Raw genomic sequence first — 144179 nt, forward strand, 5'->3', positions numbered from 1 at the left:
CCAAACTCTGTCTTGTGCATCCTTTATTCTTACACACCCACAGACGAGCTGCCCTCTTCCATTCCTAGACTACTGAGTGCAGCTCCCAGCTGAAATCAATACAGACATACACATCCATCTATCTATCTATCTATCTATCTATCTATCTATCTATCTATCTATCTATCTATCTATCTATCTATCTATCTCTCTCTCTCTCTCTCTCTCTCTCTATCTTTTTTGCAGCTACCAAAATGTAGCTCCAAGGCAAAGGAATTCAAATCTCTCTCTGTAAAGAATATGAAGACTCTCAGCTTTTAAAAATACTTCTGACCTTTTTCACATAAATCAACTCTAATGCAAATGTACACTCATGGGAAGAAAGACAACTAAGATGTCTTTACATCAGTTGTGAAGACTATTAGGATAAATATGTAAAAAGTTCATTTATTTCCACATAAAACTGAATTTTTCTTTATGTAACATAAGCCTTTTACAGGGCTTTGTTGGGGGGGTTGGATCTTGGCACAAAACATCAGTATCTGTTTTTCTAAGGTGGTTTTGAAAAAGCAGATAGTTGGGAGGTTACCCTGCCCAGCTTGTGAATTTTGCTTCACATACTGGAAACAGACATCACAAAACACAAGAGTATCTTCATAAAAGAGTATTTCCACTACAGAGAAAACAACTTAACCTTGAAACTAGACTAACAGAAATTTAATTAAGTTTTATACAGCAGGAATGGTTTGGGTCCAGGTCTATTTAATCAGAACCCCAAAGGTTTAAATCCCTTTAAGTCACTATATTACAAGAGTATTACTCACTCAGACTCAATTACAGATTCCAGTATGACCCTGTCTGCCTCAAAAGCTGCAGCTCAGATCTAAGAGGACAGCTTTACAACATCATTATTTTGGCACCTGAATCCTGAACTTGGCATATCTTATTAAGATCAAAAAAACATTGACATGATGACTCTGTTACAGAAACACAATGCCTTCCCAATACTGACACCAGCATTCCACAAGGGATACTCTGGAACACTTACTTTGTGAGTGGTGTCTCCAGGAAGCAGCTCCACCTTCAGAGGTTGCCACTCAGAGAAATGCTTGTTTCCAGAGTCCTCAGATTATGGGTCATCTGTCAAGACACTGAGTCACTCAAGGAACTCAGTTTCAAGAGAAGGCTTCAGAAGGAAAATGAGTTACTTTTAACCTGTGCCAGAAGTTTTGTGCTTGAGCAATTGGAGAACATGGAAAACCATTTTTAGGAGCAGACCTCGAGATGACTAAGGTGGCTGTACCCAAGCATTTGCAATTCAATGTACCTACACAGTTCAGCTCTGTTTCTTGAATGTCTGAGGACCATGTTTCCACACACCATATCCTGCAAAGCTCTGTATCAGAGGTGAAGCTCTCCCCTCTTGACAGTAACTATAAATTCAATAGAAGGCTACATGCCACAACTATGAATATTTCAAATGGAGATGGCACAGCTTTGTTTCAGCCATGTGGGGAAGCTGTTGAAAATTTCAGAAAGCAGTTCATATACCTCTGGGAAAAGGGCAGTGCTGAACCTGCAACCTGTTTACACAGCCTGGAAGGAAAAAAAATCAACCCCCCCTCAACTCCCTATTCTGATTGTTAAACTCACTGTTGTGATCAGAGTGCAAAAGTCTACAGTGTACCTTGTAAAGAACTGTAATGCTCCTGCATCCCAAATAAACTGCAGATAACATACAGATTTTAGGTGTGGTATTTCATATGAAAGCAGAAATAATTTTTTATTTTCTCCTAAAATCAAATTACCCATACATAATAAGGGCCTGGAGAGGATGACTTTTCCTGGACTCCAGAAGGAATCGAAACAAGTCCAGATCATGAGGGAAACACAGAATGACTCCTGATACAACTTTTTTTCCTGCTTTTTAGAGCATCCTCCTTGCTTTTAAATACCACTCCTTCCTCTTTCTGCACCAAGACATTGTTTGTTTAGAGACAAAACTCCTGAGCCCAGAGTTAAAATACAGTCCTTAAGGTCTAAGTATGAATGTAATGACAAGCACACTTCTGGAAGATTGTATTAGTTCATCCAAAAATGAGAAACATTGATATTTTCTGGAAGGGCAACAAGACTAATAATAATTGATAGAATACTTTTTTTCTCTGCAAAACCAAACTCTAATTGCTGCAGTGCATCAGAGATTAAACAGCAGGCAAATACTCACATCTACGTTATAGCTCTACAGCCTAGATGGGAAACATGTGAGTTCATATAATGTGCCTGTGTCAAGTCATAGGGGAGTCTGACTATGAACTCTTGCTGTTTTGCAGCCAAAACTAAGTTATATATGCATGTTCAGATTTTGCCTTGTTAGAGAACATCCTGTGAGAAGCATCAGAAAAAAAACAAACCTGAATAATCTGGACAAAGCTGTAGTTTTGTCTTGGGGTGGGGGTTTTTTTGTTTTATTTTAGTTTCTATTTTGTTCATTTATTTAAATCAGTGCCTGGTTTACTCTTTAGAAACAGTAAAAGAAATAACTTCAAATGGATTGTTGGAGAATATCTGTGTAGCTTGACTGAGATTACAGTGAGAATCTAAGTTTTCTTCAAGTTTTTCAGCTTCCATCTTTCTCTTACTGTATGGAAATAAAAGGCAGAAGAGAAAACTGGTGACATTTTGAAGTCTCTTTGGAAAGAAAGAACAATTTAGCAACATCATTATTATAGATTGTAACACGTTTATGAACAGAATGTAGTATAAGTTTTTTAATAATGTTTGACATAACTGGATTACTGTCTCTTCAGTTTTTCATGGTTAGCACTCAACACCTTCAATTTACATTCTTAAATAAATTACTGTGTAAATAAAATATGCTCAGAGTTCTTGTATGTGAACAGTACTTACATTTAATTACAAATGATCTGGATATGTTTATAGGTGAAATACATTAAAATTGTTTACAGGAAATAAGCTCAACTAGCACTAATTTTAAAATCTAAATTTTCACAACAGTACTGAGAGTAGGTCAGGTATTTTTTTGAACATGCTTTTCAAAATGGAATTTGGAATGCAGTATAAAAAAAATCAAAGAAACGCCAAAAAGAGGGAAGCACAGAAGATCAAAACTCCATAGCAGGTCGGATCAATAAAATATTAAACTGCAGTTCTTAAATGTAAGTACTACACCAAGTAGTAGTGTGGCTGTTCTTAGATGTTAAAGCCCTTGTTTTCTAAAGGAGACAGTAATAAGCATTTTGCCTATTCAATCCATTCAAGATTTAGACATCGTGCTATAAAAGCAAACATATCTGACACTTCTTCTATAACTTTAGCAGTTGGCTTTCCTGCTCCATGGCCAGCCTTGGTGTCAACATGGATGAGCAGTGGATTGGTTTGTTTGCTGCTTCGGCCCACGATGTACTGCAGGGTAGCGATGAACTTCAGTGAGTGCAGGGGCACCACACGGTCATCGTGGTCTGCTGTGAGCAGCAGCGTGGAGGGATACTGGATGCCATCTTCTTCTGGGAGCTTCACATTGTGAAGTGGAGAGTACCTGAGGAAAACACACAAATGTTTCTGTATCTTCTTCCTCAAGACCCAACAAGAAGGTCCTTTCCTACTGAACCATCACAGTGGAATTTGTCAGCACTCAGAATAGAACAGTTCTCAGTTACATTAATCAGAATTGCACTAATGGCAACTGACATGCAGTAGTGGCCACAGATCTCTGGCTCTGAAATGTGAAGCAAGCATATTTCCTTATTTTCAAGAGAGATGTATGTGCACATCTCACAGGAATGTCCAAAATAACAGGAGTAGCCAGCAGGGAAACTGCAGCTAAACCTGCCAAATCCATAGCAGGATCCATCCTGCTGGAAACAGGGAAATTGAGACTCTCAACAGAAGCTAAGAAATTAATTAAGATTCTATTATGGTCTAGTGCCATTCAAGTCCTACAAATAAATCCCATCCACTCTGTATAACACAATTCACAATGGAGACTATCTCTCCCTCATGGTAAAAAATACAATTTATGTAGTGGTCCACTTGAGAGTATTCTGTTGTAATAGCCTAAAAGAGTAATTATTCAGAAAGAAAACCTTATGAACTCTTAAAAGCTGCTAGGGGAACAAGTTCTTTGAAAATAAGACCACTTGATTCAACAGGGCTTTGAAGACAGTCTTTGATTTAAAACTGACTTGTAAGGAAATGCTGAACCCGCCAAATTCAATGTGGAAAATGATGAAGTAATCATTAGAATAGATATTGATCATGACAACCAGAAACTGCTGAGCAGATTAGGCATTTTAACAACCACAGAAATATTTAAAGGCACTTACTTGCACAGCCATTCAAACTGCTCTTTACAGTCAGAGCACCCATAGTCAGTGGTCCAAGCATGGCCAATGGTGTACTTGTGGAATTTGAGCATGTCCATCACTCCCACTTGGGCAATAGCACAACCAAACAGGTCAGGGCGCTGATTAGCACAGGCAGCTTCAGCAGGAAAACAATTCTGTTAGTATTCAGATCTTAAAGAATTAAGTTCAACAGTAAAATGTTCACTACCAAGTTGTACTGGGAACAGGCTGACAGTGAATATGAAGTTAAATAGACTTTCAAGCAAAACTGTAAGCAAATACACAAAAGGATAAAAAGTATAACTTTTACAGATGCTATGTTCAAAAGGACTTAAGAGCCATTTCTGTGCTCATCAGACACCAAACATGTCATTCTATGAAAACTGCCTTTCAAAATACCAAATTGGGACTGAAGGAGAAATGAAGCATGTGAGATTTTGAACTACTGAACTGAAGGTACCTAAACCATTTGCAGTTTAAACTTTTAATATTAGTCTCAAGAAAGAAAGCGTCATCAAGGATGAAAAGACCTCCATTTACTGATGAAAGCTGTCTTCTATAATTACAATGTAAACCCATAAGAAAAGTGTTTTGATAAAAGCAGACTGTTACCAAATCAGTGGAATAACCTCAAATTAACAAAGTGAATTGCTGCTGTGTCTTCTTGTTTTACGATTTTTATCTTCCTACACCTAGAAGGGACAATTTCTTTAGAATAATGCTTGCCTCATGTATTTTAAAAACAACTGCAGTAGGACCATCAAGCTCAGTGTTCAATGTATAAGGGTGGCAACTAGGAGACCTCTCCTGTAAATTATTATCTCATGAACTGTTATTTCAGTTTTCTCTGAGTTAGTTATCTCCAGCCATCTTATAAAAAGCCATCAAAACACACATCCCCTGTAAACACAAGTGTTCCCTCTATAAATGTTTATCATATCCTGGAACAGTAAGTTCTTCAATTCCAATTCCTGTTTCTTGATTTAAACCTTTTCCCTCATGATTTTACAATTTCCCCTGCCTTTTCTTTGAATTTTAAGGAATAAGAGCACTGGAATTTTCACATAACTACTACAAGGATCCCAGAATCCCTCAATTAACTCAGAACTATTCACTGTGCTTCCACATGTAGATATAATCTCTCCCAAACACTTATCTCCTCATTTTTGTTTATTGTGAAAATGGATTGATTATTGCCACTTTTTGCCTCCTGCTAACCATGATACTGCTATGACATGACTTTGCTTCCAGTTCAGCAAGGACTTTCTTACACAGCCTTATGTGAGGAAGCTTTTGAAAATCCAAGAATAGCTCCTCACCTAGATCACACTTACAAGCCCCATATGCAGCCCAGCTCCTTCAGACAGCTCTAATAAATTTGAAACCTGCCACTTCAGCCTGCAGAATTCTTTATGTTAGTTATTATTTATTAGTTCCAACTAGCTTGCCCATTAGAAAAGTCAGATTTATTCATCTGCAGCTTGTGGATCACCATGAACCATTTAAAACTTGGCATTATATTTGCCCCCTTCTGTTCCTTAGATATTCAGGCTTAGTAGCCTGTAATTTCATATCAGAGTTCATTTAGGATCCTGCATGTGCACCATCTGGTCCTGGCAACACACTACTTTTTATTGGATTGATTCATTCCAAAACCTCTCCTGCTGATGCTTCAGCTGGAGTCAGCTCCTCAGAATACTTCCCATGAAGACAGACTGGTGCAGGGAACCCCAGCTCCCCACCCATTCCTCAGGAGGGAACATCAATACAAACAGACCATTTAGTTGTTCTGCTTTGCCATTATTTTTCTTTAATGCTCCTTTTACATTTCTCACTAACCTGCAAGTCCTAGAGATTGTCTGGCCAGCTTCCTGCCTCTGATGTGCATAGAAAAATGTCATTGCTAATCTTAATATTAGAAGCAAATTGCTCATCAGTCTCCTGTGTTCTGTCTGTCTCTGCCAAGAGTTTACACTATACCCTATTTTCTTCATTTAAACATTATTTTTACTTCTTGAAAAGTGAAATTTTACTTCTGGTCATCTCTGATATTTAACTATGCTAACTCTTCCTTATTTGGGAGTAATTTCCATAAGGTATATATAGACCCTTAAAGAGATGCTACGTAAAAGATCTTTAGGTTTTAACAGAAGCTTTTGATCAGATCCCTCCCCTTCAAACTATTTTCTTTTACGAACATAAATTGCATTATGGTAGGAACAAAAGCCAAAACAACTACCATAACATTTTGTTTTACTGCCCTTTATTTCAGAATGTCTCTTGAAGCACTGTCTGTTGCTCAGGATTTTGGATGAAATTGCTCCTTGCTAGTTCCTGAAGTAGTTACTTCAGTAAGAAATCACCTATGGTGACACTCATCGATGCACACTGCATCTTTTTAATTAGCCATAATACTTGATTATATGCATTAATAAAATGCCTGTAACAACAATTTATTTGTGAATTTTATCCCTCTATATATAACTTTGATATTTAAAATTAACCATGAAAATAAGCCTTCAGAATTTCAGAGCTGGTTTGTCAAGGCAAACATGAGAGGTCACACACTGCATTTGCAGGAAGGTTTTCAGCTCACAGCTGTGCTGCTCTGCTCAGCTTGGGGATCACACTGCAGGACAAGGATGTCTTGTTTTGCAATTGAATGAGGCAAGATGAACTCAGGGCTCTGCAGCCCTTAGAGTCACCTCCTGTTAGTCTGACTGAAAGGAAACAGTATTTTGGAAGAATGACAATACTCTTCCTTGTCAGCTTTTTCTTCAATAAATAAGAACAAAGAAAATTTGGCAATAGGTCCTTGAACCTACAGGATAAGTTATGATCTCTAATGTTGCATCAACAACTATTGCAAGATTTATTCTTACTTTGATAAAAAAGACCTTAAAGGAATTTTCTGAATTCACCTAATTCTACTCAGTCAAGGAAAATCCATATCTGGTTCATTAAGAGCATGGAAATCCTGCTTGACTGTAATCTACCAGTAAATTTAAGGGAAGGATTCTAACAAGATTTTTTAGAGCAGGGAAGTCCAGATTCCTAACACCTGTCTCCTACCAGAATGATGCATTTCCTTCAGTTGTCACTTGCTTCCCCTTATTGACACAAGGAGTTCAGCTGAATGGTTCAGCCAGTAAACCAGGGGGGTTTATTACTGGAGCTAGGTAGGATGAACCTCATCCTGACTGAACCTGAAGTCCACATAACAATAAAACAATATTTTCAGAAGCTATGTCATATATTCAACTGCATTTCCAACTATATATATATTTCCAAATATATAGGCTCACATAAAATTCACTTGTGCAATGCCTGCATTCCCAAATGGAGTACAAACCCTTTAATTCCTTATCATATTCACCCATTTCTATTTTCAATGCACAAACACCTTCTGCCACTTGTTACTGAGAAGCATATAAGCAAAAACCAAAATACAACTTTACAAGTACTCATTACTTGATCTTTAAAACAATTGCTTTTTAAAAATAATAATGCAGGTCTAGCCAATGTGGCTTAAACCAAAGATCTGTACAATTCCAAATCCTGTTTCTTACACTGAATGCAAATTCACTGAAAAATAGAATAAAATCAATAGATTCAGTATACAGCAGCAGATAAATACAAAAAGAAGAGCAAGCAGAGCAGGCCTAGTAAAAGTGCTCATTTTTCATAACTCAGTGGTTTATGAACTTGAGGTGACTTTTTTACCCCTTTCTCATATAAATAGCCCAAATCTGTCATACTGTCACTTTTCATGCTACTTAAAAAAAGGCAAACAGAACCTGATACAATTACTTTGTGTCTCCTTTTCTTTTCAAAATTGCACAAAAAAATCACCTTTTTTCTTCTGTTACTTTTAGACACTTTCAGGCAGGGATATTATCAGAAATCTATTTTTTAGCTCTTAGGCTGCTCAGAATACCAGATCTTTCTGTGATAAGACTTCTGTTTAAGAGAAGGCTATTAATTTCCTTGAATTTAAGAACACAGCAGTGAATTTTAAGTGAACAAGATGCATTTTAACAGACCACACATAGTTTCCCAATGCTATATAAATTAATAGTTCAGTAGTTATTTTGTAACGGTTAACCTGAAAAAAGAAAAAGAACCAACATGTTTTTAAAGCCATTTTTACTTTTTGTGATGCTACCACAAGGCTGGCTCTTGCCACACAAGACTGTGTGGCTTTCAACAGTCAGTCTTTGCCAGAGACTGCAGAACTCCAATGTCCTATGCAAACAGCAAATAAAGTACTGCCATACATATTTAATATTAACCTGGTACACATTAATGCATTGACATTCTGGCAACTTTTGACAGGCAAATCTCATCAATTTTTGTCTGGTTACTTTAATAAGCCCAGCTCCAAATCAGGGAAATAGACAAGCAGTTCTTACCAACTAAGAGGCCCCCATTTGAGCCTCCATTAATAGTCAGCTTCTTGGGGGATGTGTAGCCTTCCTTGATGAGGTATTTGGCAGCATACTGAAAGTCATCAAAGCAATTTTGTTTGTTGGCCAAGATACCACCTAGCATGGAAACAAAACAAATCAGTTGATACCATAAAATCCTTTTGATACCATCTCTTCAGAAAAACATGTGTGCAAAAATACCTGGGAACAATTCCAGTTTCATGAACATTTTAATAATTGATGCAGCTCAGAAAAACAGCAAAAATTAAAGATTCTGTCAACACAGAAAGGCTATAAGATGGTTCAGTCAACAACTCTGATGCTTTCAGAAACTCTGAATAATACATACCTCTTCTGTGGAGTGAGTGCCAGGTAATGCTCCTAACAGTGAAAGGAAAGCTAAAAGCTTTGCACAGCAAAATATATGTACAAAATGACCACATACAATCCACTTGAGGTTTGAGCTAATGGGACTTTAACATCATTAAACTCAGTGACAGTTTCTTAAGGTAATAAATACTCAGCTTTTAAAATAAGCTATATAAAATAAGTACTTCTAATTTCCTGGATACATAATATGTGGCTAGTACTTTACTTTTTTTTCCCTTTTAGTTGTTTTCAAACCACATGATATAAAGCTATGGTAAAAAAGGGACTTCGGAGTTGCATCTTGCTTTGACATTTTATTAACTAACTTTCAATATGGAAATGCTTAAGATACTGCCATCATGTTGAATGAAATTCCAAATGTCATCAGATGTATATGGGAATAAAAAATGGCAGAAAATGTTGGGTTCAGATGACATCATTAATAAGACTTCCAGGTCTGAAAAAAAACATTTTTGAAGGGTGATACATGGAAGGAAAAATATGGTTTTCCCTACAATCTTTCAATTATTTTAGTAGAAGAGCATAAGCTTAGAGAACTCAAATCCTGCTTGTTTGGCAAGAGACTAAAACTTCTTCCTCAAAGGTCATCCTACCTAAAGACCATGGCAATCTCAGGCAATTCAATAAATGGGAACTAAGAAGAAAATCCTTGCATTCCTGTAGCAAAGGCAGTGGCCCAGCCAAGCAAATGGGGCTTAAAGAATGCAGAAATGGAAGTCCAGTTTCTTCTCTTTCTTTAAGAGCTGGGTGTTTATTCCAAGCTGATTGCCTAAGGTTCCACCTATTGTCCAGGAACCCCCAGGAAAATTAATTTGACCCTAAATTAAGTGAGATGATCTACAGTCTGGAAATGTCTCTTTGTCTCCAATCTCCATCAAGTGACCCTAGACAACCAGTTTACAATGGTTGCTTTGTTTCTATGTCACAGAAGTTTAGCAAGATAAGTCTGACATTTAGTCATAAAGATCTTGTCGAATTGAAACCAGCACATTTGTAATTTTTTGTCTTTTTTTAAACAAATATGCACCACTCTCACATTAACAGGACCTTGAAGAGAGGTATACTGGGACAACAAAAAAGTCAAGTACAGGGCAACAAAGGAGAAATAAATCTTACTTCTTGCTCAAAACACCAGGCTGGTGTAGGGTCAGAATCCTATTTATAAAATTAAACATAAGCAAAAAAACCTTCTGTAATTGCTTCTGGAATTAAAAAAGAACTGATACATATTTTATTTCAAACTGCAATAAAAAGCTTGGGTCAAAATCAGGCAGGAAGTAGGTGGATCAAGGAAGGATTACCATGTTAAGATAAATTTTATTAAAATCTACTACAAATCAATCTGCAAATTAAAATTAATGAAGGATACTTCATCTTCAGCAATAATATCCTGTATCTGCAAGCACATACAGCTTCTATTTATGAAACTATTACATAATTAACTCAATTGTGAGGAAATGACCCAGACAAATAGTTACCCCAGATGAAACAGTAAAATCAAGATGCAATGATCTGGAAATATCATTTTGTCTGATAAAAAGATATTATGGATTACTGCCATGGCAAATTGCTGGATCATAAGCACCACTGTTCTGGTACATTTGCCTTTCTGACAACATTCCCATCAACTTATGCACCAGATTCTTGGAACATGAGTAAAGCATCACCATTAAATAAGGATAAGTATGCTCCTGAGATAAGAAGGGCTTTTTCAAGCTTTTTCCCCTGGTGGAGGAATGTGGACAGTTGTCAACAATAAGGCAAGTATACAAAGACAATTAAATGATTAAGACAAGGACTTAATGGGAAAAACATGGACAGTAATACCTTAGAAGTGTTTTAAAAAGCGGAAAAGAGATTGTCAGAGTTTTTTAGTGTTTGAGTTTCCCTGTGGCATGACAGCTTAAAAAAAACCTGAAAGGTCAAATGGTTTCCTATAAGATGGATCCCCCAAGAGTGTGGAGGGGATGATGAGAATGCACTCTGGAGCTGATGGTTTCCATATGAACTTCAATCACAGAATCACAGAACCATTTAGGTGGGAAAAGACCTTTAAGATCATCAAGTACAACTGTTAACTCAGCACTGCCATGTTCCTAAGACACACCTATGTGTCTTTTAAATATCTCCAGGGATGGTGACTCAACCACTTCCCTGGGCAGCCTATTCCAATGCTTGACAACCCTTCTGGTTAAGACATTTTTCCAGTCACATTCATCAAATATTAATAAAAAGGTCTATTCATAAATTATGCAAAAATAATATAGATGTGTTATACTCTGAACTTAGGAGTTCACACATTCTGCAAAGTTCTGCAAATTATTATTTTTTTGTGTGTGTGATACCAAGAGAGCCTAAATAGTCAGTGTTGTTGTCCTGGGGATTTAGAATTGGGCACCTGCAATAATGAAAGAGGTATGTGAAAGCAAGTCATGTCTTTTGCAATAGACAAACATTTTTTATAAGATCAGTTCAAGATAAATAGCTGCACTTTCTTGTGTTTAAGTCCAGCGAATTTGATATTGCTTAAAAAACCACAATGATTTTCTTGGAAAACATTGTCTTTGTACTGAACTGTTTTTAAGTAGGCTGCAAAATGCAAATAATCTAACGAAAACAATCAGATTAACACTGGACAACATACAGATCTAACATGTAAATAAGGAAAAAGATCTACTTTTATTGCAGAATAAGTAAAATGCGAAAGGAAATGTGAGCATGGAAGAGGCAGTGAAAAGAACATGTTGCAATGTTCATTGTTAAGCAGTTTTGTTCCTGTGCTCAGACTGCCTTACCTTTGTGCCAGGTCTCTCCATATTCGCCCCCACCCCTGATGTTCGCCACTGCTAGAACACCTCCCAGGTGTTGCACAAAAATGAGTCTTGACACACTGAAAAAGCACACAGATCAGAGGATTACTTTTATTTTCCAGTTCTTATATATATCTACCACTTCTGCAAAAATACCTTGAGGGAAAGATCTCTCCTAAAATCAGTGATGAAATTGTGAATTAAATCTCTCTTGACGGCAAACCTGAGGATTTTTTCAATGGTTATCCATGAAATGAAACTCCCAGCAGCTTTAGGAGAGGAAGGGACCTGTGCTGGTCCATTCTTCCTCCCTTAGTTCTGCTCTTTGGAGGAGAGTGCCCAGTGGTTTCACCTAACAGATGACCACTCAGAATGTGTCACCATCTACAGAAATTATCTTCAAAGCCATTAGTCTGCAGACTAGAGTTATGCAGTACCACTGGACCTCCACAGCTTCCTGAATTATTCCTCTTTCATCTGCTTCCTCCTCCACTTCTTCAGAGAGAAAGGAAGGTTTAGCCCAAAGGAAGGAATCAAAGGATTAGCACTTAAGATCAGCACTTGATCTTTTCTTATAAGCAGGTTTTTTCAACCTAACTTCTGCTTAATATACCTGTTTTGGACCTTTGCTGTACTGTGTTTGCAAAGAAAAATTCTGTATCTATCATTTGTTTGTGTCACAGTCAGCAGTCAAGTCATCAGCTGCCCAATCCCATTCTTATTCATTTTCCTCTGGCAATGCTAAATACAAAACAAACAGTAGAACACAAAATTGCAAGTTCTGCCTCCCGTACTATCTCCTGAACCTGTCTGAAAGCTAAAATAGCATATTTTTTTAAAATGACAAATTGGAAAAGTGTCAGAGATACTACAATATTTTTTTTCAAATGGACTGAAGCAATCAAAATTATATTTAACAATTAAAAATGCTAATTCTTGATCTCTTGAGGCAGTAGCTTAATTTAGCAGAAGTTGCAGAAGGCCAACCATACATATGCTAAGGAAACAAGTAAAATATTAAAATTTAACCTCAACAAGTATTTTTTCCCCCTCTAGTAGGCTTAAATTTCTTGTTTACTTGAATTCTTTGCTCATCCAGAAACCAATGTCTGCAGAAAAGAAATTTGTTCAACCACAAGGGCAGATATTGGGTCTTTTTACCTTTAAGTCCCTCTACTGCTTATCAGAAATGGCCTGAAAAATGGTAGTCCTATCTTGTGTCTCATGCAGATGTAGTATCACAACAGGTGAAGTTTTCACACCTCCCAAAGCAATTACCTATGTACTGGAACATGTTCTTAAGAGTATATATCAATGAGTAAGGGAACTAAAAGAAAAGCACAAGGATTGCGGATAAGAGATTTCTGTATTTTCATAACCAAACAAAAGCCTTCCACCTAGGCTGGTTATCCAGCCCATCAGATGGCTCAGGAGGCATGATTATCTCAGCTTCTTAAAATCAGTACTTAAGACCATCACTGTGAAATGCATTTTCCTTAGATTGCTGTGACATGCTAATCAAATGCAAGATTGATATTCTATAAGCACATTGTGCAAAGGTCAGAGAACATTACTTTGTCAAGCTCCAGGACTTGCAATTTCAACAGGCTGCTACACAGCTGATGTGGAGTAATCTGACTGTGGCTTCTTAAATTTTGGTATGTAGAATCACAAAACCTCCCAAAATATTCTGCACTTCTTTTCCCTGTCTGCCTCAAACTTTGGACCTCTTGGTTCAAAGTCACTTGATCCCCTAATAATCAGAAGTAGCAAGTAAGAATTACAGGTAAGGTAAGAGCCTGCTTCCCAAACATACTGCTTAAGAATACTTAAAAAAATAAAATATTCCACAACAGAGTCCATCCTCTTCCATCTGCTGAAAGAAACTGTGCCATCTGAAGAATCATGTTGACTCAGGACCCTAACTTGACCAATACTGTGAGGTTCAAGCTTGTAACAAATTTTCTCTAATCTTTGAACTTTACTTTTAAGTTCAAGGAACCAGATTTTTAAAGTACTTACAAACTTACTACTTTTTTCAAAAGTGAAAATTTCAAGTAATCAGACAGCACAAAGTTTCAAGTTTCACACACAACCCTATTACTGCCTCCTGTGTTTTTCCAGGTGGATTATTGCTTTCAGATTTCATTTCAAGTCAGCTTGGTGTCTGAGTCACATCAAACTGCCCATTCAACCTGCATGGCTATGAAATGTCTCATTCTGCAAAGCAAAATCTGGCTCCTTGCTCTCCCCAACAGTCTCTGTAGCCTTTTGCCCATTATCCCTGTTCTTCCTTCTTTCCTGCAGTGTAAATGAAAGGGCAGCAGGGTCAGGGTGGAGTCAGTGGAGGGATCAGACAATAGTTCCCACCCTGGAGAGCTCCTTCCAGACCCTTTCATCACCCTTAAAGGAACCTAAAACAAAAAACAATAAATCAGATATTGTTTTTTACAGTAGAGAACAATGTGAGGAGCTGTGCTTCACAGAGCAACAACATTTCCCCAGAATGACTGACCTGCTGTCAGGTATTAGAGAGTTGACAGAAAAATACTGGCTAATGCACAGGTGATGGGGAAGAAGTCCTGAGCTGCTGGACTTGGTTTCTTTTTCAGCTTTTGTGGAGCTGAAGAGAGTGGTAACAGAAAAAGCAAAAGGAGTAATCCTCCACTCTGCACTGAGGGCTGCTCTGTTGCCTGACCTTTCTGCAGGCTCACAGCCTCTCTTCCCTGCACCACCTTTTTGCTTAAACTCCGGGAATAACCTGTCAGTGAAATGCAATTTCACAGTCTGCTGCACAACCAGCTGTATTCCAGGATGAGACAGAAATTGCTTTTCCTGTACCCACGCAGTCACACACAGAACAGTGAAAGGAAACATGTTGGTTCCTACAGTGTAGTTAGACAAATCTGAGGCATTAGTGGTAGGTTTGTGATGGCATTTCCCCATCAGCTCTGCCAAGCCACTGGTATCAGTTCCATCAGCCTTCACTTGCACTTGCTATGTGGGCTGTATAATTAATGACAGTGCTCTAGCAAGCACCATTTCAAAATGCCATCAAATGCAGCTCTTGGGTTCAGAGAAGCATATGAAAGATGCATGCTTGCATTCAAAAATAAACCACTACTGTAACTGACTTAATGACTTTGGCCTATCATTCTTGCAGTTATTTCTGTATACTGTAACCTGTTGGTTCATTTCTACTCTTTCAGTGAAAAAGATTTTTCGCATTTTTGATGTGAAAAGGAACACTGGTCTGTGACTTAAGCAGAAATAAGCTCCCCAAACCAAAGAGCTGGCTCAAGCTAATGGGTGTGAAATAACAGTAAGCAAATACTGTACTGGCTGTACAGAATTGAACCACAGAAGATGGAGTGCTTTGTGGAAAGTTTAGAGCCTTAAGTTTAAATAAAAAAAAAGCCCAGGAGTATTTAGCCACATTTTTTTTGCTTGTTTCTTTAAAGGTAAGCTGGCTACTACTTGGTTACATTTCCATGGCTACATCTCAGCTCAGGATCAGATGAGTGATGTGTCAAGCCTCAGCTTTGGCCAACCTGTGGCTGCTTTCTAGCACTCACGCCTGTGGTAAAAAAAACAAACCAAAACACCCAAAAAATTAAAACAAATAAACAACAAAAAACCCCAAAAGAAACAAAAACAAAGCAAAGCAAAGAAAAAAAAATTACCAAATCCTGGTGCTGGGCTGTGGATGGAACAGCACTTGGACTTGGGAACTCCTTGTGGAGTACTGCAGTACGTAGTACCAGGGATGGAGTAAAACAGAGGAATCTGTCAGGTAAAGGGTGAGCTGTACATCCTGCCTTTCTTTCCCTCTTACAATTTCCTTTCCATGATTTTGCCTGCCTACTTTTGGGACACATTCCCTCACCAAGTACTGAATTCACAAGGTATTAGTCATAACTATGTATTTGTGGGCTTTGGCTTTTCTTTTTTTTCTTTTTTTTTCTTTTAGAGGGAGAAAGCTGAGAAATCATAGCTTGATATTACAGGGAGACAGTAAGGAGGGAGGTGTGGCCAATCATATTTTATTTACATTGCCAGTGGGATAATATATTTTGATCTGGAGGCCACTGATAGTTCTCTGTGCATTTATTTTTAAGGGACTGTTACAGATCCATATTCTTAATTTATGAACTGTATGATGAAGGTTTCATAGGGTTCAGGTTATATAGGTCACTGCTCCTACCTCCCATCTTCCTCTCTTCTAAATGTCAACTGCACCCTCTTGCTGCTGTTTGCTGGACTCCTACGAGAATCAATTTTTAGCTTGCCAAAATGGCAGAAAACCACCCACTCCGTTTTGCTGGGACAGTTTTCTGTCATTCTTGTGAGGTAAATCAGTTTAGCAAAGGCTTCAGCAAGCACCAGGGCCAATGGATGGGAGGTAGAAGTAGGCACTGTGAAATACCTTCTTCTTTTGCCAGCAACCAGCTTGTGTCAGCTTTGCAGTATCTGAAATTTTAGCTTAAATCAACAGATATGTAATATTTATTTTATATTCTTTCAAAACAAAAACATGGTAACTTTTATCACAGCTTTCAGCTCCTGCAATAAACTGTAATTAATCAGTAGTTGAACATAAGTAAAAAGGAATTTTAAAACTATGCTAGTTATTGTGTCTCTCAAGAACCACAGGAAATTGACAGTGTAGCTTTATGAGGCAGATTAAAAGCTTACAAATAATCACAGAGCACAAGATGGGAGGTTCATTGTTAGACAAGGTATTTGCTAAAAAGGACAAGAAACTGCAAATGCTACTCAGAAATACAATCACAGCAAACAAGAAAGGCAAGCACTACAAAGGATTTCTTGAAATGTGCTAACTCTAAAGCAAGACTGGTAGCACCTAAACTTAATAGGATTGTTTCATAATAGATTATTTTTCTGTGGTGAGCTGCTCTTCTCATTCCTGAAAAACTGTTCTCTATTCAGCCCTTTCCATTCCTGTTTTCCTCTGCCTCACCTAGGAGTGCGTCTTAGGTATTCAAGCACTGCCTCTTGGCAAGTCTATTCAAATTGCCTTGCTTAAGAACTAAGCCTTTTCTTTAAAAAGATCACCTATGCAATAAAGCTTATGGCTTTTGACAGCTAAAAAGCCTGTTCTGAACACAGCATTTTTAGTTTTCAATGTGTGGCTTTGCATTTGTGAAGACAGTATCACTTGCATCTCAAGACACAATCCTCTTTCCTGATCATATGAGACACAAAAGGATTTTGTTTCCGGTGTAATCTCAAAAGCATAATATGAAAATGCAGCCAAATTTCAATTATTTATATTAATTTAGCCAAACATGATTTTCTATAATATTTAGACACAGGTAATTGTTTAACTTGGAAAAAAAAGAAAGCTTCCTATGTTATTAGTTCAGCAAAGGGCTCAAATATTTCCTTAATATATATGTCCATATTTTTCTGTTGAACTCAGTGACAGACCAAGAGGTTGAGGTGTAATCCTAAGGGCAAGGTGACTGTTGTAAACCTCAGGAGAGCAGAGGACATCTCATCTCTGATATAATTTCCTCTGTGAGCCTGGGTAAAACCCTCTAATTCAGAACTAACAAAGCAGAAAACTGATGCCTGGGCAGCCCTTTTCGCTTCTTAGGAACCTGAAATACATCCTGTCAGACTCATGGTCCACCTTGCTCCCAGTGTGTGACAGCTGTTAATACCAGATACTTCAGAAGGAGGTGTGAATCACTCTGCTTACCTGTAGCTTGGTGTAATGGATATGTTGAAGCCTCCATATCCATACAAGAAGGCAGGATGAGAACCATCTAATTTAATTCCTTTCTTGTGAATAATAAACATTGGGATTTTAGTGCCATCTTTGCTAGGGTAGAAAACCTAAGACAAGAGAAAAAGAAATGCAAAACGATCTTAGTGCTGTAACTCTTCACAAATGCTGTTAACAAGAATCATAGGTGACCATTTCTATGGTGTATGATGGGCAAAACCTTCGAAAAACTTGGACCAATTACCCAGGTCAGGTTCAGTAAGGAGCACCACCCCCTTGGCTGCTTAGCAGGCTCTGGAAAATGTATCAAAATGAGACAATTCAAAGCGTATAATGGTATCACCTTTAGGAATCTAATCCATCAATTCTATACACAAGAGGGTTTAAGAAAATGTTACAAAAAGAATACAGTTTTCTGCAAGGGAATACTGTGAAAACACAAGGACTGCATAGTCCAACAAATGTGAAAGGAGCAAAGACTGAGCAAGTGCAGAGAGCAAACAGAACTAAAACCAGATTTCCTGCACAGATGAATTCACCAAGGAAAGTTTGTATCCAGCAAAAGTGGACTAAGCATTGCCCAGTCTTTCAGACTGTCTTGGGAACACTTAAACCTACTCAGGGTCCTAACACAAGCCATGACAGAAACTTTTGTAGAGCTTGGTGCATTTTCAGACATTACGAGGCAAGTGGGAGGAGACCCAACCTTGCAGAATCCCCAGTCCATTAAGTAAGACAACTGAACTGCCCATTGGCTTTCTTCCTGAAAGGCAACCAGCTCCCAAAACACCAAGTATCCACAAAGCACATGGTTTCATATGTCCTCCTATTGCTGCCACAGCAATGAAGTTGAAAGCTGAATTCTATGTACACAAACATAGACTATAATTGCTTAACACAGTTCCCACATCTTCTTGTTTTGATGCATGTCTCTGCCTGCACACTCTAATTTGGGATCCACTGTGTCATATTTTGCCAGTCAAGCAAAGCACGTGGTTGGGAATGCAGTTTATTGCTTGTCCTAAAATTCTGGCTGATTCCTTTTCACTGCCTTGCTTTAACATTGTTGCAGCTTCTACTCTAATTAGAACAAAAAAATATAGTAAATGAAGAATGGCACATTCTTATAATTCAGTCACATGTTTACAATCTCTGCTTTCAAAGGAAAGAGTCCTACAGTAATTTGTAAAGCACACGATCAACAGGTTCTATTTTTACAACACATGAGTCTCATCAGTAATATGAACCTATGCAACACACTTATTCTGAGCACTGCCTGTAATGTGAAACATGTAAATCCACATGGCATGCTGAAAACAAAGTAATCACTTTTAATTTTAGTTTAATCATTGCTAACAAAATATGAGAAATTTCAAATGAAATCACATATACCTCCAAAGGCTTTACCAAAACCTCTAGACATACTACAGATAAAAATTATTTTTTTCAGTGCCCAGTAGATGGAAAAAACAAAAAACAGAAGCCTAAGGGTGTTTTTACACAGATGAAATCACTGTTTCCAACTGCTGTATCTTGCAGGATTTTTACTTTAAATAGTTACTTGAAAGTATAAACGAATAAAATAACTGATGAACAGGAGAACTGCTGAGGCTGACGAACAGAACTTCCAGAGACTCTTCCCTAAAACACCATCCATTAACTCCAGCTGCTGCTGGCAATTCTCAGCAAGCAAGCACCTGGCCTTTCTACACATTTCCAGAAACTTACTGCTGTGCCAGTCCCTTCCTGATGATTAAAGCATGCCACTAATTTTACTGCTAGTTTCTGAATGAGGACTTTTATCTTTTATATAACAACTCCCTGAAAAATGACTTCTGTAGGGTTTTTATTGTCATCAGTTAAGATAAAATAACATACCATTAAATGAAATCTCAACAGAAAAAAAAGATGCATGTCAAGCTGACATTTGCAATTTAAGGGTTTTCAGTCCTATCTTTGCTAAAATAATTATTACCTCTCCCTTCAAGATGAACATATGAGAGGGAGGGTTGGAAATCAATTCAGTGAGACACTAAGATATGTGAAGCTATTTAAGCTTTTCCAAATAGACTATTTTCAACAACTGATTCAATCTCACCTTTAAATTAGCTGTTATCTCTGAAGCAAGTCCAATGGTTTATTCAAGTAACCAATAAAGGGACATGCTTCTATCTCAAACATTAAGGTAAACTGCAAAGGGCAAGCCCTAAAAAGGATTTCCCATGATGGTGCTTCATGCCTAACTTTAGATGCTGTCAGCTTTTACAGTGGTAAATGCTCATAAAAGGGTACTACCTTTTCTTGCTTTATCACAGATACGAGAGATCCACTTGTGCCAGTCACATTATATTACTCATTGTTCATATATTTTCCAATATGGTCTTAAATCACTAAAGTCTGCATATATAAGAGGACAACTTAGGAAAATGAATTGGAAGGGAAAAGGATGGAGCAAAACACTTCAGAAATATTATTATAAATGCTGAAACTCACCATTGAAAGAAAGACATGCTAAAAATAAGTATCTTCAGCCTTTAGGAATGCAACAGCAATGTTGTGTGGTTGACAGGGCACTCCTGCTGTGTGCAACCCTTGGTGCTATTCTAAGACCATAGTGCTGGAGCAGTAGAGCAGCCCTGGAATAGTTGCACCTATTAGTCTCACACTAATGTCCCTGTGTCACACAGCAGTGGGGTCTCAGTGCCAGAATCACTTTCAGTTCAGATGGCAGAGCCTGAAGCATGTATTTATAGCATCCAGTCTACTTATCCTGATGGAAGGAGAAAGCAACACTGTTTGCACAGTTACTCATTGCTACAAATTATGTGAAAATTAATCTACATAAGCAAAACAGTGCCCAATCTTAATCATTCTTCTTTAGTGCATACATATATATTTATAGAGTGGTGTGTTACTTTCTTTTGATTTTTTAAATGTAACATTTTAATTTACACTCCCTTTTCACCAGAAAAAGTCAATGGATGCTTATGTCAAAGACAGTTTACAAAGTAAGTTTTACAAGCAAATACAGTTAATAGTTCTGTGATCCGGCTTGTAAATTTATTTAGGGTTTAAGCAAGATAAAAAAGTTCAATACGTTCATTCCTGGGGAGGTTTTTGTCCTCCTAATTATCATCTGCTTTAAATGTGCACTATTTATGTTAGATGAATCTTCACTTAGGGAAGAGGGGAACTATCAGCTGGCATTGTAGACACAGACCTAAATTCAGAAAGGCTCTATATTTATCCACCTCTCCCTCTGCAATGACAAGAAGCATGCTCTCCATCTCAAGTCACGAGGCAAAACTAAGTATTTTAGAAAACCAAAAGTTTTCAAAAACAAGAGGTTGCAGATGAGGTTTTTCTTCCATTTATCTGCAGAGATAACATAACCAAACATTGGTACTTACACAAAGAACTAAAAATAATTTGGGCAATCATTCAATATGCACTTTTCTTGTGAATAAATATGAAATAAGTATCTTTGAATATTAAATAAAGTGACACAATCATCTAAATAAAAAACTAAAACTAATCTATCTGCATATTCACATGGTGCGACATACCTAAAAATACCTAAAATTACTGATATTGAATAGAGACTTCAATTTTTAAAAATTAAAAACCTCAGCAACTTCTGAGTAGTCAGTTTCACTTTTTCTCCCTTTCAGAACTATTTTCTCTGACTATATAATGGAGAGATTAAAACATGTATGTAATTATAATTGTTTTGGTAAGAAATGTGCACCTGAAGTCATCTTACTTTTACAAGACCTAAAATCCTTTTACACAAAAACCAACCACAAACCTTTACACATTTAAAATTAAGTTTCCAAGGTAACATTCAACACAATTTTGAAATACTGCTGTAAAACACAAATCCAAAATAACCTTGTCAATATGGGTCCAATGCATATATTTTTTGAACTGTGCACACGATCTGAATGTTCAGGAATCTTTTTGCCTGAATTGCTCGTTAATGGCAAAGCATTAAAATCCAGTTAAATAGTGATTAGTTTGTCATGATAGAAAGAGTTATTTCCTGTAGCTAAAGCATGAATTTTATACACAAGAATAAAACTTTGATTTCTGAGACTTGAAAACATCCCCTAAGTCACAGCAGGCTAATTATTTTTAGGAAGCCAGTAGTTATTCTAATAATGTGTCTCCCAGTCTCTCTTTCAAGATTAGGTATTACATACCAGAAATAGCAATTGTTTCCATGTCTATGTGTGCTTGATCAAAACCAGGTAAGAACCACACTTGTCATTAGACTGACACCCATTGTGTGAAATGCCAAAAGTTTTTGCAAAGAGTGACTAAAACGGCATCTAGATCAAGCTGGAATGCTCCTTATTAAAAATTTCTGTTCAATAATTTAGGTCTATTAACACCACAACAATGCCTTTAAAATAATTTTTTCCCAATGTCTCCTCTACAGTTTTTCTGAGACAATTCCTTTTCATCTGGAACAAACACAGGATTTAGCAGTTTTGTATAAATTAGCAATTTTTTTCTGCTTCCAGGTTAAGAGCATCTGCCGTCACACATTGCTGCAGCCACCACAAAATTACACACAGCAGTGTTCAGTCCCAGCAACCCCTGGCTCAGGGGCTACAGGGAGTGATTACTTCAGGTTTTACTTCTTGGAACTGAGTTTTAAACATCCAGTTTCACATAAAGTATTTCCCTTGTTACGCGAAGATTTCCCATCACACTTACACCAACATTTGCATTTTGAGATTTGGGGAAAAAAAGTATAAGGAATTCATAGACAATCACATAACATTTTGCCCACATTTTGCCAAATGTCCCAAATGCTTTGTTAAATGTTCACAGTTTTAAAAATCCCACACCAGTATCTTTGAAAGGTGACTGGAACAGTAAACTTAAAGGAATAGTCCCTAGAGAAAGTCTTCCTTCACTGGTGGCATCCAGGTTTTCAAACCTATGTTTAGTATAGAAATAGCAGTGCCTGGGGCTGAACAATGCCACATTGCAACACCTCCCACTGACAAGTCCTAACACTCCGTGCTTCAGGAAGGCAAGCCACAAATATCACACCAGCAAGTCTCAAACACTGCAGCACTGGCAGGCAGGGAGAAATCCTCTCTTAAGATGCCAAGGCAGAAAACTCACTGATTCTAACAGTGAATCATGTGCTGCTTTCCACACCACCTGTCCATAGTCCATTTCATCCCATCTCTCATCACTTCTGACCTTATAAAACAGACACTGGTCTGGGGCTAAAGACTATAGCACATCACAGGCAAAACTCCCTATTTATTGCAGCAGTGGCATGGACCCAAGAATAAGATCTGCAGTGGCCCCATAGGCAGCTCTGGTAGCCAGCCAATGGCCACATGTAAGAACAGTTCTTACAGAACATCATTTTTTGTATTCTTATATAGAGCATGAATCAGAAGTCAGGGAAAAAAAAAAACAACCAAAAACAGAGAGCGGTTACCACTACAGAGCAAATCCACAGGATCTGAGGTTTCCTTTCTCCAGAGGGGAATCCTCATCAATCTTCTTTAAGTCTCTTAAATTAGCCTCAAAGCAAGTCTGTGTGGGTTGCAAAGCTTGCTGAACACAGAGCTGGAGAGGGGCCAAAGTAACTCAGTACTGTAAAAATTCATGCAGGTAAAACCCAGAAAGAAGGACACCCACCACAGACATTTGCAAAAGCACTATGAAAATAATCAAGAAAGAGCTCAGAAGAAATTGTTTCACCACCCACCCACGTACGGGCACAAAAAGCAGACTCATGCTGACAGAGGCAAAGTGCCAGGAGATGGTCTTTTAGAAGAAATGTCTCCTTGCTACTAGGTTCAGATGCCTAACTGCAACTGACTGCAGGGAGGTACCTCACAGGATGGTGGGAGGATAGGGGAAGACAAGAGAAAAGTACAGGTGAGAAGATGAGAAATCCTACAACACTTGCATGGCAGAAATGGCTTTTTAAATCACTCTTTTCTAGATAAGTTAAAAGGTATCATCTCATTTGCATAAAGTCTTAGTGGTAAATGGGATCCAGTGAGACCCACACACCCTCTACTTCTGCAACCAGAGAGGCAAGAAGCCTCTGTTATCCTTTCCTCCTTTCAGTGAGATCTCTGAGCAGCCTGCAGCAGAATAATTAGAATCTGCCAAGTACAGTTATTCCTTTTCTTTCATCGATTTCCCTTGAAGATGACTTAGTGTACAGTGTAGAGACAGATATGAGACAGATAAATTTACCTTTTCATTTAAATATACACTGCAGTCATGTTAAAAAGAAAAATGTCCCAGGGGCCTTTGTAAGTTACAGTCTCTTTTCTGAATTACCTCTGTGTTTATGCATTCAGAAAATGTATTACTGTGAAGTAGCATAGCATGAGACAAGCAAAAGGATGTCTTGTTGGAAGTAGCACACCATTATGAATAAAATCATAACAGCTGCTGGCTAGTCCATTTTCTCTCATTAAATCAAGATTTTCTTCATTGAGTAAACTGCTCTGACAAGAGACAACTCACTGCAGTAGTGTGTAGGCACTAGAAAGTAAACACTACTCATTTTTATCATGCAGGAAGTCAGTTCAAATTGTAATGAGAAACACTCTTAAGAACAAAAATGTAGAGGCAACTTACCATGGGTAAATCAAGAGGACAACTTACTTCTTTCAAGCTACTTCACAATAACTATTTTTGTTTATGGTTTTACGATGTGGTATATGTACACACCTAATCCAATGTGCTGAGAGAGATACATTTGCTCACACCATCTAGTAACTAGCTAACTAACTAGCATTCACTAGCAACTAGCTAATTAATCTTTCCTGGTTTTGACTCCATCTTGCTTCAAATTTGCTTGGTCATCTCAACATGGCCTCACTGCTGAGTGTTTACAAGCTTCAAGAAAATGACACAACTACTGTTGGATTTTCTTCCTAATGTAGGGGCACAGTTCAGGGTGATCAAATGTCACCTGTAAACTCATACCCAAAAATTCTTGCACAGAGAAAATTCAATCTTGACAATGGGGATGTCAAGTGTCAGCTTGTGACAAAGCCTCAAGATGATCCATGCATTTGCTCACATGGCCAAAAAGTTTTGTTCATAACTTTCAAAGGCCAGACAATTTCAGAGGACTCTGATCTCTCTTCCTTTAAGAATCATACCATATTTATAGGTGTCAAGTTGGCTACCCAAAATCACAAGCACTATAAATCACCAAACACCTACAAAAATCTGCCTGTGGCTAGTAGAATATTAAAAATTAATTCATGCTTTTTTGGTTTGATAGAAAAGACAGATCTACACCAGACAGAACAATTTTCAAAATCAGTTCCAAATCACTTTCCTGTGAATATATATTCTGAAGTACTTACTGAAATAAATAGGTCATTAAAAGTATTGTGAAGCAGTTCCATATGCATTTTCTCACTCAAATTATAGCTATATATAATTTACTTTCTGGGATAAACTTGAATTTCCTCATTTGTGCCTCAACATGATTAAAAAACCACCAAAATGGTAGCAGAAGGAGAAAAAAAAAATCCCTTGAGAATGGTCAAGGAAAAACTAAAGTCCTGTAAAATATCTTGGGTGCTATCTTAGAAAAAGATAACTCTAAGGTTCAGATGTTATTGATTTCAACAGTTTTCTGTGGAGACAGTACTATTGTTTTCAGATTTGTAGTAGTCATTCGTACAATGGAGAAAAATCACTCAGAGAGTAGCAAGAAACAGAAGTATGAGTTTTCATTCATTGCTGTAACAATGCTTTGGGAAAAAAATATTCCAAATCTAATACAAAGCAACCCAGCAAAAATTTCAACGGATGGTGTAGTTTCCAGACAGATGTGAAAAACAAGATTTTGAAGGAACTTCATACCAGGAACACCAAGGAGTGTTGAAACACCTTTGTAATACTCTTGGAACAGGGCAGAGAAAAAAAGAGTAACAAAACAGAAACTTTGTGTTTTAAAGCCCTAAGAGTAAGGACAGTTTGCAGCAATCTTTCCTTTCTTACGCAAAACATGAACAAGACAGCAAAAGCCAATAAACTTGTATAGGACATTATGTAATCCACAACTAATAAACAACTCTCAATAAAACAACAGATCAAATTTCTAATGATGCCAGATCAACTAGAGTAAGTGCTATCACTTCAAAAACCACCAGTAAGAAGAAAGAAAAAGTCAGCAGTGTCCTTATGGTAAAGTACAACTCCCTGATTTCAGGGATTGTGCTTTGGAGCTTTTCTGCATCCAGACTATTTTCATAGCAGGGATATCTGTACACTGGTACTTTCAAAAGTAATTGACAAATTGGATGAAAAGCAAGCAGTTCAGGGAGTTGTCAGGGAGAATTTATGTAGCAATTTTTCCCTGTCTATGAGAATAGAAGCTGGAACTAAGGAAATCATCTCTTTATATCATTCATCTACACAGCTGAAATACTAGTTACTGTGAATAATAATAGTTCTCAGAGGCTTATCTTGTCCCATAAGTCTCCTGGGAGATGACGCAAGGACAGAGCAGAAATAATTAATCTAAGGGAAGATAATATTCCATCTTCCCTTATATCTCTGAGCAGTGTTGATAAAATCAAATCAACTGCTAAATGAAGATAGAACCTAGATTAGCATTAATGAAATTGCAAACTGATGAATTTGTGCAGCATCATAACCAGACAAAAGCCCAGAGAAAATCAGCGACTGAAATGTTTCTGGGCAGAAAGTAAACTGAAAAAGAACGATCTTCCCTTCCTTCAAAAAAATTGTTTTTTTAGAACACCCCAAGATTTTGCGATTTTTAAGTTTTTACTTTCAATTCTTATACTGAGGACACATAAAAGAGGTCTGCAGAACAATTCCATTAATGTGGCCCACTTACACTGTAAGTTCACAACTCTGTATCTCTGGTTACTTACCTTAGCTCATTTTTTATCAGTGAATCCAAATTAAGAAGAAAACAACCCACCAAGTCTGTTGACAAAGCTATTGACTAAGCTTTTAAAGATCTTCCCTACTGTTAATAATATAATTTCTTTTCTGTGTTTGGTATAAATGGAGATTATGCCTTTCAACGTGGCCAGCAACACCAGCATATTACTAAGAGGTGTGATTGTGCAATTGAACACTGATAACAGAGGTCCTCCCAAATCTCCTCATTACTACTTAGCAAAAATTATTTTCTCAGCATAAACTAAACTGGTCATAACTACTATATGATCATCTGGGTTAATATGCATCTTTTTCTAAGGTAATCACATTCACAGTGAATACTAGAGTTGTAATTTTAGGTTACGAGACTTGCTATAACTTGCTTCCTTCTTCCCCTTTCAATAGCAGAGTCTGCTCCAAGTAGTGACAACACAGACTCAAACATTTTGCAAAGGTTTTCATCTTACATATGTCTATGTAAGATCTTGCCAACATCTGAAATTGTTTTCCACTCTCAACTCTATCAATCTGCTTTCCACCATGATGATGAATGGTAATTAACAACAACAAAAACCCTAAGCCACCAACCAGTTTTGACCCTCAATGAAGACAGCAAGTATAATTTTATTGGGCTGCAGTGATTATGTGTATATATATGTATATATATATAAATGAAGTTCATCTGCATTTTTTAGCAGTTCTAATTTGGTTTTGTCGCCTTCAGCTAATGCACAGCCACAATTATTAATCTCCAAATGTAATTTATTTCTCTGTTCTGCTTCAAACTGGGGTTGGTAAGGGCCCTGTGATGGTCTGCATTTCCATGCTGTCCATCACACTGGTGAATCTGGCCCATGATTAAGACTCTCAAGTCCTGCAAAAACCAAGTAAATAAAGGAGCAACAACCTTCTAATTTGTTCTCTGCCATTGTCCTACATCCTTAAACCTCTTTGTAACAGCAGCATGCCAAGCCTAATAAATAACTGCTTAAACTAGTTATGAACTTGCATGTGCCTGGAGGCCTCAACTCTGAAACACAAACCTCCCAGCTCTGTCAGAGCCATGGCAATTCTGAAAAAACTCCAGTTCCCCAGTTGCCTACAGGGACACTATTCAGAATAAGAGATGCATCCACTGTAAAGTATTTAAATGGCAGTATGGAGTTGTGAGGAAGCTTAATTGCTAACAGGGAACACTGAGACACTGCAGAAAAGAGGGGACAAGGGAGTGCTTTTGGAAGGAGTAACAAAGAGAAAGAAAAACTACCTGAAATAGTAAAATGCAATCCAACTATGCCATAAATACAGCACACTATATAACCTGACAGATGCAACCACATAAAGAATAGTGAACAACTCACTAGAATGTTATTTGGAAAAGTATCTTGGAGTTGTAGACATGCCAAACTGAACTTGAACAATGAATTGTTAGGGAAAAGGCAAACCCTACATGAGGACATACAAACACAACACAAGGTGTCATGAAGTAACTCCTCCTGTTGCATTCACATTGGCAAAGCCTCAGCCTGGAGTGCTGTGTTCAGCTGAAACCATGGCACAGCATAAGCTGAGCATCCAAACAGAGTCCAGGAAGGGGATGCAGAGTGACAGGAGGCCAGGAAATACAATCCACTCCAGAAACTGAACAGAGCGCAGATTTTTCTTTTTTGTTTAAAGGAAAATTAAATTGAGGGCCACACAGTGACAGTCTTTAAATATGCAGAAGTTGGCTGTAACTAGTATGTAAGTATTAAACTTTTACATGTTAAAACCGAAGAAAACACTTTTAAAACTTGCCCATATGTATATATAGATGTGCAAACACCTATTAACAGAGTGGCCAATATTTTATTTTCAAGTAATATGAGCTTCACTAACAAATAAATGATTATAATTGCTACTGTTCTGGAAATCTGTTTGAATTTAAACACTGTCCTATGGCACAGACAGATACATACCTGGATATATTACTCTTACTAAGAGTGAACCCCTTCCTTGGAAACCTACTGACTAAATGCACTCATGTGACACTGCTAGCACAGAACTGAAAAATGCAGAGAAGTCTGGTGTTCTTGGTGGCCTAGTTAAGTGGCAGTCATCAGTGTGTCCCCCTGCTAAGTCAGTGGCCTGAATGCTGACCCATGCCAGTGATGACAACTGTAATCATCTAACGATCTTCTGCCAGCTGTGTGAACAAAACTCATGATTGTGTCCCAGAGCAATCTGTCCTCAGTGCAGCATTACCATCACAATTAAACTCCACCCCCCCGGCCAGGCTCCACGAGGAAAAATGACAAGTGGGCAGAGGGATAGAACCAGTCCCATTCTGCAGAGGAGCATTCTCATTCTGAACAACGCTGGGATGCCAAAGTTTGACATTTATCCTCTTAGTGAGAGAATAGGCAGCTATCACTTTTTCCTTTCAGCAGAAGACTATGCTGAAATTTCCCATTTTTATGACTACTTGGTTTAAGCAAGAATTAAACAGCTGTAAAGAAGCTTTAGAGCCTTTTTTTTTTTTTCCCCCCTGTGGAACCATTCTGTGTTTGACTCCCACCATGGATGGTATTGGCCATTCAATCTGCACTATACAAGATACACAAACATCATAATGATCAAAAGACTGTGTGCTGTCAGCCTTTATTACTATTAGACCTATCAAGAGGGGGGCTTTTTATTGAAGTTCTCTGAACTACTTGTGCAAGATTTTAATAACCATCTTGATTAGGTTTTCTATCCACATCCTCAACTCTGAGGATCAGCAAACCACTGCCATTAGAACAGCAAACCATATCCCCAGAGCAACACCTCATCAATGTGAAGCCACGGACAAATTTCATTCTGAATGTTTCTGTTCCTGTAGAATGAAGTTAATAATATTCATTACCTTTGAGAAATAACACTGATAAGCCTGTACAAATGGGAGAAGGAAAGTTGGAAGTAGTTTCCCACTGAGGAACATTAAACAGGATTCTTACTTACTCTGTAAGAGAGTTAATTAAAATAACAATGTGTTCATGCTTAATTACTGGAGGTGAGTTCAATCAGAGGAGTGAGTATGAGAGCTGGAGGAAGAACAGAAGGGAAGAAATTCTTCAGTGACTTGTTTAGAAAGAAGACAAATCCCAAGTATTTTTACTACAACATTATCATTTTAATATCTCTACATCAGTGAAGAATCTACCTGCTGAGGTTCCAAAACACTTCAACACATGTATTCATTTAAGGTGTCTGAGTAAATGACTTTTAAAATCTTTTTGTTGGTAAAAGGTATTTTCCCATTTACTCTCTTTATTTTCTCATTAAAAATCAAAATTATTTTTTATTTACAATCAACAATGCAATCATTTAGGACATTTGAGACAATTCTTTAAGCTCCACTACAATTTGTTAAGCTCTTGTTTAAAACTGTGCAAAAAGAAATTCACTATGTTTAATGGCTACAGGTCTGCCTCAGTCCATGCTATTTTGCCTTGTGTTTTAATGAATTCTAAGAAAGAAATGGAGCATGGAATGCAACTTGGGATTAGGTAAGGCAACTAACATCTCCCTTCACTAGAAAAGTGGAAAACAAACCATTGCAAACTCAAACAAAAATTCTACTGAGTAAGGTGTAAGAATAGTATTTCATAATAAGGTTAGTTAAACTACTAAGCTTGTAGGCTTGAAACAAATGAACATTTTTATAAAGTCTAGAGCATGAAGGTTCTACAGATGCTTCCATTTTAAGATACTCTCCAACTCTCTGCATACTCTGCAGAAAAATAAACAATTTATTATTAAAAGCTTGGAACTAGGAATCACAAAGCCTATATAACAATACAAATGAACACAGAGGGTATTTTTTTAATATTTTAGTATTATTCTCCACATTGTGTGGTCAGTAGTGTGCTAATTCTTCCTAAGAGGTCTTGCACTCCCCTCTATCCCAAACCACATTTCCATTGTTCTGCATTCTGCTGAACAAAAGCTCCCAACTTCCTAAACTATGCATCAATCCCCAGTAGTATATTAGAAAGGAAGAGAGCAAATCCAGACACTTAGACCTTAAAACAGAATTTGAACTGCATTGGTGAAGAAAGCAATGTAAAGTCTATTGCTTTATCCTCTTATTTGGATTAGAGATGTGGCTCCAGATACCTAAGGAATATCTGAACTGCATTGGATGGGGATACTTAAATTATAACAGATATAGAACCAACTGCAATTCTGCTACTCTGGCATACGGATTTCAAAGTTCAAGAGCATTTAAGGTCATCATAGGAAATCCATCTCTTGATACTCTATCTAGACATAAAGTCCTTGATTCTGACAATTTCCTCCCTTAGAAAGAGGTGTAATGTGGCTTCAAATATTTAACATATTTAATATACACTCTTAACTTTCAAGAACTACAAGGGCCTTAAAACTAGAGCACTACATTTGGAGTTAGTGTTTCTTCACTGACCTCCAATTGGAAGACGTAATGGCAGACTAATGTGGTGTTTGTAAGAACCACATGTCAATGGTGAAAGATACTACATGCACACAGGCAAGCTGCCAGTGCTGTCACAGTTGTCACTGTGATTTTGTTGATGCCCTTCAGAGTGAGACTGCTGCCTTGGTGCCAAAACTCTAGGTGAGATCAGAGCCAAAGCCTTCAACTCCTTCCTGGGAGCTCTGAAAAAAGTGGCTCAAAGTTTATTTCCCCCCTGCAAGACAGCAGGTATCTGCCATACTGCAGCAAGCACTAAAACTGTGATGTTTGTCACATTCCTTCTTCCCCCAGTATCTCATAGAATGTGCTTAGTTGGAAGGGACCCACAAGAATCATTGAGTCCAAGTCCTAGACCTCACAGGACCATCCCCAAAAGTCACACCATGAGCCTGAAAGTATTGTCCAAATGCTTCTTGAACTAATTTTCTTCCTTACTGAAATACAAAGCCTCAAGGAAATAAAAAGAATAAAATAGAAACAAACAACAGTAAGCAACTTTTTTTCCCCAAGCATTAATTCTATCCTCCCATCCCATGAGACCAAGACAGGATTCAAACCCTAAATACTGTGACAAGAAACAAAGTCCAACTCCTCAAAAATCACAACTCTTTCTGGTTGTGATGGATTTTTAGGAGAGGGATGAAAATGATGCCAAAATTACCTATTCCTCTGTAGAAAAGGGGAAAATTATTTGTCTCTGCTCAGAATCAGTTGAAAGTACATGCCTTTAGTTCTCTGGTATGAGTGCAGCAGATTAGATTCAAAGTTACTGAACTTTTCTCCAACTTACAATGATCTATTCATACAGAAAATCACACTCAGTGCTCTGGTCAATGGGGTTGGCATTTGGGCTGCCACTGCATAACACCTTTGTCACCAAAATGGACAGTGGGATTGAGAGTATCCTCAGCAAGTTTGCTGACACCAGGCAGTGCAGTGCAGTGGACACGCTGGAGGGAAGGAACATCAACTAGATGGACCTTGGTAGGCTTGAGAGGGGGAACTGTGTGAACCTCATGAAATTCAACAAGGCCAAGCACAAACTCCTGCACTTGGATTGAGACAATCCCAAGCACAAATACAGGCTGGGTGGAAATGGACTGAGAGCAGCCCTGAGGAGAAATACTTGGGGGTGCTGCTTGACCAGATACTCAATGTGTCCCAGGAACGTGCATTCACAGCTCAGAAAGCCAACTGTGTCCAGGGCTGCATCTAAAGAATCATGGCCAGCAGCTCACCAGTTCATTCTGGTGAGGCCCCATCTGGAGCACTGAATCCAGCTCTGGGTGCCCAACACACTGACCTGACAGAGCAGGCCCAGAGGGGACACACAAAGATGATCAGAGGGCTGAAACACCCCTCCTTTGAAGACAGGCTGAGAAAGTTGGGGTTGTTCAGCCTGGAGAAGGCTCTGGGGTAGCCTAATTGTGGCCTTTCAGTACCTAAGAGGGGCCTATAAAAGAACAGGAGAGGAAGTTTTCATAAGAGCATATTGCAATAGAACAAAAAGAAATGCATTTAAACTGCAGGGGGGAAGGTGTATATGAGAGATTATGAATAAATTCTTTACTGTGAGGGTGGTGAGGCACTGCACAGGTTACCCAGACAAGATGTGGATGCCCCATCCCTGGAAGAGTTCAAGACCACGATGGATGGGACTTCGAGCAACCTGGTCTAGTGGCAATGTCTGCCCATGGCAGCGGGGCTGGAACTAGATGATCTTTGAAATCCCTTCAAACTCAAACCACTCTTTGATTCTATGATATATATGTGGGCAAGGGGAAAAAATGGTGTTAAGACCATCTCTATAACCACACTGAAAAAAAACCCGAGATAATTATAGAACCAGCATTTGCATTGCTTAGCAGGTTGAGCTTACTACAGTTTTCAGAGAACACTGCTTTCCTCTGTTATTTTTCTATTAATGAGGGAATCTAATGCTCATGGAATGATACCACTGGCAACAGCAAGACCCAGGAATAGCATGGGCAGGTGCTGTGCACAAGTTTCTCTGCCAATCAATCTCAAGACTGACTCATCTTCTCTCAGTGTTGTATTTTCCTGAAGCAGAGATTAATCACTGTGCCAAACTGTATGGTGTAAAGTTCCACTTGGAAGGAGAATGACTGTAGACAAATTTTCCCTATCAATGCCTCATAACTTGAGATCAGTACTGCAAGGGCTTGGTGATGGGAGTGAAAGACTGAGCAAGAAAATAATAAAATTTTCATGAACATTACTTCACCTGCAAAAGTAATTTCTGCAAAAGAAAGGTAGAAATTCATTTCAACCCAAAGAAAAATACCTTTTTTAAGATCTGTGCTTCTTGCATCCGTGCCTTAATGTCTAAACAATAGGTGCTTTTTAAATCAGACTAAGTTGTAAAACCAAGCTGTGTTATGAATTTCACCTTCTGCAAGAGCTAATCCAAAGTGCATCTGTCAATAGCAACATCTATTTTTGGTTCATCTCAAAGTATTTTAAGTACTGGATGTTATTCAAAGAATGGTAAAAGGAGCCAATCAACATTTTTATTGCTGCAATTTTAACACTTAAAAGCCTACACATCAGCCTAAAAGTAGGTGAGCTGTGAGCCACACCAGAAGACCGTTTATCCATGATTAAGTGTCACTGTGAGGTGCTAACATGGAGAGGCATATAAGAACATAGTTGGCAACCTTACAGAGATAAAATAAAGGCTTTTTATTTAAAGCAACAGTTGATTATTAACACAATAAACATCTTAGGGCAAGTGCTGTTTTTAAGTTCCTGCAAAAGTGTTTTTTCCTTTTGTAAAGCCCACCTGAAGGCTGTTCCTGAAAAAGTCTGTCATTGTGATAGATGGAAGTAAGCAAGGAAGTGAAACCAAATTTCAAGAAGTGCTTGGCAGAGGAAGAGTAATTAATGCAACTTAATGTATCATTTAACAAAAGCAGCCAGGATAAATTTTTGGTATGTGGCAAGCACTTTAAACAGTTTGACTTTTTCTTGAAGGTCACAGAATCTTTCAAGGTAAGGGCATAAGCATAAGCTACAGCACAATGAACTAGACTGTGTACTTGCAGGGTGCCACATACTCTCACTCTGGTGCCAGTCAGGTATGCTGAAACAGTTCTCCCTTCAGTGCAAGTTGGCTAATTTGTTCATAGTTTGGGCTGTCAAAGTTGAAGATCTTAACCCTAGATACAAAAAAAGCAGCAGCTCTACCACAAATTGTCTTAGTGTAGTAAACTTTATCGCTAGTCCACCCTTGCACTTTGCAACATATCCCAAATATTGTAGATTGGATTTGAAAGACAAAAAAACAGGCACTGTGGTAATTTTCCAATTGACATTTATTCATATACAGGTTGAAACCATATACAGGTTTCATATACATGACACCTTGTATTTCAGTTCAAATCTTGACTTGGTTATATTCAAAGACTGTTAAAGTACAACTCATCACAGTTTCATATATGTTACACAGCAAAGCTGGGAAGATTGCAAGTATTAGTAGGTATTTCTTCAAGTATATGAGAATAAAGAAAGAACTTTGGCAAAAGACCTGCCTTTCATTAAGGACATGGATTAAGACAGTCAGAAACATTATCCTTTAGTAATAATTCTAATTTATCCTTTAGTAGTAATTCTAATGGAAATTAAAATTATTAAAGAGATTCTGCAGCATTGTTCATTCTCCTATAATAATCAAGATTTGCCTACTTTCAGTGTATTTCTTACATTCCTATTTTTTATTTTTTTCATAATTCCCTGCAATGTTGCCTGTGTTTTGAAATGGTTATATATTCATCTAGGTTGACAGCCTTTTATACCTTGCTTTGAGATCCTTCTATCCGCTTTCCCTCCTCCAAGCAGAAGCATCATCCAGGCTCTTAGTGGGACCACACAAATGGGAACAAAGACTGAAGTCCATATGACCTGTGCAGCACTGACAGGCTCAGTTACTACAAACTTGAGCAGGCAGTCCCTGCCCTGGCCTTGACAAACAGCCTTTTTCAAAGCTCAGCTGAGACTTCTCCATGGATCTGAATGAAATATATCAAAAACTGATTTCCAAGAGGTTGCCATACTGAGATGATTTGTTAGCATAAGGCAAAACTGGATGGCTGGTGAGTCCAGAGTGCTCTTTATAAGCACTGATCCCTGTGTAACTACACAGGTCACATTTCCCTAGAGCTGGAACTGAGCAGGAGCGAAGTAAGAAGAAAACCAGAAACAATGATACTGACTTCCACCACATTATAGCCTAGCAGTGAATCTCTGCCACTGCTTTACAAAGTGAAGGCTTCCAAGAGCATAGCAACAGCATGCTTCCTCCTTGAAATTACTTGTATTACTGTTCTACTTTACCTTAATTTAGCATGCAATTGATTTAAGTGTAAAACGAGATTTTATTTTTCCAGACATTTATTTTATATAATTTGATTTACTAGAAAAATACATTATTCCTAATTTACAGCAATCTCTTCTATGCCCTTTTTAATTACATGGGTATTTGTGCTTCATTATTATCCTTCTGGTGTTGATGGCAGCATTACAATTGTACCAAGTTCTTTCATAAAGAGAATAGTTTTCTTTTTCTTATCCAGCTCACTCTGCCCTGAAGTTATCCTGAGGAAGTCCCTTAATGAATTTGAGTGAAGCAGCAAAAATGCATTCTCTGTGAGAACATTTCCAGCAAATTTTTCTCCACCACACTCCTATTTTTGTCTGGAGATGCAGACAAACAGATGGGGCTGTTTACAATACCTCATGTATATATACTACTATCTTTATGCTTTTAGAGAATGTGCCTTGTGCGTGTGTCAGAGGCAAAATTAAAAATAAGATATTAAGAGAAGTATCTAATCCTTTTTTGAAGACTCCAAGCCATGTTGTCACATGGCTTCATGTTGCTTACCTTCTACATAATTTCACAAATTTGTAGGCTAAGCTTATTTAAGTTCCACTTTTGGCACTAGATGTTGTTATGCCTTTGTCTTAGAAAGAAAAAGCCTTTCTTTCATTCTTCCTCTTAGTTGGAAGATTAAAAAATCCTACATATAAAAAAATGAATCCACCCTCCAATATTTATTCTAGAAACTGTATGTTAAATATGCTAAGTATCCCAATATAATGACTGTTTTTCTAGACCCCTAATTATTTTGGTTGAGTCACAATCCCTGGATGTTTTTAAAAGACTTAGTGAACCATTTAGTGATAGACTTGGGAATATCAGGTTTATGGCTGGATTTGCCCTTAAAAGGTCTTTTTCAACCTAGATCATATTAATTAATCAAGTAGTTTCTCTTAACTTTATAAACCTTAAATTTAGTAAATTCTTATAGACCTTCAATGTGTGTAATAGGCACCTTCAAAGGAGTCTCCACGCTACTACACTGAGATACTTGTCTGAACCTTTAGAGCACCTACAACAGTATTCCATATCAAAACCAAAGCATGGTTCTAAAGCAAGTCTCCTCACCAATAGCCAAGTCCAATTATCTTGAGCTGTTGCATAGGTGATTAGAAGAAGACAGCAGGGTTCATGTTTATTACCTGAATTGTTTGGTAAACCGAAGGATCAAATCCTTTAACAGTCACTTCTCGGAAAACTCTTGGCTCCAGTTCCTCTTTGGTCAGATCACAGTGATATATAATACCTAAAACACAGAATGCAATGCAAGCTTGTCAGATTAGTATATATCCATCATTAAAAAGATGCCAGTTAAAGCCCTGTGATGAAGTCATGAATGGCAAAATTCAGCAGGGTGAAAAACAGTAGTTCTGGACACATTTTAAAATTTATAATACAGTTTAACACTTACATATATGCATTTCATCTAGTGAGGGTGCAAAGGCTTTCTGTGCAGAAAGAGCAATTCTCACCACTCACATAAAAGTGGGAGGCTGAAGCAAAATAGGAAAAAAATGTTTATATAAAGTTAGAAAGGACTTATTGACAACAATAATTTTGAAAAACAGAAATGTAAAGACAAATTTAAAACACTCCCTTTTAGATCCACCAGACTGAGAATAAATATATCAAGAATTTCATTCAGATGAACAATTTTCTCCTTGTGATAAAATGTTTGAAATTAAAATTCAAAGGGCCCAGACAACAGAAAGAGTTAAACACCCACTTGAAATTGTGGCAGACTAGCACAGGTTACCTATGAAACTGAACAAAATCTGGTTTTCAGTAATTTCTTTTACATCCTGATTCTGCAGCTTTGAAGACAACTTCACTTGAGTTGTATGTATGATTTCCAAAGGATTGTGCGCCTGAGAAAACTTATGTCTATAAATAGTATAAAACTTCTAGGCTGCAGCAGAGGCCAAATCACAGGGAATCTACAGCTATGTAGACACTACACAGATTTGCATTTAAACTATAAAATGTATTTCCTGTCATTGAACCCTAATAACATTTGAATACGTGTCATACAACTATCATACATGACTATCAGGTTTGCACACAGGTTAACATACCAAAAAATCCCAATATTCATGCCTGCACTACATGGGGTACATAAACTAATTTGAGTGTTAATTATTCTTTGTTGTTCTCCTTTACAACAAGCTGGTCTCTGCAAAATTTGGAACATATATTACAGAAAAGAACACTAAAAAGTATGGCAGTAAGCCCTTTACTGGGATCCTCAATGTAAAAAAGTTAACCAAAGTGGATAGGAACTGATTGAAATCCTGCTGCATTGTGTGTATCAGATACACTCAGGAAATAGAAGTAATTACTACAGAGGTTATTACTATAAAAATTTATACTGACTAAAACATGAAATAATGAGGAAACTTATCTGATACCAGGAATGGCCTCTTTAAAGTAGTTTTACGGACTGGAGAATCAGGAAGATAGAGACTGGTAAACAAATGCAGATGTAAACTAACATTTCTAGCAACTGATAAAGCCTTTTCCCTAAATTCATTACATTTGTCCTATTCCATCACAGTGAATTAACAGGGGACTAAAAGTAGGACTACTCTAGTCTGCTGAGATTTTTTTTTTTTCATTTATCACAAAATGACTAGCAAGTTTAATCAGGTTGATAGGTGCAAACCAGCATTAAGGCAGCATTTCCCATAAAGATCAGGATCTAGAAAAAGATGTGGAAGTGCAGCGTAAAACCCTCTAGGCAGCAACAGCAGAGCAGCTGTTTGACACACAGGCAGCTGCCCAAGCCAGGTCATGTATGGGCAAACACTGCACACAGAGCAGGCAGAATTGCCACATCTTAGCAAACCACAGGATGAAGAATAAGCACAGTCACAGACTGCATTTCCAGAGCAAATCAATGTAATGTTACAATAACATGCAATTCAATCCTTGCTACTGCATCTCTTGTTCTGTTGCATTTTTAGTGTCACAGTAGTTAATATAAAAAAAACCCATTGTAATATTTGTAAATGTTTTGCTGGGTGCTAAACAAATGCAAAATGCCAGAGTGGTCACCTAAGCATCTGACTAGAGTGGACAGCAAGGATAATCATATTTTTCAGGGAATAACAAAAATTATTTTATGGTGTCAATATATATGGGTTTAGAATGGCTTTATTAATTATTTCATATATATATTTACTATTTTGTTGTAAGTATTAAACATGAGTATGTTAATTTGTTTCGTATTAGAAAAAAAAATAGCCCAACTCAATACAGGTGCAAATTCTATTCATTTTCAGTAGTAAGTAGGAATATCTAGGCTAACCAAGGATCAGCCCCATACCTTTTATATGATTATTCCACTGATAAGATGAATGGATGCTGCACACAGACTAAAATGGATCCATAAACCTACCTAAAAATTACTCCTCCAGTCTACTTTCCTCATTCTTTCCTTATCCTCATACAGTCTACTTACATTTCTTACCTTACCTTTTTCTTCCAGATTCCAGGTCACTCTGCCCCAATTAACAGAGCTGTGCTATAGTGAATTCTTTGTAGATGCTAAGCAAATGAATGAAAAGGAGAAAACTAATCTGCCTAAGCAACCAGCAGGCAGTGAGAGCAGCTATTGCTGGCCAGCTGGAAAGCCACAGGTTAAAACAGATCTGGGCTCTTCCCCCTACACATTTTTAGCAGCTGCAGAGGCTACTGGCTCAGCTGAGACAAATGGTGCAGGCAACTTCTGACCCACAGTGTGGGCAAGTGAACCATGAACCATCAAGCTGGATGATGTTAGAGATAAATGCAAGAGTGTCCTCAAGCTACTCACCAGCTTGCAGTGGCTGCAACAATCTGAATGTTGTTGAAAAGAGGAACTGAAAATATGTCATATTTCTGTTTATGTAAACAGGAAGATAATATGCAATTCCTCACACTTCTTATCTGCTAAGATTGAAACTTAATTTTGATAATTGGACATAATCCTTTCTAGCAAAACCAGCAAATTTATCTAAAGGATTTTGCAGCTCTTTTGTAATGTAACATTGCTGTGTTCTAACTGAAACAAGCAAAATCATAGGTCAAATACTATAAGAACATTTTTTATTGCCTTATGATACAAAATCTTGGTAAAAGATAAAGATCCTAAAGCCTATCTGCCCCTTTATATTTGAATCCTGTCTTGTGTAAGTATTGATTGATTGGGTTGTAAAGAAGTAGTAAGTAAAAGAGTAAATATATTTTCTTGTCATATAGTAGATTGATAGTTGTGTAGGACTCCCTATACAAAATCCTAGAATATTTACTGTTTTGCCACACCTGTATTATATAATGCTTTGGACAGCTCCAGCTTTGCAGGACTGTACAAGGAAAATTCCTACAGTGATCCAACAACACCAAGTACTGTAAGGACAGACAGTAAGGTTGCTCAAATAAGGCTATGAATAAATTAATCATAAAATTGTCAGAGAACAATTTCTGTGACTTTTATTAATGTTATTTAAAGCTGTGATTAAAAAAATCACATAAAACACATTAACAATTATCTTTCACTGAGCTTTTCACCTTCTATCTTGCTGTATGAAGCAAGAACTGTGAGAATGCTATAATTTTATCTCCAATACAAGCCAGTCTTGAGTCTTAATGCAGATGTCTTAAATATTAGTAGGCACTTTATTTAGGCTTGATGGATCAAACACTTATACATTTTTATGTGCACAATCACTGCTAACAGGGTGGAAACAGTTATATACCAATATACCAAATAACTACTAAACTACAGAAAATGAGAAAGACACTGTTCTCAGGAAAAGGAACAATAACATGAGACAAAAAAATCTTACCTGGAGATAAAAAGGAAGTAAACTGGTAGAATATTTCAGTGTCCTTCTTTTGGCCACTATATCCCACAATACTACCAACTTCTAGGGGAAAAGTCTTGAGATGTGCACCAGTGGCTAGGTTATGAAGCTGCAGGATATTCTTCACATCATGCAGGTAGCACAAAACCAGGAAATTTGACCTCACACAAGCAACCCATTCTACACAGCATGGAAAAGAAAAACAAAGCCATGGAAAATACAATTAAAAAACATAAGAAAGGAAACAATCGGACATATTCTGATCCTAAAATGCTTTAGCATACCTAAATGCATGCAGCAAAATTTCTGATACATACTGCCTTTAACTCCTAAATCTTTGTAAATGAACCCAAAATAAAATCTGGCATTCTCTGGAAATGCTTTAACCATGCTGCTTAAAGTTAATTTATGCAGACACAGGAATAAAGAATTGCTTAGTCAATATGTTTATGCATTTGGGATATTTATAGATCAATACTGCTCTTAAATATCACATATTTCAATGCATAACCCAAGCAAAATATTTATCTTTTGCCAGCACTAGTTATGGAAAGTCATGAAAATCAAAACAATCATTATGATTTATATTCGAACTAAACTCATAAGGAAAAAAAAGATGTGATCCTGTATTGCACATTGAGGTATAGAACCTAGATGTTACTAGGTTCTTGGTTCTTACTAGGTACTTGGTTCTATTGCTGAAGTAATCAAGAAACTATTCTTGTAAGCAAGCAAGGGTGTAAGAAAAGGGCTATTCTGGGGTCATGTTCTCATCATGCCATTAAAAAAAGCCCCATGTGCTTATTCAAGATGCTAATGTTGCTAAACAGCATTCTTGGGACTGCAAGGTAACAGGAACAGGATGCAGCACAGTAACTCAATCCAGCAAAGGATCCAGGAACAAATCCCTCTGCAGAGGCTCATTGCCTTTTTCTTTCTCCTGGCAGTCCTAGTTCTAGTCCCACCCTGTCTGTGTAGCTGTGCAGGAATGAGAGCTTGTGCTCCAAAGAACTTTTCCCATCCTGAGTTTGTTCCTTGGAAAATTACTAGACATATGTGAACCTTTACTTCATGGCATGCTAATTTTTCAACTGGACTTCAGAAAATTAAAACTAATTAAAATAAAATGTCTAGGCTGGCAATTTCTAAAAATCTCTATGGTTCTACTATCACAATCTGCATCTTTATAGCCTGTAAAGTGCAGAAACTCTTTGGAGCTCCAGTTCACCCATGATGTATCATGCAACATATTTTGTCCTGTGCCATTGGCTTTAGATCTCTAGTGACAAGTATATTTATTTACTCATACAGAAAGGTAAGAGATTAAAACATCTTAATCTTTCTCAGTATTTCTGTCATTTAAGAAATTACTTTGCAACAAAAGTATTTTAACATCTCATTAATTCACAAATTGAATACAAGCAAGACAAAATACAAGCAAAGTTAAAAATTAAAGAAAATATCCTGAAGGAGGTAATATGGGACATTTTAATTTGTTTGTAAGACTAGGTGAGGAGATGATTCTTATTCTCTTTCAACTACATATACACAACTTCTTCTCTGACAACTCAGACTGGAAATCTAAATCATGGGAAAAACAGCAGTGCTGGACAATGGTTTTCTTTATCTGCTGGAAGCAAAGAATGAGAAGATGGAACCAAATGAGCAAGAAATATGACAGGACTGACAGGGGTATGCTGTAATGTCAAAGTAGCACTGTGAGATGGAGTTTAATGTGACAACATTGAAGGAAAAAATATTAGAACACAAGCATATAAAAATTGATGGAATTTCAGTTTTACACCATTTTATGTTATTCACATCTTAATAGCTCTTTCCAGTTTCCTCAAAGTCTTATAAAACAAAATAATTTGAATTCCAAGCTGTAAAGAAGACAGTCTTATAAATGCATCTTTGCATATTCAGGTTCCAGAATAGAAGTTCTGAGTTGTATGATGTGCCCCTTTCATTAAGGGTAACAAGTTTTTTGAATTGAAGGTCAAAACTCTTTATTCTGGAAGCATCCTATATGCTTTCATATAGAGTTCAGGTCTGTCATGACCCCCTAGAGCTCAAAGATGTTCAGATTCTTTTAGATTGTTTCTGAATGACCAGTGAAATGTAATACTTGTCTTTCTAGACATATGAAGTCATATTTCATAAACACCTAAATAAAGCTTTACTACTCCCTTCTTCCCAAACATCTTTTTTTTTACCCTTAAACTTTCCAACTCCCTCATGAGCTTCTAGTCTAAATGTGGGAATTTTCTAACCAAAGTCCCAGAGAACATTTCAGTCATTACCTGAAATAATAAGGCACAGCATAACATGACACTGTTTATAAATTAGTAATTGATGTGTAATTTTAGCTCTAGGGTGGCAAAAATTTCTTAAGTGAGGTTGGAGAACATAATAAACGCTGCAAGTTGATAATTCTATTCAATTATGTATTTTGAAATACAGAATCATTCTTGGCTGTATACACAAGAAAAATGTGTAATAATTTAAAATATTTTTAATATTGTCACTCCACAAATTTTTCATTTTTAAGTGGTTTATTAACATAAAATATCAATTTAGAAGTTAGCATCCCAACAATAACACACCTTTTTTGCATGCAGAATTATTGCCTCTGCAATGAGTAGGAGATCCCATGAACTCCACTGGTATTCTCAGCAACATCTATAATTAAAATGTCCAGTTTTACTCTCAAAATTTCTTTAAAAATGTTTCATATAGTGTATCAACTTAAAAGATCAACTTAAAATGCATATTATATATAGCTTTGCCTCAGCAAAAAAATTAAGGGGTTTTTATTTTAAAATTATATTGTGGTGATACTTTAATTCCTCATTAATTATTTAATTAAACAGTTCAGCTTAATAAATTTTTTCATTAAGAGCTGATGTACATTATTACTTTGACTTATATATTTATGAAGAGGTATTACATTTTTTATTAAAAAGATTCAATTGCTCAGGAGTAAGGCTGCTGGCTTATGTGGGGATTTCTGCTACTAAGGAACTTGCCTAGGAAGCAGCAATATCAACTCTCCATCACCTCTTTGGTTTACAAATTAGATGCTTTCAGGTGAAGACAACAGATGAGAAGCCAATGCAAAATGTTTTTAAAACATTCCACGAGATTTAAGAACACAGCTTCTGTGTACAGTACCTGTATAATTGTTTTTGGTGCATGGCAGCTATGAAGAAATGCAAAAATCAAAAAAGAGCAAAACATTGAAGCAGACTTGAAAGACCAGAAGACATCAAGAACCAACACTTACATATATACACAGCAAGCAAAAACAATGCTGAATTATTAACAAGAGCTATTTTTTGACTGCAAGCTTCAAGTTGAGTCTCTGTTATTCCCATGCTCAGCACTGAGAACCACAGATGCTGTTGGGTGTGTTGCATTAGCAGCCAACCTTTTGGCTTTGCTCGTGCATTGCAGGATGCATCCTGCATGCCTCTTATTTCCTAGAAATTTTTAAGATGGCATGATTTCAAGTCTCCTGTCTGAGCCTGACACCATGGCTGTAGACACCCTTTATAGACAAAAGGGGAGAAGAAATAAGCATCTTTAGAGTGCAGCTGAACCATTTCTTTTGGATACACAGTTCTGGGATACTGTGAATTGCTTGCTGAGCAGTTTCACTCACACAAGTGATGTTTTTTAAAAAGCTAACTATCCAAAACCTCTCCCCAATATAGGTCAATTTATTTTCAGTTAATACCAATGCACAGAGCAGTTACTCTCCTGGTTACAGCTAAATTTACCAACCTACCTATTTCCAACATTCATCAGGCACTGGATTTATATTACTATACAATAAATACTAAGAGGTTGCCTTCAATCTGAGCATCTTGCTTCAGGCATCAGAGAGAGATGAACACACTTGGAGTTGAAAGCAGGTGTGAAGAATTATGCTTGGTAATGGCCAGTTCTCTCTGAAGAGTACAGTGACCACTTTGGTGAGGACAATAGGTTACACACAATTCTTCAATAGCTTAATTTGGGCTAGAGGAGATACACTTCTTAACAAGGCACAGAAAACTGAGCTCAACTGTGTCTAGAACTTCTAGTTCAATCTTCCAGAAATTCATACACTGCTTCTTTCCAAAAGCTAATTTTTTTATTTTGACAGCTGTCATTAGTCACAAAGCCACTAAGTTGGCACCTTCAGTGTTGCCATCAGAAACTTTTTGAAATGGTTTCAAGGAAAAAAAGGGTTGAATCCTCACATTAACCATCTGTGCCACTAACCTTAATGATGTTAAACAGCTTTGACCTTTCCTTTCTGCAGCAGTAACTACAGCATGTGGAGTGTCTGAATGTACAAACATGCTTTGACAGATGCAGGCTGAAATGCTGATGGAGAACACACCACGCTAGAAGAGCCAAGCAGACATACAGCTTCAGCAGGAATTGCTGAGTTACTTGATGTGCACTGTGCTTGTGTGTCCTCTCAATGCATGTATTGTTGAGTGAGAATAATTAATGTATTTCAATGGACAGCCAAAGCTGCAGCTGCAAGACAGACCTGGAAGGCCATGGTGGTTTTTTTGGTCATCACAGACAGTGACCATAAACTTCAGTGTCTGCAGATTATCAGGTAACAATGCTGATCTCAATTAGAATGACCTGTAATCACCACTCAAGGCTACTTACAAGTAGACCTGCAGGCAAAGCATGAGCAATTTACAGAATAAAACATGAATAATTCTGAAATGTTTCACTTAATGTTGACAATCCCTCACAATATACAGTACATATCCTCTCACTGAGACCCCAACCTCAGTGGCAGCCTGCCATGCTAAAGTTAATGGGAAAGCTTCATCTAATTTCAACAAGTCAAGGATTTGGTGCTCCTTCCAGACTTACCCTTCTGGCTTCACTCCAGTGCCAAAATACAAATTTCAGCTGCAGTAACTCCAGTCCCCATCTCCTAAGCATTTATGAATTAATTAGCAGGTTAAAGGTATAAAGAAAAATACCATTTCCCACTTGGGAATTGTAGCTGAGGTAAGGGAAGCATTTTACATGCACTGAGTTTAGGTGTGCAGACGTGTACAAGGTACAGGGAGCATTGCTAGCTTTGCCTCTGCTTGTTAAATTGTCAACTGAGATTCAACTGAGCATCTCCTCCTCTACAACACATTGAGGAATATGTCTCATTTCTCAGCCCTCCTTACTCAGGAGATCTATTCTGCTTTTCACTGCCACAAGGGAAGGGCTGGATACTAACTGCTGCTCTCCAGTTGCTCTGCTCTACCAGTACTGAGCACTCTGGGTGCAGTGGGGGATGTCACAGTTCTCAAAATTAATCATTTCATCTTCTAAACTCAGCAGTTTATCCTGTGCCTTAGAATTAGGGTTGCAGGTCTGTTATGGTCAGTCTGCATTTACAGTTTCATAGATGCCTTTCAATACAGCAGGCTTCTTGCAGCCATGTGGACATTTAAAGTACAAGTTCTATGTCAGATGTGAATCTCTCTTGTGGTTTTATTTCAGACTCCCTGAAAATTAAAACTAACACTTTATAAACAACACCATAGGGAAGGAAATGAGATCATGCTACAATATGCTCTGAGGCAACCTCTTCAATTTAATTTTAAAATAGCTGTCATTTATTCCTTCCCCTCAGCACACAGAGCAGAGATCTAAATTTACCTCATCTCTGTGTAAAATCCCTGCTGACAGTTGTACCATGAAGTGTACAACCTCACTGAGGGAAATACTTGATTTTCCCTTTATTTCCCAAATTATCTCATTTATAAACAGTTCTTGAAAAAAGGAAAGGGTCAAAGTCAATAGAAAAGTCTATCTTAAAGAATATGTTGAGGAAACCAAATGACATTAATGCCACCACGTAGGCATGTGTGGTTATTTCTTGGTTAGATTGTATTAGCTTTAGCACCTTTATAAAAATACAATGATACTTTGTAGAACATCTCTTTATGCCAGAGATGGACACTGAAAGAGATTCTTAATTCTTAATCCTGAATTCATTATTTGTAAATAAATCTATTTCTGTAACTGCAGCTTTTATGAAATCAAATTGAATTTAAGACACAGAAATGAGCAGGCTATGCTTCCAGGCAGATCACACCAGCATAGGATCCATATATCCCAATAAAACACATTTGTGACTTAGGGTATCACTAACTATAATGCTCATAAAGAAATACTAATGCAGCTAAATTACATTTTTTTTAAAGTCACTCCCACACATTAGTAAAACTGGACAAGTAGCAATACCCATTTACCCTCTGAATCACTGCTATCTTAGCTTTTGCAGAAGAAGCCTCATTACACTGTCATCTCTTTATCACACAAATCAAATTCACTTGACTAAAAGGTTTTTAAGAATGAATTATTAACTGTCATTGCAGTAATTACATCTTCCTTAACAAACTTGGAATTACTAAAAAAGTCTGACATGGAGACTGGCTTGTTTGATGTTTACAGGAAGCAAAGGAGTGAGATTTTTTTATTTATTCAGGGCTACAACTTCCTGAACATGATAAAACTCCCATATCTTGGTGCTAAGGCTACAACACTAATCTGCAAGTTTTTGTAACAAAGAAGCAACTGAACAATTGAAATTTACTTTACTGTAAGATCTACTATGGATTTATTAAGATCTACTTAAAACTCATCTTCTTATGGAGACTCATTTATTAGCTTAATCCAATTTCTTTACATACTGCTCCAAAAAGCTTAAGAGAGAAGTAGACTTATGATTGCCTGTTCTGGCTTCACATTCAACTACAGTGAAATATTAATGACACACAACATATTCCTGAAAGTCACCCTGATGGTTTTATATGACAGATTATGTTTGCTTTCAGATGTTTATGAGCTGAATGCCTGTTGGGTTTACAGTCTAGAGGCCAGTGTCCTCAGAAAACCCATTCATCTGAGCTTTCATTTTTTTTTAGTGCAGTTCTTGTTAAGTCTGTACTGTCAGGGTTGTCGTGTATAAGCCATTAAATGAATGTTGCATGCATTAATTTTTTTTTGCTTGTCCATGAACATGAACTCATTATGACTTTGCCTTTAGAATGACACCAAAATGGCATTGACCTAAATACCACAGTGTAGTGTAAGGGAAGAGCAGATCTGACATTTATCTTACTGGAAAGGAATAGATAATCAGTGCTTACAGAACCACTGGTCAAAGCTCCTTTGGCTGCCTACACCACTTTCCAGGTAAATTCACACATGGCAACCACATTTCATATCAGTTACATATTTCTGTCCCATTCTGTTTATACATTCACCACGTCCAAGCCAATTCTTCAGTTTGGTTCCACTTTATAAACAGCTGCTCCTTGTGACTTAAGCATAGCTTAACACATTGTCAGTGAATTTGCACATGACCAAAATTAAGACTTGAAAGCAATTTTTCACTAATATCTATTATTAATTCTCTGCTTAGGACTTGAAATATACTTAATTTAAAATGCAGGTTGCTCCTGATTCAAACAGTTCCCAATCTTAAGAAACTATTTGTGTTTCATCAAGCTCTAATTTGCTAGATTTCCATGCACCAAAATTCTCTCAATATTCTAGACCACAGTCATTTGCAACATCACTGTGATTCTGAGTATGTTCAGAACTAACATTTATGTCACACTGGGGACATCTAGGCTGTGGCAGAAATCACACAGGACACATTGTGAACTGTTGAGAGAAATAAAGACTTTCTTTTAAGTGACAAAAAAGCCTTAAGATGACTTGGAAATGGTAGTAAAATAGGTTTGTCTCAGTGAGGAAAGATAGAAGTTACTGTATATGCACATATCAAATCACATATACAAAGAGAATTCTACTCATTCTACAAAGCAGCTCTTCACTGGAAAAGTAATAAGCATGAGGGAATTTGTATTAAAATTGGTTAATAAAAAATTCAGAGTATTTTTGAAAAACTAATCACATTAGTCAGGTAAATCATAATTGTATCTTTTAGTGTATGGAGAGGAAACTACAGAAATGTACACTAGGCATCTGTCAAAAAACGGCCCAGAGGAGGTTCTTCTGTATTATCTGAAACTAATTCTAAGCTTCCATAGAACTTTCTGCAAAATAATTGGATTAAAAAATACACCTTCATTTTACTTATATCAAAATCAAAGATTTATGTTTTGAACTTGGTTCTATACTTTAAGAATTCCATGCCCTTATATTTTTCCGAGGCTTTTTTTTTTACATATTGTTTATTCCTCTTATTCCAGGAACAAAAGAAATCCTGTCTCAAATTCTGACCAATTCTGTTCAAAACATGCTTCAGTACTGCCAGATTTGCTATTTCCCTTCCTTCTGCTTATGAAGTCCCTCTTGTTGTAATCTCTGACTGTCAAGTAAACATTTATTTCACTGACATAAAGAAGGAAAATACTTTCCCATTATTTCCTACAAACACAGAATTAAAACAAGGACAGATGAAGCAACTTCACTAGGGCCACACAGGACGTTGGAGAGAGAGAAGAAGATATTCTGAATTGTGTGTATCTCAGCAAGTCTTTCAATTGCCAATCCTAAACAAAGTTTAAACACAGGACAAAAGCAAGAAAGTCTGTAAAAGATCATTCAACGGACTAATTACTGAATTGATTTGGAAAAAGCAGAACCTAATGTCTTTAACTTGACATGAACTCTTACCTAGAACATCTTTTTCATGTTCAGGGACGAGAACTTTCCATTTGGATTCATCTGGATCACTGAAGTCAATGTTGATTAACCGATAATTTGGAGAATGGCGGTTTGTCTTGAAAGTGAACACTGTTCCTTCATTGGTGACATACTCGTACTCAGCCTCAAAGTTATCTATCAGCTTCACCCACTGAAGAATTCCTGCAAGATCAAACATAGAGTGTCAATTCCTCAGACAAAACCTTTCAACACCTGACAATTGCTGTAGGCTCTTTCTTGAACAATGGTGGTGACCAGAAGGAGTACAGCTATGGAAAGGGCAGAATGTGCACCAGGTATTAAGAATTTTCGAAGAATGCTCCAGATCAATAGGCTGCAGTGGAAAAATGCCAGTTCACAGACATTTTACTGGTTTGGAGGAATTTCTAGCAAAATATTGACAGAATTATGGCTGGTGTTTCACCAGCTTTCCTAAGGGGCTTCTGGAGAGCTCAGATGTTTGCCACAGCTGTGAAGCCAGTGCGGCCAAGCACATCAGGTTCTTGTCAAGGGAGTTCACAAGTGCCCCCTTCTACAGACTTAGAATGAAGGGCTGCAGCTGAGTAGAAAGACTGCACTAAGCTTTCCAGTGCAATTCTATTTTTAACAGCTTTTCCAAAATTACTATTTAATTATAAAGAAATGTTGGAGGATTTAGTTCCTGAAAAAATATTTTACTTGGAATGGAAAGTTTTCCATTTTCCTTAAAAGCCCAGAACATCCCACAGAATAGAAATGATGCTATTCGAATGACTACAATAAATTTCAACATAAGGAATTTCCCTTTCACCTCAGAAGCAACAGTCCTGAACTGCTGTTTAGTAGAAATTTGTCACCACCAAAGGACAACTACAGTTAGCAAAAACATCAGGGTTTCTGAAGAATGAAATTGCATTTTGCCTATCAAACTCCCAGAACACCACACTCAGTATAAGTTGACTTCTCTCAAAAATGAATTACCCTAGTTTTAGACTGTGGTAGAGAGTGCTTAGTACTGACTCAACCTGAAGATGGGATTTTAAGAGTCCACTGCTTTTTATTCACATGTTCCTGTTTTGCAATAGGTTGAGAGGCTAGTAGAAAGAAAAAGCAGCAAGACTAGATAAGATATGTGATGTACTAGTTATATCTACAAGCCAACCTATCATCCAAACTTACTATTGCAAGCATTATACATTAGCTATGCTGAAAAATCAGAATCTTTTTCATTCAGGAAACCAAAGCTCTTATATCTTAAAGCAACATTTAGTATACTGTCTGCCCTATCCTAAAGCTACAGGTTGGGTCTTTGCTTTTAAGTATAAACAAATAAACTGTTCATAAATCTGTTTGTGAAACTCCATAATGCTATGCTTGTATCAATAAAAAAACCATTTCAGCTTATTTTATAATATTAAAAGCTGAGCAGAATAATACAAGTAGATCATAGCTAAGCTGTAATTACTGAAAATTTAAAAAAAGAATAATTGAGGAAGCAGTGAGATGACTAAGGTAATTTTAAACCCATTAGATGTAATAACAGAGCATAGTCAGGCCTAGTACATTCATAAAGTTTGTATCTCTTAATTGCCATTTTGGTTGAAAGAAAGCTTTCCTGTCTCTTCATGCAAAGTGATTAAATTCTACTTTGTGTACTGCTGTAACACAAACTTTCCAGACAATCTAGTCGACTTAGCAGTGAATACATTGCTCCTTAAATTTTGGCTTTTCCTGAGATCCAAAGTTTTGCCCTTTTCAAGAGATTGCATATTGAAGAAAAATCCTGCTAAATCACTCCAGCTGCTGTGAGTTCCACAGAGAAAACCTGCTTTAATGTCTAGCAAAAGCAAAGCAAATCCAGCCTACAGCAAACGCTGATAAACACCACTGAAACCATTTCAAGATCCCAAGTCACACGCACAGGCACTTTAATAAATAAAAACTTTAACTGCAGAGTAACACCATAACAATACTGGAATCTGACAGAATAAAACCATCATACTGAAGTGCAAGACTTCATAAAAAGAAATTGCCAGACTGTTGTAAAACCCCACTTTTTAAATGGTAAATGTGCATAATACTTGCAGTCTCCATGAGTGCAACAGAACCTGGATTCCATGAAGAAAGGACAATAATGTAACACAAGGGATTTATTTCTTTGCAACTCATTCATCCACTCCTAAATGAGCAGATAGTAAAAAGGTGAGAGGGTTGATGCTCTGCAGGGGCACACTTATTTGTTTACAAAAACAAGAGCATCCATCTTATTGAAGTGGCTTTTATGTAGTCCTTAGAAGACAAATATTGCAGATTAATTGCCTCTAAACCACTGTCTTACTGAAGTGGTTAAATACATCAACATCCAATCCAGGATCAGAGGCTGTAATGAGGCAACTACAAACACATTATTGCTGCACAGGGTATGTGCTGCAGTTCTCCAGTGAGAGGAAGGAGTCCTTTGCAATGACACAGACGTCAGCCATAAGAGGATGCTTCTTTAGGGCTGGTGGCAGGTGACCTAGTTGTGGCTGTGACTGAAAGGTATATTCTAGCATTACTTCAGATCCTCCTGCTTAGTCTTCTCCTTTGGGCTAGAAATAACAACCTGATGACAAACACAGGCAGTTCACTGGGCACTAATATGAAGGTGATGGGGACAGACACCATTTCTGCCCAGGTCATGCCAGTGAGGAAGGGGCAGGCCCATATAGCTCACTAGCATGGCGCTGACCCTATGTCAAGCACTCTGGCCTTCCTCTCAGTAAGAAAAAAAAGTACATCTCTAAGTTATGACTTCAAAAAGTACATGAAAAACAAGGTGAAGGATGAGATAAGAACTGGAGAACAGGATCTTGATAAGACATTTACAGGTTTAACCAGCAGCCCTCTGAGAACACATGTCTTTGAAAAGAATTACTGAGAAGTGCCATTTGTAGTCTAAGGCTACTCTTAACACCTGAAAAGCTGGAGACTTCTGTTTAGTCCACATAAGCATATAATGAGACAGATTTATTATATACAGGAAAAGCATGACAGTCTCCTGTATACTGCTGCTACGCCCTAATCTTTTCCTCTGACAGTATTTGTATTAAAACACATTGCTGAAAAGATACAGATCATTATTATTCCAATTATTATTATACCAATCACTATTATTCATCATCCCATAACTGCATTATAATAGAAACTGCAAGGTAGAATTCAGTGGACAATAAAGCCATGCCACACACCAGAAAATCATAATCCTACATAGCTAGGCTTCTGCAAAAGACAAAAGCATCATTCAGTTACAGACAAAAATTTTAGACAAAGTTTTTGGATCCAGAGAAGATCAAAAGAGAAATAGTTTCAGTAAGCATCACAAAATAAGCTTTCAATCTTGTACTAGCACCTGAGCATAGTAAAATATTCCATGGTCTGCCGAGAGCTCTGGGTGATAAAACAGGCTGTAACTGAATGATGACAACTACAAGAGAAGGAAAAGCTAATTTGAACAAATTGATAAGAGCGTGAATTATTACAAGGTCTGGTTACCAACCCTCTTTAGACAGAAAGGATAGAGTGGCTGAGAGTCACTGTTAATCACTTCATAAAATCTTCTTTATACTTCAATATTTCATGTTTCACAGAGAGGCCAAACAATCAATTAATGGCAAACAGCCTCTTGTCTGTGCCTACTGGAGAGACAAGGTTTAATGGCAGGTTATCTGACATTGGGGAAAAAAGTTTTCAAAGGGCAAACACTTGAATTTGGCTTTTTTCATGTGCTCTAACAGGCAAAATTATCAGGTGAAGATATAAATGTTCATCTCTATAAATTCCACTCTGTTCTGTCATTTTTTGTAAGACAGTTTTTCTAGAAATGGGGCAGTGCTGAGAAAGCTCAGGAGGCTTGGCTCATTACAATAGGACGGGTTTTCTAACCCAAAGAATGACGCCACATTTGATTACACATTAAGTAAATAAACTTCTACCCAAGGAAAGATGATTATTTTTTACCCCCTAGATTTTCAAAGAATCACAGAATGATTTGATTTGGGTTGGAAGGGATCTTAAAAGCCATCTAATTCCATGGATAGGGTCACATTCCACTAGACCAGGTGCTTAAAGCCCTATCCAACTCAGATTTGAATACCTCCAGGGATGGGGCATCCACAACCTCTCTAGGCAACCTCTCATGGTGTTTCACAGTACTAATCCACACTGGGTTTTACATCCAATAGAAGACAGATAATCTCATGATACACACCATATATCAGATTGGAAGAGACAGTTTCAGGGCTCCTGTGGCAGTTTTATAACATATTCTGGGGACCGAATGGCAGAGTTCTTCACTCAGACATCTACCTCCCCATCACAATCTAATTTATTTTTGAATCATGCAATATTCAGCTTGCTCTCATGCCCCTGTTCTGAGCAAGGCAACTAGGGAAAATAACTCAGGGGTTTTCCCTTCCTTTTTCTTCAAAGACACAAATATTTAATTGCCTGACTCTGGTCTCCAAAGGCAAGAGATATTTTTAAACAATTTGGACTCTCTTTAAAAGCAAGATCTCTCTATGTCTTGGGACTTGACTTAACTTATAAACATCTGAGTGAGGAAATACTGTAAAGGAGATGTTAAGATGCTCCTGAAAGGAATACAACTTTTGTATTTGTATTGAGAGGGCACCACTCATTTTGCAGATGAGGGATGACAGCTACTCAGTGATCATGGAAAGCTAATGAATTTGCCATCTAAAATATAAATAAATGGAAGGAAGCAATATTCATTCCTTTGAGTTAAAAAGTTCAGACATGTCAAGATATATTCAAAGATTAATCCAGAAGAAAGAAATCAAGCACTTCTATGAACAGACATTTCTCAATCAGTTTCAAGGCTCCAATTTTACTTCCACTGGGATAATCACTCAAAAGATAGGAGAAGAGAATATATTGAATACTCATTTTGAGAGAGTTATAGCTCATGCCCTCAGACAGTAGAACATAGCAAAGAAAAGCAGGCATCAAAGGTAATCTCTCTCTCTCACACTACACTTTATCTACTATAAACAGATAAAAGCACAAATATCTCATCTAAAAAATAACTTCATTATGAATACTATTTACCCTGGTGCTGTTCAAAGCCAGCTTGAATAAGGCTTTGAGTAACCTGGTCTAAGATGCTCCTGCCCATGGCATGTAGGGTTGGGTCTGCATGGTCTTTAAGATCCATTCCAACCCCTCAACATTCTATGCTTCTGTGACTTATAAATGCAATGTCCAGTCAGAGAGTTGCAGTATTATGTCCTTGCTCAAATTAAGAGCAAGCTATTTAACTCCATAGAATAATCTGCATTTAAAAGGATCATCTATGCCAATCCCCTTGCAACGAGTAGAGACATCTTCAACTAGATCCAACTTGCTCAAAGCCCCATTCCACCTGAATTTAAATGTTTTCAGGAATGGGACATCCATCACCTCTCTGGGCAACCTGTCCAAATGATTTAACACATTAATTGCAAAATTCTCCCTAAAGCCTTCTCTTCTCCAGGCTGAACAACCACAGCCCTTTCAACCTTTCATCATAGGAGAAGTGCTACAGTCTTCTGTACTTCATCTTGGCTTCCTCTGGGCCCACTCCAACAGGTCAATATCCTCTCTGTGCTGGGGTCCCCAGAGCTGGATGCAGAGTTCTGGAGGGGTTTTCATGAGAGCATGGCAGAGGCACTGAATCCCCTCCCTCATCCTGCTGCTTTGGATGCAGCCCAGGATACAACTGGCTATCTGGGCTGGGAGTGCACATTGCTGGGTCATGCCCAGCCTCTCATCCACCAATACCAAATCCTTCTCAGACCCAGCAGGGCTGCTCTCAATCCATTCATCCTGCAGCTTGCATTGATAAAGTGAGTTACCCCAACACAGGTGCATGCACTTGACCCTATGGAAGTTCATGAGGTTCCCACGGGTCCATTCCTTGAGCCTGTCCAGGTCCATCTATAAGGTATGTTGTCCTTCAGGTGTGAAGCACCACTCAGCTTGGTGATGTCTGCAGACTTGCTGAAGGTGAACTTGACCCCCTTGTCCATGCAGCACTGCTGCCAGTATGTATGGTCCAACTGGACCACAGACACTTGTCACCCATGTCCATTGGGACACTGTGGACCACTACCCTCTGGATGTGATCATCCATCAAGACCTCATGCACCCAACAATCTGCCCATCAAATTCATCTCTCTCCAATAAGAGAGACAGATGCTGTGGCAGATCACATCAAAGGCCTAAGAGAAATTCAAACAGATTACACCCCATAGTGCTTTATTTGTCACTAATTTTAGTTATTTTTATTGCTAATAATCTGCCTTCAAAAACAAATACATATAAAATATTTATTTATACTTATATTTATGTATAATAAATAAATTTTAAAAATACAGTGAAAGCAAAACTCTTTGAAATTGATATTTAAGGGATATTAAACATTTTTCTGTAACACTGTATTGTTGATCTTTTCTCATATTTTTCAAAACTTTTTTTCCTCCCCATTAGTTAGGATACAGCGGCCTTGTTTTGATACTCATTTTTGAAACCTTAAAAAAGTTACTTCAATCACAGAAATATTTTACAAAACATGGAAAAGTATTCTCCCTCTCACCACATTCCACTTTACAGCTGATGTCTACGCCTCACTGTCTCTTGTTCATTTTCATTGCAAAGGCTCTGATCCACTATTTCAGGCTACACAGCACATACTGATTCATCCTTTTGATGTTACTGTATATAGCACTGTTCATTGCTTATTTATTTATTAAGAGAGCCTAACATATTTCAAGACTAAACTAAACCACAAAAGGCCAAACATTTCAACACTGAAGTGGAAGAATGTTATCTTTTTCCACCTGCCCTCAAGTCACATAGATGCCTTTTTAGTCCAGGGGAAAAAAGAACAGCATTCTAAACAAAGAAACAAAATTTAAAAAACTTCTGACTGATAGCCTTGCTCTTAAATTCTTTCTTTCAACCTTTCTCTGGCAGTCTAGTAAAAAGCAGTTCCAGCTGACAATGACTAAGCAACCAGCAGCAAGCTGTGAACTGCTGTGTTTACTCCATTTTTATTGCATCTTTTCAAGCCAGTGGTTCTCAAGTATTTTTCACTAGCTCCTATTCCCCTATATGTGTCCTCCTACCACCTCACTGTTCCACCAGACACAAAGCACCAACCTCCAAGGCAGCCCAGCACCCAAGCATAAGAGCCCCTAGCACTGCTCTCTCTCCAGAAAGCCCCTGTACCTCCTATTAAAAACAAACTTGTGTTTAGTTTCCCTTCCAACCCAACAACTCAGGTGTGCTTTCCAATTAGCCAACCCTCTCAGCTTTTTGCACTCCAGAAATCACCGCAGTTTTCCATTAAAGCTAGATTTCTACACACCCAAAAGTCATAAGAAGACCCACCACTTCTGCTCCTCATGCTGGTTTATATCCCTTCTTTTTTCCCTCTGCTCTCATACTTCAGGTCCCTCAGGAAGAGCAAAGTGGGGCTCTACCCAGAGCTCTGAGTCAGTAACTCATAAAACAGTTCTGTAGTGTTCACAAGAGGATCCTGATTTTTTCATTAGGCTTCCTAGCTGCTATCACAATACATAATAAAGGTCAATATTAAGAACAACTTCAACAAGACCAATAGGCCATGTCATGCTGCTCTAAGTTCACAGCCAACGGTGATTAATTAGTGTTCATTTATTTCTTGCTGTGTACAAACAGATTGGTGCTAAATTCCTTCTTCATAGCACCAAATCACATATTCAAAAGAATAAACAGTCAAGACTGACTATCTAATCAAAAAGAAGCAATCTTATTTCTCAAGAAAAGGGAAAATTATTACCAGGCACAGAAGCATGAAGAGACATGCTACATAAAAAAAACCCCACTGTTTTTGTGGTTTAGTTGGTTTTCGGGTTTTTTTGTTATTGTTGGTTAGGTTTTCTGTGGGTCTTTTGGTTTTTGGTAAGGTTTTTTGGTAAGGTGTAGAACAAGGTTTGCTAGTAAATAATTGCTTGATTACTGTGTATATCAAGAACTAGATCACTTTTAAATGTTTGTTACAGGAGCCAAGAGTTAAAAAACCTACTAGCAGCTTAGCAAGCTAAGCAGGGAAATCTGGAGTATTGAATGAGGAAATAATCTTCTGGCCATGAACACACAGTGCTGTCCTTCCTGACCCAAGAGGCAGCACCCTCCTGCTACTGATTCATAAAGCAAAGTTAAATCACACCAATTGGTGGACAGAGTGGTCAAATCCAAACACGAATTCTACAACTTTGTCCTTGGTCTTTCTAAACCTCACGCCATAAGGAACTAAAGAGGCAAGCACAAAAGGAAGAGCTCCCATGTCCACAGTTACCTGAAACAGGGTACAGCAAGGAAGTTACCCCAAAAGCTTAAAGAGCAGCCAGTTGTCTTCTCCCAGTGGGATCTTCTCACAGCACTGTCTTGCCACAACACTGTGAATTATGACCACAGGTCTTGAGAAATGGAGTATTTGTAAAACACTGTTATGAGATAAAAATCTTTTAGAATGCCTATTTGGCTAAGTTTTAAATATAAAATTCTAATTGGCAAACCTGGCCATTCCTAACACAGACAGTTTTGTCACAAAAACTATGCCATAAACTGGGTTAATCAGAGATTCACAAGAAGCCTATGCTAGTAGGGGAGGAAGGGAAACAGTATGTCCCCAACTCTCTTACCTTTTCAGAGTAATTTAAAATCCCCATTAAAATGAAGTCACTACATATTGGTCATAGGTTACTTACCACAGTGATTTTCTGTTCTAAAAAGGAGCATTATTGGCACAATTAGCTCACAATGGCCTGCTTAAAAACCTAGCAAACAACCTGAACATTTGAAAAGGAAAATTATTCAGTCTGTATACAGTAGAAACCCTGTGAAAGGGGGAAGGGAAGCATGAAGAACATTTTATCTAATCTGTGAGACAGAAAAGATGCTTGGATGCTCCCTGTATTGTTCATGGAAAGAAACAGAAACACTGTTGTGTAGATTTTCTTCTGAGGAAACAATCTGACAAGGAATATCACTAGAGACTGCACTGCAAGATTAATCTACAGCTGTTGACAAAAATATCATGACATATAGTAAGGGGGGAAGATCTATCAACACACCTAAATTTTCAAGTTAAATCCCTTTAAGTTTCCTGAACATTTAGAAATAGTCTGCTCTCATTTATTAGATGTGATCTCCATTCAGAGACTAAGATGATTTCCCACTCAACGCAGGGCAAGTCAACATCCACTGAATCACACCCTGAGAAATACACAAGCAATCAATGCATGCACAGAACACAACTTCCTTCAGTACAACAGAGCTAACATAATGTTCTCTCTTCCAGAGAGTCTTTGATGACATCATTAGCACCTCACTTATTATTTAAAGGCTGTATATGCAAAAAGAAACAACAACTGATGCTGTGCAGGAAGGTAATGAAATGCATTAACTCAAGATTATTAAAGCAATAACTACATGGAAAATATTGGACAAACCATGTTTCATAAAAAGATAACTTGGGAGAAAATGACACCAGAGGCTTTCTCCTCATCAAATTTACTTTAGATTGTTAGCAAAATCATTCTGCTCCATTTCTTGACGATTCTTGTGGAACAATCTGGATCTTCTCTTTCACTGTCTCGGACTGAAAAGGTGCAAATTTACTTTTTTATTTGTATTGTCTAGACAGACAGCAAAAATGGGATAGGCATGCAAATGAGAATAAATATGGAATAAGTTCACAATTTAAGAAGGCAAAAAATGGTTTTATAGCTTTGTTTTTTCAACTGAATGAGCTTATCTAGTTGGATTAATCTTTTCAAAACAGTCACAAACTGTTGAATTTAATTTGAAATTTAAAAAGGAAATATTTTCTTGCTATAAAAACATACCATATGATAAGTAAGTGTAAAAATGGAAGATTACATGTTCTTTTAACCTACTGGGGAAAGAAATATCTGAGCTCCTGTAAGCTTGTTATGGGCTATATTGTGTTGCTTGTTGATGATTCCCAGAGTAGCTGAGTCATCCCTGAATTCACAGTCATCTTCCAAGTTCTATCAGGCAGATATTAAGCATTTTCTATTTCCACACATGAAACACACGGTTAAATTTTGCACTCCTGTTTCTTCTTTCTTTTCCCAAGATTAATACCCCCCTTCTAACTCTGCTTCTGCACTCTACCCTGCAAGTTTAAGCAAAATAATTCAACCAGCTACCGTGCTCTTTGAGGGAAAATGCCTTTTTGTCTCTCAGGCAGACAAAATCAACTTTAATTCTGAGCAAGAAGGTCTCCTAACATATAGGCAAAAATACATTTTAAAAATTGTGCCACATTTCTAACCTACAGTAAGTTTGAAACAAAGCCCACGCTGGAAGTGATATAAGGAACATGAATATAAGAGGCCTATTACAGAAAGAAGTAAAAAAACCCAAGAAGAGTGGAACAGAACATAAGTACAAAACTGCTATAAGACTGTAATACCAGTTGTGTCCCTTCAGTTCTGAGGTACATTCCATATATTAGGTCCTTTCCCTTGATTACTAGCTCTTTTACTTTTTTTCTCTTTATTGCAAAATCATAGACCTGTCTCCTGACAGAAGCTTTCTTTGGTCAATCAATTTCAACAATCCAGGAAGTAATTTAGTCAGTATCACCTTAACAAGGTGTTAAAAACATAAGTAATTAAAAACTCAATGGTCAGCCTTCAGCTGCAAATTTACACTTATTTGCATGTCTGTCTTCAGCAAGCATCTCCAGGAGGCAAAAGCATTTTGACTGAAATAATCAGAACTTTTCCAATGTTATTTCACTTCTTTATGGTTACTAAATTGAAGCTTCACTGTCAAATCACTCTGGCCTTTAAACAGCATCTATATCAGATATGTTATCTGATAGAACCTAGGCTATATTATCATCCATTTTCTTTCATTTTTCAATCTCCCTCATTCCCTCTCCGCCAGTCAGTACAATTTCTGAAATAACTAATATTCACTCAAATAGTCCTGCAACTAGTTTTCTTTTTTTTCTGACAGCTTCTTCTCAAACATCTATGCCTTAATCAGATCATTTTCTCTCTCCCCTCAACTTGGTACTTTTTGCAGATTTGCTGCTTTAATTTTTTTTCAAGTTGCTTTCAGTTTTTTGGTATTTCTCTTTTACTTTTCTCCCTTTAATCTTAGAACCATGTGAGCTACAAGCCATGGGCACCTTTTGCAATCAGCACAGGGGTCCAAATCTGAACAGAGAGATACCTGTAATTCACGTGGACTCAATCATCCTGAGGGAGTACAGGAGAGCAGGAGCCTCAGCTAATGGTCAAACAAGTACATTTAGCCCCTCATCTTATCACACCTACAGCCTGGAGGCGATTCTCACTTTCCCTCCAACACAGAATTTGGCAGCAAGCAGAGTCCTTCCTTACAACATAATGTAAGAAAAATCATTAATGTTCTCATCCACTCTGGATCTCAAAGCAGTCAATGATGTAACAGCTGTTCAATGGACATGTGGCTTAGAGTAACTTAGCCTTCTTATCACATACTCAACTCAGCCCAATAGCCCATTCAAAGAAATGGGTTTACAAATTCAAAACCAAACAGAATTACTCCACTTGTCCACTCTATCAGTCCTTTAAATCATACACCTCCCTATCAGCCAGTATTACTTGTCTATGATATTCCAGTGCATTTTGCCAGTTATAGCTGTTACACCTTATTTCAACTCTGAGAACACACTTGTCTAACACACTATGAATTGATCTATGACTTACAGTTAGCACTTCTGGGAAAAATCAGAATAGAAAACACATTGTTTAAGGAGCTCTATAGAAATGTAACTGTGCTTATAATTGTTCCTTCTAATCCACAGATGGGTTCTGAAGCTTCATCTCAGGTCACCACAACCTCTCAGCGATGACAAAGCCCAGCTGAACACCATAATGATCAAGCAAACAGATGTAAAGGAAAAGTACATCTTAAAAGTCCTCTTATAAGTGAGTATAACACACAGAGTCTTGTATGCAACAGAGACACAAGTCTCTGAACACTGGAAAAAGTGAAACCTAGTGATGTATCAGTTTGTATAAGGTCATTTGACATTCTAACTCAATTTATATTAAGATTTAGCATAAACAGAGTGTCATCCAAGAATTCACACAGGAGAGAGCTGCTATGAATATCAAAGTTGGAAGACAAATCTTCATTGACTTTTATATCTCTGAAAATCCACAGGGGAGAGAACTTTGACTGAAAGTGGCTCAAGTCTAAGATTATAAAAATTTCTTCTGAAGCCTTCTCCACATCTCAGGTATCCATAAGGGTGCCCATCTGAGTGAATCTTCAAGGTATAACAAGATTAAATTTATGCCACAAGCTTATGTTCTCACCTCTGCCTGGTCAAGTGATCTCCCACACATTCTTGTGAGGGTTGCACCACTGGGACTCCTGCTTTTTCATTACCACTGATTGCATTTGGGAGCCAATGCTTCCAACAGCAAAGTGGGATTAAGCATCTCTTATTTCCATAGAAAGCAGGCTGCAAATAAGGAACAGGAGACAATAGTCCATACACATCCAAGAGAAAAACCAATGACTCAGCAGCAATTCTAGGTTACCCCATCCTGTACTATTGCTGCACTGTTGTCCACTGGATTAAGCAAAGCAAAAGGATGTTTGCATGTTAGACAACCCAGTAAGCAGAGCTTTAAACCAGAAAAAAACAGGAGAAAGAAATTCCTCAACAAGTAAGGAAGATGTGGATGGGGTAGGCAAGCCAAGGGTCTGGGTGGTAAAAATGAGACACAGCAAACCACAAAACAGAGCTGGAGTCTCTCAAAGCACATAAAGAAGGAAGTGCCTGCAGAACAGCCTCATGGAGAAAGCTCTCAAACCTGTAGAGAGGAATCAGCACACTTGGGTGCCTGCCTAAACTGCCTCTACACTGATGTACACAACATGGGAATAACGGAGGAGGAGTTAGAAGTCTGTGTGCAGTTTCTGGACCATGACCTCATTGGGATAATGGAGACATGGCGGAACAGCTCACAGGACTGCCATGCTACCACAGGTTGATCAAGGTGTTTAGTAAGGTAAACAAGTTTACATTGTTTAGTAAGGACAGGCTGGCAAGGTGAGCAGGTGAATTGTCTTTTATATGTGGAGTCCTGCCTTGGGACAATTCAGGAGATGGTCAATAGCTCATAGGTTAAGATTAACAGGCAGACCAGCACAAGTACTACTGTAGTGGCATTTAGTGTGCTATAGAGCACGGAGTAGTAGTCTACTGTATGTAGTAGTTACTACATGCTATGGACTTCCTAATTAGGAAGAAGTAGATGATGCCCTCTTCAGACAACTGGAAGAAGATTCATTCACAGGCCATACTCCTTACAGTGGGAATTCTAGCCACTGTGATGTCTTATGTGTGGAAGGACAATGTAATCTAGGGCTCAAGCAATCTAGAATTCTAGAGTGTCTTCAGGATAATTTGCCAAGGTGATCATGAAGCCAAAGAAATAAAGATGCCCTGCCTGACCCTGCATGTACAAGTAACAAAGAACTGGCTATGCATGTGGAAGTTGCTGTCAGTCTTGACTGAAGTTTGGTTGTACACAAGTCAATAGTAGTGTCCTCTCTTTAGCCTGAAATATTCTGTTAATAAACAAGAGAACAAGTTTCTTGAGATCCAATATTCAACAAAGAGCTACTGCAGTATTTATTCTGTTTCTGAAGTTTCTGAAGAGAGAAGCTGCAAGAATCAAAAAAGCTAAATTGTGTTCTATCCAAAACATGTATTGAGGAGTACCTTTCAACAATCCAATACTCTGGAAATACAAAACTACCAATCAGTAAACCAGCTAACTATGCCAACCATTAACAACAGTCTAAAATGCCATTCTTTCAGCTCATACCATCATGGCTACAAAGCCTGATACACAAAAGTCAAAGGCTACTCCAACTAGCAGAAAAGGAAGGAGCACCTCATAAAAGCGCTTTTGAAATATGAGTTGATACTGTAACAACAGCGGTGCTACCAAATAACACTGGAGGATTTTTGTTTCCTAGTACTATACATAGAAAAAAACCAATGTTATCTATAAGCCAGTCACTTTTTGGAAAAAAAGCGCTACTAGTGCTTGAAGGGAGATATGTGAAATACTTAAAATATGAAAAAAGTTTAAACATGGAACAGTATGAGTGGCATAGAATGAAATGGAACATACATTGGTACGGCAGCTCATACTATACCAACTTTTCCTTGTGACCTTTTAAAGAAACTACGAAATGAAGAATAGTTTTTCATCTGCTGAGACATAACAAAAACCAGAATGCTAGCAGTGCTTATTTTATCTAATTTCTGCATTAAGGTGGTTAAGCAATAAATATATTTGAACATATAAATACATATATATATATATAAATATTCTTTTTCATTCAAACGCAAATTATTTCAAATCTTATATTGTCTTACAAGGAAGCAAACTTGCAAAGCAACACATACCTGATATACCCTGAGACTCTTTCTGTAGATCACAGTACCACAGTCTGTTCACTGGATCACAGCCTTCTCTGATAGACAGCAAGACATATCGACCATCATCCGACACCTATAAGAAGTTACAGAAAAATAATTCAACCTCTGCAAAAAAGAAGTCCAACTTGAAAAGGGAGTTCACACATGCAGAAAAATCTAGTGCTGCTCTTAAATGAACATTACAAGCTACAACCACATTAGAAATTATCTGATGATGCCTCTTGGTTCGCTTTTGCACATGCATGTACACACACAACAGAATTTCTGAAATGGCGCCTGCTAGTACAGAAAGCCATCAATTAATCCTTCTTGCTACTCAGGCTTTGCAAACATACTACATTTCTTGACAAAGCTTTTGAAAGTGCAAGTCCAAGCAGGAAAAGCAGAAAGTAACAAGAAATCAACAACTTAAAAGTTTCCCTCTCCTGACTAAGTTGTTTTGAGCATATTTCAAAATTGCCAAATGTTGATGTTTTATTAACAGAGCTGATAGAGAAGGCTGTTTACTGTCCACATTTCTCATATGACCATATCTAATGGAAATTTAAACCCCCAGTCACAAAATACAAATACAAATCTGGGTTCTGGAAATTTTCCACTTGGCACTACACACAGCTTCAAAACAATTCTTATATTGTAATTACTTCTTAGATATATTTCAGTTTATATTTGTAACATTGGTTATGTAAAATATCTGTAGAATGAATTGTGCCAAAAATTTCAGAAGAATTAGGTTCTAATTATACTGCTATTCCAACAGATGCACAATTTTAGAGATACAAGAAAGGGGCCTAGTAGAACAGAAATAAATTTCAGTATATAAAAATTAACAAAAAAAACCCCAACAAACAAACACTCTTGAAACAAAAATAATCCCCAAATGAGTGTTTTCAAATAGTATTTGTACAGGCATTTTGTTAACAAAAAAAGTCCATACAGCCAAATGCTCACAAGACAAATAGAAAAGTACACCTAAGAGTCCTACTGTAGCCAAAAAACATTCCATTATATGAAACAGCAAAGACATCTTTAACAGGGCAGCCTGGAAAATTGAGATATTTTGCCTTCTTCCTAGGAACAAGTATATCCAGAAATGGAAACCAAGATTAGGTATCTTTCTTGAAAGATACATCTTCAGCTGTTTAAGGTAAACAATAATTGCAGGTGTAAATTTTCATTAAGAAAATGACTGCAATATGCTGCTTGAACATCTATCCATATTTTGAAAGCACCAAGTTCCTTTCACCTTCTTACCAACTGAGAAAGCATAACAAGTAATTTAAAGTTGTGCATAAAAATACAGATATAAGTTAAATTGAAGATTATGACACACAAAACTCTTTTAGTCATGGTCAGAACCCACATAAATTTATTATTTGATTCTGTGAATAAAACAGTTAAGGGAAGTCTAAAAACTTTCTTTACAAGAAAGAACAGAGATGTGCAAATTTCTGATGTTTTTCAAGGGTGATTCAGAATCTCTAATAACAGCAAATCCGAGTACATCTAATTTTTCCTTCCATATTCCCAGCTGGACTAGTTAAGAGTTGATAGCAGTTTATGTTTAATTTGAAATAAGAACTCCCAAAGCATTTTGCTAGTGGGATACCAATTATGTGTGTCTCTATCACTAAAGCTATTCTTATACCAGTGAGTTCTACAACCCAAAGGAATTTGACAGAAACAGGACAAGACAGTTGATGCAGCATGCCAAAATGTTCAGTACTATACTGCAGATTTAGACACCCACAAAGTTACAGTTTGATAAGCAATCTTAGCAGCAGTATCAACTTATGCAGTCTCCACCTTCAGCTTTTCCTACTGCTATAGCTGCTTGTGCTCATCTAAGTTCATTCCCCATGTCATGCTAGTACAAGCACCCACGATTTGTATAATAAACCAATTCAGGGAACTGATCCAACTGTAAAAGTAGCATATTAAACAAAAACAAAAACAAACAAACAAACAAACAAAAAAACTCCAGAGAAACACCCCCCAAAAAAAACCAAAAAACCCAAGCAAACAAAGAAAAATTTAAACCTCCCAGGAACAGACAACAGAAAAGAAATAATCCAGAGGGGAAAAACCTTCAAACAAAATAAAGAAACCAGAAGGGGAAGGAGAAAGAAAAAGGAAAAATATTTAAACAATTCACAATAAAAAGAAGAAAAAAAGAAGCCCCTCTGCCAGATTAGTATCTCAATCAGTGCACTGTTCAGTTGCACAAATGGCCAAGCTAACACACAGCACCAAACAGCTGGAAACATGAATAACAGGGGCACAGATTGCTCAAGGCAGCTCAGACTGTAGCACTGATGAATGTGTAATCAGTGGCCCAAAAGCCACTGACCCTACACTGTAAACAGACAAGAGTTTGGGTTTCAGGATGGCAGAAGGAAGTAGGATTTACCAACTATCATTTGGATGATTATTATACTGCTACATCATCTTTATGAGCTGAGCTGCAATTCCTGCTCTTGGCTCACAAATTTACGAACTGAAATTTCATACTAGTACCTCATCCAAATCTCAGAATGCATCCATGGCTCATCATAAGGGGGACAGCTGCAATGTCAGACCTGGTGTCCCACATTTAAGATGAAAAGGAAACATATCTCAAGAATTTCTGAGAGAGATCTGGAATGCCAGTCAGTGCACATTTCTCTCATTAAAATAATTACTATCATTTCAAATAACACCCACTGGCAAAAGGTAAGCAGGCTACAAAGTAATTACACCTCTTAAAACAATATTTAGTATCTGTCAAAACAGGGCAGAAGAAATCCTGTAGCCTTTTAACTGCAGCTTTTAAAAACCTCCAGTATAACAATGATTTTATTGGCATAACACAGCACTAATCCCTAACTCAGCACTAGTAAAGGAATGATCATTTCAAAGAGCTGATGTTGGTATATAGATTTTAGTTTCACTACTACTGGTATTCAGTCAGTTAAAAATTTTGAGTTTGTTAGACCTACTATTTCTTACGTATTTGTTGTGACTATCTTTACACCATACAAACATACACTACGACAGCTGTACTCCTAAGTACTGTTTTTATTTATTCTGTCAAGCATCAAAATCTTTAAATCTTCCTTTATAGTAGAGTGTTTTCATTGGGTTGTTTTCTTGCCTAGTGATTTGTTTCAATGTTACCTGTTCTCTCCATTTTGATGAACAGTAACCACTGCCAAAACAAACATTAAGAGAAGCAGCAGTTTACATGTAAATTCAATGTATCAATGAACACCAAAGTAAGAAAAATTATTTGAAGTCTAATTAGTAAAAAGAATCTTCTAACCACTCAAATCTCATCTTTTGTTGCAAAATGCAACTAATTCATTACAAGCCATATTAGAAAAAGCAAAGGGTTATGAGGCTCCATAGCAAAAACAAAGAGAAATATTTTGTCTAGCAGCAGCAGCAGATTTCAGACCAAAAATTCATACATAATTGAACAAACAACAAGAAAAAAGAACAAACACAAGAAAGCTGTTGTGTTTTTGGGTTTCTTGGCTTTATGTATCACTCAACTAAAATGCCAATATGAGAGATATTAGAAAGCTCTACTTTCAAATCATGTGCATACCAGCAGTGAATATTAATGCAAGTTCTGTGAACACTACCTGGACAGTTACCATTGCTAGATTCAGGATAAGGAAGAGCTCTCTATATTTAGTTCACAAATTGGGGCCCTTAGAGTACATCGTATTCTGTTAAGGCAACTATATATACACATCATTCCTTTACAGATAAAAAAAAAACAAACCAGAAGTCTTACTACCTTTGTCCTTTTTGATTATCAAGGTGGAAAAAACCTAATCACTGTGTAATTTGTTTCTGTGTAATAAGGTACTAAAAGTAAAATAAATAAAATTCAGTTCTGAGATCCTATGCCTGTGTTGAGAAAAAGATAAACTCTATTCTTAACTGCAGGCATTAACACCATGGTAATCTACAACCTGATCTGCACCTGCAGTTATTTCACAAAATACTGCTCTTCATGCACTGCTGCCCTTTGCATATGAAACTGAGCAATTGTCATTGCTATCTAATGCATTTCCAATGAAGCACAGCAAATGAATCATGCACAAAAATAACCCTTAAAAATCAAAGCTCACAAAAATCACAGACAGAATCAAAGCTTTCCAAAAGAGCTAAAAGATCAAATTACTAACTGTAATGTACCCAGCCATGAAAGATCAGATCATCCAGAAAAAGAAAGATGTGTGGCAATAAAGATGCAATCATGCAACGCATGACATTAATAACTAGGAACTAAAAACTCATTGCATCAATAAGCTGAATTTTAACACTGCTACAATTTTCACTATATGCTATGGAAGCAACAGCTTAACACCACCCAGAGTGACTGAACAGATTTTTCTAAAATACTTATGTAAGACACCAGTCTTACACAATAAAAGAGATTCATGACAGCAGTTTTCCTTAACTTTGGATATATACTGCACAAAGATTTTTAAATAACACCACTGACCATGGATATGACTCCACTAAGAAGAATTTACATGCAAAAAACCTTTCACTTCCTGCAGAAATTACCTGTTTTGTTATTTATGAGTATTTTTAAGCTTTCCATCAGATGAACAAAGGAAAATATTAAGCACAAAAATCCACAAAGCATGTAAGTTCTACAGAGAAAAAAAATCACTGTAAAATTTGCTGAAACCTTTGGCAAGAGCACTGTCTGAACAGCCTCAAGTGTTCTACTATCACAGATGTGCACGTCCCTGTGCTGCAAAGATCTGCCTGCATGATGACAAAGACCTCCCACAGTAGCCTCCTAGCTTTTCAAATTTCACTTTTATTATCTCCCTTTTTATTAGAAAAATCCAAGCTATCTTCTTTCCTGTTCGTAAAGGGTTGTGGGGTATGGTACTGGCTTGTTGTTTTTTCAATGAAGGGAACATAAAGCAATATTCTGATATAATCTTTGCAGTGGTGCCAGAAAGTCACTGAAGCTTGCAAATAGCTCCTATCACATTTTATGTTCTCACAGTCTTTTGAGACATTGAGGATTGGGGCACGAACTCCCTCTCACAAAGCAACCTCTTGGGACTGTCTGCACAATCCAAGCCACCTGAAGCTGCTACCCTTTACCCTGTAAAGGTGGTGTTTTGTTTTCTGTTTGTAGAGTGCTGGTTTCAGAATCCATCAGATTTCAGAACCCCTAATGATGGGTGATCATAGCAACACTTAATTTCAGGATGAGGTCAAACAGAATCTGCTTCCTACATTCTAAGGTACAGGCTGACACACTTTATGCAGGATATGGACATAGTTATATGCAAACAACATTCTGATGTCTCCTATCCACCCACTACTCAGGTCAGAAAACTTGCTCTTTGTATTAATGTAAATCTCTTATTCCAGTTTAGTTTTTATTCTTGGATTCTAGATACAATGTGCTGGTATAAAGAGTACTTCTATTCTGACCATTATCCTTTAGAGCCTCTGCTCACTTTAGGATTAAAGGAGCCCTACCAAAGCCAGAGAACAGACCCTAGATCATTGTGCTCATGACTATTACAATTCCAACAGAACACCAGGCAGCCTTGTTCCAAAGAGGAACACAGCAATATGTACACATATATTTACATGCATTCCCTTTCCTAAGTCTAGCACAGAATAAAATCAGTAGTCTTCTGGGGTGACAAACGTTACACACAATTTTTACTATGGCTTTCAGCTTGTTTTTGAGCTGAATGAAAGCACTAAAGCATCTGGAACCTGGCTATGTAAGAGATTATCAGCTCCCACAGTCCCATGTGCAGCCACGATTACCTGCCTCTTTCTGAACAGTAAAATTCTCTGGGCGTACTGCCAGGGCTATAGGAAGATACTCAGACTAGGCTTCTATTCAAGATTCATCCTTGACTAAGACAGTGTAAGGATTTAGAAAAATTCCTACAGCCCTGTTTCACCCAGCAGTGTGTCTCACTTCAGTGAACTGATAATGTTTTCAGCCCTTCCCCTCCATGCTGTTCACTCTTCCCCTGTGGATGCTTCTATGTTGCTGCAGTGAAAACATTACAGCCAGCACACATCTGGCACAAACTATGCCTCTGCTCTGAATTTCATGTGCAAGATCACCTCCCTGGTACAGAACCACTGATGTTAACCAACAGTTCTAAATATAAAATCAAGAATTAAAAAAAAAAATTCTCAATTTGGAGACAGTGCACAGTGTTTGTTAGAAAACACAAAAAATTGTACTTATTTTACTGCTAGCAGAACTAGATAAGAGGGTTCCCCTCACCCACTCCTTTCTGTTCTGCTTATTTTCCTGCTGATACCACAGGGACTCCTTGCACTACCAACTGTGAAAGACTGTTATATAACTTATTGCTTAACTTTGAGAATAACAGTCTGTCTGTGAAAGAGAGATATGCTCAGTCAGTCTGGAGAAGGAGCAAGAAAATCCCACTTAAACAGAGAAGCATGGGAAGCTCCTGCTTTCCCAGAGTACCTATGACATTGCCAAGGTTTTAAACATCTTCATACCAGACTGCCCTCTGCTGGGCTGTTATTCAATTAAATTCTATCCCTGCTCTTCACAACTCTCCCACCATTCTACAATCTGTACAGAAATGCATATGCTTTTTCTAGACTGATGAAAAGATTTAATACCCTCTTTTACAAAACTTACATATCTCACTAACAATAAACAGATTTTTTTCCTCACAAACAATCCATTCAAGTGAAGAGCTGGAAGCACATTTATATTTCTCTGCCAACACCATTTTCAGCACCACAGATTTTGTTTAAATCAAGCATACTTGGGGGTGGTGTTGAATGTATAATAAAGAAAAGAACCCTGAAGCTATTTGTTTGCATATTGTATTTAAATATATTTAGCTGACAAAATTTTATACAACCCTCTTTTGTCCTTATGAATGACCTAGTTTCCTACCTCCATTGAGAATAGGAACACACCACTCTGATTCCCTACAGTGCACCTGAGATTATTTTTGCTGAAGCATCATGGCAACATTATTAATTTTGCAGTCTCTGAAGGATCTCCTCGTGAAGTGTTTTTCACTTGCAAGTGAAGTATTTCTCTTCCTTGACCTTGGTTGCAAGATCTGCAAATTCTCTCCAAACCTAAGTATGAAAGTTCAACTCTTCCCTCACCATAGAGAAAGGTTTGGTACTTAACACTAGAACATCCACACCACAACCCAACTGTTTTCACTGAAACTTGTGTAAAACATAATGTCTCTAGCTAGTGGGACTAGCAAAGCTGGTAAAATAAAAACATTTTATTTATCTGACAGGAATGCACGAAAGCATGCATTTTATAACGTGTTGAGTTGCAAAGTTGTGTTTTAAAATCTATAGCAGCATCTTAGCACCAAGGAAATACATTCAGCACAGCACCAAACAGCCATATAATTTGATTTTGACTAATGATATTTTAATTTTTCCCACATTACTTTGTTGTCTTCCACTTTCTCAATCACTTAGAAAAACTGACCAGAAAACTTGTTGGAATGGCCTGAAAAGAAGATTTTTGACCCATTGAACAAGGATAAAACCACATTTTAAAATTGCACTGTTTTGGTTTGGGTTTTGTTGTTTTTTATTTTTTTTATTTTTTTTAACAGCAGAATATTTTTCTCCTGATGATTAAAAGAACCTTTGTTTTCTCTCAGCCCACAGTAAAGACACTCCTAACATTTTCATGGGTTAATGCATTGAAAAGTGACACAAGCTGATGACCACATTTTTCAAAAAGGTTTTTTTCAGAGAAAAGTATTTGCTCCTGCAAATAGTACTGAGTACTGAGTACCCCAAACTAGGCTAAAAACACCTCATGTTCATCAAAAGTGTCAGACAAAAAAGAGACCAATATAGAAACAAAATATACTGATCAAACATAGCAGGCAGGAGAGTACAGAGTATTACAAGTATTCATCTATAGGAAAAATGCCAGCTTCCTCATAAATGGAATGACCATCACTACATTCCAGCAGCACTTCAAAACAGTGCCCTGGACTGCACATGGCTAAATCTAATATGGGGAATAAAACACACTAATTACAGAAGGTCTACTGGGACTTTGCATGATATAGTAGTAGTTCAACAAAATAAGCTCAGGAAATCAATTCCATTTCCAATAACACAGTCTGTATCACATGTGTCCTGATAAAACTTGTAGGGAAACTTAGAGTTCACCAATTATACACAGAGTATTAACAGATTTTGACCTGTATATCTCCATTCCCCAATTAAGCAGAAACAGATATATTTATTTTTCAGGGAAGACATTGCAAAATTAAACATAACCAAATAAATACATGACAGGGAATATCCAGACATGCTGACTATCAGAATAAGCTTTTGCACAGGAAGTAGAAGGTGGGGCTAAACACTGACCAAGAAGAAGTAACAGAGATAATTGTCCATCAAATGATCTCCTCAGTCTTGGAATGTGTATCAGGCAGAATGACCTCAGTGATGAAGAAGGGTTTATGATTGTGTCATTGCAGGCTGGAGGAGTGATTTAAACCAAATTAAAGTCTTATTTTCAGGAATTCTTAATGATTCCTAGTTCAATTGTCAACTCTGAACACTAATAAAAAGTATTCTTTTAACAAAATGTTTTCAAATTAATATCCACTATCAGTTGTTAGAATCTGAAAAGCAGAACATGATAATGATAAGGTGCAGGACATTTATCATACCTCAGCTCCACCCATCCATTTTGGTTCATCAGGAAATTCAGCACACAGGATATCTTCTGACTGGTTAGTTCCTAACACATGATAATGCAGCTTTTGATGCAGATTAGTAGAGGTCTCAGTGCCTAGAGAAATGAAGATATTTAAACCAGTAAGTTCTCAAAGAAATGCAACAATCATATGAAACACTTAAAAACTTCTGTATTCCTTTGTATATAAAAGAGAAATTCAGAAGAGAGAACTAGGAATGGTTCCAAGCTACAACCATTCCCCTCCAAACAAACTCCTCCTACAAAATAAGGTAAAACTTCATGCTGGAAACCTGGTTAAACAATAACCCTTTCCTTTTATTATTGATTATACCTTCTTCAAATTTGAAGATTTATTATATCAAGCTTTGCTTTCTAGAAATAAAAGCAAGTAAAGTGAAGAAAACCAAGAATCCCTGCCACACTCTAATGATATTTTCATTTCTATTTCACCCAGAGCAACTAAAGGGAGTTTTACTGCTAATTAACATTCCTGGAAACCTTAATACTTCTATTTGTTGAAAACATAAAAGTGATGCATTTTAAAGCACTGCATGAGCTGCCACTTGAATTATTATTTTTTTAATTTCATTAATGCTACATTTTCCAATACTTTAGCTTTTGAAGTACAAATAGGAGGTAAAAAAAATTTCAACAAAACAAGGTTGGTATCTATCTTGCAAGATTACAGGCTTCAAAAGCAAATACAGAGGCAAAATTCAGGCATTCTCCAGTTTAACAAAGAGCACACCTCTAGAAAAAACTTTTCAGTAGCTCTGCCTTATAATAAAAGCTGCTAAATTCCTTCCCCATTGATGCTCCTCTGCAACTTATTCCATTTTGTGTGGTGTTCCTTGAATTTTACTAGCATAAACATTTCATTTTGCTTTGCTGCGAACCACACATGAATTAATCTGTTTGAACAACAAAAACCTTATGCCTCACACTGCTGCTCCTCAGGTCAATCCCCCAAAGCAGTTTATCTATGCCCACACAAATGCATAAGGGGAAAGATCTAAGTAAGCTGCCACCAGATATCAAATTCTAGCTAACACCACCAACAATATGGAACCTAAGTAAATCATTTCAGAAAAAAAGAAAAGGAGCAGCAAACTCATGAGAAAAAGAGGGGCAAGCAGACAAGAAGTGACTCATGCTAACTGAACATAGGCTTTGCCCATACAAGACATAATTTGATCTCTAATTGCACAACCAGTATAGCTACTTATTTCATTTGTTGCATCAATTCACTGCAAAATTGGTTTTGCTTCCACATAACATGGTCATACCTACCATCACTTTTCCCCTCTTGTTTCGGGTAGCAGTTATAGAACATGCCTTTTCCATCATGGGTCCATGCCATGCAACTGAATTTAACTCTCTCCAGTGTATCTGGGAGATCCTCAGGACCTTCTACTTTCATAAACTTGATAGTAATCCAATCAGAGCCACTAGAACTCAGGCCATATGCAAAGTATTCACCATCTTCACTGAATGCATAACCTAGGAAATTGGAAACAAAAAAAATGAAGAGAGATTAAATTGAGATACTAGTTAAAGGAACTTTTCACCAAACACTAAGAGACGGTTTATTTTCCAAAAAGCAGTGCAAGACACTACATCTGCTATCATTTGGGATTCACAGCACTTTTTCAGTTTCTGTGGACTTCCCAATTAATTCACAGATCCAAGTTTAGGCACAGGTACAGTGTATCCATGTTCAGCAACATAATTTACACCCAAATTCAGAATTACGGTTTGAATCACATTTCTTCTACTGCCCTGAGCTTGGCAGGAAGAACTAGAAAATGAAAACAAACACAGGTAGAGAACCTGAGTGAAATTTTAAGACAGAAACAGTACCAAAGAAGCCAACAAAGATGCAAGCTATGCATTCTGAAATAATGTAAATACCACTTAAAAAATGGAGCCACTGAAAACGAGACTCTTTAAAACCCTGAAAACTGAAGTAACTGGAAAACTTTGCCACTAGCATGCAAATGGCTAATTAGCAATATTCTCAGCTAAGACCTGTGATATATATTTCACTTTATCCAAACAGTGAGGAATAAAGAGCTTCCACTGTTGTTGATAAAGATCAAATTCATGCTTGTAAATCAAGTCAGGTGAAGAAACTGAATTTTCATAGGCCTGTACAGACCTGAAAGTATCTACTCTACCAAAAAATGACCTAAGAAAAAGTTGCATTTCCTGGACATGATAGTTTTGAGAGGCACCACTGTGCCACACCAATACATTCTCTCCCATAACAACATAGAAGTGGCCATTCTGATTCAGAGCACAATTCCATCTAGTTGTTCTCAAGAGAAAGCAGAATGTGATGTCTATGCAAATAAGAACAACCATAAAATCACGGAATGGTTTGGATTGGAAGGGATCTTAAAGATCATCTAATTCCTACTCTCCTGCTGTAGACAGGGACACCTTCCACTAGACAAAGGTTGCTAAAAGGTCTATCCAACCTGGCCTTGAACACTTTCAGGGATGGGGCACCACAACTTCTCTGAGCAACCTTCAGTGTCTTACCACCTTCACAGTAAAAAATTTTTTCTTAGTATCTAATCTAAACCTATTCTCCTTCAGTTTAACACCATTCCCCCTTGTCCTATCACTACATTTTAAAATTGTAAAAAGTCCCTCTCCAGCTTTCTTGTAGGCCCCCTTTAGATACAGGAAAGGTACTATAGGGTCATCCCACAGCTTTCTCTTTTCCAGGCTGAATAATTTCAACTATTTCAGCCCCTCGTTATAGGTGAGGTGCTCCAGCCCCTCTAATATTTTCACAGCCCTCCCCTGGACTCCCTCCAATAGGTCCATGTCCTTCCTACAAGGGGGCCCAGATTTGGATGCAGTACTCCAGGCAGAGTCTCACATGACTCCAGTGGAGGGGCGGAATCTTGTCCCTTGCCCTGCTGGCCACGCTGCTTTGGATGCAGCCCAGGATTAAATTTGCTTTCTGGGCTGCAAGCTCACACTGCTGGCTCATGTCCAGCCTCTCATCCACCAAGATCCCCAAGTCCTTGTTAGTAAGAATGCTCTCAATCTCTTCATTCCCCAACTTGTGTTGATACTGCTCAATGCAAGCAAAAGAACAAAATGCAGGAATAAATGCAAGAACAATGCAAGCACATGTAATATTTGCCTCAAATATTCTTATCACCTCCAACCATTTCTAGTTTAGCAGATTCCTTTTCCATGCAGTGATTGGCTAATACTCATGAATGCTTCCCTTCTCCTTGATTATGTCGACCTGGGCTTTTTCCACCACCACCATCCACTGGAAATGGGTTTTACAGATCTACTTCTTGCAGCATGAACCATCACCCTCTGTGCTTGGGACCTGACTCCCACTGCTTTCATTTGATATTCTGTAATTCTTGTTATAAATTATGACTAATTAACACTTATTTCTTCCCTTCATCCTATTGCATGCAACAAATGATTCTGCAGACCTCTCATATCTTTGCTAAACTGTCCCTTTTCTGAGCTGATTAATCCAGGCACACTCAGGTTTTGCTTTGATTGTTCCTACTGCCCTCCTCTAATCTGTATTTCAGAGTCCCTTTTGAGCTGAGGAGACTGGGACTTGATTCAGTGTTCAATTGTACAAACTCCTGGGTTACTAATGTAATGGTGTCTCCTGTTTTGTTCTCTGTTTCAACATCACAGAATCACAGAATCATTAATGAGAGAGCTTTACTGGTGATTTCTATTTGACAGCCTATCAATTCTTCCTTTCCCTGCCCTTACATCAATTATTAATCAACACCAGGAACTTCCCCTTTTCTTACACAGCTGTTGGTTTTCTAAGTGCATTTGGAAGGAGACTGTGCCGTAAGACTTCTAGAAATACACAAAGATTATATGAATGCAATACACACAGATTAAGCAGAACTTTTCCATAGAAAAAGCCATATTGATTCTTCTCATTTAGGTCACTTCTAGAGAAACATTCACTAATTCTGTCCTCTGCTTTTATTAATTAAAAATTAAGACTTAGAGGGCTTTTTAGGTCCAAGAGTCTGCTTCTACAAATGAGCAACTAGGGAGTGCAAAAAGAGTTAAGAAAAATTAAAGCCCTAGTCAACACAATTTTGTGATCACAGAAGTTTATGCCATGTTCCTTCATAGTCTCTAACTTGCTGGCTTGTGTTAAAGATGCAAAATACAATTTTAAGAGAACCAATCAATATAAATGCATAAACTCTTTTCCCTTGCTAGGGACAGGCTCAAGAGCTGCTCATATTTAATTGGACAAAGTTATTGTTAAAAAATTGTGAAAAAAAGCATTGGGAAACTGAATCAAGTGAATTGTGGATACAATGTAGATTTACAAGTGTTCTTCTGAAACACCCTACAGTCCACATGGGACTATTGTAATTACTTTGATTAAATTTTCAACTTCTGCTGAAGACTGAGACTTACTAAGCAGGAACTGCTGTCTCACTAACCTCGTAAGGCCACAGTGCCATCATCAGAAAGCTTATTTGGATCAAGGAAAACTTTGGCATCGGAATCCAAGGAGTCTTGTACATATAAAACTCGCTGATTCTGGAGCCCTGTATTGTAGAAGTGAAAATACCTAAAAGAACACAAGAGGGAAAAATTAATAGGAAGAACTCTGATTTTCAGTTAGGCAAGCACAAAAAAACTTGTATGAGGTTGTCATGAAGTAAATAAAAGACAGATGAACAGGTTAGGGAAATACAAGTTTCACAGTAGAGTAGGAGCCATGGGTAGGATGCACCCAAAATATCCCTTAAAAATAAAAGCTGCATTTGCCACAATGCATTTCAAAGAATGCTAAGTACACTATAAATTCCACATAACTGTCTATGTTAAACATCCCTGGCAGCTGCAGCATGTCTCTGTTACAAGTACTGGCACAGGTTCCCATCCCTTATGTTCTCAGCTTTGTCATTCATACAGCTGCTTTCCATCCATACTGGGTGACAAAACAAACAGAACCAAAACTGTTTCAATGTCCCTACAAACACATGTCTGAAAAAGGAACAGGCAATTACAGATTTGTCTTTAGTGAGTGATACTCCTCACATCCTAAGACACTACAAAGCTCAAAGAAATTAACACCTATATTCATAGAACTTTACTACATAAACAAATTACTTAAAAAATCCAGACAGCAGCTTCACCTGGGGGAACAGGGAAATTTACACAGCACCATTCAAATCTAAAAATAAGTTCATATATTCCCTAAGACTGACAAGTACTTGGGTACAAATATGGGAACTTGGTAAAGCCAGAAGGGAATAATATACTCACAAAGGCCTGGTTAACAATATCAGCTAGTAATTCGTTCAAGTAATGACAAAACAGTAATGTTCAGCAAGTGCAAAACTGAAAGATTAAAAGAAATAGAATAAAAATAAAAGTAATTTTCTATTTGATCAGGCATTTTCTTGCCAATTTCATCTCTGCAATGCTAGACAACAAGCTAGGAAGCAAAGGTCAAGCAGTGAGACAGACAGAGCACCCCCCTGGACACCCTTCCTTTCTGCAGACTCTACAGAACAACTCTTCAGACACTGTCCTTTAGCAGCTATTCTTCATCAGAAAACCAGAGTAGTTAAATTTAAAAATTTCTAAGTGTCATGCAAAGTTCAGAAAATTCTTCAAATAAAATAGTTCCTTACCTTACTTAGTGTTATTTAACTTGGTAGAGACCTCTTGATCATCTCAACCACTACAACATAGGGCTTTTTTGTATTATATTTGAACTGCTCTGTTTTAAATCCAGAACGTGCCAAGAGATAGAGTATCATTCAGAAAGACTAAAAAGACATCTATTGAAGTCAAAGTAACATGTCATAAATTACAAGCACATTAAGCTGCTGGCACAAATGTTCTTCCTGGAGGACAGTCAGCTGCATCAAATTAAGAATTTGTATCTCTTAGCAGAGACTGTATTTATCACTGCCATGAGCACTTCTGCAACATTAAGCCTTAATAGCACTGAAGGTAACAACATGCAGACATGTTTGCACTGCACAGGGAGACTGGGTCAGAGAATCCAGAGCAGTCACTGATCAGACCTGTGTGCCTGCTACATCTGCATGAGCATCACATGAAACTACCAAGCTTTGCCTGACTCACTCAATAAGGCATACTTCTCCAGATGCAGCACTGTCCTAAACAGCCCTACTGCTTCTAGGCTTAAACCTCACACCTCTAATACATTGACATGTTGTGCCACATTCATGACAATTAAAATCCACATTAAATCCACCAACAGCTTGGGTTCATTCCCCACCATATACTTTCACCAAGTACCTCACACAGTACAGAATCTCCCTCTCTTAGTAGCAAGTATCAGTGCCCTCCTCACTAAAACAAATCCCTCTCATTATCTGTGTAGAAATCTTAAGGCAACAAATATCCTCCCTTTCTCATGATCTGTGGATGATGGTAAACACATATATGGCATATCTGGGTGCCCATTCAACAAGGATCAATTTGAAAATATTGAAAAATATTATCTGAGTTTCCTGTGATTAAGAGTGGCTGGTTGTTTGTACTACCTCTTTTTCAACTACTAAAACAATCTTTAGATGTAATTAAGTCCCTTTACTCCCTTTCTCTAGAAGCTTGCTAGTGTTTCTAAAAGAGGTCACATTAAATTCAGTAGCAGTTGCAGTCTCCAGACCATGGGTAAGACACAGAAACATCATTTCTTCACCTAGCCACAGAATTAGAAAAGGGATACGAGTAGCTTAGGCACTGGAATTTAGCGGGATTTCTTAGTACCTAAAAAACCAGATCTTTTTACGTCGGTTGCTTTAAGTCCTCCAAATGATTTTCCCCATGTACCCTGCAGCTACAGGAACAGTTTTTCACAAGGGAATTCCTACTGCTTTTCACTGCTATGACTAAACAAAAAAAGTCTACAACCACAGAAGAAGATAATATGATTGGGAACCAGAGAGAGTGAAGCACCATGTGCTCTGCATCACATGTTAACATTGTCTTAGTTTTGTTATTTCTCAACTATAAGGAAATAAATACAAATATAATTTATTTTCCTAATTAGTAGTTGCTTCTGACCACCACCTCCAAAGACACTCCTCACATACCTTTTTCCTTTCTTGAAGTGGCAGCTGTACTTAGGATAATCATAGAGTTCAGTCATTCGTTCCTTGAACAGTCCTCTGACAGGACACTGCTCAAGAAAGGGTACAGTGAGCTTGTTCTGAGCCTCCACAAAAGCCTGAAAGAAAACAACCAACAAAATATAAACTAAAGCAGAAATGCCTATTTTCTACAGAAGACATTTTTCACAAGGCATGCATCACAGACATCTTTCCCCCATATAGATTATGCAGTGTCACACATGAAGAATCCTACATACTTATTTGCATTATGCCACGATTCTGTAATAAGACTCAACTGATACCTTGAATAGACTCTCCAGACATACACTGGGACAACCACCCAGAACACAAGACAGTCTTGCCTTTACCCTTAAAAAAACCCAAAAACCCAAAACAAAACCCAACAACCAAAAAAAACTTAAACAAACAAAAAACCCAAACAAACACAACCCTCCCAAAAAACTCTAAAGTAACAACCTCCAAAAGTACACCATGCTTTTTAAAACTTTCATATTGGTCTAATGACAAATATTTCCTACAGACTGCACTATTATTTCAGGATCTGGGAAGAGTTTTAAGATAACACAAAATATCATGTGCATCATCTGTTCATATTATTAATATAACACACAGAATTAGTCCCAGCCAGTATTTTAGAAGCCTAAAGGACTGTTCATAGACCAGTGCTTAGGAAAAAAGTGCTAATCTCTGAGAATTTGGGAAGTCTGGTTTCTTTAAAGCACTCCAGCTCCCTGTCAGGAACACTTAAAGACAGTGATCAAAACCATTACCACTCCAGCTGTTTCTTGCATGCATGGAAAACCTGGTGCTCTGCTAGTGTTTCATCATCCCTATTTATAGCATGGTATATTAAAATAAAATTAATACCTAAGCATCTTAAGGTGAATCACAGCTGCTAATAAGCAGACGTGCAGGCTTTTCTGTCTCTAACATGGAATTAGGACAGGACACCCTGTGTGGCTGTAACTCACAGCCAAATTTCGCAGTCACAGCTGCATTGTCAGCCATGGACTCCAGTCTCTCACCTCCAGCACTAAATCCCAACCACTCATCTCTCACTTACACAGGGCTCTTTCCCAGAAGAGGGTTTGAAAGAGCCTATTGCTCATACCTCTCCTGAATCTGTCACAGAGCAGTCAAATCAACACATTGTAACATCTGAGTTACACTTCTTTGCAAGGCATGACCCACAGAAACAGCAGGGCTACAATCCACATTGCACAACTTGTGCTTCACAGATCTTCAGAAAAGCCAGCAGCTGTGCAGGCAGAGTACCTGGCACACACTCACCTGCTGCTATCAGTGTTTAGTCATGTATTAATTCTTCAGGTGAAGAATTAATATGTGCAGAGCACATCCCAGTGGTAAGTCATGCAGCCTCCACATTTTATCACTTACAGTGTCCCATCAGATGGTGAGAGAACTTCTTCAAATCTGAGAATTATGTGTATCTGAACTGTTTTTCTCTAAATAGAAGTACATGGATTTCAAAGACTACATACACAAAAATATGGACCATGGATCCTATGGATCCCACACAAATAAACTAACTTCTCCCAGTCCTGTGATATTTTCAGAGAAACAATGACTTATATAAACAGGTATAAGACCATCCCGTGTGCTGGATGCCAAAAGCACTTTCCAGTTACACGTAGGGAACAGAAACTGGCACACATCTTTATTTCATCCATCAAAATGACAACATTGCTGCAAGGGCATACTGGAAGTGTGTGTTACTCACTTTTAACTGCAGACACATCTTACCACATCTGCTTTCATCAGTGATATTCAAAGACAAAACACAACTTCCTCACAAGCATTTGTTGCCCATGAGCATGCTTACAGACTAATTATTACATTCACAACTGTATCACTCATAATTTTGCTTTTACAGGAACTCAATATATTTTTCTCATTTCCAATTAGTATGCACCAAAGATTCCAAGACTATTTGTAAAAGGAATGCCACGGCTATATGAAAAAGGAGCAAGGAATTACAGATCTTTTAAAGAGTTCTATGGAGAAGAAGAAATTTTCCAGTTGGGAAATTTTCTGTTTCCATACTTTTGAGCATGAGGTTGTACTCAAGAAGCAACACGTAATTGAAATATTGGTCTAGATAAAGTACAGGAACATATGTCAGCAGAAACTCTCACAGTAAACAACCCCATCCACCATGCTGAGCTAAACAGATGCCACCCAGGCTACAGGGATAACAGTAACTGCACATCTTTATGAACCTAGAGAAAAAGGTTTTTATTGTACCTGTAGATTTCTGCATGTATCAAAAGCCTTGAACCAGGACAGACTTTGCTAGCAGCAGAAAGGACGGAATAAGGGTCCAAGTAAGGCAACTTCTTATGGCTATTTTGGAAAATAAGGTAATTTGAAAAGCAAAACAATTTCTAAAGCATTGTACTAAGAGTAGATATGGTCTATTTAAGGCTGAAGTGTCCGGCCATTAAGCAGGTCAATTGTTATTCTAAAACAATAGTCAAACTAAATTTCATCCAAGAAACACACACCAAATAATTTTTAACCATGCTTTTTTACAACCTATCACCTTTCTACATTCTACTAAGCTACTCTATCAAGATAAATATTCCACTGACAGTATACTTTCCAAAAAAAGTTTTTAACACGCCCAGTCTTTGTTATTACTCTGCAATGTATTTACAGTTCATATATATATTCAGTCAAGGGTAGTTCAGTGCAACTCCTACAAGAGAGCAGATACCTTTCCTAACAATTAAAAAAAAAATTATCAGAGTTCTTGTGACTTTCCCCTGAGCATTTTCTTTTTTAGTGTTTAACAAAGGAACATTCAAAATGCAATTGGAATTTTTATCAAAACATGAAAAAAACACTGGTCTATTAAAACTACAAATCCATTTAATTGTAGATTTGAGAGTTTCAGTTCTAGCCCTAATTCAAATATACACATGGTCAGAACAGCATGATCCCTGCTTTTGCATCACTTGTCCATCCCTCATGTCTGGAACAAGCTCAGCATTACTGCCTACACTGCCAGTGAGTTAGGGTACTGTATATGACTGACATAGCAGCAAAAGGCTTTGCTGCAGTCTAAACATGAGCTTATTTCCCACAAAGTGTCAAAACAAACCACAAAGCTGAAAGTCCAACTAAACCAAAGCCAAGCCAACAGTCAAAGTGTGGTGTTGCATTGTGGCCTATGTCATTACCAGAAGTGTTTCACCAGCATAGCACATTTCAGCTATGCCAGGGATGTTTCCATGATCTGTCTCAGAAGTCAATGGCCAAACAGCAGCAGAGCACGAACTCACATTCTGCACTTCCTTTCCCCAAAGGGAGACAGGAACTTCCCCACCTGGCCAAGGGTACATTTTTATTCACAAAGCTGGAGAGGAGGGAGTTTGCTTATAGCTGCCCCTGATTGCTCCAACCAAGCACACACAAGGGGAAAAAAGAGATACAGTAAAGCACATAGATTGTGAACATGTAAGTGCATACTTCTTGAACAACAGCTTTTCCACAAGAGACTGAGGATGTGACTCAACAATTGGCTTTATCAGCTCTAAGAATGTGCATTGGACCTGCTTAGCCACCTGCAGATTTCAAAAGTCTTTTCTGCAGCAGATAAATGCACTGCATGCATAATAACATCATCTTTGTGACCTGGATGAAAATTTTCTAGATCTATTTGACTTTCACCTAATTAAAAGTAGACTGTGGGTGGCTAGAAAAGGAAAGATCACATTCTTTCTCCATGCTTCAGGGATTAGCAAACTTTATATTCTACTAACTCAATAGAGAAACTAAGTGAAGCCTACTCATTTACTTTCTGTGAGCACACCAGTGCTTGACATGTCTATTCCTGCTACACCTAGAAAAGCAGAATTCCAACATATTTGTGTATATATTTGACAGCATTTTTTTCCCCCTGACTTCTATGAAAGAGGTGAACCAGAAAAATAATTTAATTCCCTTTATTCAATAACTTTTGAAACTTTGGAATAAGATGATATACTTGCATGCTTACCTACACAGGAATGCTATCCACTCCTTTTGTCATACTGCTACTATTGCAATTTTGCACTGCAAAATTCTGCCAAGGTGAGTAGTTTTTACAGTGTAGGCAAGCAAGATGCAATGACCTTCATTCCACCAATATGACAACTTGTGCCTGGGCTGCTGCACTTTTGTGAGGTTGTTATAATTCCCTATTCCTTATTCTGCCTCCTATATAAACTGCAAGCTCTAGAGAATGTCTCACTGTCCTCCAACTATTCTTTGCCCAACCTGTTCACAGTATGTGACTACAGTATTGAATACAGGGATACAAGAAATCAGATCTTTGCATTTTCTCAATCCCTAATCTTTCACAGGATCCCAAGAAACACTTTAATAGGTGTCTGTAAGGCATCTCTAAAACAAAAACATAACCATACCTCCCACATATACATTCCTCTCAATTTGGCACTAAATTATCCTCTGTTTACTTCTCCCAGCTTTCTAAACAGCTCATTTTCAATATGTCCATGGCAAAGTTTTTCACTAAAACCTGATCCCAAATCAACCTTTTTAATCCATCTGAGTATTTATATATGCTGACAGATTTGTAAATAGGGAATCAGTTCCTAACTGGACACATTTTATCTAACACTGTTAGATATTTTTGAACAGAGATCATGCCCTTCATCAGCTTTCTAACACAATCATGCATACTGGGTAGAAGCCTGTGTTTAGGACCTGGAACTACAATTATCACTATGTTAATAGCCAGTACAGAGGAAACCCCCTCCACGCTATCACCTATCACTTTCTGGCCATCACCCCTGCAACTCCCTGTGCCATGAATATCAGAGGAACTGGATCACTATTATTTTAGTCATTATTTTTATGATTTAGTCATTATTTTTCATTATTCTCTCAGAGTGCCCAGCTCCAGCAGCAAATTCTCACTATATCAGAGTGCAGGCTGAAAACTGCAACATCTGCAATCTGTAATAACAGACACTAACAAAGCATAACTTCAGGAGGAATGTGGTTTTAGTTTTGCCTTTAAAAAGGAGTAAAAAAAAACTTATACTCACACACACACTTTGTTAGCTTTTGAAGAAAGCAAGCCCAAGTTTTCCTTCTATCCCTTCCTAACTATTTTAATATGGCAATGTACTTAGGACAAAGCACCCTAAAATTTTAATGTTTCTCTTCAGTATGACACAACCACCTTAAGCATTTGAACTGACCAAGAAATTAGGTGCAAGATAAGCATGGGTTTAGTTTTAAAAATATTGTGATCTAAGTTATACCAGGTGTTCCGGACTTTCACAGAACCATAGAGTGGTTTGGGTGGGAAAGGACCTTAAAGATCATTTAGTTCAATGCCTGTGCCACAGGCTAGGACATTTGCCAGTAAACCAGGTTGCTCAAAGCCCCATTCAACCTTTCCCCCATTAAAATACAGGGTCAAAATAATGGCACTGCTGTTGGTGCCAAGAGATATCACACGAACTACACCTTTGTTCACCTTTAAAAAGTATTGGCAAGTTCTTCAGAGTACCCATGCGCCCGGTCTATAAAAGAGAACCACATGAAAACATTGTGAAAACATGCAAAGAAAGGTTACCTTCGTCTGTTCACTGTCAGGATCTTCAAGCCAGCAGTATGGATCGCTGATTTTACATCCATGGTAATCCGACACCTGAATTTATAAAAGACAGTGATTTTTTAAAAGACATGCACACAAGCAAACTCTATCCATCAAGGAATGATAGCATGATGAAAGGCATTTGGAGTTTCACAAAAGCATACAGTGCTAAGGAGCAAAGAAAGAGAACCAACACACTGCTCCCAGGTGAATTATTAGTATTGCCATTCTTTGGTGATGGCACCAAAGCAGCAGAGTAGTTCTCAGAAAAAACAAAGAGCACCAGAAAAATTGCGGAATGCACATAAATTCCTTCCACAAGACACATTAATAAGCAAAAAAGAAACCTCACCAACCAAACCAAGACCCCTAAGGTTTTCAAGACAAATTATAAAACCTGATTACTGGATATGGTTCCTGGTTACACAAACCATGGTTCAGCCCTCCCTACTACTGTTGCCCACAAATATGTGCATAATGTCTGTATATATATATACACAATAATTTTTAAAAATCAAAAGTCCACCCCCAAAATAACAACCAAACAAAACAAATAAACCACAAAATATTAATCCACGTGGTTGAATTTACCGGCTTCCTTCCTCTAGTACACAAAAGAAGACCAGATACCTGCTACTAGGGCTTGCACAGCTCAGCCTTTCAGTCAACTAGGAAAGTAAATACTTCAGGATTTTTTCCAGCTTTGGCTCACGCTGGCAAAAGGTTTGGTTTAAATGCAATGTAAATATTCCCTGGCTGGTGCACAATGCACAGTGCTTTGAGGAAGGGAAAGAAAATCGAACCCATTTTAGCCAAACTCACACCGTAACCCCCTGTGTATCCAGATACGGTGGAAACGCAGGGAGATGGGACTATGTTAGAGACGTGCCATTCTATATAAATAGACTATGTGTTCCTCTGCTGGTGCTGGCGCTGCTGCAGCCCGGGCGCAGGCCTGGGTTCCCCGACACAGGCACCGGTACCGAAGGTCGCGATGCGCCCTGCGGCCGCTGCTCCGGCACCCCGGTCCCGCCCCGCCCCGGCCCGGCTCCGACCCCGCACACGCGGGACGTGCCCGGAGGCACCGGCGCACGGGCCCCAATCCCGCCCCAACGAGCCCCCGGCCCGCGGCCGCGACAAACCCGAGACCCCGTGCACGGAGCCCTGTGCCGGGCGCTCCGCCGCCGCAGCCGAACAAAGCCCCGAGAGCCCCGGCGGCACCCCCGCCCCGAGCGAGCCGCGGGGCATGGCGACCCGCGCGCCCGCGCCCGGGCCCGGCGGCCGCCGCACGCCGGGGCTGCCCCGGCCAGCGCCGCACTCACGGCGGTCTCGTCGCGGTACACCTCGGGGTACTGGAAGGCCTGCATGGCGGGCTGCGGCGGAGACGGCCGGGGAGCAGAGGAGGCGGAGGAGAAAGAGGAGGATGAAGAGGCGAGGCGCGGAGGCGGCCGCGGGGCTGGGGCCGTGTATCGGGCCGTGGCGGCAGCAGCCGGCAGCAGGCGCGCAGCGCGGCACAGGCGGAGCGCCGCCGCCGCCATACGGCCGCCCCCTGCCAGCACAGCGCCCGCGCCCCGCCGCGCCCCCTGCCGGCTCCCGCCGCCATGGCGCCGGTGAGGGGCCGGCCTGCCGCCCGCTGCAGGTCACCCTGCTCCTTACAGTAAACCTGTGCAAAGAAATACACTCGCGGGTTTTCATCCTCTTTCCGCTCGGCTCCCCAGCCTTGGCACACGGGGAGGGAAGACATTCGGGTCTGGCCCGAAAACAGATTGCGTCCTGGGTGGGGTTGGTTCTTGCATTCTGATTGTGTGACTCAGGCAGCTGGAAGCCAGGTCACAGTATCGCAGGATCGATTAGGCTGGAAAGGACTTCTGAGATGATCAACCTGTGGCAGAACACCACCTTGTCCAGTAAACCGTGGCAGCCAGTGCCGTATTCAGTCTTTTCTTAAATGCTTTGTGAATGGTGACTCCACCGCCTCTCTGAGCAGCCCATCCCGATGTCTCATCGCCCTTTCTGTGAAGAAATTCCTCCTGCTGTCCAAATTGAACCTCCCCTAGTGCAGTTTAAGACTGTGTCCTCTTTTTCTGTCACTGGTTGCCTGGGAGAATAGACCAACCCCCACCTGGATAGAAGCTCCTTCCAGGGAGTTGTAAAGAGCAATAAGGTCACCCCGAGCCTTCTCTTCTCCAGGCTAAATCTGGCTTGGTCCACTCAAACTTTTATTTGTATTTTCATCGCACTCTAGAAGTTACCAGCGACTCCCCTTTGCCCCAAAAGCCAAGGACAAGCTGGCCACCCGGTCCCAGTGAAGGTGACCCCTGCAGAACACCAGCCCGGCTGGATGACAGGACACCCAGTAAAGGTGTTTCAATTGGATGGCTTCAGGCTCATCCATGGGGCATTTTTTTTACAGTAGGATTTCCTGGATCAGAAACGTGCAAATATTTTTCCTCCAGGGATAGACCGGTGGACTCCTCCTGTATAATGGAAACACTCAAGGGACAGGAGGTGGTTTGTCAACATGGCTGAACTGCTTTTTTTCTGAATGCAGGTGCTGCCCACAGCCTTTGCCAAGCTGTCCTGTCACCCTGGAGAGGACTTCACTGCAGCTCTTCATTCAGGGTAAACTGGTGTGTATTGTGGTTAATGGCACCAGCTGGAAACACGGAGGTTTTTGTGTGGTCTTTAAAGGTCTGCTCAGCCCAAAGAGCACTCATGGTTTTTAATAAAGTAACCACCTGGAATGAAAATGACATAAAACATTTTGGAAATGGCATCTAATCTTTATAGTTACCAGCTCAGAACTGTGTCTTGATTGCCTTCTCTTAATGGAAAGAATAACCATCCTTAGAGGCTGATAGTTGTGTACATATGAAATATTCCAGCCCCATAATGGTCACTGTTACTAAGTGACATAACCATGCTCATCATCTTTGCTTGCACCCTAAACAACAGCTCTGTGTCTTCTTTCCTCTCAACCCTTTTGGTCATTTTCTTTCTTACCTTGTTTCTTTGTTAATATTCTCTCTTTGCAAGGCATCAGGACAGCTGCTGACTACATCTACACGCTTTGCTCTGGAGCTCAAAAACATGCCACCAGCAAGGAGGTTAATGTCAATGCCTTGACATGCCTGATGCTGATAAAAGCTTGCTAATTGTCTAAGCAACTTGCTTAGGTAGATACTGGCAAGCCAAGACTGTTTCTGTCTAAAGCTTCCCAGACAGAATTGTACATGCACACAAATTTGCATCATGGGGAGAATTATTAGCTCAATATCTCTGTCAAGGGTTCTGCTTGCCAGTGTGCAACACAAACAAGCTGTATGTTCACAGTTTGTCTGGGAGTTTTGGGAATTAATTTTGTAGACAGCAGAGGCCATGCCTCTGATTCAGAGCTGCAGTTTGCCTCATGGAAATGTCTTTTTCAGCTTGAAGGTACTGTCTGGGATGAATGCATTTATGTTTGTCCACAATGCCTGACTATTTAGCAGCTTGAGCAAGGTTATCTGTCATCTTTCTGACTGAACAGCACTACATCTCAATATCCTGGGCATTTCCACAACGTCTCCAAGGATCAGCTTCATGCTGTAAAGCAGCCAATCTGAGTTGTAGTGGAAGTTTTGGGCAGCTGTGCTTCTTCCACACAGCTGGAGCTCCCTGAGCTGGCAGGAGAGGGCAGCCTGGCCACACGGGTGCTCTGTGGCAGCACTCAGGCTCCAGCAGTGCTCTCAGAGCAGGGCAGGATAATTCCTGAATAGACTGGCAAGCATCCAGTCAGCACAGCAATTGTCCATCACAATAGCTTACAATTCATCCTGGATACGGTGGAAATATACAAAAAGTAGAAATATACAAAAAACCCCAAGTACATAGCAGTCTGAGTAATTTTCTTTCGAAGGTGAGCACCAGGGACAGAAAGTAAATTTTCTCTGTACTGTAAATCTCTCCCTTATTTTTTGGGGGGTGGTGGGGGGTAGAAGGAAGTGAATAACTGCAGAAGGAGCAAATCTACACTGTTGGATGTTTTCTAATTAGGAAAGAAGTTCATACAGGGTCACATAGTATCTAAAACACTGCCCAAAGCATATCTTTTTTTATCGGACACCATGCACCCCCTATACAAAAGAAAGTGCAATGTGAAAGAAAGAGAGTGCAATGTGCTGTTTGATAACAGAAATCCCTACAATGAAGGGTGTAGCACTCTTCTGCCTTTTTCAATATGTTTGCTTAACACAAAATTAAAAGTGATTCACATCAGGACTGTGCTATGACTGAAAATTTGGAGCCTAGATTAACTGTTAGTGTTGTAGCAGAAACGAAATTTCTACTAAAAATTTGCCTTTTCTTGGGCCTAACCAACACCAACAGAGTTCAGCTTCTATATCAGCTGTTTTGAAGATAAATTGCTGAGTAAGCAAAAAATTATCTTCCTATATATAAAAAAAAAGTTTGAAAATGTCTCAGTAGTGTTTGTCATCTTATCACTCTCCCATGTTAGTGTGATTCTGATCATTTGCAAAACAGATACCGGTCTCTGCTGATATTAATTATAATTCTGCTGATCATCCAGTCATTAGCAAATCTCTTTCAGCTTAGTCAGCATCTCCACAATGACTCACTGCAAGTAGTATATTGACTCAGTAGGAAGTGAACTCATCATCCTGGTCAGGGAAGATCTGAAAAAAAATCTAGCAGCAAATTTTGTTTTTACCTTTCCTTGTCGCCCTTTCCCCAACCTCACTGGCATTATGACTAACCAATAACTGGAAACTTTTCTTTTACAGAATGAAGACATGTCTGTACCTTTACTCCTGTTTCTAGAAATGTTTTTTATTTCATTTACTTGTGTGACATCAGTTCTGCTGTTCGGACATTTGCCAACAGGTGTCAGCAGAACCTCAGTCTTGTGCTATGATGAGCATGATGAGGTGTACAAATAACTCCAGTTTCGGAGGAATGTGACTCTCAAATTGTCTGCACTGATGGGTTTCTGTTTTGGAAGCACTGACTCAAGAGCCTAAGTCCTGTTGATTTTCAGTGATTCTTTGATTTCTAGATTATGTTGATCTAGTCTACACATTAATTATGATAATTTTGTATTGTTTATGGGTAATTAAAGGATTGCTCGTTTTTGAGATGGATTATGAGGTGCCTTACATAATAAAATACGGTTTTATTATCTCAGTCACAAAAACTTCTACATGACATACATCTGGTCAATATTTGAATGTACAATCAAGCAAAACAATATTTTGTTGTGGTAAACTTCTCTCTATGCCATGGGACAGGATGGGTTCATTGAAGTCAGTGTCACTGCAGAATCATCCTCTAGCTTGCCCTGGGTATGTGCATTGGTGCGCTTACATGTGCTTACACTGCTGTGAAGTCAGTTCAGTATGCAGGGATGTCCATGAAGCATTAGCATGGCACTGCAATTACCAAGTAGTATTAAAGGGTGTTTTATCAGGTAGGCAATCTAAACCAACATATCTAAACTGCTGTAGGAGGACGAACACTGAGATCATAGTATAAGTACACCCAATCCAAAATCACTTTTCTGTGAAGGAACTTTTCAAACAGATGAAAGTTAAGGTGTTTGAGGTTCACATTTTCCTTGTGTGGTGACCTGAGGTAAAGAACAAACAAAATTATAAAGATAGGCAAGACTGATGAACAAAATTTTTTAATTCACTTTTTTTTGTTATTATTTAATTTTAACATATAATTTGCCATTAAAAGAAGGATTTGCCAAAAACCAGAGATCACATAGTAAAATCTGTGCCCTTGTGTCCTTGTCTCCTTGGGTAGACACTCAATATTCAGGTGTCACTATATGTGGTGTGCTTGGGTCATTTAATGAGTTTTCACAGAGACCTTCAGTGTTTGCAAGGTTTGTAGGCCTGGTGCCTACCTATGCACCAAATCACTGTGTTCCTGATACCTAGATTATATTTACTTCAGCATTTCTGGAAACTAATCCTGGTCTTATACAATTCATCTGGGAGTCATGGCTCAAGTATTTTGCCAAATTCTTCTTAAGATGGCTCTTGCAGAAGAAAAGTTAGAAGGAATTGAACTTTTTTTGCTACACAGTGTTTAACAGTGGAGAAGGGTGTGACATAAAGTTCAACAAAGTCAACAGAATTTTTTGTGTCCACTTTTTCCCTGCACCTATTTCATTGAATCTTGAATCAGACCTTCCTCCACCTCCTTCCACCAAACATCATTCTGAAAAAAACTATCTGAAAAAACTAAAGAACCATCTTTACAAATACAATTTTCCAATTTTTTATGTTCATTCTTTTGTGTCGAAAGGTAGCAAATTCATATTAGTAAAATGGAAATATAAGTGTTAATTTTTAGTGTTTACTTTTGCCTTTCTGAAGCGTCTTTAGTTGTTGTTATTGTATGCTGCAAAAACACCTTATATGCCAACTCCTGCCTTCAGTGTCAAAAGCACCTATGATAATGTTTATATAGAAAAGGATGATAGTATAAATAATTCTTACATGGTAGTATCTGAAAATGGAGATGAATTGGAAGAATCTTTTCATTCTTTTAAATTCTAAAAATGTAAGGATAAAAATCTTCTTGTTTTGGATGAAATCTGCCTATTGAAGTCAAAGGAATTTTTGCCACTGATTTCAAGAGTGTGTGAATGTCACCCGTAATCTGGCCGTGAACAAACCAATAGGCAGCTTCCACTTAACATTTTGACAGAATTTGAAATACACTAAACATAGGAAATCTGATATATTTTTCTTGGAAAGGAAAACTGTTTTAGCTCTTTTTAAAAAACTCCACATTTAGAAATATCTTCTTCTGAAGTCATCATCTACCCATGTTTAATATGTTTTGAATGTAGGTGTTTCTGTTGCACCTCAGAAAACAGTTGGTTTGGTTATAAAAATATAGAAACTATGGATCCCTGCAGAAAGAATAAACTTCGGAGTCAGAGCACCAGAAATGTGCTTCCAAGTGAGACTTGTACTTGCATTTGAGAAGAACCTCTCAATACTTGAGAAAGAAAACTATATGCAGTTCAGTGATAACCAAATCTGAAATTCAAACTAAATTAAATACTGTGCAAGGTTATCCCATAAAGTAGTGCTTTAGCCACCCTATATAGCAATTAATTTAAAATGTAACCTCTACAATTCCACAATGAAGGCAAAAATAAGAAGAATTAAAAAAATTCAATTACAGAAGTGCTTTTTAAGAAAGGCACCTGATTTCAGTAGATGCTAAATAATGATAATAATTATAATTCATTTTTAAAATATTCAGGAATAACTTTAGCCTCTTCTCTGAAGGGATGTGAGTCAAACCTAGTCCTGAAACTGAATAACATATTCCAAAAATGCTGAATATCAAATCTCTGTATTTCTAGTATTGCAGACTCTGTGCAATTCAGATGTGGACTGGGACTTCACTGTGCTGTTTTCCACACATGGCTGGGTGGTGGAGATGCTCCTTGCATTTATCATCTACTACTTTCTATCAAAGTGAAGACCACAAGACAGCAGGTAGCTTGCATTCAGAGACATGGAAGAAAATAATGTGATGTTACAGGTCATTATTGTGCATGTAACACTTGCAGCATGTCCACAGCCTGGTATTTTGCAGACTGTGAGAAAGGAAAGCTCCTGGGGAAAGGTTGAAGGTGCATAATGACAAAGTTGTGTGTATTTTTAGAGAATTTCACCTTGACTGACAGAGCAATGTAGAAAGAAGGCATTACTGACGTGGAAGGTTCCTGAATGTGAGATGACAGATGGTGCCACAGGTTGTCCAAGATGGCAGTGTGGCTGCAGTCTGTACACAGGATAATTATGTTGTGCTTGATGTTGGGGGAGTGGATGGGAACATGGGAGGAGAGGGGAAATCTACTTACAGCTGTGGGCACGGAGGAATGAGCAGGAAATGGGCTCTGCCAAAATCAGGGAGAAGCATCTTGTGGTGAAAGGATGAAAGCTGGACTGGTAATTTTAGCTGTGTGTAAGTATGAGGAAGGTCAAAGCTTTGAAGTTTACAGAGAAATTTACAAAGAGCCTCAAAATTTACAGAGAGCCTTCAGAGTCCTAGACTGCTCAAGGCACGGATCAACAGAACAGCCAGTGATGTTAACCACAGTGACTGTAAAAAGCAGTAGCAAGGGTAGCTTAGAAGACAGATAAAAAGTTCTGGGAAGCCATACTGAGCTTGAGCTGATGGTGAGACATTCAGAGAGAAGCAGACTGAGCTTTGGACAGACTGGAGCAGACGGGTGGATTTGAGTCATCAGTGTGAGCAGTTGGGATTGTGTTTACAGAGGACCTTCCCCAGATAGGAGGTGCCCTTTCCAGTGGGAGGAGAGAAGCTGACCAAGGACAGAGCTCTCTGGAGCTCACAGAAAGCTGGAGAAAAATGAGGGCATGTTATTGTCCTGTTCCATTATGCGATTTGTTGATGTGAAAAGCTTTTAATAACTAATTTCAAACCCTACAACCAAAACTTTTCAAGAGATACATTCTAATGCAGTGTGGGGCTGGTAAGAAGCCCTATGTGGTTTATTCAGTCAATAGTCACTTTTGTAGAAGAATTTGAAGTTGTTAAATTACAACAATATCACTGAAAATTAATGTCTTTTGTAAATTCTGTTATTTCCTTCTCTTGGAGAATTGTGGAGGAATTTCCAATGTGTATTAGAGCAAGTTAAACATTTTTCTTCACCTGGAAATTTTAATTCAATTTTTGCAAATTTTTGTTTGTTTTTGTTTTTTATCCTTATGGTTTTAAATTCTCACAGAAAAATGTGAATTGAGACAAATTTCATGGAAATAAATTCCTCTTTTGAATATCTTTATTAGATGGTCTCCCTTTGCATTCAGTCTAGACAGAGGAGATATTTTTCTGTGCCTGGAACGGTTCCTGAGTACAGCCAGACAACATGGAGCAAATCAGACACACTTCAGGTATAAGTATGACACATTTGAGTAGAAAAAAATCCACAAAAAATTCCTCACAAACTTCCCTCTAATTCATTACATCTAATTAATCTGATTTATTTTTGCCTCTTGGCAGCTCTCTTATTCTAAACTCTGCACATGCCTGAGAGTCATCAAAATGCACAGGACAGGGCCAAGGTAAAACAAGGCCTCTACCCTATAATTTCGTAGACCAACTATTCCAAAGCACTGCTGAAATTATCCAGGTCAGAAGAACCCTTTATGTATATTGAGAAAAAAATGTATACGAGCATTTGTAGGAAATAACAGTGATGTTATTTAGCTCCCCTTCACCCCTTTCCTCTCATATGTAGTGGGATTGTGATGTCAATATTCTTCACCCATTTCTGATGTTTAGTTTTTGTAGAACCAACAGACAATGTTACAGGTTATTTGATCCTTTACAAAAATTATTTAATTATCTACAGTTAAATATCCTAGAGGAAATAAAAGTACTTGGGAAAGAAAACTAAATGAGAGAAAAGCAAGAACTAAAGACTAGGACGTCACATCTTCTACAAGAAGGGTCTTGCTTGCCTGGTAGACTTTCTTTGATCTCTAATTATGTTAGATGTTATGTTGTTGATGTTAGTGCTGTAAATAATCCCTCTCTGAATTCACTAATTAAATCTTTTAATATTATTCATTCCGTCCTACCAAAACTTACTTTAGTAATTAAAAACATCATGGTAATTTATTCTGACTGTATGACTATTTTGTCAGTTATTTATTTAAATAATTTTATTTTATTACAACCTCACAAAAAATTCATCCTCATCATTTAATTAGAGATGTATGTGAAAAGCCAAGAGGTATTTGGAGTTAGGCTGTGTTTGTTCACTTTATTTATGCCCTTACTCTTGCAAACTTCAGGGTATTTACAGAGGTATAAAGGGTAACAGTTGTTACCACACCAAGTAAAACTTGCAAAATATCTCCATTTGCTTCATGATAAGCATGTTATCTAAATCTTGTAAGCACTAAAGAGATCAGAGAAAGAAATGTACCTTTCTCTTGTGTAATGCTACCTGGATTATTCTTTTTGTCTTATGGGAGACTGGCATGTTACTGTAAACCAGCCTTCTTAATCACTTGTGCACTCACTGCCCTCTTACTGATACCACTCACATGGAGAAAGACACATTTCTACACAGCTCTTAGGATTTCTCTTTTACCAGAATTAACTGAAGGTTGCTGCCTGCATAAGATCTTTGCTCACACTGGCAGTTCTGAACTGAGGGGTTTCAGCCAAAGACACATTGGAGCATCAGACAGACTTGCTCCAAGATTCAAACCTTTGGAAAAAGCACAGTAAATTTAGTAACCATGCCCCTACACGTACCAAAGAAACTGAATTTGTCTTCTAGTTTCAGGGTAATAAACCTAACAGCCTCATTTCCTGGAGGGTGCTGAAAATAAATTCAGCCAGACCCCTTGTTCCAGGGAGTGGAAAAGTTGGCAAGCAGTGTTCTCCAAGGAAAAATCAAACAGAACAAGTCCCTTGGTTGGAAACACAGGGCAGTCTTCCTTTTTCTCTTTGCAGAGCACAGAGCTGAAATCATGGTTGTCTGAATTAACCCTTATTTATTCCCTGGAGGCAGTTTGATGTGCAAAATAGATATTGTGCCAAGCATCAGGCTTTCCTACTGAGCCATCTGCTTTCTACAGCCCACCATAGCCAGGAGACGTCAGCTCCCCCTGATTTACCCTTCTTTACTTCTGCTTTTCAGGATGATTTGCTCACCAATGAGGAAAGGCAGTCAGTGATCAGATAGAGCATTACATTTGAGCCTGACACTTCTCAAATCACATTTAAAAAGAAGAGATTTATCTGTTTCTTCCTCACTGCCCTCTCCATGAATGGGCAAGATCAGGTTTGGAATGAAAGCAAGGGAATGATTGACCAGCTGCCTGGGAGTCTGCCTTAGAAACCACTCAACCAGTCCATGGCTCATGGCTGCACTAGTCAAATTGTTGGGATCATGATTATAGGCAGATCTTCTGTGGAACCTCATCCTTCTGGCACTCCACCAAGTCCTTGCCTTTCCTCAAGTACATTGAAGGACATCTTCACCATATGTGAACAGAAATCTTATGTTACCTTACGCTGTGTTGTTTAAATTACTTGAAGACACTTCTGGAGTGACTCAGGGAGGACCCCACCTGGTCTAGGAAAACAGAATTCTGGAATGGCACCATTGGAAGACCATCAGCTGGTCTGTTATCCTTCTTGCACCTAGAAAGCAGGTGAGGAGTAACTAGCAGGACTGAACATATAACCAAGTTTCCAGCCCATATACCTAAACCTTTCAGTTAACATCCAACTTCACTGTGCAGTGGAAACATCTTGCATTTTTTTGCTACAAATCCTGCAGAATCCAATGCTGTCCAAAAAGTGTGCTCTGGAAGCTCATTAAGCAGTGCATACTCTGCTCTCTGGTAGGGTAAAAAATGCCCAGTCCCATGAACTCAGATCCCCTCCTCCTTCCCCCTGCCCTTGCATACCTGCACACTCAGCACTTTCCTCACATAAAGCCTGATCTGCCTCTAGGTTTGCTTATCACAGTCTCAAGAATAAGTACTATGCAAAGTTAAAATCTGTTGAGCACAAGGGCATTTGACCCTGACCACAACCTGCTGTTCCTTTAACAAACAATTAAGGCATTCCATGTGTGACTAAATTTGAAAGCAAACCCAAGAATTAACCAGCTTGTTTTAAATAGGGATATAAATAAGAACCAGCCCAGGCATTGCCTAAGAGATAAGCCAAAACTTTGGGGTTCAATAAAAGTTCAGTCACTTCCGAAGGCTGGATATTTATTCAGGGAACAGGGACAGAATTTAGGGAAAAGGTCTTTATTTAGGGATTTTAGGGAACACAATGTCCCCCTGATCTCATTTCTATTTGAGTAAGTTTCCTCTGAGTATGGATGATGGTAAAGGAAAATAACAAAGCCAAATCCATTCTCACCTAGCATAAAAAAATATTTATGTGGAACTTCTAATTCTAGTGTGAAGTAGCAACAAACAAAATAATTACAAAGGTATCTGCATAACTCTGCATTATGTGTTTATCTTATGGCTTGTGAGAAGAGAATGCATTAAAACAAATCTGCATTTAAATTCGTTTGACATAGAAGCTTGGCTGGCATAATACAGATTAGCTTTTAAAAAGTTGCTAACAAAAATAATCAGATATAAAAATTAGTGGCACTTTGATCAATTTTGCAGAATGGCAGATACCACTTCTTATATGAAATGGTGTATTAAATCCTTGAATAAGCTAATTGAAATACATCTTCTAATTGTTAATATAATAATGTTTTTGTTCTGGATCATATAACTTAGGAAAACCTAAAATAACTTTAATGCTCTATCTAGGTAAAAAATATAATAGAACTGCATGTAACAGGAGAATTTGAAAGTAGCTATTTAGCATGAAAATTTTCTCTGTGGCAGAAAAATAGATGTAAGGGGAACTTTGGTTCTGCTTAAGAGTGTGAAGTTAAGAAAATCAGTAATTAAGTTATGAGATCATGGAAAGTGACTATACCCACACATTTTTTGAGGTGATAGGGAGTGTGGAGAGTTCGTTTTTCAGGGTTTGTAGATTGAAGATTACACATTAACCACTAACCTAACTGATAACTCCATGGACAGAGTCCGTTCTTCTATGTAACATGGCCTCACTTGTCCCATGCATGATGTTTTATGAGAGCTCTAAAACTTATGCTTGCACTGTTTTCTTGCAAGTTATTTTCCATGTAGGTCAAAAGAGCTTTTCCTGAAGGATTCAGCAAAATATCTGAGGATTTTCATGTAGATCAAATGAAATCTTACATGAATACTGTTACAAGGAGGAGTTTTACTTCAGAATACAAAAGTGATCAATTATTCCTATTACTGCTGAATTTGGAAGAGCACTGCTTTTGTCTAAGAATTGCACACTACAGCCTATGACTGCAGTGTAAAGCTTAAATACTTGAAAGTATTTAAGTACAAAACAAGTATTGTGATTTCAAAGAGGCTGGGTACATGAGCATCTTTAAAATCTTAGTACCTTCTACATAAAATCAAGGGCAGTTGCAAGGTCAAAGGGTTTTCATGGTGTTTCTGTCACTTGTTTTTGTGAGAGATTTTCTCTGAGTAGCAGAGAAATTGTTAATATGTCTGAAGTTGCTAGTTTAATATTCTGTTTTAACAGCAGAGGAAGGTAAGCACATTGTTACAGCAATTAGTACAATGGTAAGATTTGTTTTGAAAAGAAGGAAGTTTTCATGCAATATTTTAATGAGATGTTTCATGGCAGTAACAGGGATCAGATGAAAATCAGATCCTTTTGTTCTGTTAAACAAGGGAAAATATATAAACATATAATGGTGCTATTATCTTCCTAATTAAAATCTTTGGTGTCTCATGCTACAAGTGAACTAAAATTGTATAGCCCTTATGGTACATTAATGCTCAGATACAACACAGTGGTATCAATATTGAATTTTATCACCCTGTATATCCATTGTGATAGTTTTTTCTTGCAACCTCATGTAAATGAAGTGAACACGTATAATTCATTATTTAGTACATATTTTTCTGTATGCATTTCTAGCATTAACAAAACTTTTTCAAACATGTAATTTTTTATGTCTCTTTTTTCACAGACATGCTACAGGAGTGTTTCAGTCACTATGATATTGAGGTTTTATATTATTGGTAAAAAGAAATTACAGGTATTTTGTTGAAATCAAAGGGATTCAGAGCATTTCAATGTCCATATTTCCAAGATGAAAGTTGTAGTGAATCTTTTGACTCACCCATTTGTTCCCACTTCATCATCTTAACTCATTATCATTACAAGACACATTTGATTAATCATACATTTAATATATGCCTACTATTTCAAATCTATTAACTAATACTATGCTATTTCAGCAAGATTTTCAAAACAAATCAGTCCCAATAATTTACTTTATGCCAAATTTCCACTTTTCCAAGAAATTTCAAGTTAACAGCTTTTCAACCATAAAAACTAAATATCAAAATGTAAAGAAAAAATTGTCCTAAAAAAGTTTTATTTTAAAACTAGTAATGGCAATTTTCATTTGGAGTCATTAAAAAGTGCATCTCTTCTCTGTAGCATACAACAAATAGATTAAGTTTTCACTCAACTGTGGCAATAGTTTCCTTTTTCAAAGGCTTCAAACCCAAAAATATTTGGAATGTTTTCATTAACTTCAGAGAAATCATATATTTTTGATTTCCTGAAAACTCACTTTGAAAGGCAGATAGTACCTGCTTGTTTGATTTTTGCTTCATTTGAGGAGCTTCTTAAAGATCAGAAAGTTTAGAGGTCAATGAGATGGTCTGACCCTTAGTAAGTGAACCCCTAATTATTCCAAAAGACTGAGGCACTGGGGATCTGGGATCTTCATTATTCTCCAAAATGCAATGTTTCCACTGAGCTCTGTTGAGAGATCCCTTTCCTCAATCAGCTCTTTGCCTGCCTGGCAATTCTATACTTTACATTCTTGTTTTGCAGATAACACAAAATCTGTCAAATGAAATATATACTTGATCTTTCTTATCATATTGTTTTACCACAAATGATGCAGTGCATGGTATACAATTCTAAAATAATGCTAGAAACTATAAAATTCTGCTTCCAAAAGTGAGGCTGTCTGAAGTCCATAGATGCTGGCAATGCCTTTTAAAAACCTTCAGGAGCTTGATCCAAAAGCCAGCTCAAGCTAATGAGACATTTTCCACTGTCTTAAAAGTGTTGCTCCTCAGAGTGCAGTACATGTTATGTGTTACAAAGAAATAGGTGTGTTTTACTTTCAGGCTTTTTAGGGTGTTGTGGCACAGAGTTTTTTTAAACAATTACTATAAAGGTTTATTCCAAAGTCCACTGGACTCAGAAGGCTGAATCAAGCTGAAAATTCTGTTCTATGAGTATTAATATTGCACTAAGGCAAAATTTGGCGTATAAATGCACCCATCACTTACCCAGCTGACTAGACCCTTCCTCATCCTGCTCTGCCTTTTTATTGAATATAAGCTGACTGGTGCCCATATTTGCAAAGAAAGAGCCTTGTACTGAGGCAATTTGTTTATAGTTAGATTTAGTGACCTGTACTCCTAAGCTGTAACGATTAATGATACAATAATGCAAAGGTTTCAGGCTCTAGACCCCCTTTTCTTTGGGTCTTATATGAACAAAATGACAAATTATTTTCTGACCCATACTCTGAGAGACGCCCATTTTTTACAGGTATTTTATTAACACACATGAAACAAGTTTAAATGAGTGAGAACTGGAGAATTCATTCAGTAAAAGAAGTGACTGGCCAGGAGAGAGCTCTAGTTAGGAGTTCTGCATGAGTTAAATATGATATGTTACTTCTTCACTACTATTCACCTGAGTGAAACAGGTTAGTCTTATTGTAAAGAAACAGCCAGATTTTTGTCTTTCACCTACTTTTTACTGCAGGTTCCTGTCTTTTAACTTTGATTTGTATAGCTGCACTGTCTGCTGCGTATTTGTGTCCCCACAGGACCCTTTGTTTCCTACCTTTGAAAACATTCAAAACAAACAAGACCCTTTCTCTTCCCATAGACAGTGCACATAATATTAATGGTTATCTACCTGTGATAAGCAGAGCAGTATCATTTTACACAACTTGAAAGGGTCATCCATATCGTCAAGCACAATTACCTTGTCTTACTCTCACAAAATGGGCTGGGGGAGGTAACTAAGGGGCCATACTTCTTCACATACCTGGAAAACAGTTCCAGGAGAAGGAGACACCAAAAAGACACAAAAAGATTCTAAACAACAAGCACAACAGGCTTTCTATTGATAAAAGAAGCTGTATTACACCTTTTTGATGTGATACTCTGTGGTGCCTGTGTGTGTATTTACTGAGATGTTCAGTTGCATATAGGTTTGAACAAGCTGAGCTGCAGGATTAAGCTTCCTGCTTATTGCACTTTTAAACAAAGCAAAGTCTTTGAAATATTTCTGGAAAACAGAATGAAAGTTGTTTTGAGAATATATCCAGACTTCAATAGAAACTGTGAAATGTAACAGAACTCGCACTGTTTCTCTATTCAGGTTTTGGTTTGCAGCTACCTAGATCAGAAGAGCAAACTGAGTGGGACCTCCAGTTCTCTGAAGGAAGCTTTCACACCCTACGGTACCTTTCAGTTCTCAAAACTAATGTGCAACAAAGATTTTCCTTAGAGGAGAAAATGTCCAAGTAACCACTGTGTAGAGAACAATGTTTGTAATTCAGCATGTCAGCATATCCCCTCTGAGTCAGCCCTGAATCAGTGTCCTTGCTGATATTTAGGGTAGTGCCATGTTGTTTCATTCAGATGTAATGATGTTGATCACTTGAGCTGTGGAGAATGGCATAGCAGTTCTGACAATAACACAGCTATTAAACTTGTGACATGACCAAATGCCATGTCAAAGTTCTGCTCTAGCCACATACATTATTTCTGCAATTAAATGAAATATATTTCACTTCCTGTCTGGGTAGTACTGCTGCCAACAAGGTGCTGACTTTCAACAGAAGAATGATTGGCTGTCAGTAGCACATACTTTATCCTTTAGAGTTTTTTCCCACAGTGCTTTAGGATCCTTTAAGAAAGTGACCTGGTTAATGCAAATTTTTCGTTTATTAATAAAATCACAAGTTTGAATCAGTAATTTTCATTTCACTACCAATGATGAAATCATTACAATGCCAATCATGTTGTGTCTTTTCCCTGTTTAATATGCCTGTATAAGGAGAGATGGTCAGAAGAAGCCTAGCCTTCCTTGCTCAGATGAAGTTTAAAATAGGGGAATAACTTAACAGTCCCTATTTCCCATATGCTTTATTAAAAGAAAAAAATCCGGAGATTTGACTTTTTTAGCAGAAAAAAAATCTTGAAAAGAAAGTAAAAATATTCCTAAATAATTCTTGTCCATTTTAAGTTTCTCTGTAATTCTGTGAACTATTTCTATGTGCGTTCTCACCTTGATAAGAAAAAGGAAGTTGGAAATGCTTCAGACATCCATTTTTACTTCTTTGGCAATCGTTAAAGCTAAACTGGTATGTTCTGGTAAAGAAATCACAGCATCCTTTCCTCCTCTTATCCTGTAGTGTCAGATATTTTGCCAGCCCTGCGCTGAGCGTGCAAACCGGGAGTCCCCGGGGTTTGGAGCCGGCTGGGCAGGGCGAGCTTTGTCCTGCAGGGAGAGCGGGGACAGCGAGGGGCAGCGAGGGGCAGCGAGGGGCAGCGAGGGACAGCGAGGGGCAGCGAGGGGCAGCGAAGGACAGCGAGGGACAGCGAGGGACAGCGAGGGGCAGCGAGGGACAGCGAGGGACAGCGAGGGATAGCGAGGGGCAGCGAGGGATAGCGAGGGACAGCGAGGGGCAGCGAGGGACAGCGAGGGACAGCGAGGGATAGCGAGGGGCAGCGAGGGGCAGCGAGGGGCAGCGAGGGGCAGCGAGGGACAGCGAGGGATAGCGAGGGGCAGCGAGGGGCAGCGAGGGGCAGCGAGGGGCAGCGAGGGGCTGGGGACGGAGCAGCTCCGCCGGGCTCGCAGCCCGCGGCTGCTGTAACATGAAGCTCGGGAAAGGTCAGCGGCCGCGCTCTGTAGTCTGCTCTCCGCCTATCTGTGCCATCTCTTGGAATAACAGCGACTTCCAGGACTCCTTCACCTTCTTCCCTCTCCGGCCCCGCATCCCTTCCCTCCCCAGTCCTTCTCTGGCACACATCCTTCAGCGCCACTCTCTTCTCTTCCTTGAGCTTTTCCTGTTGTCATCACAAAGACCTCTATGTCCTTTATTGTACTGTGTCCTCTCATTCCCTGGCTCAAAGGCTATCTCTGGCTCTGGAGATAAAGTCTCCGCTAAGAAGGATGGAGATTTAATTTGGAAAAAAAACACCATAAAGGGTTAAGAAAAAGAAACATGCTGGTGCCTTGTTTCGGGAACAAATCCACTCTCTGTTATTTAGTCACATAGGTAAAAATCAAAATTGCCCTTAATTATCTACTCTCTCCTTATCATACCCAAACTTTGTGGATTTCCTGAAAAATCTATTTATGACCTGTACCCTTGAAAACTTGGAAGCAGTTCATTTGAGACAGGCTTCCATATTACTCTGCCAAGAGGATTACCAAAATAGACCAGCATTGTTATTTTTGAGTATTCGTGACCCTTCATTCATTTGTTTGTTTTAAAGAGATTTTTTTTTTTATTGAAGCTGTTTTGCCTTGGTGACAATGAAAGTTGAAAAGGGTGTTTTAAGCAATAAACAGTAATTGTTAAAGTTTACAGTGCAAATTATTTCTGAGTGATTGGTGTATTTGAAAGAACAAGACTGCTTCTTTAACCTGCTATAGGTCAGGTACTAAGAAACCTCACTAACCTGGAACTGGAACTGTGGGTAGAAAAGTAATTTCTTATGTACTTTTAGGGCATAAAGTTTTGATTAAATTTTCTTCTGAAATGAAGAAACCATCCTTGCTGCAAGAGCCATGCTTAGGGCTGCAGGGCCATCTGTGGCTCCTTTTCCCACGTGCTTCTCACAGATGTGCCAGCAGTGGGTCATTTGCTGCTGGGAGTATTTGTCACTAGCAAGGCCTCCTAAACACCTGCTCAGGTGTGGCACCAGCCTGGTGACTGGCAGGGGAGAGGAGACAGGCTCTGCTGTTCACAGACACCAATCCTGTGCAAATCAAATATCTGTCTGCAGAGACATGCATTGGTGTGTACCTGAGTCCCTTCTCTACACCATACATGTAGCAGAGAAAGTGCCCTGTGCACTGTCACACCACAACACTGATGGCATCTTCTTTGCCTTGCATTGCTAAATTGTTTTGCTGCAATACAGCATAAACACAAGGAAAAATCTGTGGTATCCAAATCATGTTCCTACCTGAAGAATGATTCACATTTGAACAAAAAGCAAGCAAACCAAGTGAACATTCTTAACATAATAGAAATATGATGAGCAGTGCACAGAATTTAACAGACTATGTCATTAACTGTTCCTCAGGGCCTGCTGAAATATTTGACCAGACTCTCCAGGCAAATTCAGTTAAAGACAGTAGGGCCTATTTAAAAGGAAGGTATTTTAGTAAAATAGCTTGAAAATGTTCCTAGGACAGACAGATAATTTCTAAAAACTTCCGTGTGCTTTGCCACAATGCTGTTCCTGGTTTCAAAAAGACATCTCAGCTTGTACAGATGGAGGAATCAAAATAAACTCTGATTGCTGAAGCTACCTTATGATTAAGGTATATCCACTGTACTGAAGATACATGTAGTGTACTGTACTGAAGATAAATCTCTTTCTTGGCCCTGAGTATTTGCAGCCTTTTCAGGAGCATGCATTGAAGTAGTGCTCTGAACACATATGTAAGTGTATTTGAAAATTATTCTATACATATGTGTGTTGCCTTCTCAAACATCGTGGTACCTATTAATTTGTGGTTCAGCTGCATTGCTTGTTCTTTAATTGACTTTTGAAGCTCCTAACACTCAAGGCAGATCTGAGTTCAAGAATTACAGACATGGTGTGTCCTTCCTGAAAGTTTCACTGGGAGACCTCTGAAAGGAAATTGTCAATTTTCACCCAGAGAACAAGTATTCTTTGCCCTTAACAAATGCATAGATGCCTGACTATACCATTGTCAAATGCCATTAGATAAACACCATTCTCATACATCTGGTGGAGTAGCATGCCATTTGCAAGAACATCTATTGACAAGTAATTTTTTAGGTCTGGAAAAAACTACTTTTTCAAATTGCAATTTCTTAAAATTATGGATTATTCCTTAACTCCAGTGAATATACATACTTACAGGAATATGCAGGCATTTCTCTCCCCCAAATCCTGTGTTTATCTTCTAAAAACAATGACCAAGACACTGTTGTCTCCATTAAGATAAGTGGTAGAATTTCAGGTCAATAAATTTAACTATTATCTCACTGGAGAAAGTCCTAATCTTTGCATCTCTTCCACCTTTCTTTTACATTATTTCTATCAGAAAAGCTTATTTATTTGACAGGTGAATTTATAGTAAAGAGTGATTAATTTGACATAAAGTCATGCCAAAAATTGTGTGAATGAATGGTAGAAAGTATTCAATGGCATCATGGCCATAATGAATAATTCTTTTGGCTTTGATACCTTGATTTAGATTGCAACCTAGAGATACTGTTATAAGTCCAGCTCATTTTACATGGCATCACAGCTGCCACTTTTCTGTCATCTCTTTCCAGTGAAGAGTTTACATTTAATCTCAGTAGATAATAACCTAGCTTTGTTTATTAATGTCCTTTTGCTGGGGTACAGCAATGTGATGTACACAGGATTTTGAAGCTGAAGAAACATCAAATGGCCTGGCACACTACAGCCTATGAATTATCTAAAGCTATTGGAAAACTTTTCTTTTTCAGCTTCTACTGAGTATTACATGTGCAAACCAAGAGATTCCCATAAAGACTGACCATGAAGAGCATGGGCAGCAAAACCCTTCCCCTGCTCTAATGAAACTAGTAAGGATGATGGTCTTTGAGGAAGAAAAATGATCAGATTCATGGGTGAGTGAACTCCTCTCTAAAGAATTCCATTAACTTACCTTCCAAGGGCCTAGCATCTTGGGGTGCCCATTTTTTGGACTTGCTTGCCTTACATAATCATATTTGGAACAGAATTTAGAACATATTTTTCAGCCATTGGAACAACGGGTTCTCAAATAGCTGCAAGAGTTGATGGAGAAAGAATACAAAATTACTTCTAAGAGAAATGTTGTGAATGGGATTAAACAGCAAAAGATGATGATGACAATCTCCAAGCATATACATTAATTTTTAAGCCATCAGGCTTTGTTAGTTTCATGTCTGGACTGTCTGATCAGCACTAAAATAAATGTGATCTCAGTTCATGAGATGAATTGTGTCACATTGAGGAAAGGCTTTAGTTTTCTACTGGCCACTAGCAGAGACCAAAGATTCTTTTTTCTCTTGACATTAAACTTGACTACAAATTTGTTTTGTGTTTGAAGATAATTTCTTCCTGCTCCTTTCTGCAGCAATAAACTACCTACAGAAAGAAAAAGGATATCACATAGGATGTGCTGGGACTCCTATCTGCTCTCTTGAGTGCATGAAGTAACCACCAGATTTGGGATCAGGAGCACATTTTCCCTCATGCCCAGTTGGTGAGGCCCATAGGTGTCTGGAAGGAGGGAAGGCTTCTCTACAGAGGCACAAATAAATCAATTCCTCAGCCCTGTGAGCAAACCAAACAGCAAACATGAACAGAACATAGCCAGTGATCTTGATTTCTCTTGCTCTCTTCTTGTGGCACTACATGGTCCTGCAAGACTCTTCACAAATCTTCTTTCTGTGGTATGCTGGGAGTTACATGGCTTGTGGTAGATATGGGGACATGTGGAATACAAATGCTCAGCATCCTTTTAGGCCTTTTCTATGAACCCCAGTCTGTATGATAGTCTTAGATTCCACAGTATATTAAAAAGAAAAAAGTTCTGGATTCTGTACCAAATCCAAACAATGCACAAGAAAACATTTTATGCATATATGATGATCACTACCTGTAGTACTTCATGCATTAATGACAATTACTTGCAAACTTTTGGTGATTGAGCTGCAAGACTCTAAAGCACAGACTAGAATAAAGTATGGGAAAGTAACACAGACAAGCAGAGATGTCACTGTATAACACCATAAGTATTTTTTGCATTCTAAGCATAAATTTCTTTCAATTATATAGACAGGAGAACTCAAAGGTAAATGTAACTGCTAATATTCCCAGCATGTGTATCTAAAATATTTTATTTATTGATTGTTGGTACTTAAATAAGTGTACTTAAAGACACTTTAGTGTAAAGTGTCACTATCTGCTAAAGATCTCTTCACTGAATGTTTGTAGAGTCCTGAGTGGTTTGCAAGTCGATTAAACCACTGATGGAACAGAGATAAACCCTTCCTATTGAGAAATGTCACATCAGTCTTTCTGCTTCATTTCATTGTGCCATTTAATGCCCTGAATGGCATTCAAGTGACACAGCACCAGCTATGATATCATGGCACAGGCTGTATAACATTCTGAGCCACGTGCAGTTGGATAAATAGTATTGTAGTTGTACCAACTGGCACAGAGAGCAGAGACAAGCTATCATGTATTTATTCTTAGGGCACACTAACCTGCAGCTGGAGTCTTTGTAAATGGATTTTCTCCCATGCTTTACCCTCTAAGGAGCAGTATGCAGGTAATTTAACACCTGCTAGCTCTCCCTCCCTTGAAAATTAAGAAGTGTGGCAAACAGTGTTGTCAGGATCTTTTAAGGATTAGGTTTCCTCTTGCTTTCTACATGTGGGAATGTCAGCAAACACTGTCACTCCGTTCTACATGATACATCACTCACATTGTTCAGGTTAATAGATAAGACACTGGAGTTTCAGGAGTGCTAACAAGTTGCAGTTCAGTTAGTGCTTGCAATTTTTCAAACAGATGAAGTATCTACATATTATAAACTATCTTTATGAAGAGTTCAAGTCCTGATTTCTTAAGAGCTGTGTAGCTATTAGGAAGGTAAAAGCATTCTTAGTGAGCAGAGAAACCAAATGTCCCTATTTTAATATGAGGCCTCATGAATTCAGTTTTAAAATACTTGAAAGCTTCCAGATTTTTATTTTGTTTAGATGCTCTGATATGGCTGATAGCATGTTGTTTAAAAACAGCAAAATATATGTCAGAGTTGACTTAGAATTCATTGTTATATTGAGTACTATGTTTCATTAAAGTCTATACTGTAGATGAAGTATACAGTAGTATTTAGAAACATTTGGTGAGATAAATGCAAAAAAGAGAACATAGCTCAATGCACTTGGGAGCTATTAGATTTGTTCTTGTACTTCAAATAAATGTTGGTGTCATATGATCCATATTTTATGATAAATTAATGCAGCACCCTGAAATAGAAATAAACAAGGCTCCATTTCTCAGAAATGTCCTTGCTTTACTGTTGAATCAGAGCTTGGCATCAATACCAATGGAACACATGAAATAAGTGTCCTTTTCTTCTTCTACAGGAATATTTTTGGAACTGTGTTTTGAAAATACTGTAGAGCTTGCAGCTACACTAAACCAAAGTGTGCTAGGTAGCCAATACAGCCTGAATGAAACTTGCTGCATTTCCTAATCAAAGCAGTGACACAATATTTTCTCTGCTCCTTTTGCCAGCTAAGCTGTGCTAAGCCTCCTTCCCACTGCCCCTGAACTGTAGTTCCAGCACTGGGTGTGTCAGATGGCAGAGAGACTTGTCCCTCTTTTCCACCTGTGCCTTTGCTCACAGAGTCACCTCAATTTGACCTCAATTATTTTTATACATTCATGGCCCTTTTTTTGTGATGCATTTTAAAAACAAAGTTAGCAATTAAATTGGAGTTGGGGAAAATGGGATTGAAAGGACTTGGAGACTTCACTTTCTGTTTTTGGGAAAGCAAAAAGACATGAAATTATAAAAAGAGAAATAGGCATAGAAAACCAAAGTCAGGGGTTTGTGTATATTTCTTTTCACCACACTGTATACAAAAGGAAAACCATTAAGGTTGCAAGTCATGAGAGTTCTTCTTGATGGTAAAATTGCTTTGTCAACAAAAGGGCTAAGTATATTAATGTATCATATTCATCTCCTGCTCTTTCTGTCTATATATTATATGTTTGCTCATTTGAGTATAATAAACCCCTAAAATTTACAGTTTCTTCTAAGGTTTTTATGTGAAGTTAACTGAAAACAGATTTGACTTGCGGAAAGAAAACAAAACCCACTACAATGTTTTCAACTGAAATGCTTCTGCTTTGGAATCAGTTCTCTGAACAGAGAAGGTTTTCAGTGAACCTCTGCTTCTAGATCTCTCTGCTGTGGGGCTCTGTACACATCTTTGGCAGATGGGAACACCCCCTCTCACCTGTGCAAGTCCTCCTCAGGAGAGCGCAGTATCAGGTGTTTGCTTATTTACTCTCCTTTTGGACTTTTGGCTTGACGTGTCATTGCTCAGCCTGACTGATCTCCAGTGGGAAGGATGGAGGTTTGTCTGTCCCAGAAGAGCCAATTTGGTGGTTACAGGGTTCTACTGGGATGTGGGGGTTTTGGAGTGAAACTCTCTGAGGCTGAAGATACTAGTCAAATTTCCTGCTTCCTGGATGAATGGGCTATGGCATCATCAACAGTGTAAGCACAGGTACTTTCTTCTTCATCCAAGCTTAAGGAAATACAGGGCATAGCATTTCTTCCCTGAGCTCAGAAAATCATTTGAAGCTCCAAAGCCATCAAAGCCATCTCACAAAGGTGCCAAATTTAAGCAAGAAAAAATATTCCTGATATCTCTTTTTTTCAGTGCTCATTGTAGTTTGTTTAGAAAGTCCTGTCATGTTGAGTAGGACTTTCAGGCAGGAATTCTTGGGTGCTTACCTCTCTCCATTCAGCCTGATAGATACCTCACCCAAAAATCCTCCTCCACAGCCACAGCCTGGAGTGTGGGTTATGAAAAGGCTGAAATTCCTTCTGGTGCCTTGGCCTTAACAAGGTTCTTCTAAAGTAATAGAAACTCAGCATTGGTGTGAGCCAGCTGCTTCAGTACATTCTCATTCTGTCATGGACAGCATGTGCTATCAAGTGGTGAAGGTTACCACAAGGTCACCCTGAAGGGCATTTGGATATGGATGAGTCCAGATATGCAGATGGACACAGAACTCTTACAAGAGAAAATCTCAGATCAGAATCCAACCCAAAGCCTGTATGAGTCAAAACAGATATTGCTGTCTTCAGGGTGAAGGAGCCACTCCATTAGCTGCAAGAAAAAAAGTGATCTCTTCAGCACAGGCCAGCTATGTAAAAGCAACATTAAGGCATTTCACTGTTAAAATTGTAGAACGGATTAACATGAAGATTATTGGGAAATCAAATGAAGCGTCTTTAAAATTAACTACACTGCAGTAGAGATAAGAACGCTTATTAAAGGAAATTTTCAGAGAGCTTGGATAAAATATTAAATATTGTAACATTTTGAAATAGGCAGCATCTTCCAAGAATTTCACCAGGTGCCTGGGGCTTTTTGTCCTGAGGGGAAAAGGGATTGTGAAATAAAACCAGAGCAGATTGATAAATCTGTAGTATAATGCTGCAACAAGCCAGTCTTTGGGCAGCATCTCAAACTGCAGCTAGTGGGACCAGATGCATTGCCCCACAGAATCTGTGACAAAAGTCAACAATACACGTGATGAGCTGCCCTTTCATACTTTCAATCCTGCCTATCTTAACCTTCCAAATTGCCACAGTGGTCATGTCACAGCTTAAAATATGTCTTTCCTTGTCCTTATGCTTGCTACCCTGAGAGTCACTCTTGAGGCTAGTGGAAGGCAGGAAGTTTGGTGCTGTTATTTTTTTCCATGTGTATGTAAAGCTTGATAGACTAAACTAGGAGGGTCAACAATAGGCGAAATTAAAACAGTTCTAAAAATGAACTAGACGAGAGGAAACAATTATAGGGCTGCTATTTGGAGGAAACCAGCATGGGTGGTTCAGTCGCTAACACAATGAAGGAGACAGCCCGTGATGGTGCTTCTAAACCCTTCCCGGTCTGATATTCCCAAACTGTCCAGTGTTGTTTAGTTGCCTGGAACACTGCCACAGGCACATCCTGATAGGACAGGAGCAATCCTCTGCAATTGCTGTGAGAAATAGGAAGCAGGCAAAGAGGGCAGCAGTAAGTGACATCTGCTCCTTTCAGGAGCAGTGAACACTTTCCTCTCTTTGGGTTGTCTGAGGCAACGCCTTTGGTCAAAAAATAACTCCAAGAGGTGTCATGAATTTCAGAAGACATTCAGATAACATTTGCAGTTGCCCAGGTCTGCTTTTAGGAAGTCAAAGTGCTTGGTAGTATTCTTGCTGTCATAACTCCAAATCATTAAAGCAATATTAATCTGTGGGGATCAAAAGAGACATGACCTTAAGCCAAGTGCACTGACTGGGAACTTAGAAGACTTGTCCTGGTTTTTGTGTTGATACAGAATTACACTGACTGCATCCTTGGAATGCTCAGCTTTCTACCTGTGACTAGAATTCTTGCTTCTTCTTGTCCTTTAAATGATCCTTTTGGCTGCAGAAGGTTTGTGTCAGGCACTGTCTCACATTGGATGTTAATACTCCACACATGGCACAGCAATGCTAGATTTCATACTGCCATAACAATAACAGAGGGAGACTCTTGCATCTGTCTGCCTTACTGCTAATTAATGAACTTATCTATCAAACCCTAGACCTGTAAAAGAATCAGTTTCATTTTTAGTGGCAGACTTTTGCCAGGCTCTCAGACGTCTAGTTGGAAGTTAATGATTACAAAACAAAGGTCTTTGTTGAAGGCACACGAATGTCAGAAATGGAAAGTGCTGAGATCCCAACACTTATATTACCCAAATATCCACTGATAAGCAGGACAAAGATAAGAGTTTCTCTAATGTCATTTTTTGGGGCCTCCTAAAATGTTTTTAGTAGGTGAAGGTAATCTAAAATCTTTCTTTCAAAAGGCTAAATTAAATAAACAATTAAGTGCTTTCAAACCTCTGCTCTGGAGAATTTATGGAAGACATTGTGCATAGATGTTCTTGTCTGTCAGGTTTGAGACGTGAGGGGAGAGTGTTGGGTTTTTTTTAATCCAGAAAACAATGCAGACCACAACAAATCATCAGAAATTTACCATATGGTTATTCTTTTCTTTCTGCAAACATTTTAATTGCAGTTGCAAGAGACTGAAAAATCCTGCCTGATAAGCTTGCTTTTCTGCTTTAAAAATACAATGGAAAGCTACCATGCGTACACAAAAGCTCATTAAATTAAATGCTAGGGATTATCTCTGAAGGTAAGTGAATATAGAAGGCAGGTGGAGATAATGAAAGCAGGGCATTATCCCATTAACATTTGTTCTGTTACTGCACCCACTTTGCTGTCAGCTCTCATTAGCATCCTAGCAGAAAGCTACAGATAGGTGGTAACTCCAGCACCTCTGCATACCGGCCCCTCCTGCAGAGTGAGGAAAGGTGCTGATGGCTGCAGTCAGTCAGGGCAGCCACACGCCAAGGAAAAGTTCAGGCTGCAGGTGAGGCTGCAGAGAGGTGCCTGGCACACCCTGCTCAGCACAGCCAAGTGCTGTCGGTGACAAGAGCTCTGCTCGGGCCCTACCAAAAACGTTCTTGCAATGTTTCATTGCCTCATGCCACCCATGCAGCTGCTGGTGGTACTCCTTCTATTGAATAGAGATAGACATGTCCCAGAGCACACACGACACCCACAGACCCCTCTCTAATAGCTAGGAACTCAACGTTCTCCTTAAACACAGGCTGGCAACAAGGGTGGTGCAGAGCTGTGCTGGCCCTGGGGCAGCTAGGGGAAGGAGACAGGAGGGTGAGGATCCATCCTCTCCTGACTCCCTGGATGCAGGAGGGGCCAAGGGTGGCCTGGCAGGGTCTGCAGCCATGCCACCCACTCAGGCAGTGTGGGTCTTCTAGAGCAGGAAAGACAAAGGGGAAGACACAATAGGACAGCTCTGCTGTCCTGGATCTGCCCTCTGGAGTCCTCCAGGAGCAGGAGAAAGGCATTTCCCTGCATTCCAAAGTGGTTTTGTTGGTTTTTGGTTTTTTTTGGAGAGTCACAGTTCTGGCAGTGGGTAAGCAAGAGCCACTGGGAGCTAGTTCTTTGGGCTTGTTCAGGAGACTGATTTAGAGCTTTCCTTTCCCATAATTTGAAACCATTTCTGCAAGTGCAGATTGACCTTGTTTGTTCATCTGGCTAAGCACAGACTTTCATTCCTCCTGCAGAACATGAAGAAGATATAGAGGAAGAAACCATCCATGGAAGAGTCCTTATGATGTCCCCAGATTGGTAGCAATTATTACATGACAGTAGAATTTGCAGGAGAAATGGGGACACTGTAATTAGCTGGCAGTCAATTCATTGCTAGTCCAGTTCATTGCCAATTCATAGCCAGTCCAGGAAATCCACTTTCAGCCAGTGGTCTCACTGTTTTTAACTTCTTCTTCCCTCCCATTCTTTCCCTTGCCTTTGGAGTTTCTCCTGTGATTCTGCTCCCTTCCTTGTCTTTCTATGTAATTATTCTCTTCCTAATTAAACCCTATTCTACAAACCAAACTCCCAAATCCATTAATCACTGCTCTCCCTGGTTTTATGTTTTAGTTTTCCCTTACCCCATCTCTAGTTTGTTTACATACACTAAAAAAACCCTAATCTGTTGAGGTGGGGAAAGCCCATTATTCCCTGTTTCTATTCTAAATCTCTATTACCTCTTTGCTTTTTACCTCTCACCCCCTAACTTCCCCTAAGGCGCCAAGTTTTATAAACATAAATACAATTCCATTTGGCTTTGAAGCACGTATCAGCCCCATACAATAAGATGCCATACAGGGGATACCTATAGGCTATGCTTCAGTTTTTTAACTGTTTTTCTTCCTCTTCTCTGCTCCTGTTCTCATTATGTCTCTGTTTTTGTTTGTCTTCTCTGCCCCATTTTTCATCCAGGACCTCTCTGCTTCACCCCACCCTTGCAGCCTCACCTCAGAGGAATGCAAAGCAAATAACCATTCAAGACTGGTGAACTTTAAAACCCATGATATTCAAGTGGGTTGGAAATTAGACAAAACAATTTCACCCATCCCTTGTTTAGGACCCTGATGAACAGCTTGCTGTAGCTCCTGGGTTAGTGTGCAGAAGGATGTGCTGCTGCATGTCTCCCTTTCATAAGGGAAACACTGGAATGTGGCTGAGTACCAAAAAGCCTGTTGCAACATGGTTTGTTAGAAGGACACCCTGGATTCCCCACACACATCTCATATACAGTGTTTTTCAGCTCACCTTCTTTGATAGTGAGCACATGGAAATGGCAGGATGAGTCTTGTTGATTGCTTAAGTGGAGTAATTCTTTAGGGTAATGAATAGACTAGTTGGCAAATCTGCTTGGCCCAAGTTGAAAATCAGTTCCAAACAACCAAATAAAGCTTTGTTTTCTTGAGCAAGAAAACAAAATTAAAAGGACTCCCAGTTTTCATTTTCTTGCTTTTTATAAACAATTTCTTAAGGCTGCCTGAGAAAGTCATGTCCCATCCCTTCATCGTCTTCAAAAATCACATCCAAGCTGGGTCCAAAGTGTATTTTATTTTCATAGAAAGTAATTTAAACAGTGTCAGTACGAGCAAAGCCAGGGTGCTGGAGTCTGAGCCATCAGGAGGAGACACTTTCCCCTGTGCCCCAGCATGTCAGGGCTGCAGGCAGCAGGGATATGGGGGCTCCCAGGAAGCAGGGAGCAGCAGAGGGTCCCCAGACCAGAGGGGGCCCTGCCCTGGCACAGCAAGTGGGGCAGGGACTCAGACACAGGGCCAGTGCTGTGCCACTTCATGCAAGAGCAGAAAATGCCCACCCCCACCCATTGTTTACCCTGCTCTCTTCCTCCTCTCTCTCTTCACATGCAAAACCAGGCTTGCAATTATCACAATAACAAAGCTGGAACTGAATTTCTTTTCTGGAAAATCTTTAATATCAGTTCTAGTTTGGGGTCTTATAGGATGAAGCTATAAGTTCTTTTTACAGGAAGGGGTGGAGATAATGTCTTGAAAATGAGCAAAACAAAGTGAAAATACAGTATTTAAAACTACAAGAACACGCTGAATCCAGATTCAAGCAATAACAGATCTCAAAGGGGCATAAATCTAATTTTCCATGCAATTAGTTTCAAATCATGATAAGTGACAGATGCTTTCATTTATTTGGCTGAATTGTGACAACATTCTTTATTTTTTTCTATAGCCCTCCAAGCCTGATCCAAAATCTACTAATGCCAGTGGAAAGACTCCCACTGTCCTTAAATGGGCTTTGGATCAGGCCCTAATTAGTCTAGGGCAAACCAATAAACTCAAATACTTGAATTGTTTTATGTTGAGTCTCAAACCATACTTTGTTTTCATTTTTCATTTACTAGAAAAGCTATGAATGACTTAGATCCCTTCATTTAGGAAAATTTAACTGAATTAGTTCATATGAAAAGCCCCCAACAACTTAAAAAACTGCCTGGGAAACACTATATCTACATGATGTTAAGAAAAAATAGGAAAGGTGTACGCTCTTTCCATAGGCAGAATGCACACATTTCAAACATCACAAAAAGCATACCCAGGAATCTTCCTTCATTAGAATCTTAGTGCTCACTAATGACAGTCTGCTGTATGCCTACCTATACCGCAGCAGCTGATGTATGTATGACATATAATAGAGTGTGTACACAAGGATGCAAATTAAATATACTTATAAGCAACTATAATGTTTATTGACGTAAATAAACTGCACTCGCTGAAGGATATTTTTTTGGTTGATATAATTATATCTACATTAGAGTCCTTTTGGCATCACTATGTGCTTCAGGTGAATTTTTCACACATCATAACAAAGTTGGCAAGACTTTTAAGGGTTATTAAGTCGTAGGCTGGATAACATTTTAGTTGGCAAGGCGTGAGCTCCTTGACTTGCTTTGCACTAAGATGATACAGTAGAATTTACCTAATGAGCACACTGGAGAAGGCACTTGGTTCAGATGCTTAAATCAAAATCTTGCATCCATAACAGATCCAGTGCCAATCACAAGTTTTTTATAAAGACTAAAAAATGCAGAAGAGGTACACAAACAAGTGCAGACAGCTGCCTTTTCCCTCTGTTTATAATTAGAGCAGACAGCAGCCTACCTAGCTCACTCTGTTCCAGAAATCAGGTAGCCACTTTATTATTGACACATACTCTTCCAGCAATGTGGTTTATTAGGCTGGGCTTGCTGCCATGATAGCACAGCCTCATGACTTTCAAAGTAGACCTGGTCTACTATGTCTGGCTAGCTCAGAATGGAGCCATGTAGCAATCAGTTGCTTTACTATACTGGGTGGGACTTCTGGTCCAAAGTTAGAGGTCCACCGTGTAGGCATCTATGTCAAGGCTCTTATTAGAGAAATGGGCACTTCTGGGGTTCAGCTCTTTTCATTTGCAGGTGTGTGTCTAAAATCAGAGGAATTATGTGTGCAAGTGTGCAAACTTAGGTGGGGTGATCTTCAACCACCTTCATAAATGGCTGCAGCTTGGGCTTGATAACATGGAAGCTGCACTGGTTCAAGTAAAGAGAGATGTTATAAGCCACATGGAGTCATGGCCATGGTACAAAGCAAAGATGTGTGCCTATGGGTAGTATAGCCTAGTATTTTCAAGGACACTTCAGCAAAATTATTTTTGGAGACACATCATTATGTTTGTGCTGTGACTACTTCCCTGGGGAGCCTGTTCCAGTGTTCAACCCTGGTCTGGGTGAAAAACTTTTACGGATATCTAATCTAAATCTCCTTTGATCCAGCCTCATGATGTTTCCTCAGGTCTTGTCAATGGTCATGAGAGAAAGGAGTGAGAGTAATGGCAAAAGCAAATTATGCTTTTAGTGATGAAGAGGTCCCAGATACTAAGATCTTCTCTCTGCATGGAGTTCCAATGAAATGAAGGATGGCTGTGTCAGCAGGCACTATGCCTTACTTAATCAGATCATTTGCAGGAAAATAACCATCACAACCTTAGGTTAAAAAACATTTGCAGACTTTCAGCAGCGATTTGGTATGAGATGTAAACCTTCCAAATGATTAAGCTGATTGTGATGTGTCAGACACTCCTCCCCAAGTTTGAAAGAAAAACATTTTAAAAGCCTGTTCACGTTGCATAGTTCCATATGTCCTTTCTGGTAATTAGCACATCACTTCTGTGAAACACCCTGTTAATAAATTCATTTGATCTACAGTAGTTTTTGTCAATGGTTCAGGCAAGTTAACCTAGTGCATCTTTAAGGACTAAATCTGCTGAAAGAGGGTTTATTTTATTCTGAGGCAATATTTTTAACAGATCTCAGCTGCAAGAGGATGAACAAATGGATGGTTTTGGAAGGTGCCAGCAACAACCTTTGATGTGTATTTGATTTTTAGATATACCTTCATGATGTAAAGGCACCTTCTATTTCTCTTTATATGGAAAACAGAGTATCCTTCATTCTCACTGGTGACCAGATAATCCTAACACCCAGCACATTTCAAAGTTTGGGCTCTTTTAATCTGCTTGTATTAAAGTCTGCTTAAGAAATTTATCTCATTACAATATATAGAGGTCAAAGAAGGTTATGAATATAAATTTGAATGAGCTGTGTTATTCAGTAGTCTCTCCAGTCTTGTTTGGCTTCATGGATAACCACCACCATAGCATGTGCACACAAAAATAATTAAATCCAAATCAGCAGCCTGCCTACCTTCGTGATTTATTTCATTCACCCATGGAAAGATTTTTCAAAGCTCTCACAATTCAGTCTTTTAATAGAAACAGCAGATTATTTTCCTGATGAAGAAGGACAGCATTTTTATAAACACCCCAGATTTTTCAGAGTGGCAACGCGTAGGGGGACTCTAAGCACTAGATGCAACATCTACACTTTAACCAAAGGCTACTTAACAGAAGCTATTCTGTATAGGAGACATTTTTTCCCCTTAGTTCATTCTTTCTTCCAAGGTCACTTTACATATCCTGGATATACCCAGGATATGCAGTTTTTGAGCAGCTGTCTATCAGGACAGCAAGTAAATGTCATAGGGACCTCTAATGTAGGGCTGCATAAGTCAAAGAGTACAATTTCATGTCATTGAAAATGGTGTAACTCTCCACACTGTTCTTGCCTTCAGACATTTGTTCATCCAGCTTTGAAAGAACAGTTAGGAACATAGCCCTGGGGGCTAAACTAACAAATCTTTGATCCAGCTACATACAAATAAGCTAGTGTTTACTCTCTCTTTGACAGCTTGGCAACAAATTTCACCCCTGATTTCACCAAATCTTCAGAAGGAGTTGCATTTATTTTGACAGCCGTTGTTTAGCCAGGTATGGTATGTCCTACCAGATCAACCCGAAGTTTCCTCAGGTAAATGCTGCAAGGTGAGACGCAGGTCAGGGGTGATTAAAGGCTGTATGTCTGGCCCTGGGATGCCAAGGTGTGGGTGTCACGCACCCACGTTGTTCTCAGGGCAGCTCAGCCCTTCCCTGCCCAGAGGAGCTGCCTGCCCACATGTGCCTGTTCCCCGAGGAGAATGTGCTGGCTGGCTCGCCAAGCAGGGCTGTCTGACAGGGCTCCAAGGCACGCTGGCACTGGAAACCCTCACTGAGCCAGCCTGGCCTCTCTTGTGCTGCCACTGCAGTGGCTGTGAGGGCACGTGGGGCCAGCCCCTCTCCTCCTAGGGTGGGTTTGCTCAGGGCTCTCACAGGAACCCCGTTGCCATCAAAATGCTTGGACTGCTGTTCAAAAGCCCTTATAAGGGCTGAAATCAGAGTAAGGTCAACATGAAGCATTACTGGTCAATTATTTTGTGACTTTAGCCTTACTTTTTTTATCCAGAATGCTGGAAACCATTTGTTTGATCTCTGGTCAAAGGCCAGGCTGGATTCAGCTGTCACTAGAGGGGTAGTGGGGAGTTCTGATGGATGCACACTGGTTTTCCCAACTTCAGTACATCCACATGAAAATGAAACAGCATGGTTACTCTTGCATCTACTATTTCCAGAACTTAATGTCAGTGGGCAGTTAGTCACTGGAGAATGAGACAAATATTTGCCTGTAAAAGGGACCTCACAATATGAGTCAGCAGATCAGCCTCTGCCCTCTCCCCTAACAGGCAAATCCTTCCTTAAATGCTAGTCATCAGATAAATTAAAATATTCTGTAAAGTGGTAATCCAGGCAGAAGTTCTGTAATGGTGTGAAGTAAAAAGAAGTGATATTCCTAAATGCTTTACCCATGCACTCAGCCCTAGCATGAGGAGCTAAGCTTCAGCTCTCCAACAGATGTGTACCAAAGTTCACACAATGTTGTGTTGGTGTTCATCAGTTGTATTCATAAATTAAACTTATGGCACATATCTTATTAGAATTTAAAAGAATGAACAAAACAATGTATTCCCCATGGAAATTTCTTGGCACAAGTTCTTGAGTACTTTCAAACATGATTTTTGAAACACCTTTTTAAAAATGAGAAAGTCAGTGCATATTTACTTGACCTTAGCTATGGATAGATTTTCAACCTCTGGCCTGAAACAAAAAATCTTCTCCCCTGAGCAAAAGGAGATTTATTTGTTGTGAATTCATGGCCAAGATGCTACTAAGCTCATGTCCAGCACTGGCTGTTTTCATCCATACAGACTTTGTCCCTGTTGTTCTGTACCAGGGTCACTGTCAACCCCCCAGCAACCACAGTCACCCTGACAGTGATTTTACTGCTTGTACCCCAGGTCTCATTGCAAAGGCAATCCATGTGTAGGAGCAGGGCTCTCCTCAGCCCCAATACCATGCAGTAGGACCCCACAGCCAGAAAGCCCACTCCCCTCCTGGACCCTGGTTTGCAAAGACACCCTGACACCCTTCTGCACCCCTTCCAGGCTTTCCATGCATGATGAGCCACCAAGCATGATTCTTGCAGGGTGTCTGTGCATTGGTGCAGCTCCACTGGCATGGGCTGCTCAAGCACACTCCTGCATCCCCTGCAGAAGTTGGTCCCATCAGCCTGGTGTTGTGAATGTACAAAAGCACTGCCTGTAGCCACTGTGTACAAGCAGGCAGGCAGCAAACGAAAACATGAAAGGGTGTGCTTTTTCATTGGATGCAAAATTCTCCCCATGAGGTATGGATTTTGGGACGTGGTCTTCTGACGTGCTGGTTGCCTTCTCTCCAGCTTGCTCCCAGAGCAGCAGCTAGAATGGGGTATAGAGGGGTGAGGCAACTTTTGCCCACACTTGTGTGCTTCAGCCTGATTGCCCAGCTCCTGGGACCTGTCACAAACATATGCCAGAACCCCCTAACCTGACACTGTCACTCCTTGCCAGACAGCACAAGACCTTTGATTCACCCTTGAGAAGAGCTTTGGACTCATCCTTTCCCCCCAAGTCCTGCCAAACACTCCCAGGCAGAGAATCCACTTTCTGCCTCCTGTGTCCTCCACCAGCCAACCAAGCCCAGTGGTCTTGGTTCAGACAGATTCCTGGGAAAAGCAGGCTCTGAACCTGTCTGTGCTGAGAGACAGAGAGCTGGCCAGGAGGACAGAGAGCTGGCCAGAAGATCTTCCAGGGAGTGGAGCAGGTGCTGAGCTGACTCCTGGCATGCACCACTTGCACCTGGGTAGTCGTAGTGTTGGCATCAGCCTTTTCAAGGCTAAAAGGTATTGGAGAGGCAAAAGTGATGCTGATGCTTCTGAAAAGGCCTTGGTGGGGCTTAATGAGGCATGAGTCTTCTCAGAGAGGTAAACCTCAAGCCAGTTGGCCTCCTGCTGCTAGCATGGTGGTGCTGGGCTCAATTCCTCCTGATACCCCCAGGACCAGCATGCTGGGCAGACATCTGGTGATCAGAGGGTGGAGAGAGCCTAAAAAGACTGAGAAATATCCTCCAGAAGTGCTGTGACCTTTGTAGACAGTTAGTCTGGACCTATTTTGTGCTCTCTTCCTAGCCTCACCTTTCTCCCCACTTCTTCCACATCTTAAAATTGCAGCCAGAACACTCCCCAGATGCTCTTACTAATACCTTCATCTGAACTGTCCTTTCCCAGGGCCTCTAATTCATTCAGGCTGCTATGTTGGCAAGAGAAGGAGCCATACTTCTGTGCTCTTTTGATTTGATTTCTAAGAAATGCCTCTGAGGAGACATCCTGAGAGATGTCTTGGGAAGTTGTCCTAGAGAGGGAGAGCCTCAGCCCAGAGGGAACATGCTGGGAGTTGCAACCCTTTTGTCAGTGTTTCTTTTTTTTTCTCTTTCTCCCAAAAAATGGTGCTCAGGGTTTCCTGGTAATAATTCAAGTTATTACTGACTTTGTTCTTCAGTGTCTCTGAGATGTTCCCAGAGCTGCCTCAGGCAGCCTGCAAAGTCAATTTCTTTAATTTCTTTACATACAGTTCTTTGGGGCTAGGAGCCTGAGCTAGTCAGGGTAGCAGGTCCAACAGCCATAGGGAGGACTTGGGGGATACTATTTTTTGAAAAGGATTTTTCTAATCAAAGATGCATTGCCTAATGCCATTTTTTCAGATCTCATGGCTAAGTAGCCAGTCCTGATTTGAAGGCTGACTTGAGCTAGTTCTCGACCAAATTCTGTTGATGCATTTGGCACACTGCAATGTGGAAGAACTGTTTCTCTTGCAAATGCCTGTCCTCTATGGATTCTGGGAGGATTTTGCAAAGTGAAGGCAATTTCCCCCTTTCAGAGTATTTTTGTGGATCTTGGAGGACTGTAAAGCATCACCTACAAATGTCCTGACCCATGGGACAGTTCATTGCTCCCAGCCTACATTACTTGGGAGAGCACTTATGTTTTATCCCAGGCAGCATTAACAGGCTTTGCTTTTGGGCTGGGAAGCAATGTCAGGTTGCTGACCTGCATCTCATCTTCCAGTTTGGTGAGGTAGGAAAGGATGAGTCGCAGTTCCTCTCACTCCAAGATGTGTGCAGCACCAGCTCGGAGATGACAAGAGAGAGCCCGTGCCCATGCATTGCTTGTGCCCAGCCGCCTGGCTCTGAAGCCTGGGAAGAAGAAGGAGGAGATTTCTCTACCTACAGTGCGTGCAGGCAGCCAGACAGGCCAGTGGTGTGTAGGTGGAGCCTGGCTGCTGTGTCCTTGTGGGCGGCTGGGCAGGAGCACAGACAGCCCTGGGGAAAGGGCGCAGAAGGCGGCGGGCCCAGAGCTCTCTTGTCTGGCCAGTGCTTTTCCCCGTCCCCTGCTTTTGCTGGAACCTACTGGTGGATAATGCAGTGACTCAGGCAGTGCTTATGTGCTCTGCTGCATTTCTCCTGGGGACAATAAGTGTTTCAATTTTGTGGTTTGGGTTTTTCTTCCCCATTTCCCCCCCCCCCCCCCCCCTTCTGTCAATTATTGAAATGAAAGGTCAGGAGGAATAACCAGAAAGAAGGGGAATAGAAATACATATAAAGCAAATAAGCCTCTGGGAATAAGGCTGGGAATCTTGACTGGTATCTGTTTTACACAAAATTCTCGTAGCTTTTACTGCCAGAGATGACCAGGGTTGACAATCAATTCAAGTACCAAAACCAAGTCAGGGCTGAACTAAGTCTGAATGGAGAGCCAGATTCTGGAACACATAATGGGAACTGGCAATCTCCACAGGTTTTTTAGTAGGCACATAGTCCAAATCCATGTATTTAACTCAGCATACCCAGTGAATAGCTTATTTGTATTTCAGCTGCACAGTTGAGGCTTAATTGAACTGGTACAAATCTCCCACTGACTAAGGAAGGTCTCTAGGCAGCATCAGTTTGAGCCTGCTTCATGAGGCAGGCCAGAAGTTCTCCATCTGCCTACTCCTCCATCTGCTTTCTAGCAACCAGACAACATATCTGTCACCTCTCTTGCCAATTTGAACAGGAACCAGTCATTTCCAGGTACCATTAAGAAAGCTTTTCAGTTACAAATTTACTTACAAATTAGCTTTTCAGTTACCCATTTATTCTTTGGTGTGTCCTGTTGATTTATTTTGGGTAATTTGAAACATGCAAAGAGAAGGTCCAGAAGATCCAGGAAGAGAGGATTCTAGTAATTAGGGTGGAAAATAGTCTGGGCTTGTGAAAGGTTTTCTCCATGAGAACAGGGAATAATAATTTAGTTTTAAAGAGGCTGCAGAGCTAACATTTATTTGGGTTAGTAACTACATCTATGGGGAAAAAGAAGACTCTAGTCTCTGAACTGAGTAGAAAAAGACAAGTAATTCAACAGGTTTTCTGCCCTTTCTAGTTTTTCTTCTTTTTCAGTTCTCTGTAAAAGTGCATGAGATGGAAAGGAGTAGGGATGACAGTAAGAAAACCTTAAAACAAGTATTTTCAAAAATTTAATCTTGGGTCATCAAAACCTCAGACATTAATCAAAATATGTCTTCCCAAAAATTACCATGGATCTTACCATTTTTGGCCAGCTGTTATGTATACAAAATGTTAAACATGATTTTTCAAGTATAGAGGCTCAAGAAAGGACCAAATCAAACTTTGGCCATAAGGCCATGTCATTGAAATAATTCCCCTCTCTGCTCACTGAAACCACATTCTGTAATTGGATTAGACTACAAGAAAAAGGATGTGTGGCTTGAAGGGATTAATTTATGACACAAGGAGTTGTTAAGCATATTTTTAAAAAGAAGACCATTTCTAATAACTGAGACCTTTATGCAGTGCGGATATGTATATCTAAAAAGGAAAGACATTTGCAGGAAAATCTCTATACAGTAGGATGCACAGTTCCTCATGGAATTATCTTCCACAATAACTGGTGAAAAAATAGTAAGTTTCATTAGATCTGACTAAATACCAGGCCCCAGGACAATGCTGCATAATATTGATTGTTTCCTTCTTTCATGTTTTTCCTCTCATAAAGATTTCATTTTATTTTTAAAAGGAAGCAGGGGAACAAGCAGAGCATATCTGATACAGACAGGTTAGAAATAGGTGAAAACAAAGCCTACCAGGACCTTTCCTAAACTGCAGGGGTGGCAGCCTGAGCAGTAGGCTAACCAGTCCTGACACCTCTGCAGGAATTGCTGTGCTTCATTACGCAAGAGCAGAAAATACTCTGATCATCTGGTTCTTTTTCACTCATCTACTGCACAGAGGTTAGGCAGCAGTGAACCACCAGATCTTATCAAAGACTAAAAAGAAATGAGTAGGTTTGTGAACAGCAGAGCCAATGCACCCTGATCTGTGAGGAATTGTGTCTTGTGGTTGGGTTCTGATGTCTATTAAGGTGTGAGCTTTTTGCTGTCTCCCATGTGAATTCTCTAATGCTTCATGAAGGGTGAAACCATGACACAATGACTTTTTAGAACTGGATTTCTTGAAAATAGCCTTTCTTTTCTTTAATCTCTTCTCCCTATCCTTTGAAACCTCTCTACAGATAACAAATTTAGTTAACATTGGTTGTGTGTATGCCCAAGTCCTTCCTTCCTACTCAATAGTTTCTACTCCCTGGAGGCTTTCATGGGACCAGAGCAGAGAGCTGAGTTGTCCAAAAAAATGGAATTAAAAAAGCCAATGGATCAGTTCAACAGAGTGGGCCAGATCAACTGCAATATGTTCTGGCTCCCTGAACTAGGTTCCTCCCAAATGCTTGAGCCAACAGAAGGCAGGGAGAGCCCAGGGCATGAATGCTGGTTTGGGGCAGGATGGCAGCTCAGCAGCTTCTTCCAGCAGCTCTCCTCTGGTAGTTGGTGATGAGCCTGTGGTATGAAATACATGCCTGGAAGTGTTAAACAGTAGCCCCTGAACAAAGTTCACTGACAGTTCCAGACAGTGTGTGTTCACACCCACTCATGGGCAAGCCTGTGGCTACCTATCAGGTACAAGGACTGGCCTGGGCCAGTGGTTGTTTCCCTGGGAGAAAGCATGTCCTAGTCAAAGCTGGATTATAACAAGCTCAGAGGACACGCTCAGAGGCATTGCTTTTTTCTCAGATAAAGACAATTTTAAGCAAATGGAAATCTGGATATGAAGAGTTGTAAAAAGGAGTGTAAGTGTTAAAATGGAGCTGTCAGGTTTTTCACCAACTGCTGGTCCCACTCCCCTCTCAGTTCCATGCACTTCATTCCCAGGACAGGAAGCAAGGCCTGGCAGCTGCAGTGAACTAGTGGGAACAGATTTTCAGCCACAATCCCTGAAATATTGAGTTGCCTAAGTTGTCAAACCTCTATGTGCTCAAAATTGAGGGCAAGACATTAAGGTGAAAAAGAAACTGAGCTGACTGCATGTGATGGTCTGGTCAGAAATTATATGGCCACCACAGAGGAACTATAAACACTGCAAAATTCTGGCAAGCTAAGGAAACCTGTGGTAAACCATCTATTTAGATGAGTATCATTCTCATACATAGCATCTGTCTCAGTCCACACAGTCCCTGGTAAATCCAAATGCTGTTTCATAATAAATCCCATTACTTCTATATGTCTTAGTTTCAGTGCTGCTTCCTATAGTTATCTTATCAGGCATCATTTTAATTGATTCTATGATACTGCCCTGGTAGTGTGAGTGCATTCATTTTCGCTACTTTGTGTGTTGGTGCTCAATTTTAAAACACCTCCATTTTTCTTCCTTTGCTGTAGTAGATGTGGCAAGCATGCCTCAACTGATTAAGCTTTGTCTGCCTGTCTAGTCAGTGAGGTCTGGAAAAATTACATTCACACAGAAATGCTGAATTAATAATGATGAGGTGCTGAAAAAGTCTTGGGCCACTTCCAAGTCTGTGTTTCCAAAAATGAGACCCAATGCAAAGAACTACAGACTCAGAAAAATATGAAAATCAGATTCACTTTTTAACCTTACATGGGGTTTTTTCTTCATTGCAAAGGAAATTCTGTTCAGTTATGCACATGAAACTTCAACAATTTGAGGATGTAATTCTGTAATTCTTTGTCAGACAAGTCTCCCATTGACTCAGTGATTTCAAAGGCATTGATGCCTGTGTATGAATGGCAGGATATGGTGCAAATTTATGGTCATGAAGAGCTTTACTCTGTACTTTCACACTATTTTTTTTGTAATTCACTTTATGGGAACATGAAGGGAAAGAGATCCTGACCTCAATTCATACAGCTGGAGCTCTGCCACCCACTTCTGCAGAGCCAGGCTTCCCCCCCGTTCTGCTTTTGGCTTGACAAACAACTCATGGACAGCATCCCTAGAGTGAACCTTGAAACAGTATCCAAAATCATCAGAGAGAAGGTGACTGACTTTAAGCAAATACACAAATTGGTTTCTTAGGAGAATCAAGGGTCTGTGGTATAATGGCACTGTGACAAAAAAGTTCACCCTGCAGAAAAGATCTCACAGTGCTGTGGCTGTACCTGACAGAGACAGCTTATGGCAAACATCCTAACTTCCTTATCCTCCCAACCTCCTTCCTTAATATGAGCTGCCTTGATAGGAGGTGAAGGATAAGATGGATTAATAAAATAGCTTTTTTCCACACCTAAATCATGCACAAAGGAAGATTTATGGCACGGTTGGTGTCATAAAATAGAGATGTGATATCATTGCTGGGACATTATCTCCATTGCTACCCTTGAACTCGAGAGATTTAATGGCCTTCAAATAAATGATATTTAAACAAACCACTTCTCAAATGATCTTGTGGAATCTATTTAATCATTACCAGGAACAAGTGGTCATTGCTAAGAACTGGATTTTCCTGGCTGCACGAGTGATAATCAGTATACTCAATCCCTAGGGATCAGAAGTTTGTTTAGCTACTTTATGGAGTGCAACTCCATCCTTTAACCGGTTTGAAAAACCATGCCACAGATTTAGAAGCCTCCAATGACAGTTTTAATATTATGAGCAGTCTTCAGAATGTCAATCTTAAGATATGATCTCCTGTCTGTTAAATATGTATATTTTTATATCTTCCTCTCCATGTACAATATGTGGATGTTCTTAACCTTCAATTTCATCGTTTTTTACTAAGGGGTCAACAAGAGCTTCGCCTATTCAGGCTTGGAACTGAACTGAGTGATGGCTAATCACCATGCTTCATGTGCTGGAAATAAGATTCCCCATTCTTTTTCCAAATATGCAATTAGTCATAGTGGCTGCTGCAAAACAGAGCAAATCTGAGAAGATGCATCTGCTTAGACAGAAAAAAAAAAAAGAAAAGGATCTGCAAGTACTTTCTTTCTCATGTAATTTCACTAGTGTAGAAAAAAAGTTCTCTGAGCACACATTTCTCTCTTTAGCCATACCCATGGAGCACAGAGGTGGATGGAGTGCACGTGCTATATATATCAACCCTTTGACTAGTAAGTGATACTTCCTGTCTATTCTCATTTTCCCACTCTGTGTTTCAGTCTGTTTCAACTTTATGTCCGACACCATGATTCCACTATAGCTGTGGATCTTAAATGCTGGCATTTATGTGTGAGATGTAGCAAATGGAGCAGTTAGATGGAACATTGCAGAGAAAAAGAAAAAGAGCTGTTATCTAACAAAATCCAGTGCTCCCATATGTTGTCCTGCAGGTGTCCCTTTATGTTCTTGAGCTGAGTACTTAAGCACTCTACTTTTTGCATAAGCACTGTCAGATTTTCTTTACCTGTTTATATCGTCATGTCCAAAACTCCACAAAAGAATTTCCTGTCAGTAAAGTACTCCTAATGCCAGTCAGAGAAGATGCTTTTCTCAGCAAAGCCATACTTCTCAAATGTCAACTTCTCTCCCATCCTGAAACATTTTTCAAAAAGATGAGAGAAAATGAATTTATCTTCATAGAATCACAGAATAGTTTGGGCTGGGAGGATTGTTTTAGGGCGATCTAATCAAAGTCAACAGGGTCACTTTCAACTTGAATGTTCCCATGGATAGTGCGTCCACCACCCCTCTGGGCAACCTGCGTTTAGCCATCCTCATTGTAAAAAAATTCTTTTTAATATCTAGTATAAATCTACTCCCTTTCAATTTAACCATTATACCTTGTACTTTCCCTGCAGAGCCTGCTACAAAGTCTGTCCCTAACTTTCTCATAAGCTCCCCTTAAGTACTGGAAGATGCTCTAAGGTCTTCCCAGAGCCTTCTCTTCTCCCGGCTAAACAACCCCAGCTCTCTCAGCCCGTCTTTAGATCATCTTCGACTTTCTCCTCGATCATCTTCGCGTCTCTCCTCTCGACCTGCTGCTGCAGGTCCACGTCCCTCTTATGCTGCGTTCCTAGGGCTGGATGCAGCGCTCTGGGTCCCACCGGAGCAGGGCAGAGCAGGGCAGGGCAGAGCAGAGCAGAGCAGAGCGGAGCAGAGCAGAGAAGGGCAGAGCAGAGCCAGAGCAGAGCAGAGCAGAGCAGAGCAGAGCAGAGCAGAGCAGGGCAGAGCAGGGCAGAGCAGAGCAGAGAAGGGCAGAGCAGAGCAGAGCAGAGCAGGGCAGAGCAGGGCAGAGCAGAGCAGGGCAGAGCAGGGCAGAGCAGAGCAGAGCAGAGCAGAGGGCAGGATTCCCTGCCTCGCCCGGCTCTGGACGCAGCGCAGGGCGCGGCTGCTTTCAGCGCTGCGAGCGCACCCTGGCACATAAGTCCAACGCCACGGACATTTTCAGGGCAGCGTCCAAGGGGCCCAGGCACGGTTTTTAAGGTTTTTCCCGGCCCCATCGGAGCGGCAGCTGCCGTTCCCGCGGCCGTCGCTAGCCGGGGCTCACGGCCAAGGCACCGGCCCGCCGCTCCCGCCGCTCCCGCCGCTCCCGCCGCTCCCGCCGCTCCCGCCGCTCTGCCCGGGGCGCCGTGCCCGCCTCTCCCAGGAAAACCTCTCCCCGAGGAGCCACAAGGGCCCCCAAGCCTCCCACTGGATAGCCCACATATGAGGCAGCTACACCGCCATCCCAGATTTGCACGGAGGGAAAAAGAGAATACCCCTAAATCAAGCGCATTTCTCAGGAAATAAGGCTATTACAGGTATCTAGACCGTCAGCAGCAATTATTTTCTTTGGAAACGTGATTTGTCTTCTTAAAAATGTCCTGAAATCTGTGCGCGGTTTTAAGGACGTAAGTGATACCAGTGACTTCACTGCGACAGCTCACGCTGCAGCATCCTCTGAAATGTGCTGCCCTGACTTGGTTTTCTGAATGCCTCGGTTGTTTCACATCCAGGGAGATGGCTTTGCCAGCCCTGAAGAAGAAACCTAAAATAGAAAAAACTTCAGTATCTAAGGTTCTGGGCAAAGTTTCAGTTTAAATCCTAAATAGCCTTAAATCCTTTCTTAGTAAGATGTGAATCATCATGTTTATAGTCACAGCTAGAGAGATAAAATGCAGCACAGTCTGTAAAAACAATTCTGTATTAAAATGTGAAACTGCAGTTCCTCTTCAAGCTCTAAAACCTGATACCTGATACTAAAAAGGTATCACCCTCTTAACACAAGTGCCAACTATCTGTTCAGACAGGAAAACCTGCCAAAAACCTGGTGTCCCTTTTCCAGTCTCTTGAAAAAAAACACAACCAGCTCCTTCCAACCTTCAACAGTCCAAAGCATTCAAGCTACAGAACAGATTTTCTCTCCTATTAATTTTTTCCCCCTCAGGTTTGTTTGTTCTGTCCCCTCCTCACAACCTGTGTTCCTCTGGTACAACTGATAAACAATGCTTTTTATTGCTATAGGCAGACAGTCCTGTTTAATACAATAGCAGGCAAGGCTTGGCAGGACTGCAGAGTGCAGGTGTTTGGAGTATTGTGGCCATCCAAACCAGATGCTGAGGAGATGGAGCACCTGTTTCCCTTCTTTCTGCGCTGGAGAATACAGCACTATGCAGGCTACAGAAACAGCCTGACATTAATAGCACTGCTGCTGCAGTTTTCCCTTGACAGGGTAACAGAGATGTACCATCTACAGCTTTTGCAAGCTCTCCTCTGAGTGCTCAGACACATGTGCTGGAGTTTTTAATTTTTTTCCCCCAGATCGACAGAAAGCATTCAGAGATGGGTCTGTAAGGTAATTTCTTTCCAGATTATTTTATTCATGATTGATCGTGCCCTGGCATGAAGAAAAAGTTAGTTTTTATACCCCAGACAGTAGTAAAGATAAACAAACAAACAAAAAAAAAGAGTTCATTTTATATCCATTTTTGCAGGTTCTACAAATGTCTATGTTGGATGTAGACATGTATCTACAGTGTTATGCTCAAGACAGGTGACTCACAGCTACTGTCTCTGCAGGGGATGGAAAAACCTCTGCTAATGTGAAAGAAGTTGGGCATCTACCTCTACTAAAATGCAAGAGATGGTTCCCAAAATGATAACATGAAATAAGCTCTCCTTATCTCAACAGAGATATTTCTGCTAAGAAAATGTAAGTTAAAAAAAAAAAAAACTGTCAGAAAAGTAAAATTCAAGAAACTTTGAAGAATTTTATTTTTGGCCCATATCGCTTTTAAATGGATCTCTAGCTCTTACCTCTAAAAAAATACATATACCTGAAAAAAAAAAAAAAAGCCAAAATCAAATACTGTCACTTCATATAAATCCCCATAAAGTCTAGCTTCCACAAGGAAAAGACACTCAATTACAGTATGTTAGTATCACAGAAAAATGAAGACACTGTGCTTTCACTGTGATTTTAGCTCAGCATGGCTCACAGCCATTGAATATCTGGTGGAAGATGCAATCATTTTGTGCAGAAAAGATGACTATGCAAATACTGCCTTTCTCTCACTCATGAGAGAATTAAATATTCAAGCAAGGCTCTTGCTGGACACAAGAACTGCTTCAGGTCCTCAGCCCTTCAAGCAGCTCTTCTGACATCTGGATTTCACAAGGAATTTACTGAGAGCATGCAAGCCACAGAAGCAACGTTTCAACTGCATCTTTCCATGCATGCCCACCTCAGAGCAGGGTTGAAATTTCTCCTGGATTCCTCAGTCCTCAGCTAAAGCCACCCATAAATCAGTTGGGATAGAGGTGATTTTTTCCCCCGACTCCTTGCTCTTCATTGTGCTAACAAATGAGAGCTCATCATTGCTACCACTTGGCATCCATGAAACTATTTCTCTCGTGTCTCCATGGGCATGTAATACTGGTTTAGCCATTTAAGCCCTTTATTTTTATGGCTTCTCATGTATAGTCCAGTTTAGCCCCCGAAAGTCCCCTACTGCAGCACAGATAAACCCTGCCTGACATAAGAACAACCCCAGTGAATTCCCTTTCTTCTCCCTGCTCCCCTCCCCGCCCTAAGCAGACAGTGTTAATGAGCCAGAAACTGTTCTGAATCAGGAAAAAGGGAATTTTGGCAACCAGAGACCTATTTCTGTAAGGAATCAAAAAACGAAATCAAGAGGAGAAAAAAAATGTTGCAAAGGAGCCGTTTTAGCTGGAATCACAAGAGAGAGGGAAATTACCCACGCTGGGAGACAGGCAAAAGAAGGGCAAGCTGGGAGACAGATAGGCTGGGCAGACTTCAAGGTCTAAAAAAGATTGGTTGTCTCTTTTGGGGTTTACACTCTCTTTGTCTAATTAGACTAATAGAGGTAGAATAGAACTGGGAGAGATTAAGAACCGTGATAAACAAGGCATCTTTTATTTGATATTATTGGAACTGGTTTCACTTATCTTTAGAAATCTTTCTTTTTGTGCTCCTTAATTTGTCCTTGAAGTCCTGTATCTAATCACTAGTTGAGCAACCAATAATCCTTCTCCAGCCCCTCCACCCCTTTTTATGGCCAACTTTAATCTTTCAACTCAGTGAAAAACATGTTTCCCCTATCATAACTAGTTTAACAAAAATTCCCTTTCAAGTTTAGATTGTGCAGATACAATGGCTTTCCTGCAGCTTCATGCTGAAGAGAGGAATTTACATTAGAAAAAAATAGAGATTTATGATAGCATTGTATTTCCATTTGAATATGGAGAGTTAATAACATGCATATGTTTTTTTTTTATTATTATTTTAAGGTTTAAGCTATGCCATAAGCAAAAGGAAACCTGGAAACTGTGAGACTGGCAGGGCTCAATGAATAACCTAATCTGGATTTCATTCACAAACAGCAGCTCATACATAGGGAAAGGGCTGGTGTGTTTCGCCAAATCGGAACTGGAGTAAGTGCCAGGATTTCCTGATTTGTTTACATTTCTCAAAAAAACTTTTTTTCCCCTGGATGAGGCTAGAATTAGACTTCCTTTTCCACTTTTCGCCCTTTCCAAACTATTCTTGCTTAACATATTCTCTCCTTTTCCCTGTATTCTCCTTTGTTCCAGTCTCAGCTGGCTCTTTTGTCTTGGAAAACAGAAAAGGCAATGAAAGATGTCAGTCTATGATAATAATGATAATGCAGCCAGGTTTGCATGACAGCAAAACAATGCCGCAGGCTTTTCCAACACCCTTGGATCCACCACTCTTCTTACAATGGCTGGGGGGGATGGGGGTGTGGAGTGAGTGGTATCTCTCCGGGACTGCAGGCTGGAACAATAGTGTCACAAGGTAAAAGAGATAAAAAGATCAAAATGAAACAGGCTAGCTCGAATCTCTTGATGAGGCGTGTCAGTGAGTTAATCCGAAATTAGAGGGGGCTAGTTGCACATAACTAAATCACCTCTGCATGAGCTCGCTGGCTTGCTTCTCAGTCAGCTGCAATGGTCGTGTTCCCTGCCAGTCCTTTCTCACTTTCACTGACTTTACCGTACTTCGCCCATTGTCTGCAACCTCAGTGCAATCGCTGCAGAAACTTGTTTGGGAGAACTTCTCCGTGCCTTTGTTTAGAGCCCTTTGATCATCCCACAGAAATAAAAACACTGTAGCTTGGACCTGAGCCATGGCTTTCTTAGCAGGACAAGGCTGCCAGCCTGCAATCAGTGTTTGATGCTGCTGGGGACTCGGAAAATCGTGGGGAGGCTATCAGCAGTCTGAGAGCTTGGCTGCCGCGCTGGGCAGAGGTGAGAGGCTACAGTGCCTGATGTGCTTCAGAGAGAAGCACATTCTGGTGTCACAGCCGCCTTACAGCAGCACCGAGCTGCTCCTGTGGGGATGTCAGGTCCTGCTTACCTGCCCTGTGTGTGAACGGCTCATGCTTTAACAGGATGAGCTGGCAAGGAGAGGCTGTGCCAAGCACAGCGTTCACAACAGGAGGCACGGGTGCAAGACGGAATTCCTGCATTTCAAACAAGTGCTGTTAGCCAGATTTTTAGCTGACATCGCTCCCATTGGCATCAATGTACCAATGCTGATTTACACCCGCCGATGAATATGCGTCTGGGAGAAGAGTGGGATAGGGTAATGGTGCAGAAGAGTTAGATGGGAAAAGGAAGTGAGGGGGAGCAAGATGAAGATAAAAGGGGAAGGGAAGGAGAGACGTGATCATGGGACTCAGGAAACACGAACTGCAATGTATGGCTGTGGGAAAATGATTAGAAGAGATTGCATCAGACTGGACACCAATTTTGCAATTTCTGCAGCACCTTTTTAAGATCCTATGCTGAGATACTGAGCAGAATGTGTGTAGCTGTGTGTCTGGAACGAGTCCAAGCAAAAGGCCAAATGCAATCAGTCATCTGTGTTTGCTGGATCTGTGTACTAATGTTTCCTGTGCAGTCATTGCAATATATGTCTACTCTCGCTGATCTGAATCCTGTTTTTCACCTCTAAATATTTATCATATTTATAATATTTATCATATTAAGCTGCTCACACCATGTATAAGCACCTGTTTTTTGCTCATTGCTTACTTTGGGGGCAGAAGCTGCTGTTCCACGTACTCAGCAGACAGGGGTAAAAGAGAGAGTGAGATGGGGAAAGCTACATGAATGGGAAGGAATAGACTTCTGAAAACAGGAGTAAGATGATGTATGGTGTGGCAGAAAGCACCTCTGCACACGAAATCATCAGCCAGCTTCTTTCATTTTAGGAGATCTCTGCAGAGAAGCAGGAGAAGCAAAAGCTGTTTTGCTTGCACGATTGCTTTAGCTGTTCTCAGTAGTGCTTGTCATGTGAGTGAGGTGAGCAGGAAACAGATTGATGTCAGCAGGCAGCCCCCACTAGAAACTCACACCCGCCCTTTCTGCTTCATCAGTTGTCTGAGCCCACAGTTTCACTATTAGCTTTTGGTGCTGTGTTTTTAGATTTCCAGTTACAGCTTGCATGACAACCAGTGACAGTCTGCACCTGACCAGTTACTGCCATTTGACTTGGTAAGAACCGTAAAAGAAGGGTTCTTTCAGGAGAAAGAGTAGAGGAAGATACAAGTGCATGCATTTCTAGTGCTTTCCAATAACTGTGAATCATTACTTCTGCCAGCCAGAGTACAGTTCTCACTGGCAAGTGTCAGTGAGAAAGTCTTACTTTAGGAAAACACTTCTGCTTTTTTTATTTTTTTTTTTTTTTCTGCATTACTGATAGCTAATACAGATGAAACCACAAACCTGAAGAGTTCAGACTTCACCAAATGTCAGTCATGCATAATTTGGAATGAGCATGTGACAGTAATAGGCATGTAATTTGGATATTTCTTTTTCTTTTTCTCACAAACTCAAATTAATTTTCATTTTCATTTTTCATAGCACTCCTTGTGTGGTAAAGATCACCTGATTGTTTGAGCCTAAAGTTTAGGCAATATTTTCTAAAGTGTTAAGTCATAAAGGAGGTCATACTAAGGAACCTGAATAGTTGACCTAACAGACCCCTTTGGGCCACACAAAATTCTGGTAACACTCTAAAGGGAAGTTCCATTTTAGTTAATAATTTTCATTTAAAAAGTTACTTTCCATTTTTCTACACCATATCTCCAGGAAAAGAGAAGCTAAAAACTACATATGCAGAGTGACACCATTCCTTTTCTCTGTCCAAGGATGTGAACTGATGATCTCCATGCTGTTCTGCTGTGGCTCTGTCACTCCTGACCTGACCTTCAGGACACACTGAGAGTATTGTGAGTGCTTCCAGCAGTGTCAAACACGAGCACTACAGGGCTTTACCTGCTTCAGGCAAAGGTCATCCTCTGGCAGTGGGACACCTCTGGGAGCTCATGAATTCCAGCTGGTGGAGAAATTACAGTAGCCAAATGGTGTGGGATGCTTTCAGTGATCGCTTTCCACTGTGGGAAGGAGCTGCTGGCAAAGAGCAAGACTGAGTTTATAGTCAGCAGGATATGGCTGCTAAACTCAATATGTTATTTACTGTAAGCTAACCATGGCTGCAGTGCATGGGATGGAAATACAGCAGGTGAATGGAGATGGACATTTGTGGGCAGGAGTGGGAAGGAAGGTCATCCTGAGAACTGACCTGGAATTTTTCATAGAGGTCAAGCAAGAACTCAGAATCCAGAAACCCCCCTTCAAACTGGAACTAAAACCAGACTTGACAGCTCAATTAAAATTTTATTGTCCTCAGACTGTGGTATAGGAAACATGCTTCACTTACAAGGAATCTCAGTGTTCCTCACAGAAACAGGGAACTCCCTTTCTGATACAGCTGCAAGAAGCAACACCAGGTTTTCATTTTTTCAGTTACAATTAACTTGCTTTTAAGGATGAATGTAACATTTTTCCAAAATATGTGTAATAATTCCTAATCAGGAAGCAAGGCATAGTTCTTCTATGAATGGAATTAATATTTCTTTATTGCAAACATGCAGAGTTTGTGTAAAATGAAAGAATGACAGTCTTTTTCTCAGCAAGACTCTCCTTCCCACTCCGGACCCCTTTGTTTTTCTTTGTCCCTTTGTGATTATAGTAGGACACAACTGAAAGAGGTGAGATATATGGAATTTTTTGCAAAAACTTTCTTTTTTATTATTTCCTTTTTAAATTGGAAAGACCATTATGGGGCCAGCCTAACCCATCTAGCACAGTAGCCTTACTGACAATAGCCAGCTGAGGTTGGGTAAGCAAAGGAGAGAGATTGACCCTTCTATGTCTAGGGCCAACAGTCAAGAGTTCAGAGAATTTTTGAGTCAGAAGCTGTATCTGGGCTATTGTTTTTGATGTTCATCAATAGACCTATTCTTTATAAAATCTTTATTAACATTTTGAATCCATTTATATCTCTTGGCTTCCATGACATCCTGTGACAGTGAGTTAATTATGCTTTGAGTAAAATAATTACTTGCTTCCTTTTATTTTAGATAGTATGCCTCAAAATTTCAAATAGTGCACCCTCTTGTGTGTTAAGAAATAGTGAATAAATTGTGCCTATCACCTCTATTATGCCTGTTTACCTTCCTTGCATTCTAAGTTTCCTTAAATGCCAGGCTAAGCTCCGTTTGTTGAAATGAACTAGAGAAAAACCTAAAATCTGAAGTTTCTGTTTATCTGTTTCTATCACTTTCAGGATCATCTCTGAGTTTTGCTTTTGTTTAGTTGTTTTTATCAGGGAGAGTGATTTATGATTTTGGGGTTAACAGTACTTTACTTACGTGCTTTCCGGCACTGTCTTTGGTTTCTGGCTCCTCTCTCTTTCTCACACTTATAGCAACATGATATCCAAATGAAATCAATCATAAACAGAACATATCCCAATTTTGAGTGTTATACTGTGTTAGTCTCTAAGGAAAGCTCTCTCTATTTACAATTTTATAGCATGCTTAGATTTTTGATCTGAAGAGACACAACCCATTCAAAGATAAAAACATCAATTAATTAAGCAGTTGTTGAGATCAGAAATCTGACACCCATATGGTGTCAAATTAGTGCCTGAAAGCAGTTAACTGCCAAAAGAAGCACATGCATCTGTTGCAAGAGATTAAAATGAAGTATCTATTAATTACTGAGAGTTTCTTGATTGACTTCAAAATTATATTGCTGAACTGATTCTCTTTATGTTATTCATCTTTAATGTCATCACTTGTAAATAAGGACTTGCTTCAAAACTATCAAGTTCCAAGCAAATGCTAAGTACCCTCTAAAAAGCTAGCAAAGGAAACTCAGCTGTGAAGAGATGCCACAAAGCATGTGCTCTGTTTTTGTTCCATTGCAAGGAACTACATAAAACCAGATGTATGCAGGGGAGAAATGTTGCCTGATATAACAATGAGCAATAAAGAGTATCTCACAATCATAGGATGCATGACACAATAATGAATTGTATATTACATGCCTAAGAAACACAATTAAAACTGTCAATTTCTTTCTAGTGGAAGCTCATTGGCAGAACTGTGATACAACAAAAATTCCACTTCAGGTCTTTCATACTATTTTCCTGTTTTCATGTACTCACAAATAAGAAAAAGTGCAGATGTTAGAAGAACACACACTGTGTCTCTCTGTATCCAAGGAAATAATTGTTTCAAAATATGCAGTTATCCGGTTATCACCAGCTTATTTTTAGCATCCTAAAGTCAAAACTACATCTGCTTGGATAGCACTGAATCCCGTCAGATGTGTCTGTCTCAGCCAGGCCTCTTGATGGAAAAGGAAATATTTCGTGCTAACTCAAGGGGTGATGCTCTTTCTTCTGAAGCAATGACTTGATATTCATTTTATGAGGAGATATATTCTGTTTCTTTAAACACGTAGCAGGAAACTAGGCAGGATGGGGATGGGGAAAGAGTCTACAGCAGCAGACCTACAGTGAGGAGAGTGAAAAAAAGAGTGTGTGCATATGTGGTTTTTGAGGAAAACAGTCTTCTTCGTATTTTAATAAATACCTCAGTGTAGGTGTTCAGGAAAAAAAAAACCCACAACCAAAATCATGAACCAAGAATTCTCACATTGCCAAGACTAGATTTTGTGACTGCAGTAGGGTATACACTTCTGAACAAAGAAGCCTTCTCTCATTTACCTAAAACTCAGCCCAAGCTACTCTCACCCAAGTTACCTGCTTTATACCTGCTGTGTCACCAGATAAAATATGGAGAAGAAAAAATTTGAGATTATCAGCAAAATGGCTGTACCTTCTCCTCACTTGTTCTTCTGGAGATTGTCTGCACATGTTATATAAGAAATCTGAAAAACAGATGCCTGAAGAACCTTGCCACTGGGACAAAACTGTAAGTTTTCTGGTCATTTTCTTAGAGAAAATGGGAACTAAATCTACTTAACACTAATGAAATCCTCCCCTTGTAGTGTAGACAAATTAATATGTCTTCAAAACACTGATATCAAAGACTATAACAAATTAAAGAACTTTTCAGACATTTTGGTCTGCACACAGATGACACTTTTGTCTAATAGTTAGGCTCATATGCTAAATCAACAGTTTTAAGGAAATCAGTATTTCAGGGGCATAGCTATCTTGCCACAAGCTTCCCATTGACATTCCTCCAAAAAAGAAACTGAAACAGACAGTAACAATTTTTAAAAATTCTTTTTAGGGACCAAACATTTTGTAAAGTTTTCTGATTTGATACTAAAGACTAAATATATCTCTCTCACACACACTCCTTTATAGTTTCTCTTATATAAACCTTCAATGAAAGACATCTCATGTAAGGAATCACCCATGGAGTCATCAGACAAGACAGATATTCTAGGTATAACATGGAATGGTGCCCTTCTCTTTTGTCTGCTCTATTTATTTCCAAGGATATGTCATTTGGGCTCAAGGATGAAAGAAAATGCACAGAATAATGCCTTGATTAAGATATGTACCAACATCAGGCTGCTAGTAACAAATAAAAGTCTTACCAAAAAAGATTTTATCTTTTTTTTCATCAGCACTTTTCTATCAACACTGGAAATTTACTGTTTCTCAGTTAAAAAATAAATAAATTTACTCTGATTGTAGCCCTTCTCTTTATGTGAAGCCAATAATAATTACTTTTAAGTTAATGTTTAAGGTAAGTTTCATCACTGTTCCTGCCCTGTGAAGTATCATAGTTCCTCCATGACCAGTTAGAAGCTGGGGGAGGAAGACAAGTTCCCCTTATTTAAATTGTGTTACTGACATGAAGAAAGTCTGGGGATGAGCCTTTTGCATCTGATGGTTCCCAAACACAGCCATCTCCTTTGCAATGCTCTTTGGAAACTCCTCTCCTTTTAGACAAATACTGTTCATACACCATAAGACAGATAAAATAAATACAGTGAAAAAGTGCAAACGCAGTGTCTGAGTGCTAAAACCCCAGACTGAGTTCTCTCCCCACATCAGTCCTGTAGGCATCATCTTCTGCACCTGCTCGAGTCGTGCTGGAGAGCTGTAATGTAACCCTGAAACTGCCTCCTGAGTGCTGCACCCCTTGCTCTGGCATCTGCAGTGGGCCCTTGGCAGAGGTGGGATTTTTGGGCCACAGAGCAGTCCAGCAGCACCCTGGGGAGCACTGGAAGTTGTCAGGAGGCTGGAGGAAAATCTCACAGCTTTGGCTGCTCACAGGTATCTCTCAATGCTGTGCCAGCAGGTCCTGGTACAGCTCATGGCTGGGAAGTTACCATAAGGCTTCAAATGACAGGAATATTTGTCTCCCCCTTAGCATTCAAGTTCTCATCTGCATTTCTCAAAGATGCTGTGTGGCATTTCTCCCTGACTCTGCTTCACTTTGAAGATTCATGTAAATTGTTGTTTTCATTGAGAGTTGTTTTACTCTGTTCAGAATGGAAAAGAAAGCAAAATGTTCACAACAGGATGGGAAAATTTCAGGAAGTGCTGCAGGCTTTGGTGTATAAATTCAGCATGTATCTATGTAGGTGGTATGACAGAACAATCCACATTATAGAGTCATTTTGGTAATAAATACCTGCTCTATCCAGACGCTTTTAAATAAATGATACATAATACACATATTTCTTATCCTAGTTAGCATGAAGTTGTAACAAATGCTCCAGAAAGTGTTGAGCTGCTTCCATCTGAATTTGTGAACAGGCACATACCCATCTCACACAGTTTTCTAACATCTTTAACTATCTGTGAAGAGCACAGCGGGTTGTCCTTGTGCACTTCTAAAATGTCCCACTTACTCCCTTATGCCTGGTTTTAATATAACTGCTCTTTACAGGGGTCAGCATCTGTACTGTAGTAGAAATAAATCTTGAACAGTGTTTGTCTGCAGATTTAAGGGGATAGTACATGTGTCTTACTTTTATTAGGATGAATATGGCCTAAATGGCACATGCTTTTGTCTTGACAATGTTAGAAATGCTGCTCAAGAAGCCTGGACCGGATGGACCATGTGGTTTAAGGTCCATATTTGTGTGCATATTGGCATCCTGCAAATGCGTCGATAGCCTGCAGGAAAAAGAGGCAAGCTGTTTTTAATGGTTGGAGAATTATTTATAAACACGTGTATTAACTGCTTGAAAATCAGAAATTCCTAGAAACACAGATTATCCTTACTGGACTCTTAATCATTTATTGGATTCACTGAGGGCATTCATTCATAGGGACCTACTATGAAACCATCCTCTGTTGCAGTTCACTGAGATTTGGATTAGATTATGACAGAAAACACTAATGTTAACCTTTTCATAATCAGTTTGAGTAGCTATAAATCCCTGTTCTATGCTGAAGCTGAGGTGGGCATCAGATTCCCAGGGTTATGCAGAGCTTTTACCAGCATCAGTGGTGCTCTTGTGCACAGCTTGTTGCCAGCCTGCAGTGAAGACCTTTTGATATAAAAAATATTGCCAGCTGTAGGCGGAAATGTGTGACAGCTGGAATTTCCTTCTGCATCTATGCAATGGACCAAAGTTGTAAGTGACTTGCACTGTCCTGGAAACTTTGAAATTTTGTCAGGTCTATTTGAACTCAGCAATAATTATGTTTAAATTTCTGTGAAGACATAATGGTATACTTAATCAAGATCTAAAAGAGCATGCTGTTCTGAATATGCATGAGATCTTCTGTTCAGACACAGTGTTTTAATTATGTTTCCCATTCATGTAAGACCTCAAATATTAATGAAAGGTACAGGAAAAGCCTCTAGTCTTTATATTGTCACCCTAGGTTGTAGCTAACACAATTCAAGAGGCACCCCTTTACCTCTCTGAAAAGAAAATACTGAAAATCAGAGTATATTTCAGTATCATCTAGCTTGTTTTGGCACACACAAATCTTAATGGACATTAAAGCCTTCTTGAATTCATAGATGCAGGCATCCTAACTCATTTACTCATTTATACAGTTATTTGGCTTAAACATTGTTTTTATGAGCATCCAACCCAAAGCAAGATCTATAGAGTTGGACCCTGTACAAAGAAAAGAAAAGTCAGCAATAGAAAAAGCTGAAAATATAAATGGAAGGAAGGAATGAACATTTCCAATTTATAGTATTATCACATGCCCATTACCACTGAATGCGCTTAATATACACTTCACATTTCCTCCACTGATTCCAGAAAAAAGGACAGGGTCAAACAACCTGGGGGCCGTGAGTTAATGAATTGCTCATCCACCTCTTTATCCAATGTATCAAAGCAACAGCAGCATCTTTGGTTCAACACCTGCAGCCAGGATTCCCAGAAAACAACATTCAGTCCAGCTTTGACATAGGAAGCATAATGAAAGTAGGAGCATTTTCGTGACTCAGAACTGATTTTGTCTCAACTCCAGTCTCTAGTGGGTTTGGACATTTATCCTTTGTTTATATTCCAATTTCTGAAATCCAGATAAATTGAAACAATTGTGTCAATATCTTCTGTAGTGGGATGAGGTGAGGATGTTTAAACTGAGATTCTTTTAATAATTTTCCATGTGTTTCTTGATTGGCTTGGTTTCTTTTCTGGCTTTGTTCTCCAACACTGGTTCATTCATTTCCTGAAGTTTCACTTCACCTTGTCTGGTTTTTCCGTCTGCAGTATGTTGTTATGTGCATTTGGTGATGAGAATTAGCTTAAAATAATCTGTACCATAATTACTGACTTCAGACTTGTTTGTGTCTATAGGGAGATATCCACGACAAAACAAAATAACAACAAAGAGGGAAAGCTACCACGTTCTTCCATATTTGGACAGCCCAGATGTTATTTACAGCATTGTTTATGAAGCTTTTTCTTTGCCTTGCTGGCTTTGATCCACACACGTTGTCAGTTTTGAGCACACACGTCCTGTCACATGGTGACTGTGTGCCCCTGATGAGTAAACATGCGGGAATGCAATTTATAAAGACAGGCTAGAGCAGCAATTAAGGAGAAAAAGGACTACAAACAAGACAAAGGAAATTAGGCAGGAAGATGAGCTAAATCTGGTAAGAATACAGGATATCAAGGCAAATGCGCCGCATGTCATTTATTCTTTAGTCACCAGCAAGTGTCAACACCAGTAAGTGATGTCTGTGCCCGTGAAACTTTTATCATTAGTCTGCAAGAAGGGGCTCAGAGGGACTTTTGCTACAGAATCTCCAAAGTGTGTGATCTTCGAAGGCCAAAGATTCATTATCACGTTTGGCACTCGGTCAAAGTGGTGGAGTTCTTCAAGCACATTTGGACAACGAACAAACAGAACAAACAGAAGACTGTAAAATCTCCTTTTCCTAAAAAGTTGAAGAGGGAGCAGTTGCCAGTAAGGGTCCACAGAATATGTAGGAAGGGAAAAATATCTGACATGCATTTCATTTTCATGCTAAAGCACAGCAATGCCATAAATGTTTCAGGCAATAAAATTCAGTCACACAAATATTTGGGTGACAGCAGTGGAAGGTTATGTACCAGAACTCCTGGGGCCTGGGAAGGGAGCATGAAGTATTGCTTATTTCCTTGTTTACAAACAAACCAACCCCAGGCAAATGCTGGGATTTGGGAATTTCATTTAAGAGACTATGGGCTGAGCTGCTGAATCTTGGGTCTCTTGTAGGAAGAGGTTCCTGCTCTGTAAGAGGTGCACTTTAGTATAAAGGCTATCATATCAGCTAGGGGAACTGGCAATTCATTATCTTCATATCTGGTAGGACAATGTTCTGGTAGGAAGCTTTCTTTTAGCTTTATCTATCTAAGTCTATAGGAGAGGACAATGGAGGAAGCTCTTCTCCTCTGAGATTGATTTAACTCCATAATTGCTCTTTTCCTTTCAGTCATCTGCCATGTTATCTTCTTGATCACTGTCCTGACAGTTGTTGACCTGGTAGGGCAGACCTTGGTTTTTACAGTCCTTTTTTGACAAACTCACAGTATATGGAAGAGAACTTTGCTACTATCCTCATTTAGGGAGAGACTGAAGTCAAACAGACTCACATGGGAATGTGGTGTGTAGGTTTAAACCTCCAGTTATTTGCCACCCAGGACTTGGAACAAACACTTGCATTGTGCTTGGATCTTTGATGTAAAAGCACTTGTATTTTCTATAATGGAGTTGTGGCTTCCATGCATGAATAATGAAGGCAGTAAACCAGCCTGTGGTTTATATGATGACTTTGAAATACCCATCCAAAGGGTTTCTTGTTTTATGTTTAGCTCATCAACTGGCAGCATTGTCTGCTAATGAATCTGTGCCGATATTAAAGAATCCGTGTCCAGTAATTCTGTATGTCCTTGGAATGGTATCCAACTGTTCAAATAAAGTGTTAAGATAATCTGAAATTGAGTATATATACAAAATGCTGGATCCAATTCTAGCCTCCCTATTTCAAGAAAGAATTGAAGCAAGTGTAATGATGGGCCACAAGGCTGAATAAGGGACTGAATGACCTGACCTAGGCAGAGAGGCTGAGACAGCTGGGGCTGTTCAGCCTGGAGATGAGAAGGCTCAGGGGAATCTGATCAATGTGTGTAAACACCTAATTGGTGGGAGTAAAGAGCAGGAAACCAGGCTCTGCTTTTTCATACCCAGTGACAGAAAAAGAGACAAGAAGCACAAATTAAAATATAGGACATTAAAAATATGCATTCCAGAGCTCAGCAACTCAACCAAAATGTCATTGCAGGACAAGATAGAAACCAAAAGCAAGAGGTGAGAATGACAGAAGATTCACATATATGTCCAGCCAATGAGACATGGAAAGAAGAGCTTTGATTCATTTTCTCTAGCAAACACTGAAGGGATTTCAAGGTAGGTTAAGTGGAGTTTTTATTCATGTGCTAATATTCCTAACCACTTACAGGGCTAATGAGGACAGCTAAGCCAGCAATGCAAAATGCAGATCAGTCAAAAAGCAGCAGCACATAAAGCTGTATCTAGCACAAAAGGGGCTACCTAAGCCTGATGCGAAATAGGAGCAAAAATAGGCCCACTTTTTCTTGCCAGGGCTTCAAGATCCTAAGACACTTCAGGAGGCCACAAAAGCAACTGTTAGTATAGCTAAGAAGAAAGGCTGAAATTAACTGCCTTAAAACAAGGAATCAAAATTAGAAGCTCCAAACAGGGTGAGAAGGATGGAGGACTCTGAGTAGTGTGTCACCAGGCACATTCAGATCCAGCTGACAAAGGCACTATGATCTTATTTAACCCATCCATCCTCTTACTGGTCAAGGGTTTCACTCTCCTCCCTGATTTTTTCCTGAAGCCTATTTGCTAGAATAAACCAGGAATTTTAAGAACTAATTTTAAAATAATATT

General features: G+C 39.1%; 1 protein-coding gene across 1 annotated transcript; it reads right to left on the bottom strand.

Annotated features, from left to right (window-relative positions):
* Positions 1-490: 490 nt before the first annotated feature.
* Positions 491-86707, bottom strand: PREP (prolyl endopeptidase). The gene is made up of 15 exons (XM_079298711.1): positions 86467-86707; positions 85124-85198; positions 79474-79607; positions 76834-76964; positions 73655-73864; positions 72336-72457; positions 63595-63700; positions 49044-49235; positions 40356-40553; positions 36672-36775; positions 17699-17835; positions 11959-12053; positions 8759-8890; positions 4326-4482; positions 491-3538 (listed from the first exon to the last, which is right to left on the bottom strand). Exons 1-15 carry the CDS (start codon positions 86680-86682, stop codon positions 3244-3246), a joined length of 2304 nt encoding a protein of 767 aa, XP_079154837.1. The 5' UTR covers positions 86683-86707; the 3' UTR covers positions 491-3243.
* Between the last annotated feature and the right edge of the window lie 57472 nt (positions 86708-144179).

This window comes from Erithacus rubecula, assembly GCF_903797595.1.
Source record: "Erithacus rubecula genome assembly, chromosome: 2".
NCBI classification, from domain to species: domain Eukaryota; kingdom Metazoa; phylum Chordata; class Aves; order Passeriformes; family Muscicapidae; genus Erithacus; species Erithacus rubecula.

Excerpts from the sequence above, each read along its gene's own strand:
- PREP (XM_079298711.1), bottom strand. The coding sequence starts at position 86,682 with ATGGCGGCGGCGGCGCTCCGCCTGTGCCGCGCTGCGCGCCTGCTGCCG. Across the intron at positions 76,965-79,473 it reads CACTTCAAGAAAGGAAAAAG|GTATTTTCACTTCTACAATA; the intron begins GTATGTGAGGAG and ends GTGTTCTTTTAG. Across the intron at positions 12,054-17,698 it reads TCCATTACACCAAGCTACAG|TGTGTCAAGACTCATTTTTG; the intron begins GTAAGCAGAGTG and ends GTGCTTTTTCAG.